We start from the raw sequence: 144,179 nt of genomic DNA, 5'->3' as shown, positions 1-144,179 counted from the left end.
ATAAGCTTCAGAAAAATTTGGATTCCTTGCCCTAAAATTGAAAACTGGAACAAGGACTTTTTACCATGACGAAGTACTCCTTGCTTTACAATATTTTAGAAACATTTGAAAATTTCAAAAAATGTGCTAAATTCCACAGAGGCAGCTCTTAATCATATTAAATATAATACATGTGTAGAGTATGCCTATTATTATTAGATTTACAAAGTATTACTTTAACCTGAGTAGAGTGTTTTGATTTCTCTTTTGGTAAATCTAATATTCATTTTGACATTTCCTTTTTAAGAAAGCAAGCTTAAACTACCTTTACCTCTGAAGTTAAATAGAAAATGCAACTCCTCTTCTTCACTTTGAAGGCCTTATTTACAGCAAGTGCTTGATCCTAACGGTAGATGAACACTGTCATGGTGTTAGTTTTAAACTTTTTCTTACTATTTAATATTTTTTTTCAATTTATTTTTTAATTTTCTTGGAAATTGAACACATAAATACATTTAATATGACAGAGACATCTCAATATGAATAATAAATTCAGTGGTACATGTGTCCCATTTGTCAATGCCCAGGCTGTGAATTACTCTGAGTCAAAACTTCATTTGAATTTAACCTATATTCATTAGCTAGTTTTGACATCTGACTCATTTGTCACTCTCAAACAGTAGAACCTATTATCCACATGTATCTCAGTTCACTGATACATTTTGTTTTGTAAAAGCCTACCAAACTTTTCAGTATTTTAGAAGTATTGATATTATTATGGACTTTAAATTAGTATGACTGTGTAGGGATTGTTTAGAAATGGAAATGAAGATGAACGTCCTTTCCTACAAGAGTGTCTGTGATTAAGAGGATACCAACATAGCATGATCTGTGGTTAGCACTCAAAAGAATTGCGAGACTTCAGTTCACATATGCTGATTTCAAACACAAGAAGAAACTAACACAGTTGCATACAAATCAATGTCAGTCTAATTCAGTTCTTCAGGTTGCTTGCCTTTGCTACAGTCCCAGTCTTGAGGTTTCTGAAGTTCACTGAATATCTTTGTGAATCTAAACAAAAGCTTTCTATTTGTACCTCAGTTTGGCAGCAAAACCCAAAAGAGGGCAGTATAATGCTATTACAGCATTATAGCCTCCGAGTAGGTAAGTCTCACTCAACTCTTTCAAAGGTCTGTCTCACAGCCTATTAGTTAGATTCTGGCCATTAACAGAACAGCTGTAAGTGGGTACAGTAAGCTTAAGTTAAGGAAGCAAGAGTGTGAACAGGTTTAAAAGCTGCGTCTGTCTGTTACAATCTCAGCATTACGCTAAATGAAAGCATAAAAACACCAGTGTTGTATACATGCATATAAAAAAGCAAGATCTAGTAGTTTCAGCCCATGGGCTGTAGATCTGGACACAAATTCAGGATGATTTGTATTTGGCCTTTCAGTTCTGCTTAATTGTAACTTCATGCTATGAACACACATCTATGTGTTTAAAAGTTTGAGAAAGGGCTAGTCAAGCCCCACTGCTATTTAGAATGGGTACTATATGAAGAGAAAGAAAGAAAATGTTCCCTTTGATTAAATAGTTTGCCAAATTCATAATATTTTCACTAAATTGTTGGATATATTTATTTCCCCATTTCTCTTATTCATCAAACCCACAGAACTTTGGGCAAAATGCATACACATTTTTTTTAATAAATAAAAAAAGTATCTTGTGATATAATTTCATCTAAAAATATGCCACTGTCACTGCAACTGTAAAGTTGTTGCTCAGTTTCACTCTGTATCATGTTATAAACAGTAATGTTTGTTCTGGAACAGTTTTTGGGAAAAAAGCAAGGTTATTTTAAAGTGTAAAAATCTAAATGCTGCAGAGGTAGCTGAGGAATATATTTTAGTCATGTTTGTGATTAAAGAAGAAGCTGAATTTTCAGTGATTGAGACATATGAGCAAGGTATTCCTTTTTGCCTCCTTTCTCACTATACTCTAACAGATAACCAGAGAATGATTCAGCATATACAAAATATTCTCACTGACAACTATGGGTTTATACCTACTTGCAGTTTTTTCCCTTCTCTTTTAGGCGTGAGTTAATATTGTTTTGGAACTGGCTAAGTTGTGTTGCTTTGAGAAACAGGTCTGTGTATGAAAATTCTGGAAGATCATAATGCTGAGGTAAATTCTATGCTACATCGTGCATATTTAGTCTTTTAGTTTCATGTTGTAGAACAGTATTTTAAAAGAAATATTTTAAGGCAGAATTATTTGATATATACTGATGAGAATTTAAAAAATCCAATAAGAAACCATTATTTTACTCATAAACCCATTCTCTGCATTAAAATTGAGTTAATTTAAAATATTAACTTTTTCAGATACTGAGATTTTGTAGACATAGACTCTTACTGGAATGACAGTTCATAATCATGAGTCATCCATGTCTTTTACCAATCTTTTTTTCCTTTTAAAATGGTGAAGCTTACTGCATTTTGACAGACCTAGTCTCATTCTTGCACTAGAAATAGTTCTATGAAAAAAAGAACAATGATAAAGAAAGCTTACCAAAAGAAATCTTCAAAGCCTTACTCAGCTTATACTCCATTGTGACTCAGGAAACTTCTAGACTCTCTCGAATTGTTCATTATAGACCTTCTAAAGACAATATTTTTCCATGTTGAAACATGCTGCTTTGGATACTCGTTACCAAAACAGCTCAATTATTTTAGACAAAGAGTTACAGGAAAAAGTCCATTATTTAAAAAAAAAATTACATTAATCTTGTCTTGTGGTAGGTGTGGACTTCCATGGCTGAACAGTTCCAAGAACAGGAAACAATGACTTAAGTCCAAGCTAAAATTCATAGCATTTAAGATTTAAATCTTACAACAGACAATACATTTACGTCTCCGGTTAACTAGCATCTTAAATCAGATCCTTTATTGTTATCTTATGTGCTTGTACATATATGTAGTACTTATGTACTGCATATGTAATACTTATGTACTGCATATATGTACAAATCATATATGAAGACTTATTAGGTGCAAATATAAAGATACTACTGGTTTGTAAATACTGGTTTGAAGCTATGACTGAGGCCACTACATTCAATAGAGTTAATCTAGGTAAACTCTAGTATATGTTAAAAGAGAATATGAAGGAAGATAAGAAGTAGACATTTGCTCATTTTTGGTGTAGTCACAGGCAGCTGTTGTAATTGGTACACCACAAACCACAGAATCATAGAACAGCCCAGGTTGGAAGGGACCTAGAAGGATCATCTGGTACAACCTTTAATGGAAATGGGAGCCTAGATGAGATTATGTAGCATCTTGTCCAGCAACATCTTGCAGACCTCCAGTGACGGGGTCTCCACTATGTCCCTGGGGAGGTTGTTCCAGTGATTGATTGATCTCACTGTCAAATATTTCTTTTTTATACCAAGATGAAACCTCTCCTGGAGCAACTTGTACCCCTTGCCTCTTGTCCTCTCCATGTGGCTCCTTATGAAGTGAGAGCCCCTGTCCTCTTTGTAGATGCCCTTTATGTACTGGAAAATGGGGATGAGGTCCCCCCAAGCCTTCTCCACGGTAAAAAGACCTAACTCCTTCAGTCTTTCCTCACAGGACAAGTTCTCCAGCCCTTTGATCATCTTCGTGGCCCTCCTTTGGACTCATTCAAGTCTGGCTGTGTCTTCTTTGAAGTGTGGAGGCTAGAACTGGACACAGTACTCCAGGTGTGGCCTGACAAGCGCTGTATAGATTGGAATGATCACATCTTTATCTCTTCTAGTAATGCCCCTGCGGACGCAGCCCATGATCCAATTTGCCTTCATTGGTGCAGAAGTGCACTACTGACTCATGTTCAGCTTGGTGTCCACCAGGAACCTTATGTCCCTCTCAGCAAAACTGCTGCCCAGCCACACAGATCCTAGCTTGTATTGGGCTTTCAGTTTAATGTGAACCACTAGTCTATCTATCTTTTTTAGTGTAAATATATTGGAGCTAGAAACACCAAAGGAAGAATTCAGACTAAGGAGGTAACAGCTATGACAGTGCTTGGAGACATATTGTGGCTGATATTTGAGGCTGACTTAACAACAGTGGGCTTAATCCCTCAGACTTCTTTTGAAAGGTATAACAATAGCAGGCTGAAACCTTTTGCTAGAACATTTTTCAGTGTTTCGTTTTTCACAACTGTGAAAGTATGAACTGTTTTCTGTGAGAACTTTCTATGTCAACTGAGTATTTGTCAACATCATTAAACACTTTTAAATAAAAAGAAGACATTTCCTTAATTCAGCTCTTTTTAAGCAAAATTACATATTTTGAGAAAATTATGATAAAATACCATTTGACATGTTCAGAATGGAACTTTGAGTTTTTCATTTTTGTGAGCTTTTTCTTTACAGAATGGTACTTCATATCACTGTATAACTTGAGTTACTACAAATAATATTAATGCAATGGAATCAGTTCTTTCAAAGATCAGTGTTTCATCTGATTTCATAATGAAAATTAAATCCTAAGATATCAGAAGTTTCTGTCGAATGAAAACCCAGTCCCTAGAAAATATTATTCTGTTTTCCAAGCCAGCCAGTATAAAAGCTCTTCTTTAAGTGTTTATCAAGCTCCAAGGGCAGATGAAGAAGAAAGGTAAGGTATATGAAGAAGAATACAGCTGGAGCTAGCAACTCCAGTGAAACACATTCTACCGAAGGGAAAGTATGAGTGTCTGTATGTTGCTTTTCATGTTAACCCACTTCCATTCAGAAATTAATCTGCAGAATAGGAAAAGGGACTTTACAAGAACATGGAACTGGGTAAAAAAAAAAAAAAAAATCAGAAATGGAAAAATGGGAAATGGAAAAAAAATGAAAACTGAGTAATTTTGGCTTTGCTACCTAACACCATGCTTGATTATTTCCTTCTCACTGAAGAGACATTCATTAATCTCCAGTGAAAATCTGATAGAAAAAAAACTATGACTATTTGCTTAGTGTATGGCATGGTTTAGCTTCATTTGTTGAAGGTAAAGTCTGTCAAAATCTATAAAGAAATTGTGTTTGACTGTTCAATTTAAACTTTTTAAATTACCTGCGATACATTTTAGTAGGAAAACTGCAGTGTTGAAAAGTCCTAAGTTAAATTGATTCTAGCATTATTTTAAAGGAGTGGCTACACAAGTTGTGGAAATTTCGCAAAAATGGAAGATCCAAATGAGTTAAGCTGCTATTATTCTGGTTAGGCTTAGAAGGAAAAAGTTCAGTATCAGTCTTAAAATATAGCAGACAAAGTCACACTGTTTTGCCTTTGCTTGTTTTGCAGACTAAAGTAGACCATGTGATGAACATATCGACAACAGTTTGTAACTTGGATGCCAGTTAGATTCCTTCTTTCTTGTTAATTTTGTGGTTATGATTTCACATTTTCTTTTTGCTTGATTTCCATTTCATACCAAATAGATAAAAATTAGGAATGTGAAATTAACAAGACTTTTTGACCTTCTTAAGTGCATCCACACTGATACCAAGAGGATTAAGTATTTGCCACATGCCATCAGAGACTGACAACTTTTACAAATGTATCAGAACAAATTAAACTAGGTTTCCTTAGGACAATTTTAAGCAGAGGAAAAATTTTGCTACTGAAGTGTAATATATGACAAAAAATATATTTTTCAATCTGCTAAGAGTAAATTAACATCAAAGGTAATTCACTCTAAATATTATAGAGCTAAAAAAACATTGCATCAAAATTTGGTAAGGGTGTGTTTCAGTGGCATGACATCACGTGAAACTATCACCCTTTTCACAACTGCCTTCTTATCCTTTCACTGTGGAATTTTCTTCATTGAATAACTGTTTTCCAAAAATGTTTTTGCAAACAAAAGAACTTCTAAATAAACTTGCAGGAGCTTGGAAGTGAAGACTTTCAGTTTATGACCTGAATTCAGGAAATACAAAAAGTAAATTTCAGATAACCCATTTTAAATTAATCTGAGATTCTTACATCTATTCTATTTACTATAGGATCAAAGTTCCTTAGCCAAAAATGCAAAAAGAACAACTGTGTGCAAGGGATTGCATTTTCATCAGAAGTTATTTAGCACAATAAACTTCTTAACTGTAACTGGAACATGCAGTATAGTGGCATAAGAGAAAGACTAGCTTTCTGAATTACTCCCTTTCTGAATTCAGTACACTCTTCTTCCAAACTCAAGGCTAAGATTTTTTTGTCCATATAACTTGCTTGTCCATAGGAGACAATGATTTGTTGAGAGGAGTGAAAGCAGCTCAATTTCCTTTGAAGAAGACATCATTTATCTAGAATACTTTTACTTCCCTTTTGCTCTTTCTCCCCCCAAAAAAATCTCTACTGTAGTTCTGTCCGAGAAAATAATGCCATTATTTCCACAGACTTTCAATCATAGGGTTTCATCCTTCCAACTTTGTATCCACTTCAGTGAAGTTGATCCTGATTTATATTCAGGAAAAGAAGAGGAAAATTAAGTCTCTGGATTATTTCCCAGAGATTACTTTGCTTACACTATGTGTTCTCAGCAATTGCCTGTTTTGATAAGACATCTTGGGTGTGAGAAGATTTCATAGTTTTGTGTTAGGAGATAGAATGAGAAGATAAAAATAAAGAATAACAGATGGTGTCCACTTAACCTTCTTGAAATGGGATAAAAAGCATTACATCATTGTAAACTTGGGTTAGAGGAAAATTTTTTGCTGGACCTCTGCTTGACTACATACAGGCCTGAACTATAAAGGGCATAAATGTGTTACATTAATTTTTGAACTAAAATAGTACTGAAAAACTATAATTCATTGAAGTAGCTGAAGTATCACATATCGAGGAGATGGTTTCTTTACAAAAAGTTTGTAAAATGAAAGAATATAAAATTACCGTAATAGAAGCCAATCTCTTGTAAATATAAATAAATATAAAATTAAATCAAATTCTTTATCACTATACTGCGTGTTTGCATACATTGAAACCTGCACTCAAAAAATCAGGGTTGATTTTCAGATAAAAAACATTCTCCAGCGAAAAATGTAAGATTCTACTGATAATATTTTAAGGAAAACAAAATTTAATCTTTATTTTTTTTATTCTTGAATGTATTCAAACTCTGCATTGATAAAAGCTTTGAATGAAATATTGAAATTATCTTTTAAACTATTTAAATCCAAACTGAGACACACAGACAAGCAATTAAAAATTCTCTTAAAAAGAAGTTCTTGCATTTTATTTTTCAAGAAAGGGGATATAATAAAGGTTGAAGTACAACCAACATAAAGCCATACTTTAATTCACACAGGTTCAAGAACAGCCAACACAAAGACACATTTTAAGCCACACAGATAACCTCTAATGGAAGTCGTGACCCTTCTGAGGTTTTAGGATTTTGCTTCTGATTTCTAAGGTGCAGGATTTAATCCATAAATTCACCTATGTAATATAAATACTCTTCACCTACATACTCTCTCTAAATATACATACTCTCTAAATATGAATACTGCAACATGGATAGAGATAGAATTAAAGCTATCAGTGTGTGAATGGCTATTAACCTTTTTTCATATTGTAAAAGCCTAGCAAATACATTGAGCTGTTCCATGTGGGAAGCCATATTTAATCGATCACATAACTGTACAGACTCCTTGTTTGGAAAGCTATGATGTAAAGACAGGCTTGGTAATGTAATTTGCAGCAGACCTTGAGACAACTTACTCAAATATACAGTACACATTCAAATATACAGGACAGCTTCCTGTCCACGAGTTGGGCAACACAAATCATGCAAATATTAACATAAATTAACATAATGAGCATAAAATAACATAATTAACATAACAGATGAGAGCAATAGCCCAACTGAAGTGCATTTACAACAATGCATGCAGCACAGGCAATAAACAGGAGGAGCTGGAAGCCACTGCGCGGCAGGAAAACTGTGACATAGATGCCATCACAGAAACACGTTGGGATAACTCTCATGAGTGGAGTGCCATAATGGATGGCTACAAGCTCTTCAGAAGGGATAGGCAAGGAAGGATAGGTGGAGGGCTAGCTCTATATGTTAGAGAGTGCTTTGATTGTCTAGAGCTCAATGATGGTAATGATAAGGTCGAGTCCTTATGGGTAAAGATCGGGGGAAGGCCAACAAGGCAAATATCCTGGTGGGAGTCTGTTAGAGACCGCCCAACCAAGATGAAGAAACAGATGAAGCATTCTAAAGCAGCTGGGAGAAGTCTCACGATCACTACCCCTTGTTCTCGTGGGAGACTTCAACTTACCAGATCTCTGCTGGAAATACAACACAGCAGAGAGGAAGCAGTCTCAGAGGTTCCTGGAGTGTGTGGAAGATAACTTCCTGACGCAGCTGGTAAGTGAGCCAACAAGGGGGTGCCCCACTGGACCTACTGTTTACAAACAGAGAAGGCCTGGTGGGTGATGTGGTGGTCGGAGGCCATCTTGGGAACAGTGACCATGAAATGATAGAGTTTTTGATTCTTGGAGAAGTAAGGAAGGGGGTCAGCAAAACTGCTACCCTGGACTTTAGAAGGGCAGACTTGGGCCTGTTTAGGCGTCTGGTTGAGAGAGTCCCTTGGAAGGCAGTCCTGAAGGAAAAGGAGTCCAGGAAGGCTGGCTGTTTTTTCAGGAGGGTTTTTCAAGAAGGAAGTCTTAAAGGCAGAGGAGCAGGCTGTCCCCATGTGCTGAAAGTCGAGCAGGCGGGGAAAATTGTCCTGGCTGAACAGGGAGCTTTTGCTGGGACTCAGGAAAAAAAAAGGAGTTTACCAACTTTGGAAGAAGGGGCAGGTGACTCAGGAGGACTACAAGGATACTGTTAAGTTGTGCAGGGAGAAAATTAGAAAGGCAAAGGCCCAGCTAGAACTTAAACTGGCCACCGCCGTTAAAGACAACAAAACATGTTTTTACAAATATATCAGCCACAAAAGCAGGGCCAAGGAGAATCTCCGTCCTTTATTGGATGTGGAGGGAAACATCGCCACAAAGGAGGAGGAGAAGGCTGAGGTACTTAATGCCTTCTTTGCCTCAGTCTTTAATAGTCAGACTGGTTATCCTCAGGGTATTCAGCCCCCTGAGCTGGGAGATGGAGATGGGAAGCAGAATGAAGCCCCAGTAATCCAAGAGGTTACAGTTAGCGACCTGCTCCTCCAACTAGATGCCCACAAGTTCATGGGGCCAGATGGGATCCACCCAAGGATACTGAAGGAGCTGGCGAAGGAGCTTGCCAAGCCACTTTCCATCATTTACCAGCAGCCCTGGGCAAACAGGGAGGTCCCAGCTGACTGGAAGTTAGCTAATGTGACACCCATCTACAAGAAGGGCAGGAAGGAGAATCCGGGGAACTACAGGGCTGTCAGCCTGACCTCGGTGCCAGGGAAGGTCATGGAACAGATCATCTTGAGTGCCATCACATGGCATATGCGGGACAACGGGGGGATCAGGCCCAGCCAGCATGGGTTTGTGAAGGGAAGGACCTGCTTGACCAACCTGATCTCCTTCTATGACAAGGTGACCCGCTTGGTGGATGAGGGGAAGGCTGTGGATGTTGTCTACCTGGACTTTAGTAAGGCCTTTGACACTGTCTCCCACAGCATTCTCCTGGAGAAACTGACTGCTCATGGCTTGGATAAGTGCGCTCTCCACTGGGTAAAAAACTGGCCGGGCCGAGCACAGAGAGTGATGGTTAACAGAGTCAAATCCACTTGGTGACCGGTCACGAGTGGTGTTCCCCAGGGCCCAACGCTGGGGCTGGTCCTGTTCAATATCTTTATCGATAATCTGGATGAGGGGATTGAGTGCACCCTCAGTAGGTTTGCAGATGACACCAAGTTGGGCAGGAGTGTTCATCTGCTGGAGGGTAGGAAGGCCCTGCAGAGGGATCTGGACAGGCTGGATCGATGGACCAAGGCCTATTGTATGAGGTTCAACAAGGCCAAGTGCCGGGTCCTGCACTTGGGTCACAACAACCCCATGCAACGTTACAGGCTTGGGGAAGAGTGGCTGGAGGGCTGCCTGGTGGAAAAGGACCTGAGGGTATTGGTTGACAGCCGCCTGAATATGAGCCAGCAGTGTGCCCAGGTGACCAAGAGGGCCAATGGTATCCTGGCTTGCATCAGAAATAGTGTGGCCAGCAGGAACAGGGAGGTGATAGTGCCCCTATACTTGGCACAGGTGAGGCCGCACCTTGAGTACTGTCCTCAGTGTAGGGCCCCTCACTACAAGAAGGACACTGAGGTGCTGGAGCGTGTCCAAAGAAGGGCAATGAAGCTGGTGATGAGTCTGGAGCACAAGTCTTACAAGGAGCGTCTGAGGGAGGTGGGGTTGTTTAATTTGGAGAAGAGAAGGCTGAGGGGAGACATTATTGCTCTCTACAACTCCCTGAAAGGAGGTTGTAGCGAGGTGGGGGTCGGTCTCTTCTCCCATGTAGCAAGCAACAGGATGAGAGGAAATGGGCTCAAGTTGTGCCAGGGGAGATTTAGGTTAGATTATAGGAAAAATTTCTTCATGGAGAGAGTGGTTAGGCATTGGAACAGACTGCCCAGGGAAGCAGTGTGATCACGGTCCCTGTAAGTATTCAAAAAACGTGTGGATGTGGTGCTTAGGGACATGGTTTAGAGGTGGGCCTGGCAGTTAGGTTAATGGTTGGACTTAATGATCTCAGAGGTCTTTTCCAACCTTAATGATTCTATGATTCTATAAGAACGAACTATGCATTTTAAGCATCAGGAACCTGAACCTATAATATAAACTGTATATGTGGGGGTATTTGCATGTAGCAATTTGTGAGTTGAAACTGAATTACTTATAGACAGGTGTTACAAATTCTTTACTTCATGATAAGATCACATTTAAGTATTTTCTTAAAATTAAATTATCTGTGATGAAAAGATGCAAATATCAAAAATCAACAAATTAGCTCATTGTGTAATGTTAAAGTGTTTATTGAGTGAGTGTTTCATGCATACACATTAATCAAATTTTCCCTTCAGGGCCCGTAAACATAAATTAGGGAAAAAAAATTACTGACAACTTGCCAAATGCAAAATTCCTATTTTCTTGCCACCTACTCCTCCCATGCAATAACGGAGAAAGCCTATTAGCAACAGCAATACATCAAGTCAGTAGGTCAGTTTCAGTACTGATTACTTAGATGAGGATTCTAGAAGCAGTGGTAACTTCAACAAATAGGTAAGAAATAAATAAGGTATGCTTCTAACACATCTTTGTGGATTTATGAGCATTCAGAGATTAAGCTTTATGATAGCTCCTGTATGCTAGCTAAATCTTTGTGCTGGTAATGGAGCCCTGCTTTCCTGGAGATGGCTGAACAGTGGGAAGCAGTGAATGAATACCTTGTTTTGCTTTGCTTGCACACATGGCTTTTGCTTTACCTATTAAACTGTCTTTATCTCAACCCACGAGTTTTCTCACTTATACTTCTGATTCTCTGCACATCCGACTAGGGGGGAGTGAGTGAGCAGCTGTGTGTTGCTTAGCTGCTGGCTGGAGTTAAACCATGACAGTCCTTTACTTCACAGCAATAGAAACTTAATGGAATAAAACCTAGGCCATGTAACGCACTTAAACACAAACTCTTTCCCATCAAATAGGATGATCAAGTCAAACTGACAAAACTCTACCATGAGAATTTCTTCTAATCTGAGGAAAATCTTTGCAATAAGAGTCTTTTTAAAATCTCCCTTTCTCACACTCCTGTTTTACAGGTTTTAACAGAATCTTTTCCTTTTAAGTAGAAAGTTAATCTCATGTCAGTCATACTCATCACCAACTTTGCTATTTGCTCTTTTTGTTTTGGGGGGCAAAAGACACACATTCTATAGGTGTTTCAGAGATTCCTGTAAAAGCCACCTTTGATTTTCTCAGTTGTCAGAGTATGTCTAAATTTAAAAGCCATTTAGGCTAATTTTTGCATCATTAAAGATACTGTGTGTCAGAACAATTTGACTCGATGATCCTTATGGGTCCCTTCCAACTTGAGATATTCCATGTTTCTGTGAATGAGAAGTCTGCACTTAGTTGTCTTAGGTACTGGCAAGACAAACAAAACATTAATCAGAAGCTGGATACATTTCTAAAGTTTTTATATACTTCCATGGGTTTAATGAGGGGGATTATTGGATTACGGTACAACAGAAGGGGAAAAAACACACAAAGAAAGTAGCATCCATACAACAAAAGAGAAAAGCCAATTAATACTGCTGACTGGGGCTTGCAGACATGAAGACACTGAACAAACTGAATAATGGAGGATGAAACAAGGTGTTCGTTTTGGGTTTGGTTTTTTTTGTGGCTGTTATATGTGCATGAATGGTAATATCACCTTGTTAATTTTTTTTTTTATTATTATAACCCTTGCTGTTTGTGACAATTTACAAGTAACTTGGAATTTGCATGCCCATAATATCTTTAATGTTAACCAACTGTAGGATTATTATTACTTCCTAATCCATGTAATGCACACTAAGCAATTATTAATGATTTCACAACATTTCAGAGCCTGCAGGAGAAACTCAATTTATTTTTGTGCAAAGGTAGAAAAATATATGTCAGTGCTTTTCTGGATGATCTGGATGCTGGATAATAGGCAGCAGGCTGAAGTAACCTGCCTGGGATTGATGAATGGGTTGCTAAACATTCTGCAGAAGTAATTTCAAATTGAAGTAAACAAAAGAGAGGGCTAAAGAAGCTACTCCTTTCTTTCTACCCTGCTCCTACAACTTTTGTGCAGTGTAAGGCTCTACTTTGTGAAAAGTATGTAGTTTCTTCTTTTCTGGAAAAGGGTGCCTATGCATTTCTGCCAGCTTGGACATACACAGTAAATCTAGTGTTTCCCAGTTACATCAAACTACTTCATAGTGAGGAAGATGCAGTTTTCACCTAAGTGAAATGAGGGCTACATGGCCACAACCATTGCATAGGCATCTGTGGCATGACTAAAGCTCTCTTTGCTACAAAGATAAATCCTTTTTCTTTGTTTTGTTTTGTCCCCAGGACATGCTCAGTGCAGTTGGTTGGCTCATATGCAATAAATGCACAACTTCTAGAACTGATGTACAAGTGAAGATTGACTGTAAAGTGATTGCAAAGTCCCTGCACAGCAGGCCATTCCTGTGATACAGGAACACAGGTAACATATAGAATCATAAAATCATTAAGGTTGGAAAAGACCCTTAAGATCATCGAGTCCAATTGTTAACTTATCACTGCCAAGTCCACCACTAAACTATGTCCTCGAGCACCACGTCTACCCTTCTTTTAAATACCTCCAGGGATGGAGACTCAACCACTTCCCTGGGCAGCCTGTTCCAATGCTTGACTACCCTTTCGGTGAAGAAGTTTTTCCTAATATCCAAACTAAACTTCCCCTGGCACAGCTGGAGGCCATTTCCTCTCATCCTATCGCTTGTTACTAGGGAGAAGAGACTGATCCCCACCTTGCTACAACCTCCTTTCAGGTAGTTGTAGAGAGCAATACGGTGTATACCCAGTCAGAGAAGTTCTTGCTTGGTTGACAGAATGGTTGGATTAGGTCTGTGATTACAAATCATTGTCTTTCTACATAAATGAGAATCTGGAAGTGCTCTTCCACATAGTCCAACTGCAATGGATATGAAATGCATATAATGAAAGTCCTTGAATAGCAACTGAATGGTTTAGAAAGCTAGAAAATGAATAACAGACAATATATTATATTACATTTTTCTTCACAAAACAGATTTTCAGAGACATGAATTCTGACTAAACTTTCTGAAGCAACTACATCTGCTGGGGAGTAGTGATATAACCAGTAAAATGTGCATCTGGATTACTCAGTTGTTTACAAATTATGTTGGGGTTACTAAGGATATTAATGACAATTGCTCCCTTACTGCACTAATCAAACACTGTATTTATGTGTTACTTGTTCCTACTGATTCTAAAGCAAAAGAGAGTGAACATTTGTACTTAGCCTTTGTAGAAGACTAAATACTTCCTGGCCCAAGGATACTCTACTGTTTTGCTTATTATTTGCTTAGTGAGTGTATAAAAATAAAGTCTTTCAATTTGGCGACACAGGAAGCATCTTTTTCTCCTTTGACAGGCAGGGTAGTCACATTTCCAAGACAAAATCTTCAAATTAAAGCCTTAATGTGTAGCAAAACTTACTGCAGAAGCTCAGAAACAATGCTGACAAACACCATTCTGCTTCACAACCAAAGTACTTGTGATTCAAGTCCTCAGTTTAATTATGTGAACCAGGACTAGGTAGAAGTCAAAACAATGCAACATGCCAACCCTTGTGTAATTTCTGATTTTAAAATTAAATCTGAATTCAAGTGAGTACCAAGTGTTTTCATTTTGTGAAGAACTTTTCTCTTAATCCTGGTAATACTCTTTCAATGGTTGTGTTGCTTTGCGTTTTTTTTCTGCAATGAATTCATTTTGATGGTTTGTATTTTGCCCTGTATCAAGAAATGGAAGAATACTTATCACAGTAAAGCATCATAAACCAAGCTGACTGCTTGCTTTTTATATCCACTAACTTGACAAAGTCCTTCATGTATCACTACCATAGGAAAGATTTAAAAAATAGATAGCAGGAATGATTACAGTCTTGTATTGTTCCATTCTAGACTAAGATCAGTAAAGAAAAATAAACCACAATTCATCAAAGATAAGTATTTTAATTGGAAACTGCAGGGAGCTGTAGACTGTATTCAGGAAAGATATCTTATGAATGCTTGTGATGTTGGAGAATCCCAGCTATGCCAAGAACTCTTTCTTTCTTGTACCATGAAAAAAAAATAAAAGAGTAAAAAAATGCAATTCATACACTATCTTACTAGTCAATTGGTAGCATTTTACTGATCAGGACTTCAAAACATTTCAGTTTACTAAAGACTTTGATTTTCGTGCACTGAAGCAAACATCTACTACAATACTTTAAGGAGCTTCACACACAGGCTATGACAGATAAAAACGGAAGTCCAAAACACTTATGGCTCCCAGCCACCCACCCTGCCCCTCTGAGGGAGATGGCTGTCCCTGAGGCATGGATATCTGATCCTTTTGTCAATCAGCTGCTGCACTTTTCAGCCTGGTATATTATGGTTCATGATGGGATCAGACATACCTGGTTCAGGAATGGCAACGTCCAGATGTGGGTAAGGCAGACAGCTGGGGGCAGTAATAGCTTCAGCTGTTTACACCACACAGGATTGTCAGAGACCTAATAATACACGCACATCCTGTACATTCATCACACTGCCGCAAAACCAATTCAGGCCAATAACACCATCTCTAAAGTAGCAATGATAGAGCATGGTCTTGTATCCCACCAGCGTGTATTGGGGCAGTACTCTGGAAGGAGGGAGCAATGCATGGCTTGAGGTGGGAAGTGCGCTGCGTGGTGACAGGTGTTACCTGACTGGCAGTACTTTGCCAGTTCATGAAATTCAGCAACCAGTTCACTGAAAACGTCAGCGGTTTTCTAGTAATGTGCATGCAGCTGAAGTTTTTTGTTTTTTCTTTCCCCAAGTAAACATGGAGTTAAGAAAAAAAAAAAAAAAAAAAGGAGAGGAGGAGACTCCTGTGACTTTTCATAGTTGAAACTCACAACATTAGAAGGTTAAGTACAACAGTGTTCAAAGTTTGGATGTTTATCTGAACAGAATGAACTTTTCCTTTGAGTTTTTGAAAGAAGTCATGGGATTTATCCACTTAACTCTTATACAAATGAATGGGAGTCAAGCCAATTTATGGGACTCAAGGAGGTAAGGAGTCACATGAGAGATCGGTATGACATTATTTTCTACTTCCCATTAAGCCAAAAATATCTCAGGAGCAGAGGCAGGCATTTTAGGATATTTTGAGAGTTTTGCTTGAAAGCCCTCATTCCCAGCCACAAGCTGTGAATGATCAATGGGAATTAGCATGTGTCCTGAGACATTAAAAAGCATTCCTTTCCATCTTCTGGCAGAGCAAAACTGACCACACTACTCACAGGTGCACCTCATGTTTAAACACAGTTTTAAAGCATTTCAGCCATATTTGGTTCCAGTTTAGAGAGAAGATATGTGACAGCTCAAGTTTAATTTGGATTGCTCATCAACTTCTAGCACGAAACTTCATTACAATTCACTGATAAACATTAATGTGGATCCTCAGTTAATTTACACAACAGGAAATTTAAAAGCATGGAATATGGAAAGAGTTATGATAAATCACCACTGAGATACACAAGAAGCCAAATAAGTTTTGATTTGTACTTCACACAATAAATAGAACAATTAGTAATAAAAATAATTTCAGTTTTATATGAAACAAGTAATTAAACCTAATTAACTTCATCTTTTTAAACTAGAGTAGCATTAAAGTAGTTTAGCTACAGGCTACATGACTTCAAGAACAATGGCGAATGGCAGTCATTTTTGAACCTGAGTATCATAGAATCATAGAATCATAGAATACTTTGGGATGGAAGGGACCTTCAAAGGTCATCTAGTCCATCCCCCCTGCAATTGGCAGGAACATCTACAACTAGAGCAGGTTGCTCAGAGCCCCATCCAGCCTGTCCTTGAATGTTTCCAAGGATGGGGCATCCACCACCTCTCTGGGCAACCTGTTCCAGTGTTTCACCACCCTCACTGTAAAAAATTTCTTCCTTATATCTAGTCTGAATCTACCCTCTTTTAGTTTAAAACCATTATCCCTTGTCCTATCGCTATTGGCCCTGCTAAAAAGTCTGTCCCCATCTTTCTTATAAGCCCCCTTTAAGTATTGAAAGGCCGCAATATGGTCTCCCCGCAGCCTTCTCTTCTCCAGGCTGATCAACCTCAGCTCTTTCAGCTTTTCCTCATAGCAGAGGTGCTCCATCCCTCTGATCAGTTTTGTGGCTGATTTCTGACATTCTCCATTTCATAATACTTTCTCAACAACCATTGGAAAAAAACTCAAAAATTATGGTGGAAGATGACTTGACATGGGTGATTACATCTGCAAACAGGTTACTGTAGGTTACACTTGCTTTAATGGTGAAACATAATGTATTTTTTAATTTATTTGAAGAAAAACAGCAATACTTATAAGGCTTTACCTGACCCAAGCCATAAATTACACATGGCAAAAAAACCCTCTTCATTCTTGTATCAGAGATACTATTTCATACTGCAGTGAGGAAAATGTTTGAATTATATAATTAGCAGATGCAAAGTAGTGGTTAAAGACGATGTTTAGGCATTCCTAAATGATTCAATTTCTATTCCTGGTACTAAATATCATTTTGACCTTGAATAAATCTCTTAGGTTCTGTGCCTGTCCCACATGTAATATCACTGTAAACCACACTCAGCTAAATCCGATTATTTTTGTTGGGATCATTTCCTCTGTGTTTTTTATGCTGTGTGGATTTCTAAGTAACTATTGTCTAGAGAGCAAAGTATTATTAACTCTAATCGGCAAAACATCTAGTTTCCTTAATTTAGTTCACAAAGCTAACCACTAGTCTACCTGCGAAAGAACAGCGTCCAGATCTTTCAAGCCTTATAAATTGCTTGACCATCTCAGGGAACAGAGTGTTTAGGTTAGAAATCCTTATTTAGTTCCTTTTTATGACTCATTGTACGTTTCAGTGAGGGAGCGTGTTGCCATAGCATATGAAAATAGCTATCACATTTGGAGCAGATATGAACAGCATGTACTTAGTACCAGTTTTCCCTTTGTCCTCACATGCTCTGAGCACATGAGCTATTCTCAATGGAGATCTTCTGAAAATGAATGCTTTCCCACTTGATGGGATGATAACCAAGCCTGCATGCACAAGCAGTATTTGTGGTCGTGATGCTCTTTCATGACAGGGAACATATGAAACTACATAGTCAATAAGCCACTGCATTTACTTGCTCGCTTTTTTGAACTGCCATGTTCTTCATCCAAACTTCACTTGAGCACTAAGGTGCAGACAATATATCAAACTGCTCCCTGCAACCCTCCGCATCATGGGATGTGACCAAATCCATTGCCCAGGAGAAGCATACTGAAATTTTTAGAGTCTGGGGTTCTCAGAATACTCCTTTAGGGAGGAGATACATATGAATTATTTAGCTTTGCTCACAGACAACCAGCTTTTTTTCCCCAAAATATTTCAGGTCATTGATGTTAGCTGGCTGTGAAAGGCCACAATGAAGTTGCATATGACAACTGAAGTCCTGCTCACAGGGTGTGTATAGCCTAAAGGGAATTCAAACTTTAGCAAAGACAGCTAACATAACCACACATGTTTTGGCCTGCATATTAATGGAGCTTTTCAATTGTGTTATGATAACTCAACTGAGCTTATGCAATTAAAAAGAAGAAAAAAACAAAAAAACCAAAACTCAATCACAGCATATACCTGTCAAGTTACAGCAAACTCTTCAGCTTTCATTGTGACCTTTAATTCTCTACCTACTTTGCAGGGAGTGTTTTGCTTAAGAGATATGTAATCAGTTACAACACACTATTTCTCTCATCTGTTTCACTTCTCTATGCCAAACAAAGGAAAGTAATTATCACCTTCTTGCCCATTCTGGATTAAGTTTACTGTCTCAGTTCAACTGAAATCCACCACAGAAAGACACCATCGCTCTAAATTACTCCTATTCGTTGTTCCACTGAGGAATGAATATACTGGAAGGTCTATTATCTATGACAACTGATGGTAAAATCACACGGGAGTGAAGCTTGATTTTCCTTCATGAAGCAAATAAAATTGGACCAAAAGCTATTGAAAATTCTAGTTCATAGTTTTTGTATCAGTAACAAAATATAGGCCTTAAATACATAGTGCTGAAATAGCTTGAAGTCTGAAATGAGTTTGAAGACTAGTTCAGTTTAGAATCAATACTTCAAAGAGGCTGAGATAAAGTTTGCTGGAACATGTGTCAATTATTCTAAGCAAAGTTTTCCCTCTGGATTTCTGAACAAATGTTTCATCAAGGATTTTCTTGAAAGTTTACATGCAGAGATAACAGCCGTGGCCTCCCTCTCTTCTAGACTGCCTTCTGTAGTAACACAGAGGAAACATAACCCATTATGTAATAATAACATTAGTTGTTTCATTTTGGACTAAATCACAGAGGCGATTAATATGACAGAGTTTTGGCAGATAAAAAAGTTGAGAGAAGGATAGCAGAATAATCATCTCTAATTAAAAGTAGCACTCTAGGAGCTTCAGAAAGCTCATCTTAAAAACAAACAAACAAAAACTAGGAGGCCTTGAAAGAGCTTAATTAAAATGCATATAAGATTATCTAGAACATAATTTGACAACTAGTCATCTATTTTTTATAGCAAGAAAATATACTGTGCCCAGAAAATGTCCTAAGAGAAGGCAAGCTGTGTCTAGCATTTTGCACAGATATAAAAACCGTTCTTTGCAAGATTCATGGGGATGCAATATTGTTCATTATACACTTCTAAAGATTATTTTCAGAAGACAGTGGGTTTGTTGTTTGCATGAAAAATCTAGCAGACTACAAGAAGAACCATGAATCTGCAAAAAAGATACAAAAAACTGCAAAATGCAAAAGGATCTGAACAGATCTGTACAAAAATTATTTTTTAAATTTTTTTTTTCAGTAGTCCTACTTGGCTTAAGCTGGATGAAACATTCATACTTTAAAGAGGGCCTTTTCATTTCAACAGTTTCAGCTAACCAGAAATAATGGTACGCCTAAGGAAGCCTAAGAAATATAAGCACTGGTTACAAGAGAAAGAACATTCCTTCAGATAACTATTCCAAATCCAACTCTAGGGACTAGCAGTTGATTGCTACTAATTTGTGTGGTCTCCAGTCCAGTTCCCACTGGACACATATTCAAGCCAGAAAAAAAAACCCTGTCATAACCAGCATTCTTGTTCACAGTTTCAGGAAAGTGTACAAGATCGAACAGGTCCAGGAAATTCTTTGAATTCAAACCCCACTCTCACAAACAGTTTCTGTACTGGGGCAATGCTGGGCATATTGCATTGTTGCTGATGAGGTGTACCTGTTCTGCCTCAAAAATTGACTGTTTAGAAAATTTACACTTAAATTTTAAATGACTTGTGTGTAATCCTGATGAATCAGTATTCCTCAATATAAGACTAACTTTTTCGGAGACAGTGTATCAGCAATAGCAAAAGAGTTTCTGCTAAAGTTTTTAGGTACAGCATGTATTGCATCAGTAATCTCATATTTATCTCTTTTTTTCCACCATGTTTTAAGATAGAGAAATAAGCCTCACTTTACTGCTCTCTCATGAATGGCAAGAAAAGAATCACATATTGACATGAAATACCTTTAAGAGCTGTGAGGAGACAGAGACTTTAAAGTGTTCTCTTTGTAACATTAGCAGTCTGGTAACAGTATTGTGATACATTTGTGAGTTCTATGCTTTGCTTGTCAATAGCAGCTCTTGTTTGTGACATCTCTGGAAACATGAGTTTTAATCCCATGGGAGCTTTGAAGTCACCTTTTAAAATACACAGTTAATTCTTATGCTGCAAAGTAGCTGTTTGTATTAGCAAGACAGGAAGAACACAGTTAGCTTGTATTTGGGGCCTTAATATATTTTAGCTGTATAAAGATCAATATATAGAGGCCTTAAACCTCTTTATTAAGAGGTCTTAAAGAGGTCTTAAAATTCTTCATACTTGCAGTAATTTCTGTGAGCCTCAGCTGACGTTCTTCAAGCAGGCCTGGCTTACAAACTGACCTTAAACTTCAATTTACGTTAGGAGGGAAAGAAAAAAAAAAACCCTGAGGAGACCATCCACTTTAAAGTATATTGGCAGCTGTATGTAAAGTAAAACAAATCTCTCTTCCTGTACAGGATGTTTCTTTAGGAATGCATTGGGAACAGCTCCACTTCCCATTCAACAATAAACCAGTCCCAAAAAACATACTTGAAAAGAAAGGAAATATGCAACACAGTACATGACGCAAGCCTGGGTGTAAATGAGAAACTATGAATCACTAATACATTTTGCCATTACTGCTCCTGTTGTGGCAGACCAATGCATAAGTGCAGTGAAATCCCCCAAGCCACTCTAAACTTGCAGTGCCCTAGGTTTCATTATAAATGCAAAATGCAGAGGAAGGTCATGGCTAAGCATCTCAGGTTTTCCACGTGTATATTTTCAAAGCTAAAGAAAATGTTTACAAAGCTCCCCGTTTGCTAAAGCTTAAGACTTTCATCTGTCTGAGTTTGCTACTCAGGACTGGCCCTGCTGTAATATGACAAAAAAACTTCCGTGATATACACTGTCTTCAGGCCTTTATTTGAATTTGAATCAAGGAAATTTCCCACTTCTAGCACTTTCCTATTTACTGCTCTCTTTAAAATGAAAATAAACACACATTGCAATGGCACAAGAGACACATTTATTCATAACTTTCACAGGGGATATTTTCTATCACATGGTACAAGATTAATGTGGGGAGGCAACCTTATTCCTGATGACCAAGTAGTGCCATTCTTTTCTGGACACAGGTTCACAATAGTGAAACTCAAGAGAAGGTTTATCACTGGCTTGTGTATTGTTGTTTTCTGCAATGATCCAGTGCCTGGAGGGCAAGTAACCTGGGACACCAGAATGTTGGATAAATATAATACTAAGTACTAAATTATATTTTGTTTAAAAAAGAAGGGTAGGGATCCCAAAATATTTACAAGGTAAAAACATTTCAATATTTTCCACAATACCTTCTATTTAAGCTTCTAATATGCCAGCATCTTAAGATATAGTTTATAGCTGCAAAGACAATCAGGTAATTTGTTGAATAGAGTATATTTCCCTCAATGGGTGGTATTTTAAAATATATCCAGATACATCAGGGATTAGCTTCCTTTTGTCAAAGCAGACAATAATGTTATGCATTTAATTAGATTCAAATGGATTCCTCATTTTCTCTACCCTTGACTAATCTGAATAATCTATCATCTGAAAATTGGCCACTGTGTTTCTCAAACAAGTACTATTACAGCTATTTATGTGTTTTCTGGTAAGACAGCTGAATCATGTAGAACTCTACTAAGCATTTTGAATGTTTCTTATGGTCTGAAGTTCTCACTAAGAAACTAAAGGTTGGAAAACTTTATTTTTCTTGGTCGTCGTTCTTCCAGAGGACTACTTGGTTAAAAAAATGCTCACATACAGCTCCACAGATCTCAAATGCCATCCCAGTATTATGTGACTAATTATATATAATCAAGAAAACTCATGTCTCAAAATTCTACTCAGCTCTCATTCCTGATGATTTGGTGTTAAGTTCTGCTAACTCATTACTGAATCCTTTATGCAAATTTTTTGCTATGAGAATCATAGCTAACAACCTTTCTGTCTTCCCACCACATCTTTAGCAACTAATGACTGTAAAGCGTGAGGTGCCCCTATGGCAATATCTAGCTAATAAGCAAACTATCAAGCAGCCCAAATCTCTTGCCAGATCTTTAATCACAAAAGAATCATAATATTGTTGATACTTGACTGTGCCACACCATATGCCCAAAGGGCTGGAAAACACGGCACTTTATGCATAATGAATCATCATAAATTATGATATGCCAATAAAATGCTGGGAAGGATTTTTGGTTTTGGTGTTTTTGCTCACTACAAGAAAGTCAACTGTGTCAGCAAGGGATTTAAAATGTGTAAATCCACACAAATGGACAGAACCACCACTTGTTAGTGTCTAGAAGCATGCCACACAGTCAAATAGTCAAACAGGAAAGCATACTTGAAAAAGTTTTATTACTGAATAAATATGGCATAATACAGGTTATTTGGTTACAATCCAAACTCGAATTTTTCTAAAGCATAAAAATCACAGGATAAGTGAGGAATACTCCCAGGTACTATTTATTATAATACTGAATAACCTGCAGATATTTTTTTTAAACACAAGCCTAGAAGATTGTTGTGCACCATTCATACCTACCTCCTCAGAAGAACTGGATGTGATTTTGAAGCATTTAGGCATTTGAATAATTTGAGACTAGCAGGGTTACCATGTCTTCTGGCTTAAAATATCTCTAAGTGTAGTTGAAGGAACTGTTGATTATTACTGAAGTACATATACAACTTCATATGGAAGTATATAACTTTGATTCCTGTTTGCCTACGTATTGTGATTCTACTGTCTCATCTGAAAGGTTACATCACTTGTCAACAAGCAGACATGATTTCTAAACTACTGTCTCCAGTTCTTATACAACAAACCTCACATAGGGAGACTTGCTGAAAAGTCTTTAATCACAGTAGTAAGATTACATAGATAAGCAAGCAAAATTAGCCTGCCAATGGCCACTGCTCACTTCATTACATTTCACTTCTCATTTAAATTACAACAACTTAATATATTTACTTACAGGTTTGGTGAGGGTATAACAGGAGGGAAAAAAAAGGCATAGTGCTACAATAAAGCCTGGCACTCTGAACCAAGTCTTTGTGTCTTGATTGCAGCTGAGTCTTGAAGAGTCCAGGATATGAAGATGAGAAGAGATGAATTTCCTTAAGGGGCTGAGCTCTTCATCTCCTAATGCATGAGAGGTATACAACAACTTCTCTAGGTAACAAAGGATCTCCACAGAAAGGGATACAGGCTAAGCGAGCCTTTACTAAAACTGCTGAAGTCCAGCCTTGAGTGTGCCTCCATCAAGAACCTGACATGGTTGCTTTTGTCCTTATTAGGCTATGACCACTTTCAGGATGTCATTCTTTTTAATGTTTGAAACCAAAGGGCCTGATGCTATAACTTTATGAGCAATAAAATACAATTCCTGTTAGGTACTTTGCACCGAGTCTTTTAGAAAACAAGAAACTGATAGCAAGAACAGGCCTGAGGTAACACTTTTACTCTCAATCACATTAAGGTTATATGCAGTTCTCAGATATTTTTGTTCTTTGCTTTTTTGTAAAGACTTTAAATTTTCCTATGTAGACTGGTGCTGGCATGCAGAGAGAACTGTAAAGAGTGCACTGAAAACTGACCATCTCTGGGTACAGCACCTTCACAGCTGTGTGAAACATCCTGCCAAGGTATCAATAAACCTTTCAAACTATGGCATATTCTTGAATAGGCATGGGCTCCTGGATCAAAATGTTGCATTACAAACCTCAATCAAAGTAAACAAAATAACAGCAAACGATAAACAGGATACAACCAGTGTCAATATTTATTCCATAACAGAAGTCTTTTTCACAGGCAGCAAGTTTCAACATGGTAAGTATTGTCTGTGTGTTAGTTACATTTACCCAAATCATATAAACAAACAAACAAAATGTAACAATTTCTGTTGGACAACACAAAGCAGTCAATTTGTTAACAGATATACTACAGTATCTTTCATCTGAAGATCTCAATGTAATCTGGAATAATTAAACAAGCGTCATATTAGAGCCTTGTGGTTATTATTTCCTCCCAGCTCAGTATGAGTTAAGCACCTAGTTGCTTTGCACCTTTGGAAATCTTTCTCAGAAGAGTTAAATGATGAATTTAACTTTTCTGAGAGTTAATGATGAGCCTGCATTGCACAGGTTGCCATTAGAAAATGAAATCTGACAAACTGTCAGAAAGTTTTCTTGTTTTCCTGTGACAAGAAGGACAGAGTTAAAAAGAAAATACTCTACAGACAGACTTTCATGAGCCCAAGTCCCTTTTAGGAACACGAATGAAAGTCTTTAGATGGTTTCAGCACCCTGCAGCTCACACTGAAAATGTGAGCTGCTGTGGATTCTTGCCTAATTGAGAGCTGTGAAAATTCAGCCATGTAATTTAGATGCCTAAAAGGAAGCAGTTAGGTAGCAAATTCTTTAAAGACTTTATCTGTCTTGTAAATTTGAAAGCCTGTGAAATATGACTATTTCATAGAGCAAATCAGTACTGAGAAAAATTATAACGTCCTCTATCCTCTAAATCAGTTCACATAGGCAATTAAATGTTAATGTGCAATTAATTTTCTTTTTAGTGTTGAGTTCATAAAGTATTCTCCCTCCCCAACTCCACCTGACCTCATCTGACAAGTAAAGCAAGTAGCCAGCTTTTCCATGTCAGCAAGGACTGAAATGTTTGCTGTACTAATGCAGATTTTCCCATTTAAAGTGGCTGTTGGTCATGTCTAGGAGTTATGGATATTGTCACTCATAAACTCTTCCAAACTTTATTTGCCAGTAATATGGTGAAGAAAGGACAGACAGTTCCTGCTGTGTGCTCTTTGTTATACATGAAACATTTTTTGTTCCATTTCTGGATGAATCACTTTTAGGAAAGTCAGCAGGGAACCAATTTCAACATCGTGTATAATGTCTTTGAAGTCTGCCTTCTGCTCTGTATCACAGCAGTGAAGCAAACGTTTACATGCCTTCTTGGCTTGCACTTCATGATGCTGAGTGCCTGCATCTATGCCTGTCTATGAATCTATATTGGCCACTAGATTTGGAGTTTGTCTTTGCTATTGTATTGTAAAACTGTAGTTCATTACAACTAGTTTTGTAGTAAACTCTACGTCAGTGTGAAGACAGATTTTACTTGTGGCACTTATTCTTTTCCTATATCCACTAAATACTGTTTCTTGGTATAAACAACATATTTTCCTACAGTTTGGGTTATGCCAGAAAATTCTTTACAAACAATGATTGGAGACTGCAATTCATATACAAAAGAATCTTGGAATGAAACAGAACGGAGAAAGAAGAGAAGCAGACAAGTCCAGCTGATGTTCTAGCCCAGGCATCCTGTCTTAATATGGCAGTCTGAAAAGAAAAGCAAGAAACAAAACAGAGAACATGGACACAATCATATGAGGTCCATGTTACCCAGAACATATATGCCAGATTTATATATTATTCAAGCACAGAGACAGATAAAACAAGCATGAGCCTCCCCTTTTCTCTACCAGCTTACTGTCATCAGCTCACTAATGTCAGCTACAAGTTACGGTTGGAGTGGGTCTCAAGGAAGAAACTCAAAAGGAACACAAACAGCATTCTGTGAATGCCCCTTGTGGTACCACAGAAGGTGTCACAAGGATTAAAAGGGAAAAATGCTTCTTTTCATACTCATATTAAAAGCTGAACAGTCACTTTTTTTTTGCATAGATATTCCTTCCCTCAGAACTGAAGAAGCTATCAATTTAGTTTTAAAAAACAAACAACAAAAAAACAGAGAGGCTCAAAAAATAGTTCTGCTTCTTTCCCCAGGTGCAATCATAAGATTTAACAGAAGATATTACGTCTCCCTAGAAAACTTGTCTTTCTCATATCCTAAGACTATGAGAGCTACATATGTTACATGTATGTTACACAAACATTCTAAAAGGTAAATTATAGCAGAGGCGGAGTCTGAGAACTGTGGAACCCACAGCTCAGGTGAAAAGGCACAATCGAGGTAGCTGCTAGCTGGAAGGCAGTTTGTGACATGGAGAGAAATGAGTCTTCTCTTGTAAAAGCAGGTTTTGATACTGCAGTTCTCATTCACTCCAAATGCTAGTTGATGAAAGTGGAAGTGTTAGCAAAACTTCAAATTTCTTTTACAAATATTATATTACAGTTATCATTTTATAGCAATTATTGCAGCTTTTTGATGAAACAGGCTTTGCATTTTATCAAACAGTTAATAAAAATCTGACGTTAACTGAATCATGTGAATTTCGCTCAGTGTCAAAATAGCAAATTCTGATCAAACACTGGCTTATGTCCACACCATTAAGTGCCTATATTCTGTTTACACTGGGGTAAAGTCAACCAAGGTTCTGGCTTTTTCCAGCAGCAACCATTCACTCAGATGCGGGAGAATTGTTTTGAGCCCTTCCATTCTGACCAGCCTGAGGTTCTACATTTCTCCAATTTACCCCTCAGCTCCTAATTGCCCAGGCCAAATCGCCAGTACTCAGTTCCCTAGAAAAACAAAGCATCTTGGACAAGAAGAAAGTTGTGACCTTGAATACAGAGAAACAAAGTCAAGAAAAGAGAAAACAGTATGAAATTTTTTGGTGCCATCATATAATTTTCACTCACATATAGTATTATTCTTTATGAGTGCAGACCACGCTCCTGCAAATACCAGTAGCATTTTAAAGCAGTGCCAGTATGAAGAAGCCATAGTCTGAATTTAATTGCAATTTATACATAATTTAAAGATCTTTTACACAGGCACACTAGTTTAAAGGGGTCTTACAATAAATTAGAATCACACCATAACTCTTTATAAACACATTCAGTTAATGTGCAAAGAAAAGAGATGCACTCACACAGCAATGGGAAGAAAAAGGTCTCAAATGGAACTGAAATGTTCTGAATGTTCATTGGGAAGATCTCATTTCAGGTAAGGTTTCTGATTTCTCTATGATGATCTATTAAGGTCTGTAAAATCACCAGAGTGATTAACCAACACATTTAAATTTTGTTTATAAAACTACTTGTAAAATCTAGACTTTGGCAAGTTTTAAGTAAACTATGTTCGTCTTATGTACTCAGGACTCACAGATATATGCTTCACTGCTCCTATGATCTTTTTACTTCAATTTTTACTTTTACTGAAAGATAGTAATTTATGTGAGGTGAATTTTATAGGCTCAGATGTATCTTGATAATCTTCCTCATCCTTTTCTACACCAGTAAAACTGGTTAGAGACAGTTTTCTTTATTGACCCATCAGCCTGAAAATAATGATATAACCTAAGATGGCAGAGTAGTTGTGCAAACTCTCCACATCATAGTTATCTGAAACTCTAGCCATGAGCTATGGAATAAAACCTGACAGACTTTTGTGTTGTAGTTGTCTTGATGAGAAAACATAGGGTCTCAATGCCTTCTGAGAAAATGGAGTTGGCAGAAGCCACCCAGTAACTCAGACCAAGTTAAGACTACTGCTTTTCATAGCATGTGAGAGGTTTTTGGATGACATTTGGGTTTCATACTGTAAAAAAACCCAAACCTTCACACAACTGCTCATTCAACACATTTCATTTTTTCAGCACAAAGAAAGATATTTTTGTTACAGTTGGTTCTTGCATGCCATTATGTGAAGCTAGATGATGAAACTCCTCTTTACATGCCTCCCTGGCACCTGAATCACTTCCAAATTTTTAGCTGATTAGAGCCCACAAAGTGTTCCTATCAGCTTTACTGCACATTCATCCCTCATGCTTACTAGATTGAAGCAACCAATGCAACAGCATAGATTTGTTTTCTGAGGGTTTTCTACTTTATTTTGTTAAAGTGATTGGCTCCTCTAAAATTATATGAGTTATAGTCCATTGTCTGTGAAAATGCCATTGTTATGGTCTTTAACTGGTCTTCATCTGATATTTCAGATAGTGTTGAGAGAGGTCTTTTTTCTAGTCACACATTGAGAGTTGTGCAGCATAACGTTAAATGAGAGATACAGGACGATTCTAGTCTGTAATCCCCTCCTTTACAAATGCCTTTTAGATGTTTAAACTCCAATTCTTAGCTGGTAAGTGGATCCACCAGTTTCTAGTAAGTTATTCAATACAGCGACAATCCTGATACTTGTACCCCTGCCTTTTATTAAGGATGATGACCTACAAGAAATGTAACACCCACAGAACACTGCACTGCTTATTGATGGATTGTAGACACACACACACATATTTAATTATATCAATACAACTATATATATAAAAGGGCTCTGCTTTTTTTGGTAAGACTCCTTTAGGGGATCAAACACTCTTCTCCACCTTTCTGCAGGCTTTGAAATGGGCGAGGTGAGTGTTGGCCCATATCCTCAATGCCTGTTCCACTGTGCAGGTGCCACAGCCTGGATGAGGAACTAGGCTGCACCTTTCCTCCAAGGGTGGTGAGGTTACTGTTCTGGAGTGCACACCCCTAGCGGATACAATCTGACTCATCCCAAACTGCTCCGCAGGGGCTTTGGGCATTAACATCCTTTCCACACCCCTTGCAAAATTTCTGTAGGCTGCACTAAGGGAATATTTCCCACACTAGCCAGTATGTGCATGTTTATGGCGTTCTCAATTGGAAGTGAGAGTTGGTTAATTGGTTAAAGGAGAAGAGCTGACCATTAAACAATAGTGTTCTTATTCTAATATCCATTTCTAATGCAGAAGGGAGAGCAGTTCAAAGAGATAAAGGACACACATGCATATACAAAGAGCTAGCACCATACTGGATAAAATTCACGTATTCCTTATTCATGAGCAAATTCACAATAGTCATAAAAATTTACAGTCAAATTTACAGTCATGAAAATTGTAAATGCAGCAAGATAAAAGAAGGGGAAAGGAAGGCAAAGCCAGAGTAAATGAAACATAAATAACATGTTTAGAACTAGCAGCAAAACCTAGCAGCTAATATTTTCTAAGACAAAATCAAAACACATAAGCTAAATAATCTATAATTGCACAGCTTTAATACTAAAGCACATGCTTAACTACACTGGTAAATCGGCTGAGAATGTTTTGCATTTTACAGGCTTGAGCCTTTAATGCATAGTGATAAACACAAATACACATCTATTTCAGTGTCTTGTCAGTCATCCATTCTGACAGTTATGCCAGTGTTTTAATCTCCCATTTCTCCCACAGCCTCTCCATGTCTCTATTGGCATCCTGGTGCATCAGCTCACTTCAACTTCTGGCTTGCAAAATCTCTTTTTTTTATTCAAATATCTCCTAGCACTCCCTTCTTAAACTAATGTGCAAGATGACTCAACAATAAACACCCCACCAGTCTGAAATTGAGTCATTGTGTCTCTAAATGCCAAAACCAAATCATTGCCTGAACACATTGCTGCAAGTCTTGTTCTCTTCACCTTCATCATCTCTGTAGGGTTTATTATCCTCATTCATCGTGTCATTTCTAAAATTAGAAGGCAAGCTCTTTGAGGTATGGGTAATATATTTCCCCCTGTTCCATACAGGGCCTACAACAGTTTTGAGAGGTGTATAAAATTTAATTAATACAACAAATGCCATAAAAGAGTGAACAATAAACAATTCTGGAAATTCTTTTGCTAGTTAAGTTTTGTGTTAATTCCTTGCACTAAATTATGTGAATTTTTCAAATAAAAAATCCCACTTCTCTGTGTATAAACTAATGTTTTAAGTTTAGTCTGTTCATGTTATTGTTACCATCCCCTCTGAGCTAGTTTCTTCCAGTTGTTTGTCTTACATACACAGAAGACATTGCTTCATTTGTTATTAAAAAAAAAGAAATCTATCAGGATAAGTAACTGTTAGTACTAAAAGACACTGAATATACGCGATTCTTACTGCAGGTGTTACAGTCCAAAAATCTTCACTCTACGAAGCAAAACAAAGTACTGTTAGATTTTTGGTCCAGTGACACTTTTGAAGAGTAGAATATGCACACAAATCAAACAAATGCCAACTCTTGGACCGTTTTTTGAGCCTGAGTAAGACTGCAAATAGTTCAGCTTTCCTTATCACTGCTTTAAAATTAATACATACGTAAATAAAGACATAAATAAATGAAGATATAATTTATGGAGGCAACATTAACATGGAATAATTTAGCTAAAATCAAGTCAGTCACTTCATCCTGAAACATTCTGCTGTGTTAGGAACATATTTTCAAACTACATCACCCGTAGCATATTAATTACTGTAATCTAGTTAAAAGTAGGAGTTACTGGAATGCTATTAGTACATCAAAGGTAATGCAATACAGTCAGGTGAGTTGGAACTAATCAGCATAACTCACATTATAGGATATCACTAGAACAGATTTATTTTGAATACTTTAATATCTTTGCCCAGATTTTCTCATGCAACAGTGTTTTTGCATTTGAGCCCAAACATTTCACATTAATCAGTTAAGGAATCTTTTCAGTTTCTGAAAGATTAGAGTGTTGTTTGTTGAATGTATATTTCTTTTCATTGCTACATCTGGAATTTACCTATGGCCTATAAAAAAAAAAAATGTTCTTAGGATGTGACCACATAGTTTCTGAATAAGTGAGTAGAAACCCCAGAAAATAATGGTTTATATTGGAAACATTGACTCAGCCTTTAGCTATAGAGGCGTGAACTATTACCTCTGTAATTACCGGTCAACCTCAGTCTTTCCTAATTAAAGTTTTCCTCTGGTGGCATATACTTAAGGCTAACCCTTACTGTTTATTCTACACTATATGATTACAATGAACCCAGTGTAAGTTAAATGATGTAGTTATGTCTGACTACGTAGAGCAATTTGATAGAACTTGGTAAATAATCCAACCAACTTCTCCCCAAAACCTATGATGTATAGCAACTTGATACTTCCTCAATGCCAACACAATATCATAACATAAAAATGCATTAATCATTACTTGTATGATCACATACAATTTACCATTGAGGACCCTTGACCTATTCAGGGTACAAGGATGGCCAGTACATCTTAGGGGAGCAGCTATTTCTTTTTACCCTCTTTATTATCCAGTGTACATCTCCAGGCATTGTTTACTGAACATTGGAACTGGAAGAGAACATTTGAGTCTAAAAGAGGACTCCTCTCAGAGATTTTATACAGCACCTTGATATAACAGCTGAGTGCTTCTCCAGCATTAATCTTGTGAACTTCTGCAGTGAATGAAGGCAGTGTTAGTCTCATTTTACTGATGCACAGAGATTACGATTAAAATATATATATATAAACCAGTAATTTTATGCCCAAATTAAGATGTCCACAGTATGTTTCTTCAAAGCATTAGCACTATGTACTACTGCATGTTCAAAATTCAGTTCCCATTGGATTTTCTTGCAGCACACTTTTCATTACCAGTTGCATCCATATATCTTCCTGGCACTGTGATGAAGAGTGAAATACATGCAGAAGCCAGATTTGTAGTGCATTGCTGAAAATTAGGACAAACCAGCCAACCAGTGGTAACACTCTGAATCCAGGCTTGCATCCTGAAGCTCACAGAAGAACCTACTACAGAACAGTCGCCATCATGAAGTATGTGCAAGGTATATATATTTCCATTGCACTGGAGCTATGCAAATGAATAACAGTTGTACAAGTGCCTATTACACATAAATGTATTAACTGTAATATCTTTAGGTAAAGGCTTAGTGATTCCAATTAAAAAATGTTCTACTGCCCATCCAGCTACTTAATAAGGTCAGCAATACTACGATTGGGGTGCATCACACACAGCATAGCTAGCCGGTCAAGGAAGGTGATTGTCCCACTCTACACTGCACTGGTGCAGCCTCACCTTGAGTACTGTTTGCAGTTTTGGGCACCTCAATATAAGAAGGATATCAAACTATTAGAGTGTGTCCAGAGGAGGGTGACCAAGATGGTGAAAGGTCTCAAGGGCAAGACATGAGGAGTGGCTGAGGTCACTTGGTTTTTCCAGCTTGCAGAAGAGAAGGCTGAGGGGTGACCTCATCACAGTCTACAACTTCCTCAAGGGGGGCAGTGGAAAGGGAGGTGCTGATTTCCTCTCTCTGGTGACCAGCAATAGTACACAAGGAAATGGAATGAAGCTGCATCAGGGAAGTTCAGATTGGACATTAGGAAAAGGTTCTTCACTGAGAGGGTGGTCGGTCGCTGGAACAGACTCCCCAGGGAAGTGGTCATGGCACCAAGCCTGTCAAAGTTCAAGAAGCATCTGGACAATGCTCTTAGTCATATGGTTTAGTTTTAGGTAGTCCTGTGATGAGCAGGGAATTGGACTTGATGATCCTTATGGGTCCTTTCCAGCTTGAGATATTCTATGATTCTATGATTTGTTACAGAATCTACCATAGACAAAATTCTACACAGGGAGAGGAGGTATTGTAATTTGCACATTATATGTTCTTTTCTTTTTCTTGCAGTGTGGCACAGAATTGTTTGTATTGCTTTGATTGAGGGAATGACACAGATCTTTTTATGTCAGTTACCCGCCTACCTCCCCCGCCCCCAAGGAAAACGAACAGTATTTAAAAAACAAACATTCATATGTCACTAGAAAACCCTTAGCAGACAAAAAAAGATCATGCCTAATAGAAAACTGAAAGGCAAGTTGCTGAGACAATTTCTTCTGAGATGAGAGGAAAGTTGTTGGCAGTTTGCTTTGAGGGATTAAAATGAGGTAATACAGTCTTAAAACTCATATATCTAAGCTTTGTTGCAACAAAGGCTTGAGCCTCAAGGTGGGACTAGGAAAAAAAATCTGGAAAGAATCAGATAGAGCATAAGTGGGAAATCTAAATTTTTAATTTTGTTCAACTACCCCCTCTGAGAGTTTATATTCTTTTCCTGCCTGATAAAATATATCCAGCTCTGTATTGGAGTGGAACAATACTGTCACCTGGTGGTTAAATTTGCTAGTAGTGGTCAATCAAATCCAGGTAGAAAAAGGCCTAAACACTTTGCAGAATCTATGATCTAAACAGCTGAATGAATTGTTGAGATTCATGAACAATTTAATGCTAAGAACCCAATTGTGATGTCATTACTTATAGCGAGTGGCACTAGTATCATGGCAGTGAGTCAGGAAACGAGTAACTGAGTACTTTGCTATGGAAAGAGTAAAAAGTTGGCCCTACATGATTCCACCAGCGATTGACTCTGCTGCTTTTTCTTTGAGCTAATTTTCCCATTGAACTAGATAAGATATTCTGGGGATAAGAAAATATAGATAAACATAGCATTTTTCAGTGTAAATATGGCAGATTTTGGCTTCCGATGGCTAAACAAACCAAGGATAATGAAAAAATAAAAATGAAACATTATCGGTGTTTTAACTGGTCCTAAAGCAGATTATACATACATGTTGCTATTTCAGTTATAGAAGGTGAGCCCAAAGAAAGATACCTTCATTTTGGAACATACTTAGTTGTGATAGCCCTTAATCCTGTAGAAGTACCTTTCATAACATTTTGTTGATCCCCAGTTTGTGCATTCTACACTGATGAATTTTATCAATGCAGCAGAAGTACAATATGTTAACTATAGCTTTCAACTGCTTCATTTTTAGAAAATCCAGTTCCTAGATATTGAAAAAAGTGGAATCCTGAATTTGATTTCATAACCTCTGGAAGAGCTGATACATTCATGGTTATTTCTATGACAAGGAAAGGACCCTCTTCACTCCTTTAGCCATTATTATGCTTTCTCTGCTGCTTCTTATCCTTATTTTAGGCATAATATGAAGTACTTGATGATTATACTGTTTATGACCCCAGCCTGTTCACTTTTTTGGAGAAAAGTCACATGCATCCAAAGGAGTTCTCTACTAATGGAAAATCCTGAGGTACTGATGGCATAAAATTATCTGTTTATTACAAACAAGAACTAAGAAGGCTGTGAATAATTAATTCCAAGACATTTCCTCCCTTGAAATGGCATCTCTACTAATGTTAGAAAAATATCACTTGATTCTGCTATACAGGATCTTCACATCAGTCAGAAACGTGAGAGCGTTTTCAAGGTGAGCTACAGCTGGAGCTGACCAACTATCAACATGGGCCTTTTGTTACAGAAACCATATTAGATCTTTAAAATGCTTTCCTTTACGAAACAATTGTAGTTTTCTCTTGCTAGAAGCCATTTTTAGGCAGCGGGTCTGTGAACTCAGAGTGGACTCCAATGTCTGACTAGTTCCAAGTTACTGCAGGTAGGTGAGAAAATGTTTCACTAGGAAAACTGATGCTTGGGAGTACCATGCTCAAAAGGTAGACCAGATGCAGTGGACACACAGGTTCCTGTTATCTCTTGAATTTCTCACTCCAAGATAGATTCAGTCATTTTTATGTTTCCTCAGACCCCTGCCAATTCTCTAAAATAAGGAAACTTTTCACATGCTGCAGAGAGGCAACCCTGAGCTCTTTGAGTTCAAAGCTATTTGAGGCAATGTTTTACTATTTCAGTGCTTGTTCCTCTGTCCTGTAACACAGCTTCAGAATAGACCAGGAGGAGTTTGTTACACGTCATGCTGGATCTGCAGCCAGATAAGGACTTAAATATTTGGAGTGAAGTCCAATAAACTGTGCAGAAGATAAACATCTACATGTTACTTAGCCATAAACGGTAGCCAATGAGGAAATTTAAATTACATGTTATCCATTTGCTTGTGTTCTCTACAATGTGTGCAATTGACTGAGTACAAGTTCTCTTAATGGAAATACCTCTGCAAGCTGTGATTTTTTTTCCCAAATGGAAGGCTGACCTTCCACAGATTTATTCTATTAGAGCTCTTCAGAGTATCACAGTATACGTGGTAAAGCTTTACTAATGAAAAAAACAACCAACAGTAATTTCCTACAGCCTCATCACTTAGATTCTTTTACCTCACCACCTGTGGGACTACAGTGTGGGTTCTGCCTCTGGCTGCCCATTACTGTCCCTCTGTTCTTTTCATGCCTTCTTTTCTGTTTGATCTCACCCATGCTGGAATGCAAGAGGAGAAAACAGGAGAAAAGAATATTCAACTTCTCAGTTGTTTTCAGCCACTGAAATCAGACGGGTGTTGGAGACATAAGGGTGAGCAAACCACACAGATGCTTTTTCAGAACAGAAATTTAAACACCATTTTGAAGGTAGATTATGAAACATACTTACACCACATTTTTTTTAACTTTTTGAAAAGACAAGCAAAAAGAGGGCAAGGAAATACATTTTAAAACATAGTATGAAAATGAAAGGAAGCATAAGGCCTTTTACTTTATTTAGTTGTTCAGTTACCCTGACTGGGAACACTCTCAGCTTAGAGGGATTTGCCTGTGGAACAGAAGAGCAGACCACAAAAAAATCCCCTCTTCTTGTTTTGCCTTAGCAGAAGTTTAGATTTCAGGATACACAACCCAGCACAGCTCATTGAGTTCTCTTCTTCCTATTGTGTGGAAGCATCAGGGCTTCATCTAGTGTTCACAAAGAAAATTACAGTTAAGAAGAATAAAATCTAAGCCAAACCATGATACATAGCAATAATATTAGTCCAGACAATTTCCTTTTAATTGTTATCAGGAACAATGTCCCGTATTTTGTGTGAAGTTAAGACTGGTGGGTTTATACATGATTCACAATATTACCCATCCTACAAAATACATTGACAGAGTGCCTTAGTCTATAGATCATATGCATCTAGTCCAAGCTGTCCTGAGTGCTGTTAAAATTTCTTTGATTTTTTAATTGTTTTAAAATCAATGTTATATTTATAATGTATAAATCTATTCAAATCTATAGGACAGTTTCATTTGGTTTTAATTCTCCAGTTCAACACAGCTATAGCTAGCAGTTCAAGTGACTTGAGCTGTCACTTGGCCAATAATCTCAGGGCACATCATATCCCCTACATAAAGAGTCATAAGAAAATTGTTTGCCATCTAATTATTTCAAAGAGCTGAGGCAGCTTAATAGGGTACTAAACTGCTCCTGATTATGATAACATCCAGCTCAAGGCCAATGAAGAAACCAAGGAGAATGTTTTCATGAACTGCGTTAGACCACTCCTAAGATGGTACAAAATGCATTCAGTGCTGTTTAGAAATGCAAAATCTAAATTGTGGCAAAGTGTTTCGCAATGGCTAACAATTTACAGCAAACAGTATAAAATTCTTATATCTTCCTACAAATTGCTGATCATAAAAAGCTCTGAAGATGCTTAGTGCCTTGTCAAAGCAGGCCCAGAAGATTATTTTCTAAGTAGAAGCAGGTCAAGATTTAAAGAAAGAAAGGTGACTAAACTGTTATTGATTTCGTGATATGAATCACAGGCCTCAGAATGTCTGAAATGAGTACTGCATGGAAATATGAAGCCATGTTTAATGACAGGGATGTTAAAGAAGTTACATTTTCAGGTATCCCTAGTTGTAGAATAATTTCTTCCTTGCAAGTGTGAAATGATGCTAGAGTTACCAGTATACCCAGAAACAACTTTTCAACATGCTCTTATTATAACTGTATGCTTCTATTCCACTAGTACTCAGAATTTTTTATTTTATTTTCTACCTTTGTTTAACTTTTAGTACTAGCAAGGACTCTCTATCACTTCAGCAGCACCCACAGAAAGGAAAAATTATTTTTAACTACAGCTGAGTGTGACTTACATTAGCTTGGTAATTTTTTTAGGAGCAAGCCTATTGCTGATGGTTGCCTATAGATGGTTGCCTATAGATGATTGATTTATATTGTTGCACTGTTCCTGGAAAATGTGGAAGGGACATTGTGCTCAGAGATGTCCTAGTCCCCAGAATGAGAATAAACTGTAAAACAATCTGTATCTGCCACACTCTTTTCTCTCAAACTGTGCTGCAGTTAAAGAACCATCCAGCTGCATTCTTCACATCCCTACCACCCAAATGCAAATATGACCGTGGACACTGACTTCACACATTGGAAGTAGTCATACTCCCTTAAGCAAGTGCACTGTAAGCCAGCATTTTCCAGTTTTTCAGTATTTTGCATTGAGGCCTGGTATGCATCTGCACAAGCAAAAGCTAGATTAACTTTGAAATACCAAGAGTGGTTATTTTACTACTATTTTCAACAGGGAACTTTCATACAGTTGTGTATAAAGCATTTCTAACCTCAGTGTCATTTTTCCCTTCCCTTCCCTTCCCTTCCCTTCCCTTCCCTTCCCTTCCCTTCCCTTCCCTTCCCTTCCCTTCCCTTCCCTTCCCTTCCCTTCCCTTCCCTTCCCTTCCCTTCCCTTCCCTTCCCTTCCCTTCCCTTCCCTTCCCTTCCCTTCCCTTCCCTTCCCTTCCCTTCCCTTCCCTTCCCTTCCCTTCCCTTCCCTTAGTTTCTGAAACCAAAACCCAGCCACAAGGCAGTTTGGAATCAAGCGCTGCTTTCCTTGGTGCTAAGAGGGTTTACATAAGACATAATGAACGACACTTGGCATCATGAAGGTCATTAGCATAGTTCTTTGGTGTATTAAATGATGCACAGCCCACCAAGTCACAGTGTGAAGAGGTAAGGTTTTGTTGTTCTCCCTCTGTCATGCTTAGTGTCTGCACAGAAAAGGAGCACTGAGGTTGGTTAATTTACCACAGAGGTTAGGCTGGATGGTTGCCTTCAGTAAATCACAGAATCTATTGACAGTTCATTTACTGAGGCTTGCTGCTGACTCATGTTTAGACAGACAACCAGGAAAAAGATGCTTTCTGGTTACTTCAGGCCAGCCTCTCCTAAAAAAATTACTTTATAGTGTATGAAACTTCAACAGCAAAGCAAAATTAACGTAAATAATTCCAGTAAAATTTCCCAAACCCCAACATTTCAACAGATTGCTCAGTAACACAGCAATGATAACCATTGAGACTACTTGTAAAGCATTGAACTGCATACCTTTTTTCTCTTTGGCAAGTAGTCAGTTCCATGAGTTATCCCATGAGCTATTTTGGAGCATCTGTTCATTAGCGGCAGAAACAAGAATGCAGTGTGACTCATCAGCAGCTATGCCTGCGATTTTCAAAAAGCAGATTCTAGAGTTGGTTCTAAATAGTTTCTCTAGACCTTCTGGGTTTTAATGGAAAAATAAACAAGCACAGCCAAGCTGTGAAATCATTTAGAATCCAGTATGAGATCTTGAAGACGTTTGTTTGCTATTTACTCTGCCATATCTCTGAAGCAGTAACAGGGTTAATGAAAACATAAACCATATGCAAATGAAAAAGGACTGGTGGAAATGCAAGGAAGTGTCTCATTGTAATTAAACTTACTTAATATTTACACAGCATTTCACAGCTGGATATCACAAAAAATGATAGTAGAATCAATTTGAGCTTAATGGTCCTTTCTACTATGCTTCAGAACAAAGCAACAAACCCCAAAGTCATTTGTCAGGAAACAACTTTTTCTTTCTCTTCACTTGCAAAAAGCTAACGAAGATTCAGAACAAGACGCTTGCCTCCCTGCTCAGTGTGTGCACATACCAGTGTGTCATGGTCGAAGTTACAACCAAGGGAGTCATCTTTTGCTATAACTCAGAAATACAATTCAGACTAGATAGACATACCAGGGCAAGCTTTCCAGCAGCACTGCAATCTATTCAAGGGCCACAATTCTGCCTTGTAGCTAAGTAGGAAGTCTGTGTCATATTATGTATTCAGTTCAGCTAACTAGTTCCAGACTTGCTTACATCTACCTGTTCACCTGGCAGTCACTTACTTGCACTACAGTATATATGTTCTATAAACACCCAAAATTGAAATCTTAATTTTTACACATTTTAGCACTGTTTTGTGTTATGCTTATAATGAAGGAGTATCATGTTTGTTTATGTTATATTCTTCTCCATGTTATCCTCAGACTTTTCCCTTCAAGCATGAACATGCTGTATGTACTGTGTATCTGAGTTATCTACTTGCTACCGCTACTACTCCACACATCATTCTTAAATCCAGAAATCTATCAGAGTATCATAAGAAATTCCTGATGAAATTTTTAGCATTATTTTCCTTTCTTCTTATTAACACAGAAGCTTCTCTCTCTGGACCTTGCTTTGATAACTCCCTTTGTTCAACTGTGCATTTGGGTCCAGTTTAGGGGGCTATCCAATCTCTCTGGGATTTTTTTTTTAAACTTTGTTTTATGCATTTGAAGTATTAAAGATTTTATTTTGTCTTTCTAATTGTATACTTCTTTGCATTTGTTTTATATAGCTTACTAATTTTTTTCCATATATTCTTGGGAGATTTGTTTTATTATCATGACAAAAAAACCCTATATCAAATGATTTGGATCAGGATTTTTAAACCTCATTAGTGGCATGTATTGTCTCAACATCCTGGTGCTCAACTTGGAACATTTATAAGGGAACTTTCATTAGTAGAAGGTCAACTACCTCTTTCTAAACAAATCAGCCTATTTAAGAAAGCTGAAGTTAGGTATCCCAAGTGGAGATATTGATAATCTCCTTTTTTATTCTGACACATGGTGATAAATTAAAACAGACAGCTTCCTTCTTTGGAAACGACATAGTAAACTGTTCAAGGTATAAATTCTGCAAACAATGGTGCTAAATTTTATGTTTACAAATGCAGATACCATAGGAGTATCCAAAAAGAATCCTAGAAGAGATACACACAAACTATTTTCCATAGTTTACATTAGACTGCCAGAGTAGAGCATATCTTCACAAGACAGCTGTGCTAAATAAAAAAAATAAATGCGTACATAGACATGTTAATCCACTAAATATAGTTTCTCTTGTGATAAGATGACTGGATGAAAAGTCTGAACAGTGCAAAAGTAATCCAGAGACTGAAAGAATTAATTGCTGAAGAACTGTTTGATACTTTGTTTAAAAGGTTACTTATTTCTCAGTAATATGTCATAGGTCGTTCTAATTTAGGCAGTGGAGTTTGTCATTCTGTTTGTGTTTCAGCTGTCACATTTCACAAATAAAAGATGGAAATATTTTTTATAATGTTTTTCTAAAGCATACTAAGATCTACAGCAACTGACATTACCACAATGATTATAGTTTGTTACTATTTATGCCATGAAAGTGCAGGACTAAAACTAGATATTTAAAATTACTTATGTTGTTCAGCAGTATAAAATACAACAAAGAGAAAAATAAAAATGAAATTTTATGTACAGAAGGTTGCAACATCTAGAGATAAATTCCTTGAACATTCACTGTTAGATGTACCTGTTAGGTAATTGTTTTTATTGCAAAATTTGTAGAGGGCTCTAATTACAAACTTAATTAAAGTATCCCAGTTCCTGAAATAAATATTTTGAACTGTTGACTATCAAACAAAGTCAAAGCTGTGTGGTCTTTAATATTCCTTTCCCCGCCATGCCCCTTAGGAATGTAACATAGCAATGGGCAATTTTTTCAGTGTAAAATAAATCTTCAACATTATTGCATTAACAATGCCCTCTCCTTGACTGCTGGTCTACACACCTATAGATCTAAGTACAATAAATCTGAAAAAAACTTTCATGAATCACATAAAAGAACCTGACTACTGTAATCCAAAACACCAATAAGATAACCACTCTGAAATAGCATCAAAACCATTAAAATGAATATTTTTAAAAATAACATACGTGCTTAAATATACACATCTCTCAAGGAGTCTTAAAACAAGGTATTTTTTTTTCCTTTAAAATTATGTTAGACAAACCTTAAAAAGATTGGAATAGCAGTTCAACTTAGTAATCAGAATTTGTCCCAGCCCACTTTCTAGAAAAACTAGAACAAAGTATACAAAAATAAACTCTTGGATAAAGTACAAATAGAACACACATATTTTTGCTTTCTTGCCACATTTTCTGTACTAGCTCCGTATGTCAACAAGGTGCAATGGCATTGAAAAAATTACCAATGTGAAAGTTTTTGGCTCTCAGAAAAAAACTTTGTTTAATTTTAATAGAAATTTTGGCCTGTGTCTCCTGTTATTTGAAATAAGACATACATCTTTGCTCACATTTCTACAACATTCTGTGCATGTCATAATAGCAGTTGGATAGCTCTATCATCTAGATACATATTTCAAAGAGAACTACATATTACTTTTTTTCTAAGGCCAATAGGGTACTTCTGAAATAAATATTTATTTGTTCTGGTAATGCCATTGATACAAAAAGCACAGACATAACTTGAGGGTAAATTTGTAAAATTATCTATTTTTTCTCAACGTAACTTCAGAAGGGAGTTTATTTAATGCAAACAATTGTCTTTAGCTATGCAAATATTAAGCTATCAGCTTTTCTTTGAAGTCTGAACAGCATCATAGTCAATAAAGTCAACGGCTGCAGAATGGGTACAGATGGATGTGACAGTATTAGTCTCATAATCTGAACTCTCTCAGCAGCTTGCTATCCATCAGCACAATGGCTGCTGCCTCCCACACTACAAATGAGTCTGAAACCAAGTGAAAAGGCATTAGAGTTGCTATAGGAAGTAAAATGCTTTTCAAGTTGGCTTCTGGATAAGCTTACACAGAAAGCAAGATTAGAAATTGTTTTCCAACATGTTCTAAGTTTCTTTAAGGAACAACTTGCAATATGCTGTGGGGGGTTTGTCTTATTGATGGTACACAATCCTCCATAAGTTAAAGATTTCAACCTCTGTTAACAACACTCCCAAGTATTTTGGTTTTTAAACAAAAATATTTGGGCAGTTTAGCATATTTGCTAGCTCAGTTTTCCTCCAGTCCTTTCACAACCCGTACTTGCAGTGCTTAGTGAAGTTCAGCCTCAAATTCTACACTTTTTTTTTTTTCCTTTTACAATGCTGGACAGAATGTCTAATATTTTCTTATGCAAATACTCCGAAAGATACTTGCAGTAGTCATATATGGCTTGATTAAAATTAGGTACATAATGGATATGAGTAGCAAAATACGACTATTTCTTAGGGCAAATCCCCTTCAGTTATACATGTATACAAGCTTTCACATGGGAAAAACAGCTGCAAGATTATTTTTTCCAAAATGAAAAGAACAAAAAATCCTGAAATACACGTTGGTATTTCAGAATGTCTGCAATCAGAATTAAAAATTAATTCTGTCATTAAAATAAATTATCCATTAATTAGAAAAGCAAAGCATTGTCATAGCTATTTCTATTTCCCTGTAAATAAGAATCTCCTAGTTAAAAATGATGAGACAAGAGGAAATCTACTTATCAGTTCTGTTGACAAAATTAGCTGCATTTGGGGAGATATCTTAAGAAATGCTTTTTTAGGAGTAGAGTCTGGTAGGTTTTAAAAAGTAACAAAATAATGAAAATAATAGAAAATATTTAACACAATGGAGATAGTACTTAAGATCATGCTGAATATAATACAGAGACTGTATTCTGTAAAGTGAGTAGCTTCATTTGGCTATTTATGAATTATTTGGGGTCTACAGAAAATAGAAAGGCGTATTCTCAGATGGTGTAAATATGCAGCATTTCACTCAATTCAACGGTTCAACGCTAATTTACACCAGTTAAGGACCTGACTCCCACAGTGACTAAATATACATAATTCTTTGAAGATGCTAACTGCAACCTTTTCATTTAAAAATCACTGTTAAATCATTTCCATATATTCCTTTCTGATGGTGATGGTAATGGAAAAGAACTAAATAATCTTTAGACATACCACTACTTCAAACACTGCAGCTGTAACTTCTATCCAGATACAGAAAAAAAAATCTCACAATAATAATATTATAATGGCAAGTTCATAATAAAGCACACAAAATTTCAAATGTTTATTTTTGGTCAACAAAATGGTCAGCAAGCACATTTTTGTGGGCTTGCCCAGGAACTGCTTAAGACAGCTAATAATTTAACATAAAAGCTAAAATAGATATCCACAAATCAGGGTAATTTGCATGGCTATAGGATGTTTTTCCTTTCCCCATTAATAATTGCTTTGAGTTGGTGAGACCACCCACAGTGAGATCATTCTGGGAAGTCAAATACAGGGAAGGAAAGGCAGACAAATGAAAACTAAAAACATATCTGGGAATATCTGGTTTTAAGGCTAGGATAAATGGAACACATATCCATTACTATAGATGACAGCTTTTCCTAATAGCCCAAAATATACTTAATCTTGGAGTAAAATTCACATTTATTCCAGCTGGACTTATTTTGGGTTTGCTTCTTAGACACTTTGTGTGACCAGAGTCCTATTTTTCTCTTATAAATTTGATCTAGAACAATGATTTAATATTTCTTAGAAAAATACACACCCAAGAATTCTTTCTCTAATCCTTTCCACACATCTTTTCCCTATCAACTAAGTTTAACACCAAGCATTTCAAATTACTTTCTCAGTCTAGTCTCAAGTCACAGATCCTTTAACTACCATACCTGAACTATCAAGCAGACCCTTCTGACAGAACTTCCATTGTTGAATTACTAATGAAGTTTAAATGGAGCTAGTCCAAAGAAAAAGATTTTTAAATCTTTGTGATTGCCAGAGTACGCACACATCAATGTTGGGCAGCAGGTTAGTGAAATTTGTAGATGTCACTAGAAGATATAGGAACATCTTTCCTGACCCACAAAGTTTTGAGATTTAAAAAATACCCCCTTGCATTCTGAAATGAGAAAACAGTGAAAAGAGATCCTCGCTTTCCAGAGAAACTAGTCTTGTGTTTCAGAAAGCAGTCACCATAAATTTATCCATTGCAAGTGTAAAGTATGTTTGAAGATTTCACCTGCAGGAATCCAAATCTCATCATTCAGAGAGACTTTTAAGTATTGTGGTCACTTCTGAAATGAGACTTCAACTCCTAAGTAACAGGAGGACTTTGGAAAATATTTCTAATGGCTAACATGTATTTGCACTTCTAAGAAGTAACTATATAAACTTGTTTATGCAACTCATGCTTTTGTCTCCCAAGGGTATGTGCATATCATTCAGGTTGTGAGTTTTTCAACCACAGAACAGTCTGTTTTGTGGACTCTGAGCAGCATGTAGCAAAATTGCTAGCACTACTACATAATAATTTTTAAAAAGTAAAATCCATAAGGCCAAATATTTCACCAATTATTAAAGAAATACGGAGGTGTAAATGACAAAATGGTAAACTTTACATATTGAATATTCTTCCATGAAGGAACTTACAAATTGGAGGAAGAGTGAGTATTTTCCTACCCAAAGATTCTTGGCATGTTTCCTTTTTATTTCTTAATTACAACCCTGATGCAGTAACTACTATATGGCATCTTTATCTCTGCCCAGAGGCATTTTACATATCTTACAGGTTTAACTAATACTTTGAGCTGTTTCACACGTCACCTGTCATGCATTGTTGCAAGGATGATATATTTTTTTAGGACTAAAGTTTTACTACGTTCTTACTAGCATTTCTAAGATGATATAGAGACAAGACTTTCTGGTTTCGCGTGTGGGAGGAACACACCAACGGAGTCTCTGACTGTGTGGCACTGTATAGAAGATGCAATGTGACCAAAGAACTACGCCTTACAATAAAACTTGCAGCCTGAAGTCTATAAGGCACTATATCATGATTTTGAAATAAAATATTTTTGTTTTATCCAAATATTTAGCTTAAAGCATTAATACTTCCTGCAGGAAACCTAGATCCATTTTTTTTCCCACTTCATGCAGCTTTGCAAACTATTGCAGAAAAGGTGGGAAATTGCAATCAAACCTCAAACAAAATCCTGTCAACAATTTCACTTCTGTTTTCCATCAGAAAAGCCATGTCTGAGACATATGTGCAACTTTATTAACTAAATAAACTAAACTTAAGTTTACACATCTGAGAAAAATATTACTAAGAGTTCATCTGAATTTAGCTTTTGAAGAAGCTTTGTTCAGTGAGACCAAGAGATAAGACAACCATTTTTACTTCTGCTCTAGCCCTTATTTGATCAGTCTTCACTCATCTTGCAGAAAGGTGCCTTTGTTTGGTTTTTTGACATTACTCATGGCATTGAAAGTACTACAAAGTACTTCATTAAAAATATTGGTGCTGATGAATAGAGAATCTCTCCAGGAGTTACACTTTATACATAAATACTGACTACTACATCTTCTATACTAACTACATAAATATATATACATAAATATATATGTATATGTATATATATTTATGTATATATAACTCTCCAGGAGTTACACTTTATACATAAATACTGACTACTACATCTTCTATACTAACTACTTGCATTCAAGACCACTTGCACATTAGAATTAATTCAAAACTGACTGAAATCAACAAGAATATCTCCATTAAATTTCTCCCAGGCTAATGGAATTTAAGACCAAGAAGAAGCACAGTTATGATGATCTGCTCTGATGTCCTGTTTATAAAGCATTTTAATTAGTAATTCTCCCGTCAACCATGTAGTTTCTTATGGACCCACAGGTAATAGAGGAAAATAATATCGAGGATTTACCAAGGACACATTGCTCCTATCAAAGCTAATGACTTTCTGTGTTGAAATTATTTGGTCCATGGATGAGGAGAGAACAGAAAATGTCATTTACTGGGAACTCGGCCTTGGATTTTAAACCAATCTCCCTACAAATATCCTTGCACCCAAACTGAGATACAGGCTAGGCTGGTGGACTGTAAGGCAGGTGAAAAACTGACTAGATTGTTTGTCTGAAAAGGTAGTAGTTAATGTTCAAAGTGGAACTGGCAGCCATCACAAGTGGCATTTCTCAGGGGTCAATATTTGGGCTGATAATGTTTAACGTCTTCATCAACAACCTGGAAAACGAGACAGAATGTATCCTCAGAAAGTTTGTGGATGATACCAAATTTGAGGAGGTGCTTGATATCCTGGAGCATGAGGCCACCATCCAGGGGACAGGCTTTTAGTACTGAGCCAAAAAGAAATTAATGAAGTTCAACAAAGATGTATGCAAAGACTTGAACCTACAACAGAAACACCCCATGCAACAGTATCAGCAGAGGACTTACTGGTCAGAAAGGAACTTTGCAGAAAAAGGACCTGATTGTCCTGATGGACACGCCTGGTGGACATAAATAAGCAATGTGCCATTGTTGGAATGAAGGCTATTCACATCAACAAGAGTGTAACCATCAGATGAAGGGAACTGATTAATCCCCTTTATTCAGCACCAAGTCTTATCTGAATGCAATGTCCAGTTTGGGGCCCTCAAGCGCAAGAAAGTCCCTGAAAAACTGCAGCAAGTTCAACAAAATGGTCAGGACCCGTATGTAGTACATGACATATGAGGAGAGACTGAAAGAATTGGATTTGCTTAGTCTTAAGAAGGGAGGGCAAAAGAGGTATCTAATTGCTGTTTTCAATGACCTAAGCTGAAGTTGAAAGAAGACAGCTAGACTTTACTCAGTGGTGGTCAGAAAAAGTAAGAGGCAACAGATATAAGTTGCAGCAAGGAATTCTGACCTGGTATAAGGAAAAATACTTCCACTGTGACAGTGATTAAGCTCAGAGATGTTGTGGAACCTCCATCCTTGCATATTTTCAAAACTCGACCAGACAAGATCCTGAGCAAGCTGAAACAGCTTTACATGGGCCTTTCTTTGAGCAGGAGGTTGGGCTAGATGACCTCCAGCAGTCTCTTCCAACCTAAGTTATCTCTGTATACAGAAAATCAAATCCCTTCCTGACCTTCATTAGGAGAAGCAAAATATGAAGAGCTAGATAAGTCTCAACCTGCAGGCAGCCATATTTCATCTGGATCAGAGCCTTTATGACTAATTCACTGTCTGCTAAATCATCACCAACTTCATTTTCCCCATTTTAGCATGCATTTAGTATTGATGAAGCAAGTTTATGCCTCAAACAGAAGAAGGATCAGATCATGAACTGTTTTAACCTTAATACTTGCAATGTCTCATGTTGCGACTTGCAGGGCTAAGCAACAGTTTTCTTCTTCTTAAAAATTATTTCAACATATTTGCATCCATAAATCTGTAGAGGAAGACTGTATTATGAATCATTACTAGCTGAATCATTTTTCTTGATAATGTGTCTGTTTCTATTCTTACAGTAAATACTATTTATTATCAAGTTGCTATTTCAGTCAAAATATGAGTCATACCTGTACTGGTGTTCTTACTGGAAAAGAAGAAAATCTTTAGCTGATAAGCAGTATTACTTAATGTCTCCCCATACGCCCCAGTCTTGCAATGGGCACTGCACAGAGGCTTCAAAGATATTTAAGCATGCTGAGTCCTATTACAGAACGGGGCCATTAATCTGTCAGACCTCAATTCTATTCCTGTTAACTTCAAATGGAGCAGAACTGCTTTGCTGCAACCAAAATCCTGGCAAAGAACTTACTTCTTCATATAGTTTCATGTCTTCAGCAAAGACATTAAATTGATAAGTAGTACATTCTACAGTCAGCATGTACAGCTCTCTTTCTTACCCTAATTTATTAGTTACTGAATTCTGAGTCCCTGAATTTATTTTGTCGCACTTGCAAACTTGTGCCCACAGTAAAGTTTTAGTTTGGATCAGGAGTGATTTCTGAAGCTAATCTCCAGATCAGTCCCCTCTTGCTGCACTTTGTTTCCATCATGGGGCAGTCTCACAGCATGCAAACTGAATTCCTCTGAATGAAACTAAACCAGCAGGAATAATCCAAGAGCCCAATCATGTGCTCCAGCTACTAAGGGAACTTCAGTCCCCGGCACCAAACTAGAGCTGGTCTGAAGCTAACGAAAATTCTCAGAACTTTTATAAACAGTCCACACTTGACCCTGACAGCACCAACTGTTTCACACTACTTATCTGCTCCTCTTTCCCCTTACTATTTGATAATAAAAGCATAACCTTAATTGTTCTGATCAGTAGATAATTCCAGCTGCATTTCATCTGAGTTTGGATGTTTTAAATGTAAATGTCCTTGTAAGAGATTTGTCTACATTTCTTTGAGACAACAGAGGAAGGGAGGAGGAGAGAGAGAGTGAGGAGGAAGGTGGGAGAGAGCAAGTAGGGTTGGAGAGAGTGAAGGGAGGAGGGGAAAGGAAGAATAGGGAGAGAGGGAGGGGGACTGGGAGAAGGAAAAGAGGCAAAGGGAAAGAGGAGGAAGAGATGAGGGGAAGACAGGAGAGGAAGTAGAAGAGGAGAGAGAAGGGGGAGAGGAAGGGAGAGAGGATGAGAGTGAGGGAGAGGAAGAGGGAGGAAGGGAAGGGAAGAGAGGTAGGAGAGAAAGATAGACTGGGAGGGAGGGAGGACGAGAGGAAAGGAGGGAGAGAGAAAGGTATCTTCTGAGAGAATCAATTAGCACCTGCAGATAAAATGCTCTCTAGAGTTAGCTTTTTCCACTACATCCTGAAAAAGTCTAGATAACAAACTTGGACAAGATGCCTAACTTTGAGGTGAGACAAATTCCATACTTAGTTAATAGACCCAGTGGGGTTTAGAATAGAACAGTTTAGTTGGAAGTGACCTACAACGATCATCTAGATCATCAACGATCATCTAAACAAGATATAAACCTATTTACATTGGGATGGCAGAATCTAACAATCTATAAACTTTACAATTATTATAATTGCAACTTCTGTGTGTGACACCTAGTACTGTTTTCTCTTAAAGCTTTAATTTGCATTAATAACCCTTTGAATTGTTTTATTTTTTTGCTTTTAATTTTTTTTCATATTTATAGTTGCACCTGTACTAACACTAAACAAAAATGGTAGAAGAAACCATTACTTTTAATAGAAAAATAGTTCAGGCCTTACAACTTTATATGTGTGTCAATCTCCCAGACCACTCTTCCCTTCTTTCAGACACCCAGCAGCAGGTCAGCGGACAGAGCAGTTGCCTCACCTCAGCAAGAAGATACATTTCTTGTCTTTCTCACAACTGTGTCAGCACAGTAATGAACAGAGCAAGAGAATTTTTCGATCACACCATCACATCTGGACTTATTAATTAAAAAAACCCAAACCCCTGCAATTTAAAACCATAAATTTCTACCACAGCACTGCATTTTTTCACACTGTAAAATCAGTATTCTGCATGCCAGGTGACCCCTTTTCCTTTCTCTATGTGCTACAGCCACAGGCTGGAACACATTGTCTCCCATGAGGGACCAAAAATTCTCCTTTCGCTGTTGGGAAAGATGATGCATTGTGAGTTGCTTTTCTCTTTTTGTGCACAAAAGAACATGGGGCAGCCAGATTTGCATAATTACCAACCCATAGCGGCAGTGATCAAATAGTCCTAACAAAAGACCTAAGACAGAGGCTGCAGAGAGGCAGACAGCTCCTGAAAGAGACCCTAAAGGAAAGCCACTTCTTGATAAAGAAAACACATTTTCCTAATCGAAAACCATCTGGAATTAATTTTTTCCATCCCTCCTAAACTAAATATATATCCAGAATTACCTGTCAGCATTTAAATAGTGCATATTCTGTACCATTAGATATTAAATTTTCAAGCAAATTTCCTTGTGTTCAGAACAAACTGACACAATGACAGAAGCAAAAGAACAACTGGAAAAATTGCATAAGGTATGAAATTGCATTAAATCAATGTCATTAGCCTGCTTTATTTAGAATAAGCATGTGTGACAAAGTATACAACCTCACAGTACTCCACAGAAGATAGCAGTAACAATCTTCTAGAAGCCTCAGGGCACAAGCTTTATTTGCAAAAACAATCACTCCTCCCTGTTGAAGTCTGGCTCACATTGACTGAACACTCCTACAATGAGACCAAGATTAACCATCATGAGCCAACACTTTCAGTGCTGTGAGTCACAGATCACATTACAGACAAGGACAACTGTAGCCACATTACTGAAACCAGTATATCAAATCTGGTCCACAGGTCATATCTAGGCCAACACTCCTAAAGAAATATATACTGAATATTACTTATGTAGACAAAGCTTCAAGGTATGAAGAAGAAATCAGAATAGAAGAGAATTAAAAAAAAAAAAAGAATGACAAGTGTGAGTTCTCACTGGTGAAAGCAGATTAAATGAAAACTCAGTAACCATAGCACCGCAAGCAACAACCAGGAGATACAGCTAGACAGAACCGTGTTGTAAATATAAGGCTACCTGAGCCAACTTAAGAAAGCAGCTTAGCTGACTTAGTATGATGTTGTGCTATGTTACCATGTTTCTCAAATGAAAGCCATTAACAAGTACAGCACACCTAGGCTAGTCTTTTCCAGTACATGAATGAGTCTGGTTAAAGCTAGTGGAAGCATCTACACTCTGCAATATTAACCTATGCCACATGTAAGAGGGTGCTCTTAAACAGTACTGTGCCCATGACGAAAATCAGACTGATCGTGCTTTGTGGTATAGATCTTCATAACAAGATTTACTGTTAGAGCAGATACTGCCAAACAGCTCATTTTAATGAGACAAGAAACATGGCAGAAAAGTGAACAAAACCTCTTATTGCATTCCCGCTCTCTCTTAAAAAAAAGCCTCAATATTTTTGCTTAGATGCTGGGTGTTCCTCAGTTACTTCTACAAACACTTCTTTTAGCAACTAAATTCCCTGCTTGGCTCAAACATTTAATCCTGGTGTTGAAGCCTTATGATTAATTTTATTATGTTTTTATTTTTTTACACTTCTGCATTTTCCCAGCACTTACATAGTGAAGACACACTGATGCAGTGAGATTCATATTATGGTAGGAGATAACATGAAATGACAGTTATCAGGCTATATTAGGTTGGTAATAGTGGGATGGTGGATTAGATTAAAACATGATTAAAACACTAGGAAAGAAAAAAAACCAACCTTTTTCATTGCTTTTACTAGAATTCCTTCTTGAGATTAATGTCAAAGATGCTTAGAAATCTGGATGGGCATGGCTTGAATCTAAATTTTAAAATCCTACTGTTGTTTATGACATATTTAGAACAGCTTAAGATCAGCTACCATTTATCCACATTCTAGAAAGTAGCAGAGATTAAGAAAAGGTCAGAGAGCATCAGAGATGGAAGATCATTCACAAGTATTCATCTCCAAAAGAGCATCTGCGATGGCTGAATGTGCAAACTACTTTATGATCTTCGGGACAAACCAGAAAAATTTTCTATTCTCTGTGGTACCCAGTTTATGACAGGAGCTTCAAAAAGACTGAGCAACCAGTTGTGGATCTTTAATCCCTGTATGGATTTACCACTTGATCTAGCAGATGGTGTCTGAGAAAAACCTTTACTAAGTTGCAGTGACCTGCAGAGCCACCAAGCATGCTACAGACAAGACAAAAATAGTATCTGCTGTGGTCTTTGAAAACTGATAATCAAATATTACACTACAGCAGGCAGATATGAAATGGGTCATTACCATAACTAGGGGAAAAGAGAAAAGTGATCAGTTAAATATACATTTTGATCAATGAATAAACACTGAGTCTACAAATTCCTATGAAAACCTGTGTTACTTCTATTTAAAAATTAACAAAATACATGTATTTTGAGCTAGATGGCAGAGGACTGATAAAGCTGCTGTCATGCTAAATGATGTCTGTTCCCAAAGCCTTCTAAGAAAAAACTAATCCTTGTCTCCAAGTCCAATAAACTGTGTGCAGATAGAATTTGTGTACGTGCATTTCCAACAGAGCTCAGCATACTCTGCCATACACTTACCATAGTGGTATTCAAACCATTTTAAATTAAGCCTTGTGTTAAATTCATATGCTATCAATATGGCTTTCTCAGAATGAACATACATAAGGCCACTATTTTTATCTTGTTTACTGCATTTGTAATACATTTACATGCCCCTGTGTGTGCAATGATTACAACGACAACTTATGACACTGAAAATTGTCACTTCACAGAAAAATGGATGCAATAAATAAAATTATATCATCAGTATCTATGATCTTCTGCTTCCATTTCACTTTTCTGTAAGCACCCAAAGCTTGGGTGGTCATTATCTTAAGTGGTAAGGTTATATGCTTCTTACAGTAATTCTACCATCTCCTTTCTTTACATTTTGTATTAATAAAGTCACTGATATTCTAATACCTAAAAGAAGTTTGCAATCCATTTTATGAAAATGGGTCTCACACACAGACATATAAAATCCATGTATCAATAAAACAGCTGTGTTGTAATCTTACAAAGTTAGTATTAAGGGGTATTTTTAAATATTTCGACAGCTTTGGTTAGAGTATACTCACGTTAATTTCTAGTGTACTTCGGCATGAAAACTCTTCAGGATTAGAAACTGCTAAATTGTAAATAAGTGGATTAATGAAGTTCAAGGTGATTACAATAACAACATGTAAATATGAGGAAGGTGATATGCAAATATTAATGATTTACATTAAGCTGCATTTGTAATAGTTGAAAACATTGTTTTCCGTGATCTAGGATTAAATCAATAAATTAGGAATTATGTTTAGTATTGTGTTGCCTAACTTGTAACTGATCTGTTATACTGGAAGATAAAACCTAAAGTCAGGTGTCTAGATTCTCTACAAAATGTGTAAGAACAGCTGGGAGTCACAGAACAGGATTCACAAAGCCCAGTACACTGAGTGCAAAGTCACCTGAACTAACCCGCAACCTCTGTCAACCACTCTGCCTTCATACATGCAGAATACACAATCTTAAACATCTATTTGACGTATGTGTTAAAATTATATCTACCCTAGCTCAAGCAAACAAACAACCTGAAGAGAGCAACTGTGGTGCTCTTTCTTCAGTCCCATTTTACACCCAGTGTCCCAGTGCTTAGCATACCCAAATGAAATGTGATACATATGCTCTAAAATCCTTCTCCTGTCTTCTTCGGTCCTCATTGGTCACAAATATGTGAGAGCTACAGGGCTTTTATAAACTCTCTTGTTACTGAAGCAATTAAATTTTGTATAAAATAATCACATATTTCTTAATCTATAAAGGGAAATAAAATGAATGCACAACCTAGCTGCTAGGGTATTCCCCTGACAGTCTCAAGGTCCAGACTTTCTTACAGTAAGAACGGTACAGGGATGTCAAAACAAGAATTTTGATGTGTTTTATGTGGAGCAATTTGGTACCATCACTGACCTATTTGGTCATTTTCAAGTCACTCAGAGCTGGAATCGGGGTACCTAGATGACTCGACTGGTTACAAATTAGGCATTTCCATTCTTAAATTGCAGCTGAGCTGAACAGGTGAGGAATTATACTTAAAAGTGATACTTAGGAACCTAATCCTTTTTAAGACAGAGGCCCTTGGCTTTGTCTAATGTAAAGTACATCTTTCTTATTACATACGTTTCTGAAGTCTACTAATTCAAGCATCATTTAAACTTACTAAATATCTACAAATAAAATCATCCAGAGAGGCTGCTAATTATGAATTAATATCTTCTTGGTTACACTTATTGTGAGAACAATCCCTTGCATGATTTTATGCGAATTAGCATTCTCCCAAACAAATCTGAGATATCATTTGGCAGATAGGAAGTATTCCCAATGGATAGTTTGCATATAGCCAGCCTATTTTGGAAGCTAAGAGTTCTTATAACATGGGCATGGTCCTTAATGTCAGAAAACAGTCCACACATCTTTAATTTGCTAGTATAAATTTAGCCAATGATTGCAAATGAGTTACATGGATTAACTGCAGATTGAGTTACAGGATTAATATATGCAGACCACAATGCTGCAATGGACCTTTGTTGTATAGCAGCTGTTATAAGTTCTGGCAGTCCTCCCAGATCTTTGGTCCACATTCCCTTCTCTTCTTTGCACCACGCCTTTTGCTCTTAATTCTTCTTGTCGTATGTACTATCTGCAAAGATTTATCCTACAAGGAGTGGCTAGCAGTTGAATTTTCCATACCAGAATTAGGTTTACAAGGATTATTATATCTCAGTGGTGCAGGTATACAGTGGAATTGGTAACGGGTCAACATGAGTAAGCTAACTAACAAGTCTAAAGTACTGGGAGAAATCAATAACCATAATAAGGACCAAAAATACAATCTTCCCAAAATTAAGCAACTGGGAGCTGTTGTGCGTGCCTACTTCTAAAAATTACTCTCTTATATAACACCAATTCTTGGCCCCTTTGAAGTACACAGTGGTCTTGTGACCTCAGTTTTATCGTGGCTAGTTGAAAAAAAAGTGAGGAATTTTCTAGTTTCGATGATGTTACCAAAATTTCCTGGTAGGCTAATATGACACTGTACATAAAAACAGATTCTTATAACACAAAACCACCCTACCTTGGAAGATCCTTTATTATAGTTTTTTTCCTGACAGTTTCAGTATTTGATTTATAGTGTTGCACTGGAATGCAGTGATTTGCTTTACATCGTAATCTCTAACATTTAGACATCTGTTTTCCATATGCATTGCAGTAGTACTGCAAAGACAGTTGTGTATCAGTTCTCTACAGAGAGAAATGGTCAAGGTCTGTGTCTGTATTTATGAACAGATTTCTAGACAAAAGCACTGCTCCTGAATCTTTGCCAAAATCTACTCTAAATGGTGCTTACAAATTTAAAGTTTAAGATGAGAAAATTGTTTTCTCCTAGAATTGGTTATTGTAAGAGTTAACTCCATGTCCATCTCTGTTGAAGTGTACGTATTAGCAAGCTTTTCTCTACAGCTTTGTAGATCTCTTTTGCAAGAGATTTTTTTCAGCAGATTTTTAAGGTTATAATATTCTAGGATTATATCAAGAGTGTTTAAATCACATTTTCCTCACAGGAGATAACCTGCTGCTAAGAAAAATGAGCACTAAAATGATATAATTAGTCAGTATTCATGTAAAGTAATTATGTGTTTAAATCAGCAAGTATAAATTACATTTCTACTTTTAATTTATCTAGTGACTTAATTAGGTGCCTCATGTTAGGTATCTAACCGAACACAGTGGGAAAAGGAATGCCTTTTGAAAATTGGGAATTCTGTAAGGTAGGTGCCCTATCAATTACAATACCTGAAAAAAACACTGAGGAGCAAATCGTCATTTTTATATTCTACCACCATGAGGTAACTAAATTAACCTAGCATGTATGTTGTTCTGAGTACAAGCAATCCACAGATCAAAGCTGTGGCTCTGAGGAATTCTTCTGGATAAAACACAGGTGTTAGACTACATGCGTGTTAGTTGGGGCCAATCTGCTGGTTTTGCACACAGCATACAGAAGCTAACTCAGGAAAAAACTGGCATATTTCAAAGAGGCAGAGTACTTCATTTTACACAAATTACGAGGGTTATGTGTTGGTATCTATTAAATTTATTGAGCCAGTTTTCTTCTATTAATAACCTTGCAGGAGGTCAGAAAGACTGACCTCTAAGCTGCATCATTTGATTGCAATGAGGTCAGGATATCTAAGACCTTTGTGAACCTGGAGCTGCTGTTCTGATTTACCCAGAGACTGATGGCAAAAGCTAGAGGCAAGTGAAACTCAAAATTTCTCTTCTAGTAAGCTTTTTAGTCCAAAGTCAAAACCAAAGTTGAAAGATCTCATAAATCAGAAACTATTATTTCAGGAATGTAAAAGTAAAATAACATTCCTACGATACAGGATTTCAAATTCATACTAAATAAAATACTGCCAAAAAACTTCAGTAACATTTTCTGTGAAAAACATGTCAGACAGGTATTTTCTGATGAAAAACTCTGTTGGGAAATGCTTCACTAGCCCTATCAGAAATTAAATACACATTTTAATTTAGCTATTTTTTCTTACCTCTTATCTTCTACTTTTGATAGATCACCAGTGAATGGCTATGTTAAAATTCAAATTAACATTCATGGGAGCTTCATAAATGTGTAGACTGTGTAAGAGTAAAAATAGAGAAAAGGGAAGGGGTGCAACACTTAACAGTTGTCTTTTTAACTGCCTTTATCATTATTAATTATTTTAAGTTCATCTGCTGTTTTTTGTTGTACCAGATACCGGCATGGGGACCTGCTGCCTCGGTGGCCTCTTTGAGGTGAGGCCGGGGCTGCCCCGCGCCGGACACAGCCGGTTCCAGCCGGCTCCAGCCGCCCCACCGCAGGGCACAGCCGAGCCCCTCAGCCACGGGCAGTTGACTCGGGGAGAGCGCAGCTAAGGAAGGGCAAAGCGCTGCCCGGCGGTGAGGGGAAAGGGAAAAGGTGTGAGGAGCAGCGCTGCGAGCCCCGAGGGGAGAGCGGGAAGAGGGGCTCCAGCCGCCTCCTCCTGCAGAGATTCCCCTGGCGTCCCGGCCGGAGCAGGTGGATGCCTCCCGAGGGAGCTGCGGCCTCTGGGGAGCCCGCGCTGAGGCCGGGGAACAGCGTGAGAGGGCAGGAGCGGCAGGCAGGAGCTGGTGTGGGCTGACCGCAGCCCCCCCGTTCCCCGCCCCCTTGCGCCGCTGGGGAGGAGGCGGACGGAAGGTACAGGAAGCGGGAATGAAAGAGGGAAGTTGAAGCTGGGGAAAAGGCGAGGAGTGGGTGGAATGAAGGTGTTCTAGTTTTTGTCTTTATTTCTCACCATCCAGATCTATTTTAATAGGAAATAAATTGAATTAATATTCTCCAAACCAAGTCTGTTTTGCCCATGATCGTAATTGGTAAGTGATAATCCTGTTTGTACCTCAACCCACAAGATTTTTCATCTTATTTTTTCACTCTGTCCCGTTGAGGAGGTGGAGCGAGACAGTGGCTGGGCAGGTGTCTGGCAGCTGTCCAAGGTCAACCACCACACTTGGAAATAAATCTTTGACAGAAATTTTAAGGCAAGAAAAAGAATATCTCAGAAGTGGATCAGCACATATTGCTTGAGTTCCTTCCTTGTTCAAACCTCCTTCCCTTAAAACTTTATATGATGTCTTTTCTGTTTCAATTTGCACCTCAGACAGTGGTATTGTTTGTTATTTTAATCCATCTATTTGTTCCGTGGAGGTTTACATGAAACGTGTTCAATAACATCATTGTGGATGCTTGTTTGGGTGGAACCACAGATTAATTGGTGGTAATCATGTGACTCGGTATGTAACATGGCCACTGACTGCATGACAGCTCTGTGTGTACATGATTCTTCCTCTACATCTAGAGGAATGAACTCCACAGTCTTATAAACTAGAAGTAGACCTTTTCTGCTCTAAGGACTGAACTTTTCAGATGGACATTATTGAATACCTCCATGGTTAAAATACAGCACATTCTTGAATACATCATGGCAAAATCAGTGTCATATAAAAGTCCTATTGCAACTGCTCCTACTAACAAATATAATCTACAACAGAGCAAGTTCAAATCTGAATTGCATTGACCCTTTAGAACAAAACAGTAACAGTTTCAACTGACTCAGCTTCAACTGCTCCATCATATCTGCTGTTACACAATCTATAGAAGATAAAGAGAAGATGATGACCTCAGAGCAATTAATTTGGATCATGTAGAAGTGCTCTGAGGAGAGATGAAAAAAAAGTCTTGATAAATGAATATAACTAAGGTTATGAGAAAAAGTATTTATTTTTTAATATTTGTGTGGGTTTTGTATTACCTGAAATATATGCAATGCCTACCCCTGATTAGTCCCTGTGTATTTCTAGAATTAAAGTTTCGTGTTACCATGTGAGACAAAAGAACAAATTACATAAAAAGCAAGTGGAAATCTGAGTAACTATTATAGGTGAAAGAGTATAGACAAACTACTGCCAAATATCACAAAAAACAAGCTGGGGGATAAAGTGTTTTTACTTAACATTGCAGCAACAGAAGAGAAATTCAGAGCAGAAAATTATTAAAAATAATTTAAAAATCAGTAAAGGATATTCTGTAAGAAACCTGTTCATCAAACTGTAGTTTTATACATGCTTATGTGTATGTAGTGTAGTGAGAACACAAGGACAGAAGGATTGTTACAGAACCTAAAAAGCCTGAAAGGCAAGCAAACAATGCCCTGCTTGTATCACTTGGATAGTCATGTAATGTGAAAAACATGCCACCTGCCCCAGTTATTTTTGGAAGACTCCTGTAGTTCATACATTATCGGTGCCTTGAAGGAGCAGGAAAATATGGCACTGACATAAGAACAGATTCTTCAAGTCTGACGGATCACAATACTATGGGCAAGATTCCTGCATGCTTCTCAGTTCATGTCTGCCAGGTCTGTGAGTTCAGGCATTCCTAGGCCATGTTAGGACATTTTCAACTAGTTGAGACGGTTCAGTAGACGCCTTGATCTAGGCTTAGCACTGATGAGTAAGCATATTTATGCTTTCTTTGATTAACTCATATGTAAAGTACACAAGGTGAGCTTTCAGTCCAGGCAAGGCATAAGGGAAGTTATCTTTACAATTTTATTTAGTTTAGTTATGGGACTGAACCAGCAAAAGACATTAGAAGAAAAGTCTGAAGGCAGGGCTCATCATTAAGCTGACATGGCAGCTAACTAGAAATGTACTGCATCAAATAAGAAAGACTGTTAACTTTCTAGAGGGGCGAGGACACAATTGTTTTACTGTCCTTGTATTGGTAAAGCTATGCCACTGTGTAAACACTGGAGTACATACAGAAGTGTTAACTGAATTTTTTATTTTGTCCAGGTTGTCCACTCACTTAATGTACAAAATATCATGTAAGTAGAGGTTATTAGATACGGCAGTTACACCTCCCAGCTCCTGCACTCCACCAAAACTGCCAGCATAAGGAAAGGGGGAAGAAGATGTTCACAGCCATAAGCCATGATGCTCACTAATTTCTTTAGAAACTTCAAAAGATGGACAGAGGAAAAGTGATGCAACCCTGGTGCTGATGCATAGTCTTATGGAATTTACTGCTGTTCACTTTACAAAGTTCTACTTTACATTTTGGGAAAGCGATCATCAAACTTTCTATACCCAGATGACCCTTCCTCAAAAATAGAAAGCATCTCTTTTTCTTTCTCACTGCTCCCAGCTGGAAAAAAAAAGTGAAAAAACTACACTCCTGAAAGATCAAAAGCCCATCATCACCAGGTCAAAACAAAGGGAAAAAAGATACAGTACTGAAAAACATTGCCAAAATGGTAAAGGCCTGGTTATTACATGCAAGTTAACATAAGTTCTGCCAGACATTCACCCTTCATGTGGAAGCATGGTTCCACAGGCAAATAGCAAAAAGAGTTTATTTATGGGTTAAAATGTTTGAGATTGAAGGGCACTGGTTGCAAAATGTGATCCAAGTTCACCTGTCGGAGTTTATCTACTGACAGTAAAACCAGTATTTGTGAGAGTTGCTAAACTACTGAAGTAATAATCTCCTCCCTTCTTCTATTTTCTCTGATGAAATAATCTGTTTAAGAAAAATCACACTTTAAGAAGAAAATTACCCTGTTTGTTCCAGGTATTTGATCTCAGGACTATGTCAATCAGAAATCACGGTGATTGACACTTCTATACTAGAGAATTCTATACTGCTTGTATGACCTATGTGAGATTGAATCTGTAATTTGGTACTTAGGAACCTCATCTAAAATTCAAGGTTTGGTCTGATTAGAAAAGAGATCTGGGTTTTATGAGATGTTCCAGCCACAGCCTGGTTATTTGCTGTTCTCAGTTCTATCCCTATCAAAAGAAACAAAGATAGATCCTTTATCAAATATGGCCCTGTCCTGGTTTCAGCTGGGATAGAGTTAATTTTCTTCTTAGTAGCTGGTATAGTGCTGTGTTTTGGATTTAGGATGAGAATAATGTTGATAACACACTGATGTTTTAGTTGTTGCTAAGTAGTGCTTACACCAGTCAAGGACTTTTCAGCTTCCCGTGCTCTGCCCGGCGCACAAGAAGCTGGGAGGGGGCACAGCCAGGACAGCTGACCCAGACTGGCCAAAGGGCTATTCCATACCGTATGACGTGATGCTCAGTATATAACTGGGGCGAGTTGGCCGGGGGGGGAAGCGATTGCTGCTCGGGAATGGGCTGGGCAGCAGTCAGTGGGTGGTGAGCAATTGTGTCGTGTATCACTTGCTTTGTATATTATTATTGTATTATATTATTATTACTACTACTACTGCTACCATTCTATTTCATTTTACTTCAATTATTCAACTGTTCTTATCTCGACCCATGAGTTTTCTGACTTTCACCCTTCCAATTCTCTCCCCCACCCCACTGCGGGGGGAGTGAGCGAGCGGCTGTGTGGTGCATAGTTGCTGGCTGGGGTTAAACCACGACAGACCCTTTCTTGAAAAACATTTCAATTGACACATTAGAATTCTTGCGTGAGAAAGAAGTTTTAGTCAGAAAATACCAACGTAAAACGAAGGAGGCCTTCAAACAAGCTGAACTCATAATTCGCTAAATATGCAAAAAATTCAAATAATTATCTCCAAGATGCCAGAAATTGTTCATAAATTCAAATAAATATTTTCAAAATACCAGAAATTCTTCACAATAAAAATATTTGGAGTGGAGAAGCTTTAAAATTTATGTACAGACAATGGAAAGAGATATTACAGTCTGAAAAGCTTCGCCAGAAAGCGGTGGATTTCCTCATCATATTCCTACCTCTTTTAGAAACAAAATAAGCGAGAACATATGTAATGTGTTCTGGTGTCCATCAGGTTATATAATCAGAATTCCAAGTACTTTTCTTTTGGGGTGAAATATACCAGGAACAATTGGCTATATTTGTTCTGCTAACAGAATAATATCACTGGACAGTTGAGGCAAGAGGGAAACCACTGAAATACTGTAACTACTGGGCCTGTGTGACTTAATGTGAAAACAGAAACAGATCAACAGAAGTGATGAAAAGCTAAGTTCAGTTTGGCAAGTGGTAGTTTTTAAACACATAATTAGGTATTAACTTTGCAGCCTAAGTGATCTGCTCTGCATTTTTGTCCTTATGTGCACTTTCCCATCAGTCCCTTTTGTCATCTCCTGTTCTGCCAGGATAAGTGTATCAATTGCTTGGTTTTCAGAGAAAGAAGAAAACAAAATGTACATCTATGAGCTTAGCTTTTTTGTTGTTTAAGAAACAATTTTATATGTAGGTTTAATATAAACCCAATTATTCAGGGAGGTTTTTTTCATATGTGGTAAGGAAACATCATTCAAGAGAAGGATACATGAAGAACTGTTTCATTTTATTCTTAAAACAGGTTCCAGGGAGTCATTTCATTATAGTTTACCCATATGCTGCTGTAATCAGTGGCCCAAAGCAGCTGATTTCACACCTGTTTTGCCTAGTGCCAATACATTTCCCAGGGATATCATCATTATATTGTATATCAGAAGTCAATGTAATCTTTTAACACAGAGGTGCAAGTCCAATAAAAATAAATGTTAGACTCCAACATTATTACTTCATTAATACTAGCATGACAATAGCAATTTTGAAAGGCAAAAAAATTCTCAGAATGCTGCTTTTGCTTTATGGCTCTTGGAACAATGGGAAAAAATAAATCTTTTAAAAAGACATTTTCAGTTTATGACAAGTAAAGTATCAGCATAATGGAAAAGTTCTAATAATGACCTTAGTGTATAGACAAAGAGTTTGTTCTAATGGTATACATCATCCCACTCTGTATTTAGCAAGATGACAAAGGGCAAAAAGATAAATGTATTTTCTTATGAACAAGTTCGTGTTTGTGGTCAGCAGTTTAGGAAAAACGTTCAGTAACATTGCATGCTCATCTTTAGACCTTAGGTTATCTGCAGCAACTTTGACTGAGATTTAAAAAGTATTACTGGTAATTAAGGGATTTGTTTGTTCTTCAATATATGGTTGAGTTTGCACCGAAAGCAGATCACTGAATACTTCATTTCAGTTTTGTCACCTTTTGCACACAGTATCACTCCTAAGCAGTTCTTGCCTTTCAAACATGAACGTATTTCAGCATCCCACCTGAGGAAAGCATATAAAAAAAGGCAATGTAACAAACAGCCAACTACCAGAATATAGGGTTGGGATTTGTTTCTGTGATCACTACCTAGCAGTGAAAGTTCTCTGTTGCCTACATGCTGCCTCTAAGCATTGCCTGCTATCAGGAACAGGATCCTAAGCTAAATATAACTTTGGCCCAGTGTGGAACAATTGTTATGATACATATGTATTTATAAACATACACATACATTCATACAGCTACAAGAAAGGCATTTAAGAAAATATAGATAATATAATAGAATATGTAGGTTATCTTAGGCAAACATATTCTTTTTGGCTATTAAATATAACAACCTCAAATGTGATTGTAAGCTCACAAATCACAAAAAGATGGAGGTGGCTTCTTGAGGAATAAGTGTTAAGATTTAGATTTTTCGTAGACCAAATTTACAGTTCAAAAATGAACCTTTAAAAATCCCAAACAGAGAGACAGAAACATAAGCAGCCAATTGCCTCAGAATTTCAGCTATTTCCTGCTGAACATATTATGGTCTAGCACAGTCCATTGGAATTCTTTAACAAAGAGGGAGTTTCCCTCATATTCATCAAAATCATTCCTGGAAGTCATTCTACTTCCACAAACCCCCCAGTAACCCAGGCAGAGCTCCATCAGGAACTTGTCTGCCGGGCATGAGTTAGTATTTTCTTGACAACTGACCTACACATTGGGTAAGCTGAGCTAGGACCACTTGAGTTTAAGAACCAGTGCTGCCAGGCTTTCCTGAAATACACATTCCTTTCATCAGAAATATTTTAAACTCTTCAAATACATTTTTCAGCTGGATTTGATCCAAATCTGCTCCCTGTCCATTGTGCCCTGTGGCATTCTGGTCTCAGTTAAGTGCAACAACTGTCACTAACTTCCAAATTGAGCAGATCCTCTGGAGCGTGCAACTTGCTCTGACCCCACTCATTCAGGGCCCTGCTGCCTGACACTCCTTTTCCCCTACACAGGAGTTTCCCATCTGCCCTGCATGCTTGTTGTTTTTCTCTCCCTCAGCATGCCCATCCTGCCCTCCCATTTTCCCAGCACAGTGCATTCACTTTCCTCACTGCAAAGGTACAATTTCCCCATTCTTGCCCTGGTGCAGTGAGCCCCATCTGATCCAAAGTGTAGCAGTCAATATGAGCATAACCCCTCTCTGTTTAAAGTTTTATTTTTAAGTGAATACTGGATTTTTTCCAATTTTTAAGATTATTTTTGTTTTAAAAATAAATAGGGATACAGCTTTGCTCTCTGCTGTACAGCACACATTTTTAAAAAATTATACTACTGGTGAAAAATAAAGATTGCTAACTGGGGTACTGTTTTCAAATATCTTTCATTATCTTTGCCTCTGCTAACCCAAGAAAATTGACAGTGCATGTAAGAAAGACCATCTTTGCACACTTCAGCAATGGATAAAATAATAGAAGCTATGTCAAAGTGAGTCAGGTACAGTCTGGCAATACAATACCAGGATGACGCTTCATTAAGAAAGAAGGCTAAATAGCCCTCTTGTGATGACTGCCCTGATGCAGCTATACTATGCTCAAGATTAAGTTAAAGAGCTTTGCACAGCACTCGGACAATGGAGAGTTATCTACTCAAGGCTGAACTGGCTCACAAATGTCTAGTTCATGGTGAAATATACACTACCCATTTTCTCCCCTGCCCCCTTCCCACAAGGCCAAGTCAATTATTTAAATTAACATCTGGCTATCATGCACAATTACATACTTCCTCCGTCACCTGGTGGGGATTTTCTCTCTCCCCGCTTTGCCTTTTTCTGTATTATTTCCTGACCCTGAAACTTCAGCAGGAATTCAACCACTCCCCAAAATGGCAGACTTGCATCCAAATCTTGCACTGCCAAGGGTCTATTTCTCAGTCAAATAAATGTTTGCAACAGCCTTCCTTACTCTAAACAACCCAAGCCTTTTTTAGACTTCATTGGAAACAGTTCTCATCTGGTCATTAGTCCTACTGCTTCAGATGGAAAAGAGCTGAGGATTAGTTACATCTGGACCTGACTCCATCTCTATTAAAGAAGTTAGTCACCTGCCAACCCTTTTAACAAGCAGTGAAAGGACTAAACAGCTAAACAAGTTCATTGGATCAAGTTGTTTGTCAGCAGTGAATGGGGACGAAGAAACAAGGGAAACCAGTCCCTGTGCTTATTTTTCAAAGTCAAAAGAATTTTAAAGAGTTATAGGCTGAAGACAGGGTAAGTTCACAAAGCTGCATTGAGCTGAAAAATGTTTAAGTTGGTCATCAACTCATATTCCTGTGGACTAGAAAGGACTAATTATTCCAGGAATGAAAAGTATTTAAGTGATCCCTTACTGTTAAAAGTGATGTGCTTGTTTATACTACCCTATTGAGCCATACTAAAACAAGATGTCTTAAATTACCAAACACTTTGCAATCTTATCACATAAATAAACACACACTCTCACTCCCTCTGTTTGTGTGTAAATATGTATATGCTTAATGGTATTACATTCTGTAGCACATCTATGCTTTTATTTATAAAAATAAATTTGTACATGTACCTTGAGGAATTTTGTTTTTTTCTAGAATGAATTTTGCAGAAATACAAGGAAGATGAAGATGTGTGTAGTCTTTTTCTTAATTTTGTGCTCAAAAGTGGCTGATACACTTTAGAAAATTCCCTAATCAAATATTATTATTTTCTCTGTAGTACTTTGATAAAGATCACTTTATTTTATTTTACTATGTTACCCCATTGAACATAATTCTTGTCCTAATGAATACCACAGGCAAGCCACCTTTCCTCCTTAGGCTTTCTAACTGTAAAGTAGAAAAAATGATAGGTTTTTTTTGTAAAGCATTTTGAAATCCTAAGTGTTATCAGTAAGGTACTACTACAAAATTTACTGCCTTGCATACTTTAAATCTGTGGCTGGGACAATTCATGAACTCCAATTAAAGCTTTAATATATAATGAAGATCTATATAATTGTACATGCACACACAGGAACACAAAAGTGACTGAGAACAATCTCCTAGTTACAGTTGTCAACTGAATCCTTACTTACTGGAAGAAAATGTGCTGAATCCACTTACTCATCTTTCTCAATCCATATGCCATGTCAATGAAATGTGTGCATTCCTTAATATATTAAGACTATGCTTTCCAATAAATTAGGCCTTTCAAGAAATTAATTAGGCATGTTGCATGCATTTCTTTTTGAAAGACTTTCTTTCCTAAACCGTATGTCGCATCGTGTAGCCCACTTTAAGTGCCCTGACAAGAACTGTGTGCAACTTAGCATGTACCTGTACAGTCACTGGATTTCTAAAGGTATCAATTTCACATTATGAATAAAGATCTGAAAAATATACTGCTATTTTGTTATTTGAATGAAGGATGGAGGATAATGAAGTAAGTAGGTGAAATTTTAAAATGAACTAAACTTTCAGCTTTCCATAAGATATTTGAAAAATAGCTCTGCAGAAGAGATTAAAAAACAAGCAGTATTGCGTGAGTCAAAAAATTCAGGTAATGTTATCTCCAGTAACTGTAATTCTGATACACTTTAAAGAAAATAATACTTTTTATGTAAAAAAATACAAATACTATTTGTAACTTAAAGAAAGAATATTCAGAATTAAAGATGATCTTGCAGTCATCTAGCAGTCTTCAACAGGAGTACATCACATTTCTGAAACAAACTCTCAGTGAGTTGTTTAGCATAGCCAGGATAAGCATATTAACATTCAGTTTATAGAAATTTTAACTTTTTTTCTTAAATTTTCTTGTAAGAATCCAAATTCTATAACAGGCTGTTGTCTTCAACAGTGGAATCAATCATAGGATAAAGAACTTAGATGTCAAGAGTGTAAGTAAAGGAGTCCAGGGATTTTTATCTCTTAGCCTTTAAAATGTAATGTCAGAAAGACCAGATAATGGCTCTCTTCCCACTTGTGGCCAAATCCCAAAGGCTTTTGTCATTCCAGGAGTCTGCAGGAAGCAGAAGTGAAGCTTTGTTGGATCTTTACCAGATTTCTTTGCATCTTAATGTGGATGTAATTGCAGCATCTGCACCAAATATGATGTTCTGTTTAAAACTAAAACATACAAAGTTTAAAAATCTATCAGCATTCCAAGACACTTAATTTTAAAAAGATCCATGTCATTGACCTTCAAATGTTGATGTGAACATGCCTATGTGTACGTGTGAGAATATCTGGATTGATTTAAGCCTCCTATTACCTTGTTTATGCAACAGAACTTCCACTGCCATAGCCACATCGGTATAGCTGTGTCAATGAAGATCTCCAGTGTAAACACAGGACATGCCATGAGAAGTAAGATGCCAATGTAGTTACATTGCTTTGTGAACAACAAACACACATCAGCTTCTGTCAACAAAGATGCAGGCACAGGTTTTGCTAGTAGAGCTGTGACATCCATATGACACAGCCAGGTATTATAACGTGCTTCTTCACAGAGGTTTCTCCTTGCTTTTAGTGAAACTTAGTACTGAAGTATAATTCTCATTAAAAATCAAATTCTGGCCCAGGGATCTCCAGTGGTAATAACATTGTTTCACTACAAACAACTGCCTTTTTCAGCCACCAAAAATTCTTAGTCATTCAAATTACTTGGATTAAAGCAATTTCAGCACCAGGCAAATGAGTGGAAAATAAACTTTATTCTTCATTTGGAAGAAAATGTTGGAAAACAAACTGTCTAAATAAATTGCAATTTCTTTGCTCAGTTCTAATGCAAATTTGATGAAAACTGCTAATTGTCAGAAACTTTTATAATATGCTGACTCAAGTTTTCCTAACAAACTTTGACTGCCACTGTCATTTCAAGCACTTGTTCTAATAAATACTTAAAGGTCACTCAAAGTTTGTGCTGTACCGCATTGTCAAACATCAAAATGTCACAATAGCACCAGCTATTTGGAGTCGCATGATGATATATTGGCACAGCTCCACAAAATCAGTGGAACTATTCTAATTTATACCAGTTGAAGACCTAGCTCGCAGGGCTTAAATTGAAATCAGATTTCACTTACGACTCTAATTAAACAAAGAGAGTCATAAAAACCTGACAATTATAGTGAATTATTTTTCAGGCCAAAAAGGCCACTGCCAGTTTGGCACATAGGTAATCTATTTCAATGGCTAAAACCATGGGCCAGTGATTACAACACTCTGGAACCGAGATTATATTTTTCTAACCATAATTTTAATTCTTTTAGGAATACTTCAGTTTTCAGGTCCCAGTGGAACAGAATGAAAAAATTAGAACCACCTACACTTATTTTTTCCATATAGTTTCATACTTCTTTTTGCTTTGGATTCCAACTGCTGACTGGAGTCAGCAGAGACACAAATTTGAGGGATAGATTTGAACAAATCAGCATATGCCATAAGATATGCCACAAACCAACAGCCCATGAAACTGGAAGTATAGTGTAAAGATTTGTTTGCATGTTGAGCTCTCGTTGCTCAAATTCCCCAAGTTCAATATCAATGTTTTGGTTGTTTTTTTCCTCCAGAAGATACTTTGAACAAAGTATTTCTTAGGGTTAGTCAAAAATCTCTCTAACTTGATTTTTGAAATGTTTTGTATAACATTGTATTTTGTTACACAAAACATTTCAAAAATCAAGTTAGGAAAAACTTGACCGGTTTACCTAGGCAGGTTAGCATCCACTGAGAATCAATGGATCTTATCTTATGCACGTTGTCAAGTAAGTGATACCTAAGGTAATATAAAGTAGGAAAGGTTTGGCTACCTTCCCTGGAGAAAATATTACGCACTTTCAGCTTTTGTAGTGCTTCAGATGCTCAGGGATTTTTCTCATTTCTCACAAAATGCTTTGTTTTGGCCAGGATAATTTACACAAACTTTGGCAAGGAAGGATAGGGTCAGAAGTAATTTTTACATGCAAATTTGAGAGGTTTGCCAAGTATTCTTGATAATGACTAATAATTCTATTTTACCATTATCTGGTAAAGTGTTTTCATAATCAGAATTCATATTTCACATTAACTGTGCTTTACCTTGGAATATGTGTTTGAGCATTTATTATACTCTTCACAAATACATAACCACTGTCATTATCTTGAAGCACACAGTTATTTGTGTGACGGATAGGTTTTTGAATTGCAGCACAAACTGTGCTTGGCCTGGCTGAGGATTCAGTAGCTTGTTACCACACCCACTGATAAGGTTCTGTTTATATATACTTTGCAACAGTTATGTCTAAAATGAGAATATTGCCATAAAAAAATGAAGATTAACGCTTAAATAACCTAAAGTTGAATGTAAAAAGGAGTTCTATAAAAAGTGTTTAATTTACATGTTTTTCAACATATTTTTAGTTGCCTCTAAATCTTCAAACTAATACAAACAGCTACCATCCAAACAGAAAAACAAAACAGTTTCAAAACTCTCATTTGGATTACAAGGAGCCAGGAACAAATAAATGAATAAATAAATATGTAAACACACTGGGGTTTAGATTTTTTTTTAAGAGTTTTTCCTTTTTCTAAGAGTTTAGTTATTAAAAATAGTAAACTGTGTCAGTCTGATTCTCCATACAGTTCTGTCATTCACATTCTTAAGAATTTGAGAATTTCTTAAGAAATACTCGTCCATTTTGCTAAGAATACTGCATACTACTATGGACAAACTAACTCATCTGTTAAGAGTCATTTGCTGGTAGAGTGTGCAATACTTAAATTCAGGAAACAAACACAATGTGGGAAACTGAAGGGTCAATAAACTTAAATATGGGTGTCCTAATTTATTCAAATTAATGAATTGATTCCCTGTTTTAATTGTTATGAAGGAGTGACTGAGGGATGAAAAGAGACAGCCTTCAGAGTTCATCTATGTCTTTGGAGGGTTCCTTTCTTCCCGCCTTAGGAACTACATATTCTGTTGTTCAGTATATAGACTTTTTAATATAATTTTTTCTAGTAAATGGCTTTCTCTTTACTTTGTCTCCTGAATACTGTAAGGCAGGACTGGCTAGCTTGCAGATTGGGTACAGCAGATTCAAGTATTTCACATAATCCTGGAGAAGTAATAATTGTTTATTCCCAGCTAAGCCTGTTTTCCTTTCCTAAATTTCAATTTAGTTTAAAGCAATGTAAACAAATACAGAATATTTGCACACTTCTCTTTCAGCTCCTGAGACACATACTAAGGTGTCTGCAAATATCTCTTGCCATTTCTTGGAGGAAGATTCTGCCAGTTGTCTTTGTGATACTCAATAGCACTCATGTAGCAACATAACAGGCCCTGTGGCTTGCCCAAGAATAGAAGGTTAGTTATTTTTTTTTAAGATCACTAACATTAAGATATTTATTTAAATAATTCAATTAATATTTAGGATTCAGCTTAGCACAAATGAAGCTGGTAACTATAAATATTTCATTATTAGAGACAGAGGATTTGGATCAAGACTAAGTGTTTTCATATTGGCTCTATTGCAATGGATAAAATTTACAGTAATAAATCTATTTCCAGCAATTATATCAGCAGGCCATGTATATAGGGTTTGATCTTGTTTATTTTTACATTTACTGCTACATTCTTTTATCAAAATGATTTAAAGTGATTAAATTCTAGCTTACCCTGCCATAACTTGGGTGCCCATACTCTTTGTTTTCATATTCTGTATAAGAATGTACTATTTTCATTTAAAATTCAATTTTCCATGAAATAATTCAAATGTAAAAATAAAAAAATCTTGAACAATGGATAAACTGTTACATTCCTATAGAAAAAGCTGTCTTTGCATGAGAATGTTATACATGTGTGTGAATCTGGAAGCTGAAGAAAGTGTAATGCTAACTTGCAGTGAGTTTTACAAGATATCCTATCAGTGTTAAAACTGAAGAAGCTTGCAGAGTTTTTTATTTGCATGTTCTAAACCTTTCTCTGAAATGGCTGAAGCTTATTTGGCTACATTCCATTTTGGTACTATTTTTAACATGCTTAGAGCCCTGTAGTTTGCAAAACCTGTCAATAGTGTTCTCATTGACACGATTCTGCCAGACATTGGTTCATTTTCTCTCCTATTTAGTTCCCCAAAATAGAATCATATGTGCCTGTAACATTTACTTCCGTAAGTTTTTTGTTGTGCTTCAAAAATGTACATGCAGCAAATGTTTTAAAGAAGTACCAATTTAGGATTAGAAAGGAACAGAAGTTGGGCTATCATATTCTAAACATATCTAACATATTCATAAAGCTATGTGAAAGTATTGCCAAAAATATGAAAAATGGTAAGAACAAAAAATCTCTACTTCCTCGCTCAGTGAAATTTTTCAGTACTTAAATTATCTTTGGCATGTTTTCCACCACTGGAAACATTCAGTTTGGGATTCAAGGTGGAATTACAGCCACTCTTCCACTTTGGCATTCAGAAATGAAAGAAACCTCTGTTCACTAGCCTTCCTGATCATATAAGATACAAGTGCTGAATTGGGTCCACTGAACTGAAAAACAGAAAGTATGTACAAAGGCTGATACACATGCACCCATCCATTTGTACTATGAATCACAGAACACTATCTCAAACAGTGAGATGAAAGTCTTTAATCAGTCTGTGTGGTATCAACAAAGCAAAATCTTTATCCAGCTGATAAACTTGGTAGCTAAAACAAGAATGTTGCCTTGCACTTTGCAAAAAGTAGCATAATGGCAAATAAATAAAAAAAAAGAAGTCATCTTTTTACAGGCAATCCAAAGAACAATGCTAAAAGTAAAGGTCATTCATTTTGTCCTTGGTCCCCATGTCCTCTCTTTGTAAAACATCAGTATATACACTGAAGCTACCTGTTTGTCCCCAGGATTATTTTTTTCCTAGCCAAAGGCAAAGCAGAAGGCCATGCATCATATGAGATATATGGAACAGGTAATAACTTCTATAGAATGAACTTGAGCTAAAATAAAAGGTTTTATCTTGTTTTTTTCAATATATGGCAAATCAAAACTAATCCTCTAAGTATCTCCAGAAATTATTAAAGAAAAGGTCTCAGAACTAATGTACTTAACTTCTCTTTTATGTGTGCTTAAAAAGGTAACAGAAGCCTATCTCGACATATTTCTGGCATTTTTGCCAGGTCAGTGAATTAATATGCAGCAGAGCAAAAGGATAACACCACAGCTAATTCATTGAATTTTGTCTGTGTTGATAGCCACACAAGCAGCATTTACATTTAAGCTAAGAAAATAATAGGTAATGTTCATATCATCTACAGATAACTATACTGCTCTGTGACCAAACAAACAAACAAACCAACATGCAAACCCACTAAAAATTGTCTACAGACGCATTCCCTACTAGATGCTCTCTAAAGCACTCCCTTAAATCAGAACGCCTCACTAGAAGAGAAAAAAAAAAGAAAAAAAGAAAAAGAAAAAACAGGAAAAAAGAGACAAAAGAGAAATAACAGGGAAAAGAGAAAAAAGAGGGGAAAAAACCAAAAAAGAAAACAAAAATACAGCAAAAAAGAAAAAATAAAAAAATAATAGAAAAAAGAAAAGAAGAAAAGAAAAAAGACAAAAAGAAAAGAAGAAAAAAGACAAAAATAAAAAAGACAAAAAGAAAAAAGGAAGAAAAAGTCATGTACAATTGAACAAATAGAATTTGTGAGAGTAGTAGGAATACAAGGAAATGAAAATTCCTAAATGTGAATTCTGAAGTTCACAAAGATCAAGTCCTTGGTACAAGACTGAAAGCAGACTTTCTTATTAACAGCTGCATACTTGAAGCATTCTAGTAGCTTTGCCTTCTTAAATTCTTACCATGTTAAATTTTAAATTAAATTAAATGTAAATTAAATTAAATTAAATTTAAATTTTAAATTTTGAAATAGAATTTCATTAATTCTAAAAAATGTTTCTTTTAATCTCTGAAGTGTTATATTCACTTATACATCATCTGATAACAACGATTCTAAAATAGCATTTTAAAAATTACTGAGGCTTGTCACTACAGTTTTTTGCAAACAGCTCCTCATTAAGTAGCTACACAAGGTTACAAGCAGTGTTCACTTTGTTTGCAATGTCTTGCAAGGGACATTTGTATTCTATCAGCACAGTGTCTGGAAAAGATAAAACCTAAAATGTAATAAATACTTTCTCATGTTTATATATTTCTCAGCTCTAATTACAATAATGACTCCTGACTGATTAAAGTATCAACAAAGAGACAAACAGATGAAACTCAGCTGCAGTGTCAGCTGGGAATTTTGTGTGGCTTATACTGAAGTGTATGGAAGCTTTATCACAATCTGCATGACAGTAACACATTAAAATTAAAAATCATTTAAAGTCTAGAGCTAGGTTCTGTAACAGAACTATGAAACCATAGTGTAATAAAGCATAAAAGTGAATTAAGCTTGTTCTATTCTTTATCTGTCCTTATCCTTTATCTATCTATACTTAAAAGAAAGATCATGTAAAGAAAATGTCAGATGAGGTTGCAGAGCAAGAAAATTGACATGATGCTTAAAAGGACCATCTGGTCCCTAAAGTTCATGACACTGATGTTCTTTCTGCTGGCCTTCTGAAGTCCTATGATTACATCAGCTTTCATATAAGGAAAAAGACAGTGTTTCTGTTTATGGTTAGAAGAGAAAAAAAATTAGCTTAAAGCAATATCAAACAACATATCAAAGGAACCCAAAATATGTAGAAAGAAGTTTGGAATGACTAAGATGGAGTACTGTGAATATGATGGGAAAATTTAAACTAAATTCTTAGTCAGATCTTATTTAGTCTTAATTAGTCAGAAAACTAATTTCTCAAAGAATTATACCTTAGGCTGAACAATGAAGAGAAATTCTGACATATATAAAATCACTCATTGTTCATTTAATTTTATCATTACTCATTTAATCTTAATCCCACTGCTATGCATTCCAAGAAATTCATACCCTAGAGACTTTGACCCTTTTGCCCAGCTATGACAACTGTATCTGCCTCATCAGGAAACAAATGTTAAGCAATGTAACTTACTATAATTACCACTACTCCATTTTAAACATTCAAAACTCCTTTCAACTTTTTACCATTAAGTCCATGCAGTAATAAAATGCTTATAAATGTCAAGTATATTTAATGATACATTTTTCACCACAATTTCTTCGAGGGCTTTCTGGAAAACAAAGCGAAACCAAACAAACAAACCTCTTGGAGAAAAAGCTACAACAATCAGATCAAAAGTCTTTGTGGAGAGAGTCTGATGAACCCAAATAATAGCATTGATGGTTTGCAACAGCTTCCACAATAATCACTTTTAAAACTAATGGCCATACGTACAATGGCCATTAACATAACAACCTAAGGAAGAACATTACAGCTGCGTGCTCACACAACAAATGAAAATCTCTAGACAGATAGTGATGAATTTCAGCTAGGCAGTTATAGAAGGAAAATATGTTTGTCTCTACTAATATGGCCCCTGTTTTTTGTGACTGCAAATACATTTAAAAGAGTCTCTATTACATGTGTAATTCTGTCACTGGAAATGAGTTGCCTATATTTATTATGTAATTAGGAATGGTACCTAAAACCAGTATGTAATGTTCAGTGCATATGTATAAGACCATTTCCAAACCCCACCAAATCAAGTATTTCTAAACAGTCTAAAAGAGCTATGTATCTAGATCCTTTTCTCAGGGCTAATGCTTCCAACAACCTCTATGTAAATCTTTCTTGCTAAAGCATGGTCTTTAGCCTGGATCTTTTACTTATGAGCAAAATAGCTTAGGAGATCTTACCTACTGGGACTCATTTTGCTCTTAAAATGCAACACATATGCCTTTCACCTTTTCTACTCCACTTTCTGCTACTAAAAGGAGGGCCAGAACTTCCAAGAGTCTTGATAATTTCTGTTCCTCCCACGAGAAGTCCTTGGCCCCTAAGAGTACTGATGACTAGGTAACACCCACATCATCAATTCCTTCCAGTTAGATAGTCAGTTTGACTCTTTGTACATAGCAGCTACACATTAACACTGGTTAATGTGTAGCTGCATTCAAGCAAGGATGTTCTGTAGGTAATGATCAGAGGTTCTTCCAAATGAATTAAACTGCATTACCACTTAGGTAAATATCCCTTTTACACTCAGTGGAGATAAACATTTTCTTTGCTGTCAGCAAATGAAGAGCAACAATAACATGAATTCAGCACTTGGAACAAGTAGTCATAGCATTTGAAATAATTAAACAAGGCTGTAATTTTCAATTAAACATTAACATTTATAGCTGAAAACAACCCAAATCTTTCTAAAATTTTTCATTAACCTACAGTTACTTCTGTTGGGCAGAATTAGCTCAAAGCTCTTAGAAGTATTGTAGATCTACAGCAGACTTAAAAGGTAGGTGACTACTAGTTGCCATTTTAGCAAAAGTAAACAAAAGCACAGGAAGTTTTGTTTTGACTTTTCAAAAAATACTAACTACCTGAAGTTTAAATTAATGAAAAAAGGTATTTTTTTCTATTAAGTGAAGCAAGACCATATTTAAGATGGTATAAAAGCTTAATAGAAATGCTATGTTTTTAACTCTTATTTGGCTTCTTACTTCTCTTCCCTTTTCTGTGTCCACTAATGCTCTACTATCCCCTGTGCCTCCCAGTCATTTCTATCTCCTTTTAGCTAACTGTCTAGTCATTATGTAACATGTCTCTTTGGATCTGGTTTGTCTCTTGTGCTGGTTTCTCTAACCTAATGACCTCTGTTTGTTTCACTGGTTTCTCTCTAATTACCTCTGTTGTGCCCCAGTTCATTATTCCCTCACTCTGTTTACAAGGACTATTACAATTGCCACTTTATTGGATCTTTCTCTTAGTCTCTTACACAGTTGTGTATCACCTACTTATCACGTACGAACTCACCTATTTATCCTCTAATAATGCCTTATACTTCATGATCTTCCCAGTCCTCTCCTTTTTGTCCTTTTCTCTCTCTCTCCATATTATGAGTCCAATGTCCAGAATGGATTCTCTGTTTTCACTTCCTGAATACCTGACTTGCCTCCACATTCAGAGAACATGTTTATCACTGTAACTCCACTTAAAACCTTTTCTTACCTATGTCTGCCAAATCGCAGCTCATAATCAGAAAATGAGATGTGGTATGATGTAAAGAAATGGATAAGTATATCTTACGTTAGTACTTTTGCCTACACTATGCTGTGTAGTACCAATTATTAAAATAAACTATACACTCCTTTAGCCCATCTGTTTCTTAGCTCAGCTTTTTTTTTTTCCCCTGCCAACAGCCAAATCATGGTCATGCTAAGAAAAACCCACAGACACTGCTGGTTGCCTCTGATCTGTGTTTGTTTATAATTAAAGCTACATGAAATAAACTGAACCTTGCACTTGCAAAAGCTAAGTGAATACACTTTTTAATATGCATGTTTATTATTTATTTTCAGTCTTTGACAGTCCTTTTTTAAAAAAAAGAAGTTATTCTTTTGTAGTTCACATTTTTATTTTTTATAGTTCACAAGAAGTCGCAGACAGTACTATTTTATGTAAATAAGTTCTTTGGAACACTTGAAAAGGAATTTGGTGCCAAACTCATAAATCACTTTGAAGTGAAAACTTTTTTTAAATTTAAATTCATTACTTTTTTTTATGTTTTAAACATACAAATCGAAGTAATTTATGAGAACTACTGGGTCACTCTCCAGATAGAAGAGATTTACATCAGCTTAGTGGAAAGAATTTCTTATGTTTAACAGAGTTAATAGAATTTTTTAGCTTTTCAGAATTAGGACAGAAGTGCCAGAAGGCCAGGAAGCCTTGTCAGATTCTTGGTACTTCCTGTTTCCAACAAGGCTGTAAATAACACAAGAACAGCATTTTACTTGTTGGATTTGGGCAAATTCTGTTCTACTTATGAAAAAAAAAAAAAAACAACCTAGAAAATATATAGCTTTTCTAATTCTAAGGAAAAAGGAGAAAACACAGGTTTCTTTAAGAAAGATATGCACATTAGGTCATTAACCTCAATATTCTCCTTCCAGAAGGAGACAAAAAGTCCTATAGACTTACGGTTAAGGAAAAACACTCTCATCTGTGACCTTCTTCATAGAAAGAAGTTCTGCTCCCATATTCAAATACAAACATTGAAGATGTCTGAAATGTATAATCTGTAAAAAAAAAAAAAAAATTATCAGCAAGTGATCTGGGTTATATTAGCATTTTTCAAAGAAATATAGAGATTACAATCTGGAGTAAATTAAGATAAAAATATTTTAGTCAGATTAGTTAAAGTGAAGGAAGGTCTAGACAGACTACCACTTTTTACAATGAATTCTCTACATCATCTCTATTTTTTCCTTAATCCACCTTTTATAATATTGTATTGCTAATGTTTCCACTTTTCAGCAATACCCATGACATGGCATCAGCATGAAACTTCTGAGGCAAACAAGTTTCTCTGAGAGTTCATGGTACGGAGAGATGTAAGTATTTTCTGAATTCTGTTTGGTGTGCCACCATACATAACCTTAATGCTTTACCACAGATTCTGAAGGTATGAATTTAAGTCAAATGAAGTAATTCATCACCTTCATCTGAATGTAATGAACTGTTTTCGTTTTGAGATATTTTCTTTCATCATCCTAATATGATATTAATTTTACATTTCAAAATTGTGTTTCTTTCAGCTTGCACCTACATTTATTATTGAATACCTAAATAAAAAAATCTCCAAATACAAACAACTGAAAGAAGCTGTTTCTTTAATAGGACACCCAGCAGCAGAAGTACTATGTTCAAAGACAAAACTTGCACTGGTTCACTTCAGCTGATCACCATCAAGTTAAAATACAGAGAGTTAAACAGTCAGGTGGCAGAGCCACGTACCATCACTTGGCAGTGATGCTGAGAACTCATTCCCACATCCTGTGTTTGCAAGATTACACTGTGAGCTGAATGTGGGAATGAATTTAATTTAAAATGTTTGCTAGGATTTTCAAGGGATTCTTTCTGACGTTTTCATTTTGATTCCCATACCCATTTTGATTGTCTGCATCACCCTTCAAAAAATTGGATATGGACAACTGTGGGACAATTTTAGGAATGTGAATTGGAGTAAGAAAGAACAGGAGATTATAAGATAGAAGTAAAACTCTTGTGTTGGTATTGCTGCTTAGGATAGTATATCACCAATATATAGCCTTAACTGTGTTCTCATAAGGAAGATATACTGACAATGATTTACCCAGCATTCAACTTTTCCAACCTTGACGATTCTATGATTCTATAAGACTGGAAGCCCAACTGTGCTGTGCATGGAATGTTATGAATTATTCTTTGTCTTGAAAAAAATACAAATAAATCGTGTAGTCACTGCAGCTATTCAAGATATTTTGGTGTCAGCAGGCTGCTTTTGAGCTGGGACCAGAAGCCTTGAAAACACGGGATGTATAGCTAGATAATGAGTACCCTAGGTGCTATTTTGTTTCAGTTTTAAGGATGAAATAATCTGAATTCTATGTTTAAAAACATTGGAGAAGACAGCTTGAATAGAGAAGTTCTGTCTCCACTGTTTTTCATTTTACTTTGAATAATAGGATTGCAGAATCATTTAGGTTGGAAAAGACCCTTAAGATCGTCGAGTCCAACAGTAAACCCAACACTGCCAAGTCCACCCCTAAACTATGTCCCTAAGCACCACATCTACACATCTTTTAAATACCTCCAGGGATGGTGACTCAACCACTTCCCTGGGCAGCCTGTTCCAATGCCTGACTACTCTTTCAGTGAAGAATTTTTTCCTAATATCCAATCTAAACCTCCCCTCATGCAACCTGAGGCTGTTTCCTCTTGTCCTATCATTTGTTACTTGGGACAAGAGACCGACCCCCACCTCATTACAACCTCCTTTCAGGTAGTTGTAGAGAGCAAGAAGGTCTCCCCTCAGCCTCCTCTTCTCCAGGCTAAACAACCCCAGTTCCTTCAGCCACTCCTCATAAGACTTGTTCTCTAGACCCTTCACCAGCTTTGTTGCTTTTCTTTGGACACACTCAAGTACCTCAATGTCTTTCTTGTAGTGAGGGGCCCAAAACTGAACACAGTATTTGAGGTGTGGCCTCATCAGTGTCGCATACAGGGGCACTATCACCTCCCTGGTCCTGCTGGCCACGCTGTTTCTGATACAAGCCAGGATGCCATTGGCCTTCTTGGGCTAGAGAGTTAAAAAATGTAAGCACAGTGTAAATAGAAAAGAGGAAAAAAGAGAGAGAGAGAGAGAAAGCACAAATACTTTAATTAAACTAGCTATCCTTTTTGTGTTCAAACCTTATTTTTGACACAATGTTCTCTGAGAAGACAGGCATATGGGTTTTATTAGGCTTGTCCTCTGTGTTCTTCCATTAAAGCAGCAAATACATTCACATTTTGTCTGGAAGAGTTTGGATTGTCCTCATAGCATTAATAAAGACATTCCATTCCCCAAAACAAATTTAACAATTGCCCTTTTAAAATGTCAGGTATAGACTGCACGAACAGTTATGAAATTTGGGTATGAGTTTGACTATTTCACACACACAATGAAAATAACTACAATACAGGGGAATGTTCTTAATTTATGCTTCATGTAGTGAGATAACATTGTTTAGTTTGTATTTGAGAATTTACCCATGAGGCCTTTCAATATTTTCTATTCTTCTGGAACAACAGCACTCCAAAATTCAAGATGCGCATTACTGAAGAAAATATATGATTTTTTTTTTTTTTTAATTCAAGAGATTGCTTGAATTATCATCAAAGAAAATGTTGTCACTGACTTCTATTATAGTCATTTCAGAATCAGGTGTTTTCTTCTATTTTCAACTATGGCAAGAATAGTGCAGAGTAAAATTCAAGTATCTTCATAAATGAAACATTCTGATCTGCTACAATAATGGTTGTGAAAAAATATTTAAACAGATCTTGGTTGAGAAATACTGAAGACTTTTAAGATTTCAGATACAGAAAGTATTTTGAAAATCAGCAAGATTCCTGGGAAAAGGCGATTTCAAAAGTAGTTTTCAGACAACTTTGACTTTTCTTCCTAGAGTTCTTCGTTATTTTTCAGAATTACCTTTGAAAACCAGTTGATGAATAATCCACTAAAATTAGCATATCGGTTAAGGTATAAGGCAGAAAAGAAGCCGACACTTCTTCATAGAAAAACATTTCACTTTGAAATTTTTTAATCACAATGAAAATGCAAAATTGCTTTTGAAATATATACAATTAAATTTGATTTGGAAATATTAAAACAACATTGTCAAAACATAGTGTTTCAGCTTTATTTGAAATAATATATTCATATTTCATTGTATATCCCAATATCCTCACATAGCTCTTGGTTACTTGGGAGTGATGTCTAGCACACTGTCAATGTGTCTACAGAGCTTCTGAAAATGAGGGGGAGAATTTTCACTATTTCCTTACCGTATAAGGAGGGTCACATATATTTTAAAGGAGCACATATAGAAATATTAAGACAGTTTTCAAAATACCTAGTGAAAAAGACACGTTCTTGATAACTGACTAGGATCCCCTGCCTCATCCCTACATATGCGGTGGATCACTTTATCTTCTTTCAATCTTGCACTTACTCCAGTGACAGTTCTCTACCTTTTTGCAAAGGTAATATAGAAACCCTTGAGAGTGCAAAGTTGGTTATGTTGTTGCTGTCTTCTTCCCTTGCACTTGGAGAATCTATCCACAGAACCAGGGACATAATCTTGCTTCTTACATTTCCTAATCTCCCATTTATTTTTAATTCAATGAGGATTGTGAGTGCTACAGACATCCCTTATGGGCCAAATCTTCAATCTGTAGAACTGTAAATGAAGCAGCAGATATGGTAGTCTGTTTATAGTATAATAGCAAGACACAGCTGACATCATAGCCAGTTAAAAACCTCCAACAATTGACTCATACACATCAGTGTAAGGACAATATATCACCTTACCTCTTGTAGAACTTTGTAACTATGGACAAATAATTTTCTGTAGCCAATGGATTTGTAAGATAACAACAAATACAATTTTTCAAAAATTGCTCTCTAGATTCTTGGGAATTTAGATTTTAGAAAACAGATGCATATGAGAAAACCTAAGGTAACATGAGTTAGTTCTTATGAAATTCACACATGGTGGCTATCTGCCTGGAAGAAGGATTGTTGATAATTTAGAGTTATTAATGTTACGTATGCTTCACATAAACACATACTCAAATGAGTAAATATATAACCAGGTTTGTAATAGCAGAAAATATTCAGGCCAAGGTAAAATATTTTTGAGGCTGAATTTTGGGGATTATATTTTAAATAAGTACCTTACTGAGAATGATACTGTATTCTGCAAGATATTTCCACAGAATAATTAAAGGAAGGTGGATTAATAGAGACCTGAAGAAAAAGGCATAAAAATTTGAGTATTCATTACATAAAGCTGTTCACATTGACCTAGTGAATTATGCATTCATTGCTAATTCTAGTGAACAAAATATGAAGTGTCCTTCCGTTTTCAAAAAATAGAATTAAAAATTTACAATAAGTAATTGTATTTTCCCATTATTTGTCTTTCTCAAGGACATGCAGAATATCTTAATTTCTGAAACAATTTCAGAAATAATTTCAGTCTATATGCTATCTGAAACAAAAGACAATTGCCTGTTATGACAACACTGAGTTTTCCCAACATCATCTCAGTTTTTTTCTGGAAGGTAAACAGTTGGTTATTTATGATCTGGTAAGTAAAATAGTAATACTTTTTGTTTAAGGCTGCATATATAGTTTATAGAGTTCAGCTTTAAGAGTTTGCCTGACTGCAACCAATAAAAACATCTAGATCTAGTTTCTAGGTAAATGCATTAATGAGGTTGAGAAAAGCAAGGCTAATTCAATAAGTACGGAGAGGTAATCTACTATGATAATTAATATGTTTCCTTTCCAGGAAAGAAAGCAAGAAACCAATCTGTTGCTACCTGAATCCAAAGACAGCTATGCAGCTTTGTGCAATAACGGGTTTGTATTTTGTTGTTTCACTATTCACATATATGTTATAGGCTTTGTTGTGCCAAGCAAATCAACAAATTGTGCTTGTGACCTTGAAGCAGATGTATTGTGGCTTTAATGGTCAGTTCTGGAGAGCCGTTACCTTCCAAAAGCATGCCAGCATCCATTTGAAGATCATCCTGACCCTTCCAGTTCAGCTGAGTAAGGATAACAGTTCAAGTCCTTTGACTTTATCCTTTTCTGACAGAACTTATCAACTTTCTGGAAAATGTCAACCTTTAGTTGCTTATCTGTAGTTACTGAAATTTAGCACATCCTGGAACTAACACCAGAACAAGTTCAGCATAGACAACACTCATGATGACCTTTTCTCTTCTACCAGTTGCTGCCTTATCAACACTGCAGGTAGAATGATGCCTTATTTACTTGTTCTGATACTGCTAGAATTAGAAAAGGAAAATATTTTACCACCAAAATTCTCTCTTACTGTCTTCTGAGAATTATTAAAGTATTTATTCACTGTTTCCCCACTCCTGATATAATTTTTATTATCATGACATCTGGATAACCTGCAGAAATACTGAGGTCTCTTGTGTCAACAGCTATGACAGCTAAAAAGAGTATGATGGTACCTCATTTAATATATCAGCTTTTGCTTTGACCCCAAGGTCGATGAGGCCAGGGGCCTTTTGCTGCTCTTGGAAGCCCCTGAAATGCCTCCAGGTGAAGGGAGAATAGGGGCTGGGCATCTGGGAGGCATGACTAGCCTGTGGGACGAGGAGGCAGGTCTTGCTCACATGCTCAAGGAATAGCCGATTGCCAGTGCTGGGGTCAGGAAGGATTTTTCCCCAGGGGCAGATTGGCACTGGTCCCCGGGGGTTTTTTACCTTCCTCTGCAGCATTGAGCATGGCCCCTTGCAAGGGCTCCTCTGGGCCCTTTTGGCTCAGTTCTTGCCTGTTTCTCTTGCACCTCCAAGGCTCCACTCGTGCCCTGGCTCTCCCTGGCTCTGTTGCCCATTGCAAGTTTGTAGTGGGAGTGAGCTCTGCTCTTCCCTTGGCTCCATTTCCCGAGGTGTTCTTGCTTGTGCAAAACAGCCTGTGCTTGGAAGGGCTCCAGGCTTGCTGCACCATCCAGAGCTGCCACTTTTCAGCTCTCATGCAATACAAGCACAGGGCAGGCATGAGAGCGCTTTTCATGCATCACTGGCCAAGAAGCACAGCAGAGCAACTTTTTGAAGGCAAAAAGTGCGCTTGTCATCGATATGTGTCATAATTTGGAAAATACCCCACAGTACTACACACCGCCTCCTCCTCCCCCTCCTCCTCCTCCTCCTCCTCCTCCTCCTCCTCCTCCTCCTCCTCCTCCTCCTTCTCCTTCTGCTTCTTCTGCTTCTGCTTCTGCTTCTGCTTCTGCTTCTTCTTCTGCTTCCACTTCTTTGTCTTTCTTCTTTCTTCTTCTTCTGCTTCTACTTCTGCTTCTGCTTCTTCTGCTGCTTCTGCTTCTTCTTTTGTATGTGGTTGGTACTGATCCTCATTCTTCAAATTTTCACTCTTCAGGAAACAGGGACTGCTTGGTGTGTATTCCTGCTGCTACTTTCTGTAGCTCTGTGACTTTCCTTTGCCAGACTGCAAGGGATGTTTTTTCAAGCTAAACTGTAAGATGCATCAGCTTGCTCCTGGCTACACGTGCACATTGTGTTATTGCTTGTTAGTATTGACTCTGAAACAGATTCAGAAAAATAAAATAAAATAAAATAAAATAAAATAAAATAAAATAAAATAAAATAAAATAAAATATAAAATAAAATAACAAAATAACAAAACAAACCCCTGTTACTACTTGTAACCTTTTGATTTGTGTCCTTGAAAGTGTTTTTTGGAGCTTAAAAATCCCTGGCATTTCAGGCAAATAATGGTCTCATCATTATTTGACTTGTTATTCTCATTGTTATTTGACTTATTTGTGAGTGCAGGAAGAGAGGAGAAGAGGAGAGGGGAGGGGAGGGGAGGGGAGGGGAGGGGAGGGGAGGGGAGGGGAGGAGAGGAGAGGAGAGGAGAGGAGAGGAGAGGAGAGGAGAGGAGAGGAGAGGAGAGGAGAGGAGAGGAGAGGAGAGGAGAGGAGAGGAGAGGAGAGGAGAGGAGAGGAGAGGAGAGGAGAGGAGAGGAGAGGAGAGGAGAGGAGAGGAGTTGGAACAGACCTACAATGATCATCGAGTCCAGCTGCCTGACCACTTCAGGGCTGACCGAAAGTTGAAGCATGGAATTAAGGGCATCATCCAAATGCCTCTTAAACACTGATAGGCATGGGGCATCAACCATCCCTCCAGGAAGCCTGTTCCAGGGTTTGACCACCCTCTTGGTAAAGAAATGTTTCCTCATGTCAAGTCTGAACCTCCCCTGACAGATGCAGCTTTGAGCCATTCCCATGTGCCCTGGCACTGGGTACCAGAGAGAAGAGATCAGCACCTCCCTCTCCACTTTCCCTCCTCAGGAAGCTGTAGAGAGCCATGAAGTTGCCCCTAAGCCTCCTTCTCGCCAAACTAGACAAACCCAGTGTCCTCAGATGCTCCTCACAGGACATTCCTTCCAGCCCTTCCACCAGATTTGTTGCCCTCCTTGGGACATATTCAAGGACCTTAACATCCTGCTTAAATGGTGGGGCCCAGAACCACACACAATACTCAAGGTGAGGCTGCACCAGCGCTGAATAAAGCGGGGTAATTACGTCTTTTGACTGACTGGTTATGCTGTGTTTAATGCACCCCAGGATGCAGTTTGCCTTCTTGGCTGCCAGAACACACTACTGACTCCTGTTGATCTTGCTGTCAACCAGCACTCCCAGACCCCTTTCTGTAGGGCTGCTCTCCAGCCCCTCCTCACCCAATTTATATTTGTATCCAGCATTACTCCATCCCAAGTGCAGAATCTGGCATTTGTTCATGTTCAGTTTCATGCCATTGATCATTCCCCAATGCTCCAATCTATCCAGATCCTTCTGCAAGGCCTCTTGTCCCTCAAGAGAATCAGCAGCACCTTCCAGTTTCGTATCATCAGCAAACTTCCTAAGGGTGCATTCAACTCCTGCATCCAGATCGTTGATAAAAGAATTGAACAGAACTGGCCCTAGAATTAAGCCTGGAAAAGCACTGCTGGTGACTAGTCACCAGCCAGATGTAGCCCCATTCACTGCAACACTTTGAGCCTTGCCATTCAGCCAGTTCTTCACGCAGTGCACTGTCCACCTGCTCATCTCACAGTTGGACAACTGCTCCAGAAGGATGCTGTGAGGATTCTTGTTGAATCCAAGCTAGAAACAATTTAATTCTGGATTACTTGCATTTATTCACATCATTAAAGGAACAGGTTCTATGTATCCTTGAAATAAAAACTGCCTAAGTCAGTACTGAAGACAATTTACAAATTCATGAGGATATCTTAATAATTTCTCTCATGTCTGTCTCCTAAGGTAAACATAGATCTTTGTAGAATTTCAAAAATATTAGCGTAATATCTCAGAATCGTATATTGTCTATATAAATCCTATATTATCCTATAAAATCTAAAGAAAAAATAACTCTTGACAATATTTTATCTTGGGGGTCTTAAAGAAACATGTATTTAAATTATTGTATGAGTACTGTTGTAAAAGAAATCTTGTAAAATATGTAATGTAACTAATGTCTGACATGAATTGTTTCATGCAAATTTTTTCAGAAGATTAAGTTTTACCTCACAGAATATAAATTAGTTCAAGTAGCAGATCTGGCATATATTTGATGTATGTAGCTGTATCTTGCCAGTATTTAGCACCTCCTCCAAACAAAAGACACATGTTTTGAAATAGCTCATTCTGGCAAACTTTTAAATAACCAGCAGTGTTTGAAACAAACAAATGAAATATACCATGTTTAGGGATTCAAGAGGCATTAATGCTGTGGTCATTCACATATATAGTGGTAGTCACTGCCAGCTTGTAGGAGTTAAGCAAATAAGAACTGGTGACATAAAATATTAGCCAGACTCCATCTATTTTTACATGAGGGAAAATAAGATGTAGGAAAAGGTTCTCACTGGCAGCTCAAATACTATTCAGACAAAGAATGCAAACTGTTACCACAAGGATTTTCCCCAGACACTGTTAAAATGAGATGATAAAAAGAATAAGAAGAGAAAGGCAGAGCAGAAATAGCTCCAGCATGTTAAGACAGTCTTACTAGGCAATTCCATTTATCCAGCTTCTTCAGATTTTACCCATGACCTTCAAAATACCTACCTTCAAGTATCACTTCTTCCCCAGTTTTTCTCCTTCTCCAAATCCTGAAAATTCTTTGACATTACCCTACTTTCTTTTTCTTTTTTTTTTTCCATTTTCCTTTTTTTTGGCCGAAGGGCTACCTTTAGCATAGGTGTTCCCTACAAAGCCAACTGCCTCCTACAATTCTTGAAAAATCTTTAGTCAATTCCCTAGCAATACCTTCATAAGTTTTGTTTAACAGAAGGTGCTATCTTATCACTTTTATAACAGAGAAAATTGACTTTAAGATGAAGCTGAAAATCACAACTGAGAAGCTACTGCTTCTTGAAAGGGATACGTGAATATAAGGTGGCTTTGGCCTTCCAACTCCTTAGCATGATCACTAAGTTACTGGGAAACTAGCTTAACTCATTATTTGTCTAGTTCTGGCTTATGACTACTCAGTGACACATGAATTTGCCTGGAACTTAGCAGCAATGGACACTTCCTGAGTCCACTTAACTCCTTCACAAAAGCAGATTAATCCAATAAACACTTGTTTCTAAAACCACTGTTTGATTCCACTGTCCTACATTCTCCTCCCTCTTGACAAAAATAAACCGTATAATTAATGATTCGATGATCATGTGTGAGCCTTGTAAAACTGTCAGACAAAGTTTGCAAATCCTCTAACTAGATCCAAAAAAGGAACACCAAGGTGGATCTGGTTTCTCGATAAGTGTCTTCTGATCAATAGGATTATAATGTTAACATTCTTCTTAGAAAGCAGAAAGATCTCTCACTGTTTTCTATTTTATCACTCAGTACCAGAACTTGTGTTCATAGTCCTGAAAAGTAGCTTAAAAGATCATTCAATCCAGTGGTTTAAAACTGCAGACTCCTAAGAATTTTCCAGTATCAGTATGGACCTTGATACAATGAACTTAAACCTTCTGGCATTAAGGTTACTGCTGGCATGCTCAGTTCTTCCTGTGGAAGAAGGCCCACAATTGAAAACCATAATCTAGTGCAACTCCTGTCCCTTCCTAAGTCAAAAGGTACAATTACGGTGTTTGGTGCAAACAATGTTAGCATTCATTTTATGTATCACATGGAGACTTCACACGTCCCACTACCTCAAACATGATATGCCATAGTAACTTCTTTTTTAAAATAGTGTAACACAACATCAGAAGTTCTGTTACAAATCTGAGGATTCCTGCTTTATACAGAGATTCTCTTCAAACAAAATCTGCTTTTCACCTGTGATTGGAAGTCAGTAATGAACATATTATGCAAGGAACACATAGCCTTGGAAACAAAATTACCATTGCCTTACCAGCAGCTTCAGTTTTTCCAGTGAACTAAAACTGTCTTTGTTAACTGCATTCACACTTTTAACATGAAACAATGCACAAAGTTTCTGCTGTAAAATTTATGATTGAAGCATGCAGCACTATAAAATGTGCAAATGTTATGTACAAACTACAATGCACTCTGCTAACATGATTTTTCTTTTAAATAGAAAGAATAAAGTTCAAAGTAGGAACAGCTTTCAAAACCTGACACACCATGAACTCAGTTAAACCAATTACTTGTCCACTTTACAATGTGTGCAATGTGTTAGACTGCAACTGGAAAGGATTACCCAGAAAAACATGGTCAAATAATAAAATGCATTAACCTAATTCTTGTTTGAGAGACATAGTGTTTAAATATTAACTTGAGTCAACAGGAAAGCTGAGACTTGCAAAATTCTGGAAAGAGCCAGACAACAGATATCAACAACTCCCACAGTCCACCTGCTTCTCTGCTTTACGCTTTGAAAAATAGATTGCATAAACCTGAAAGGATAATTAAAAATCCAGATGTATCAGATTTGGGCACAGCAAGACAACTAATTATCATGACTTCCCCATCTGCTGATCGAGCCCACAACTCTTTGCAACTTGGCATTTTCTCCAGTCAGGAAGAAGGAAAAACAGACTATGATGCGTAAGTTCATTTTTTGCTAAGTCAGGAGGTAGGGATAAAGCCCATTATGCATTTATCAGAATCTTATATATGCCACTGTCCCACAGAAGGCAGAAAATATTTCTTCTGACTAAGTAGCCCCAACAGAAACTGTGGCAATCAAGTCAACACGGGAGCTTTTTTCTATCTTAGTGTGCCTGCAGTTACCCAAAAGCAGTCATTCTTCCAGCATTCAATAATGCTGTTTCAGTTCAGCTTCTGCAGGAAAAACATTGCCATCACTTACACACAGTAAGAAGTAGGGAAATGTATGTTCATGTCAATATTATTTAGTCCCTTTCATTACAAACCACTCAGTAAAAGTCTTCACAGGCTTTAAAATGAGATGTTTCTCATTGAAAGAATGGATCTTGATGATGTACAGACTAAATACGAAGCTCCTAGCTTCAAGAAAATTATTTACTCTTAATCCAACACAAACTACTCAGAATCTGAAAAAAAAATCATCTTAAGATCTTTTCTGTCTTCTGTAGAGTCTGCACTATATATTAGAGATTGGTTTAGGTAAGGAGCCTTTGACTCACAATTGAGATAAATTTCACCTCTCATTCTAATCTAAGTTTAAAAATCTAACCTAGCTTTGGAGTTAGATTTGATCAGGAAAAGTTATCACTGGTATTTTCCATGAGAGTTTAGTCCAGGTTGGTGATCTGAAAAGTGTGGAAAAGACCTAATCTGAGCCTGATTATACTGAAACTAACCCACAAAATCTGTTCTTCTGTTTGAGAATTAAAGTCAAATCAAAATAATATGAAATTATACAAAAGGTACTGTATATCCCCTAATTCTTTCATCTCATAGTAAAGGAATGTGACTTTTTGATGCCTGACATTTAAAAAGAAATCTGACATTTACAATATAAACCCTTCCACGTTTCAAGAATGTCATTAAAACTGTATTACTGAGGTCTGTTACACACATTGAAAACAAAAATAAATATCTGGCCACAGTCACACTGGTAATTGTTGTCTTATGCCAGTGCAGACTTACTGGGACATAGTTTTCCAACATGGAACAATGTCACCCAGCATACGCTTCTTGGATATCATGTCATATCCTGATGCCTTATATGAAGTAACTCTGGCAAGAGAGTGAGCCTCTTAAGTTCATCAGTCTAATTTTAGATATGTGCAATGCAGACATCTGCAGCTAAACTAGTCCCTGCATATTCTTTTCATAGACACTGGAGAAGAGAGACGTTTTTAAAGTTTGGTGAATCCAGCACCTCTTAGACAACTAGTTTATGGTGCAAAGTATTTCTTCCTAGGTCCCACTGACTATATTGACTTTACCTCTGCTGAATATAACAACAGGTAACAGGCTCAGATGTGAATGTCTACTCTGCAAAGATGAACTCCATTCTCGGTGTCTCACTGCATTCTTCAAAGGTGTTTCTATCCTACTGTACCATCCAAAGCAGTTAGAAGTCATCAACCTGAGGTTACAGCAGTCAAAAAATATTATCTCATTAACTAATACTAATCAACCAGTTAACTAGTATTAGCTAAGTAATACTTTACTTGGAAGAAAAAGCAGAGTGGAGGACTAGTAAAGTGTCAGTTCCGAAATAAGTTTCTCATACCATTATTCTCAGGCACAAAAGTGAATTCCAATGCCAGTAATTATAACAATCATCTATCTCATTTATGTTTGATGCTGGTAACTAGTGAGTTCCTAGACGCAAATAAAAATCCTTTGTTGCATTCTTTTCATGCTTGAATGTAAGCTCATGTAGCACAGAAGCTCATATGAAACATTATTAAAGCTGTATTTTTAAAATGTAATACTTTTAATAGCAAAAGCTATTACAATGCATTATTTTCAAGGCACAACTTCAAAAAGGAAATTCACAAACTATTGCAAATATTTACATGAGCACTAAAATAACAAATACTAAAACAAAACCTAATGTTCTCACACCCTGGACATTCAGTGTCTTTCCAAGAAAGTGTGCATGCATAGCAAAAGCAATATGAACAGCATCATAAAAATCACATATATACATTTAAAACATATTCCAAAAGTAACCTGTGTCCTCTTTACCACTCCAGACACTTTCATCACAGTCAGTATTCAGAATCCAAACCCAACCAGCAGGCATGAAACTTCTCTCACTCATCTCACCATGCAAGCCTACGCTGCTAGATCCATCCTTAGGCAGAAGAATTCATTTCATGAAGACCTCTTAAAATTGCACATGCCATCTCAAATGTATGGTTCTCAACAGAAGAGCATGTGAAGAGCAAAAAGGGGTTGTGGAAGATGGAGCTAAATACTTCGCAAATGCACAGTGCCTTGGATGCCAATTATTTCATATTAAATCAGTAGCATTGTAGAAAGGCTCATAGTGTTGCTGTCACTAAAATAGAGATACAGCAATGTAGAGAACTGGATTCTAGATTAGAAATTGCTTCACTTGGCACAAGAAGCCAGATTCAACTTTATGCATCTAACTGAAACTCCAGTTTAGAGGCAGGGTGGTCCACATCTCCTGCTATATTACAATGATGGGCAGAATTGCTGTTGCATATGCAGATATCCTCTGGTGACAATACACCTAGTGCGGTAAATACCATTGGAATAAGTCCAGTCCTTGGTTATTTCCAGTTCCTATAGAACATGTAAGTTACAGTCCTGAAGCACAACAAGTTGGTACGGAACAGCTCCCTTCCCCCACCCCTGCTGACTGTGACATGTTAATCACAAACCCAAACTACTGTGTTTGGCAGTCTAATTTCTTTTTTATTAGTAAGTACCTAATCATCTTAGAAAATTCATGTGTAAGAATACATCTGTATGAAACTTCTATTGTATTATATTCCTTGTGACTGAAAACATACTCGATTTGGGATCTTAGAAAATTAATTAATATTGTAATAATCCAATGCATTCTGCTTTCCTTCCATTCATATGCCTTTCTTCACAGATGATCTAATCTTACCTTTGTTGATAACAAAGTTATTCACACTTACTTCCAGGTCAGTACGATTAGTAAATGCAGTTATAAACATTTGATCGGGGTAGTTATTTGAAGGGGGTTCTGCATCAGGAGGCTGAAGGTTTGTTAGAATGCTGTCTAAAGCTACTGCAAAGGCTATCTAAAAGACAAGAGAGAGAGAGAGAGAGAGAAAATAGAGGGGGACGGCAGGAATGAAGGAGAGAAATTAGTAAAAGTCTTGGGAAAAAACTGCTGTGTCCCTAGAATCCATTAATGTGCTTTCAGACATGTGGCATTTTCATTCCTTTTGCTCAGAATGAGGCTTCTCTCTACCTGATAGATCTGGGGTGACCAGACACATAGGTTTCTAGGGCATATCAATCTGCATTAATCAGAATAAAGTATGAAACTTGTTTCCCAAACCTTGGCCTAGAACCCTCTTCGTAAGACTCTCTTATCTCTACCCATCACTCAGCTCCTACAAATGGACCCCAAAAATCTTCAAGAAAATAGTCTAGAAGAACTTTAATATCTCTGTGATATATTTGAGATTTAGCAAAGCAGTACATTTTTTAAGACCTTTGGTAAGTCTTAGAAGACTTATCTATACAGGCAAAATAAATTTGCATCTCTAAATGTTTTTACTCAGCAATTCTGTTAATCAGGTCTTGGGTTTAAAAAGAACTTAGAAATCCATGGCACCTTTTGAAAATTTGTTTTGGGGGAGTTTTGTGGCATACTACCCTGGAAGTAGGCATATTAGTTAAAAGTTCTGTATTTTATAAAGATCTTTGTGAGTATGGAAAGGAAAAAAAGGAGAGAAAAAAAAAAGAAACACCAGACTTGCCTAGATGAATTCTTACAGGTCATTGATAAATGCAAAATTCAACATGAAGTATTCTCATTTTATTTAATGACAATATTGGACATAAAACCCAGGATGTCCCACTTCCTTGATCACCAAGTTGAAACAACTATTCAGTACACTGAAGCCAACAAAATCTTACAGTATGTGAAGATGTATATTGAAACTATTTGGTTTACAAAGGGATTTGTTACTCTTTGCATGCTATGAATTTCATGGTTAGGTGCTAGAAGAATGAGCAAGACCAGAGACTTGGATCCAGCAGAGACTTGGATCCAGCAGAGACTTGCCCCACCTCCCCCTTCACATAAAAGTACTGGGATTGGAGACTGGGGTTCATGCCTCAGTAAATGAAGAAGGAGCTGCTTGCCAGTCTCTGTGTAGATGACATGACTTTAGAAAGGAGCCACAACAGTGAAACACAAGGTGCCTTCACCTACCACAGCAGCTCCTATTCTAGTAAGAGGAGTATAGATCAGACACAGGGTAAAGAAAAAAAGGGAACTATTTTGCAAACCTGGGCTGATTCTTCCGTTTGTACCTCTTTCTCCATCTGTAAAATTAGGAACATACTTACTAGTAGGCTATAAAAATTTCATAAATTCTTATGGATTCTTTGGTATAACCTGAAGCCTAAGAGAAGTCCCATGATTTTGTCTTTGGAGTGAGACAAAGTCTCAACAGTCCATATAGTTATTGCCTTTTGTCATCAGAATGAGCTGATGTCAAAATCCATCCTCACTAACACAAACAATTTCCATTAATGTGTGTTTTCTTGATTACAATAGAAATGAGAACTATGGAATAATTTTTTATAAGACCAGATTAAATGAGCACAGGATTCGTGACAATGAGAACCACCTGTATTTCTCCTTAAAGGTAATTAAACTGTCAAAGAAATTGATGTTAGTTAAAAAATGAAGGTTGAGCAGAGCTTAGTATATACATGTCCAAGAAACCCAAAATACAACAGATCTGGATAATTAATTCTGTAATGTATCACTGAAATGGATCACAAGGACAACAGACACAGTGCAGATGTGTGCATTAGGAAACAATCAGTATATAACTGAAAATAAGTAGTTCATATTTTGCAAGAGGAGGAAAATATTTGTCAGATTTCAGTATTAATTTTGTAAAGTCCATACTTCATCAGGGTCAATTAATTAGCTGAATGATGAACACATGGATAATCAATATGTATTTAGTCCAGTGACCTGGGTGACAATAAAACTTCATAGCTTGCACATTGTTTACTGCCCAAGACTGCAATATAGTATTTTTTTAAAAAAAAAAAGCATAAAAAATTGAAATGGCTAATAAAAAAAAAAGACATATATAAAATTTCCCATTCATAGCCATCTATATATAGAAACTTCTCATTCATCTACAACCCTGTACAATTTCCAGATGTGATGCAGTAGGAAAAGTTGCATCACGCAGCTCACTCAGTGAACCCATATTTAAAACAACTTTTTGCTTCTTAGAGCTGTAAATATTTGACAATATTCACAAAAAATTTAAATGCACTCAGTGCACACACTTTATTAGAATGAAATCCACTGCACCATATAGCCACTTGCTCAAACTCTGTGTGATTACTCTAAGATAGACATCAGCAGTGGATTTCTCTTTACAGGCAAGCAATTCAGACACAATGAATTCCTTTGTTGGCTTAAGAATTCTTCCACTGGATTAATAAATATCAGGTTTCCATTTTTATAAAGATGGAATATTAATTCTGCAGTACAGTATATTAGAACTGTCTAAAGTTAGCAGCCAATACAGCAAACTCATGGTGTTTTAAAAGGATACCTCAAAATGAGAGATTAGTTCAGAGGCAAAGAGTGCTGGAGAGCACATATACCTTAAATTTGTTCTGATATAACAACTATACGTTCTGATATAACCCTGTACGTTGTGTTCTCTGCAGAGAATTTTATACTCTAAAAATATCAAGAGATCATTAATACCACTTATTTAAATGTTACATTTATGTTGTATTTGCTTAACATAAAAGCATGGCATAGAACAACAACAAAAAGAGTACAAACTGGCTTAACTTTAGGCAGGCTAACTATGCTTTCATCTAAATGAGGTTTCTGTAAGACTGCATTTGTCTGTAGTTGAGCTTATGGTCCTGGAAAGTGTCTTAGAGGAAGAACAAAAACATCCCTGCTGATTGAAACACAGAAGACATGTCAGTATCAACTGCATGCAATAGTGGAAAAATGAGTAACATTACAGTAAAATAAAGCATGGTTCCCTAGGAGACACCATACCTACTATATCAATGAGTGAAAAGTAACTTTGAATTTATAAAGTTCTAGTCTAAATTTTCAGTAAAGATCTTTTCATTAGACACTGATACAAATTTACCAATTTCCACCTACTTAGCAAAAATTGCTGTTATTTTTTATTTTCATTTAATCTCAGTATGCAAAATTAATCAAAATGGCTCACATAAAAATTCTTGGTCTTTCTCCAACATAACTCATTATAGCTTCTAAAACTTGGTGAATTTCATCAATAGTTCAAATCAAAATAAGCCTATTACACCTAATATAATTTAGTACTTCTTCAGTCAGACATATTTGCAGGATCTCACAGTATGTCTTTAAGCCTAAAATTAAAAAAAAAAAAAAATCCCAAACTAATTTTTGTTTGAAGACAAGATTTGGCAGTGGGCAGTACTTGGCACAAGAAAGCAGCAGTTGTATACAAGCTTAGTGTACCTTTATTCCTCTATCTCATGCCCTAAGACCCTGATCATCTCTAGAATGTTTTAAAAAAGGAAATATGCCTCTGCTGTGAAAAGGCAAAAGGTGGAGGAACTCAATTGGAAAATAACTGACTTTTCAATGTTTTTCTCAAATACCTAAGATAAACTCTGTTCTGTGGCATCTTTGCAAAAATTATTTAAAGTGTGCTAAGGAATCAGCCAGCCAACTTTCTTCTCCTTTACATAAAAGCTGTGTGCTACAATCATTCCTGCAGTTAAGTCACCACCTCAGTCATAACCTCTTTTGATCTGACCGGAGCATTCCAGAGCCCTGAGGTTCACTGTCAATCTAAAGGGGCATAATATTATCTTGAAATCATGTCTCCCACTGAGGCTGGCGATTTGGAAGTATTATTACCACATATGGAAAGCAGAATATCCCCCATCTCCTTAGCTTCCTTTAATTCAGGCTTCTGTTGTCTTTGAGGGAGGGAGGGAAGAGAAAACGAGGCAATTCCCACCGTCTATCATAATTCTGTGTCAACTAGGAATAGCTATATGGAAAGCACCGGCAAGACCTTCTGGCTTTCTGAACATTCAAAAAACATCTATTTTTTGTATTGGAAAGGATGCAACAGCACCCTGGAATACTGGATATTCAACCAGCAGATACAAAACTGCACCAGCCCGCTCCCTCAGGGTTGCAGTACCTGCCAGAGCTCAACTTGTGGGCGTGCAGACTCTAGTTTCCATAGAACCTCCATCTGCACAGCTGGTTTATTCAGTTCATGTTCAGGTATAAATTTGTTTTACTGGAATATTTCAGCTATGCCAATCAAGTTTACATGGATACATGGTTGCAATGCCTCATTTAACGTCACAACTCTTGGTTTGCAGTGATACAAACAGAAATTGCTCACCTAAACTGGACTTATTCATGTCTTATCTTTCATCTTCAGTGCTCCTATCCCATCAATTAATATTATTAATTAGTGGCGTTTTCTGCAGCCACTAGATACCTCTGTGTACGTTGAGTCCAGGCAGGTAAACAAGATGACAAAGCTGCAACTCAAACTGTGTGGGGTTGTTAATCTGATCTGTAATAATGGCAATTTCCTTAGCAGCTACCTGTGGTACTGAAGGTTGTTAAACTGATGAGCTCCCTATATTAACTTGTTATGTTAGCTTATATTAATTATTACTAAATATTTAAAAAACACTATCTCAATGTTAGCTTATTTCATATGAAGCAACACACCTCTGCCCCCAAATGTGCCATATTTAAGATTATTTCTTCTTCAGTTTGAGTTTATTTTGAGTAACTCAAATGGAAAATACTGAATGCATCCTGACAGATATGTACTCACTTTTAAAACATCAGGGAATATTTTTTTGAACTCAGCAATTTTGTTTTGCCGTAGTTTTCATTAGTCATCAAAGATTAACTTGAAGGATTTGGAGGTCCAGTTAGACAAAATACCCACCATTCTATTATTTATCCAATTTTTTTCCTGTCAACAAAACTGGACTGGACATCTGAACAGGACAGTCAATCCCACAATAGTTTCAGTATTCCTATCCCACCCTACAAAATTGAGATATTATAGAAGTGGTAAAAATGAGAAAGAGCTAATTGTTTTTGCATTTTGAAGGTGCTGTCTGGAGTTGACTAGCTTTGTTTCAAAGACTGGTCAAAAACCAAATGTTTAGAAGTTGAGTTTAGATCAATTGAAACATGAAGTAGCGCACATCCTCCTAGCTGTAAGCAAGACATACTGTAGAAGATATGCACTAAAGTAGAAAATACAAACTATCACCATGAGTTCTTAGAATAAAATCCAGTACTATTCTTAAGACTGATTATATGGTTTATGAGGGAGGGTGGCTTGGGAAAATGGATGCGATTTCTTATTTTGTCTTTGAAATGTACAGTTCTGTCTACATTGAGAAGCCAAAGGGGTAGAGGGCACTCCACCTGTCATCCTGATGGTCTGGCATTTTTGCTACCTTCTGACTGCAGATAGTGCAAAAAGCCTTGCTTTCATACAAAAAGCAGGAATCTGGGCCAAGAGGGACTTGTGCTCTGCTCTAATAGGCTGTGCTACTTGATCTATCAGACCAATGCATATGGGTCATGGACTATATAAGCCTGAAAGACCACCACAACATTGGGGACCGTACTATTTATTCCTTCTGTGGGTCTTAGCTTGTTGTTTGTAGTCATTCTGAGCATTCGCAATGCCTTGAATGTTATAGCACTTAACAGCTCTGCCTTAGGACACTGACTCCATGTCCCAAATGCCCAACTGGCTAAAATATGGTCTCTGTTTAACATACCTCCTCACCTGCTGCATTCTAGATAAGTGCTTTGTTGCATATTTGGGTAAAAATTAAAACGTAATGATTTATGGTGTCCAAAAGATCAGGCTAGAAGAGACAATGATATCATCTGACTTAAAACTCTACAAAAGTATGAGCTATTTAAGTTACTTCTTACCTGAAAGGAGCACCTTCCTTCCTTCCCTTCCCCGTATGGAAAAGCAATTGGATTAGAGCAGCTTAAAGGAAGAAACAAAAAACATTAAAAAAATTCTCTAGAGCCATTCAAGGAGAAAATACCTATCATTAATTCCTAGAAAGTTTTTTGGGTGTAAGGGGGAAGGTTAATATTACATTCAAATTCATGTGAGTAAAGTACAATTCCAATAGCATTACGGTTTCTATTTATTTGTCCTGTAAGGTCACTCCTTTCTATTTTGTATGTCTCTTCATATAATGCTTCCTCCAAAATATATGCAAGTTAATTCATCCATGTCCTACTCAAATGTTTAACTACCTTGTTACCCACACTGGAAAAGAAAAAGCCTTAATAATGACCTAAATAAACTATTTAAAAAAAAAACAACCCACAATGTGTTTATAAAAAAAAATCTTAGAGATAAAATATTCCTATTTTTAAATTGGCTATTAGTAATAGACTTAATTAATCCCTTATTAATATTTACATTTAAACTGCCTTAACTGCTCTCACAAAATCACTGTGAACCTGCCTTTTCATTACCTTGAAGAGCATGGTCAGTATACTGCTGATGTCATTCGTCTTCTAAACTCTAATACAACTTTTGTGTACCTCTCAAATGCACCTTCATTTATGAGATCTCATTAATTCAGCTAACTGCAGCTGTACATTGATGTCAGACTTTATAACTACTTGTCTCAGAAACAGCCCATTCAATAGTGCAAAAACCGCACTGTAATTTCAGCAATGACATGTTTACACTTTTGATGTGCCGCATATGTAAGAGTCTAGAGTTACACTGTCCTTATTTGTCTTTACACTTTTGCAAAGGGATCCAAACCTTTTGCAAATATATGACAAACTTTCCTAGTAGGCTTAAAGTTAATAATAATTCATAAATCTAGTGCGATATTGAATATAGTCAGAGTAGGTAAAATTACAAATACCAGAAACAAAAATAAAGTATTAGAATAAAAGAAAAAGAACACCACTTTTCTGTGGAAAAAAAAAGAAAAAAACCACAAACATTTTATTTTGACTGTTCAGCAATTTCTGTAGCCAAAAAAACCCATTGTGGCTAGAGACTAATAGGTAAAATTGCAAAAAGAGTTAATAATCACAAAATAATGTCATCTGTATTTTCCACAAGAAAGGTAATTTAGTAGTAGATGACACAAAATGCCCCGATTTAGGAAGCTGTTGCTCAACTTTGCATGTTCTTCGTACGCTATATCATCTCCATCCTTAGCCACTTCATACAGCCTGCAGAATATTTACTGAGAAAATTTGTATTTATATATTGTGAAATACTATTTTTGTTATCAAATAAACAGCTAAAAAGCATGTCATAAAAAAAAACCAGACACAAGGACTGTCTGCACAGTCTATCCCTATGCTGACTAATGCACAAAATACGTGACCAAAACAAAAAACACTCATATTACTTCCCTCTTCTGCCTTTATTTGCAAACAAAGTCCCCTGTCCATGACCTTCCGGTACAGTGGCATATCCTCAAGAACTTTGCATGTCATTTTGTCAGTCCATGATGTTCACATACCACAATATCAGAACCGAATGTTCTTCAAGGTTTGCTGAATTTGTTCATTTACCATAGACCCTTTTCTTTACCACTAGAGCTTAATCTTGCCTAATCACTAGACCTTGCATTTCTGGTTCCCTGTTAATACAAGCTTATTTGAATCTCATTCAACTTGTATGCAAAGATAAGCTTGTGTAGGAAAAAAAAAAAGGGGGGGGTCCAAAAACTGGACATGGTATTCCAGACATGGTCTAATGAATGGTGAGTTAAGAGGAATAATCACTTCCCTTAATCTGCAGAGGATGTTGATGTTGATAAAATGCAGGAAGTTGTTTGTCTTCATTGCTGCCAAAATGCACAGCTGAGCTGATCTGGCCTACTGTCCACCAGGTCCTTTCCAGCAGAGCTGCTACCTAGCTAGTCAGTTATTAGCACCACAGAGTTTCATAGTTTCCATTTTGACACTTGAATGCACACACAGACATACACAGTGCCTGCCAGAAAACTACCCCAACAATCTCTTGGTCAAAAAAAACCCCAACAACTATATTTTATGGCCCTGACTTACGATACTTTTTAACTAATTACCTAAGAGGAATAGTTTTGAAATTATTACTATACTATAATTTAATGACTATATCACAAATCATGTCTGGTGGTTTTTGTCAAATTAAGATTATAAAACAAAAAGGAAAAAAAAAATTTTATAAGAAAGACCACTTGTAGGAAGAGAACATTCTAACATTACATCCAAGGTTGATAACTACTGGAGAAGGTTAATATGTATTTTACTGAAAACTAAAATGGGCCAGACACAGATACAATGGATACAATGGCAAGCCAAGTGTAGTCCTATTGGCATCAGCCTGATCAGACTGTACCTGAAGATTGCACATCAACATTTACAAAACTTTTAAGCAAGTCACTCCTCCTGGTTTCCCAAAATGCAGAACTACTTTTTTTTTCAGACTTTTTTGCAGAAATTGCATTTTTGTTTGTGTTTTCCTTAACTGAGCAGTTTGGGGAAAGATCAGAAGTACAGAAATTCTAATAGTTTGGGATTCATTTTGATCTCAGTCCCTACTAATAAAACAGATTCCTTGAAAGAGGGCACATGGGTGTTCCTTAGTCAGTACTTTTTTATTGTTTTTTTAAGGATTCCTGGTATTTCTGTTCTTAATACTTTGCTGCTATTTCATTTGTGCTTTGGCTCACCCTAACAGCTGTGCTTACTTAATTCTTTGCTTTCAGAAAAGGAAAGACATTGCAGATAAACTGTAAATGGAAATAAAAATAACACATTCATTTATTACATCCAAAGCATTGCCACTGAGTGCTGTTAAACTGCTGATGGATTAAGGATATATATTATTATATCCTTATTCTCATGTTTTCAACCTTAGTCATCTTATATGATAGGAAAAAGAAATCTAGTGCTCAATACTATCAATAGGCAGGTAAAAAATTGTTACATTCTTAACTATTGGCCAATCAGATTTCTAGAAAGTAGGTTTCGCCAAGCAAATCTTGGCAAATTTTAATGGGATTACAAATTCATGTGATAAAGATGAAGAAAGTGGATGTGGCATACTTGGATTTTGTAAAGGTCTGTGACAATGCCACATAGTTTTTGGATTAAAAATTATCACCACAGAAACAATTTAGCAAATAATAATGAATAATATCTTAAACAGTTGAATAAATCTCAACGGTACCCACAAATTAGGCAGCAAAGCAAAATAAATAGCAAATATAATATTTTAGTGGACTGGTGGAGTAGAAAATATAAGTTAACTTTTTTATTCAGGGGTCACAACATGAATATAAATAGTCCTGCTGGTAAACTTTTTAGATAGCACAGAGTAGTAAATCAGCGAAGAATGTGTGAAGCAGGTTAAATACACAAATTTTTTGTTGTCATTGACTTGATGAAAAAATGTATTTTAGAGCAGCTAAATGGGAGATCTTAAAAAAACCCCACACTTCCGGTTCTATCTAAAGTTTTCTTGGCTGTCCAAAGTAAGAAATGCCATATTTAACCATCTCTTTTGGAGGGCAGGACATTTTCAAATGTCTAAAGAAGGATCTTGTCTACACCTAAAGCTGGAATGCTCTGAAGACCTTACAGAAAACATTTTCCCTTCTCCTTTTATATGAATAGAACCAATGGCCAAGTGCAAGGTCCTGCACCTGGGTGGGGGCAACCCCTGTTATCAATACAGGCTGGGGAATGAAGGGATTGAAAGCAGCCCTAAGGAGAAGGACTTGGGGGTACTCGTAGATGAAAAGCTGGACATGAGCCAGCAATGCGCACTCACAGCCCAGAAAGCCAACTGTACCATGGGGTGCATCAAAAGAAGCATGGCCAGCAGGTCAAGGGAGGTGATTCTGCCCCTCTCCTCTGTGCTCGTGAGACCCTACCTGAGGTACTGCATCCAACTCTGGAGTCCTCAGCACAGGGAAGACATGGACCTTTTGGAGTGGGTCCAGAGGAGGGCCACAAAAATGATCAGAGGGCTGGAACACCTCTGCTATGAAGAAAGGCTGAGAGAGTTGGGGTTGTTCAGCCTGGAGAAGAGAAGGCTTCAGGGAGAACTTATTGCAGCCTTTCAGTACTTAATGGGGACTTATAAGAAAGATGGGGACAAACTTTTTAGTAGAGTGTGTTGTCATAGAATCATAGAATCATAGAATAGGAGAAAGGGTAATGGTTTTAAACTAAAAGATGGTAGATTTAGACTAGATATAAGGAAGAATTTTTTTGTGATGAGGGTGATGAAACACTGGAACAGGTTGCCCAGAGAGGTTGTAGATGCCCCATCCCTGGAAACATTCAAGGTCAGGTTGAACAGGGATCTGAGCAACCTGATCAAGTTGAAGATATCCCTGCTTACTGCAGGGGCAGGTTGGACTAGATGACCTTTAAAGGTCCCTTCCATCCCAAAGCATTCTATGATTCTATGAACATTGAGGACTTTGCTGTGTTTTTTACATATAGAAATGAATTTTACATATAGAATGGAATAAAGAAATTTATGCTTGTTTATTTTGATTGAGGCATTTTCTTTTCCTCCTTCTAACTGCAGAGACCCATACTATAAGGGAAGTTTGTAAAATAAATTTTACGAAAATCTGGCAGATGTTCTGTGCAACAGGGAATAATCGTCATCTACCGAATGCAGATTAGAGGAAATAATCTCCAAGTGTGGGATAGGACTAGAACTCTGAATATTATAACAAAGAGAAAATTGCGTTGTTCAGCCCTCCCAGAGATACCAGCACTGATGCTGGCAAACAGGGAGAAATGCTGACAAAAGCCTTCCCCCAGATGATTTAAATTTACAGAAGGTTGAGTTATTTTTGGAGAGTTCCCAAACACATTGCTTAGGCATATTGTGACTTGTCACATGCATACCTTGTTTCTTCTTTTTTTTTTCCCATGGTGTTCAACGCAGCAGATGACCGCACTGGAAGAAATCAAAGTAGAGTTCATTAAATAGTGCTTGTTGGTCTGTTTATTTGGGGAAATCTTATTGAGAGCCTTAAATATTCTGGCCCTAAAAATGAATGACTCAAGAACTTGGTCTCTCATTAGGATAAATATTAATACCTCTGCAATTAACAGCAAATTGCCCAGATTTAAGTCTTCATCTGAGTTTAGAGGTTGGCCATTACTTCTCCAGTTAATTTTTACACACCTTTATTTCCCTACCAAGGTTTTAAATTCCGTCCTTTCCTAGTTATAAATATAGTATTTTGTATATAGCAGTGTGGATTTTGAGACTGGATTCTGGATTTTCTACTGCTTTATAGGATTTTTGGAAACTCATACTGTATAGTACATAAAATGTTTAGAAGAAAAAAATCTTGATAATATATGTAAAAAAAAGTGCAATAAAAATTAACTTCCCAGGAAAACTAGGCAGTACTAATCTCTGTTTTCCAAAAGGCCAATTCTTTGTTTAGATGCAAAAGCAGATGTGCAGAAATTAAAAACTGGATTTTAAATATTCAGAATAGATACTTTTACCTAAACATTTAAAGTTTGTATTTATTTAAGATAGAAAGAAAAAAAGCAATGGTTGACATTTGTCTATTAAATGGTTAACATTTATCTATTATTAGATAGGTTGTCCATTTATCATATGAGATCAAAACAGGAGACTCTTGTCTAGTTTCATGTTATGTAAAGTGGTTGATACCTGAGGAAGATTAACAAGGAGGAAAAACAGAACGTGACAAAAAATTCTTAGTGTACCTGATCAGCATTGTAGTTATTTTATAGATCTTGTTCTGAATAAATGGGGCATATCACATCTAATTTACAGAACCAATTTTGGCTAGAAATTATTTTCCTCCTATGTAAACTGTAACTGACTCTGTAAGGAGTGAAAGTATCAGTATCAGTAGTATTTAATCTTATTTTTTTCTAACTTAATCTACACCGAGTTCTATGTCAGCTAGACTTTTCAGACTTTTTTGTGTTCTGCAAGTTTTCATTTTAGAAGAGTAGAGAGGCAAAATCCTGGATTTTTGTAGAAAAGGATGAAAGACAGAAACTAGAAATTCTCATATGAAATGATCGCTGCCTGCCTGACTTTTAGTTTATTTCTGAAAATAGCTGATAATATTTAAACACACAAATACATGAAAAAAGCAGATAATTCTCTGTTAAACACTTAACAACTTAATTAATAGTGCTAGGTGAAGGATTAGCATCTTGAAGATAAAGGGATATGCCAGTTGCAAAAGAGACAACAAAAACAAAAATGCAAAAAAGGCAAGGAAGAGATTCAGAGCTAACTAATATTACAGAAAACCTTCCCAATTTCATTATAGCTGGTCTTTAAGAGATACTTCCAAAAAAATGTTCTCCAAACTTTCACTTATTTCCAGTTCGAGAAGACATTTAAATACAAATGATAAAATTATGCAAAGAAATAAGCGTTTGTATTCATACTGAACTTCTTTGACATGCATGCCTGAGAGTTTATTTTCTGATTTTAAAATAAGGAAATATGAAGTGCAAAAGGAAAATCAGTTCTGTCTGTATAAAACTCACAATATGCACTTAGCTATGATACATGCGCAACAGTTGCTGATGCCTTGAAGCATGAACTAAAATGCATCAGATGTAAAATGTCATTTGCACTTTCTTCTTTCAATAAATAAATAACACATTTGTTCCATAGCTTGAACTATTATTTTTTTTTAGAATGGCAAGAAGAAAGCACGTTGAGAAAGTGGTTAAATAAATAAGGTTGAAATAGAGAGTTTTATTTTTAAAGTTCATCTAAAAAAAGCTGGTTTGGAATAGTAAGTAATTCAAGGAGTAATTCTCTGTGTCAACATAAAAAAATGCTAATATATAAAAAATAAAAAGATGAGATGATATAAAGTTAATCCGTGACTTAAAGGCACATAAAAGTAGGCACACCGGTTTGTGATACATTAAATTTGTAGAAATATAAAACCTCAGTAAACATTTTCCCATAAAGCTTATAGCGTTATGTATTGCTTACATTGAAAATGAGGAAGTGGATGCATTCAAGTTGGGCAAGCCAGTCTAGAAATTTTTTAAATACCTCTTCCAAACACTGTTGATTTCTTTGAAATGAGCTTAATCTTCTCCTTTGTTTTCTAAGATAGTGACTGTGATTTCAAAACTGGGCAATGCAAAAACAATAACGTAACTAAATGTAATGTCTTTTTCTTCTGTTTCTCAATATTTAGCCAATTTCTCACAATTTCATTGAAAATATTTAGATATATTAAAATGCTTTTTAAAAAAATAAACAAGGATATGAATCATAAGCTGATCGAAATTGGAATGCATAGTGGAAATGCATAATTTGCTTTCTATTGGAGAAAAAAAAGAATTATTTCATACCTTCTGTTTCACAACAAAACACTTTGTTTTGGTTTTACTATTATGATTCATGCAGATATTCATATGCCTACACTTTTTTTTTTCAAATATCTTGTCATTAAGTGATTATCCATCACTTAAATGACTTGAGAATTGAACTTTTGATAAAAAATTTTGATTTTTTAAAAATCAGATTTATATTGAAAATAAAAAATAAAAATGTAAAAAAAGGCTGGTTTTCAACTATTTCGTAGTCACTTTACAGTTCCTAACCCTTGAAGCAATGCATATTCAGTTCCAATGCAATTTCGTTTTATATGCTTTAAATTTTTTTCAGAGAAAAAAGTGACTATACTATTTCCGATTTTTTTCATTAACAAAACAATTAATCCATACTCAAGAAGAAATCAATCGGCCAAATTAATATCAGTAAAAGTGAAATGCAGAGTAGTTGGTACTTGCTGGAGATTCAAGAATACTGAAAAATAGATGTGTGGATTCTACCTGTACTCACGGTCTTTCTTTTCAAATAACAACTGCCCATCTAGAGTGTTATATACACTTTTCTTCTCAATAGGAAGTTCTGGATTTTTTTTCCCAGGTATGTTCATGTTACTTGCTAGTACATAGAAACACTTTCTCTAGAAAGCTAATACAGAAGCACATATTTACTGTCAATTATAGACGGAAAATTTTCTGGAACGGACACAAAGTTATGCTAGCAGTTTGTAAACCTCAGCATTATTCCATATATTGTTGTATTAGGAGAAAAAAAATGGCTACATTATTCTAAAATTACTATGTACAAGTTAAGATTAACTCCTTACCAATAACGAAAATTTTGGAAAAAGGTAATTTTTTTTAGAAGAGGTTAGTATGATTTCTTTCCTTTTGTCACAGCTACAATTTAGTTTAATATCTCTAAATCTGTTTTTCCAGTCCCCAGAGTGACATCTTAGAACACAATAATTTATTATATTTTATTGCAGTTTGCTATGACAAAATCTCTCTTCCTCCAGCTCTTATTTTAATCGCTACCTGTTTGTTATACAGGATGGGAAATTCATTAAAAAAAAAAGGGACAACTGGTGGTAAACACTTGGTTGGAGATTCCCCACAGGACTGTTGTTTTCATCACATTTACACAGCTGAATTTGCTCCATGCTTCTTGTTTCTGTAAGCTCATAGAAGTGTGAAAGTCCATTGAAAGTGTACTTTGTTTAAACAAGTTTATTTAAAATTTAGTCCAGTACCTCTTTGTTGACTTTGATTTCTCAGTGTAACTGTTTCGGAATTTTTAGGATCAAGATCACTTTTATATGGACAACGAATCTGTTCCTTTGTTTTGAGATGGGTAGACTATTGACATGGATGATGCAGTACTTCATAAACAAGACAAAATATTATTAGGATATTTTTTATTAGGATAATAAGAGGCCACATGGGAAATTTCTGTTACAAGAAAGATACATAATGAAAGAATTAATGTTGAATTTGTCATCTAAACTCTTTTTCTCAGAATTCTGAGCAATTACCATGTAACTTTAAGAGTTTCTTTACATTTCAAATATTTTAAGAGAGATATTTTTATAGCTTGTTTTTGTTTTGCTTTGAGAGGAGGGATTCTAAATTAGAGAGATGTGGATTTGAAGGGCAGACTATTCAATGGATAAGAAATTGGCTGGATGGACACATCCAGAGAGTTGCAGCCAATGGCTCTATGTCCAGTTGGAGACCAGTGACAAGTGGTGTCCCTCAGGGTTCTGTCTTGGGACCGGTGCTTTTCAATATCTTTATCAATGACATAGGCAGTGGGATAGAGTGCACCCTCAGCAAGTTTGCGGATGACACAAAGCTGAGTGGTGCAGTTGACCCACCTGAAGGACGAGATGCCATCCAGGGGGACCTGGACAAGCTTGAGAAGTGGGCCCGTATGAACTGAATGAGGTTCAACAAGTCCAAGTGTAAGGTCCTGCACCTGGGTCGAGGCAATCCCAGACATGAGTACAGACTGGGAGAAGAACTCATTGAGAGCAGTCACGCAGAGAAAGACTTGGGGGTCCTGGTGGACGAAAAACTGGATATGAGCCAGCAATGTGCACTAGCAGCCCAGAAAGCCAACCGTACCCTGGGCTGCATCAGAAGAGGCATGGCCAGCAGGTCGAGGGAGGTGATTCTCCCTTTCTACTCTGCGCTCGTGAGACCCCACCTGGAGTACTGCATCCAACTCTGGAGCCCTCAGCCAAGAAAGACGTGGACCTTTTAGAACGGATCCAGAGGAGGGCCACAAAAATGATCAGAGGGCTGGAGCACCTCTGCTATGAAGATAGGCTGAGAGAGTTGGGGTTGTTCAGCCTGGAGAAGAGAAGGCTCTGGGGAGACCTTATAGTGACCTTCCAATACTTAAAGGGGGCTTATCTAAAAGAGGGGGAGAGAATCTTTATAAGGGCAGATAGCGATAGGACAAGGGGGGAACGGTTTCAAAATGAAAGAGGGGAGACTTAGATTAGATGTTAGGAAAAAATTCTTTACTCAGAGGGTGGTGAGGCACTAGAACAGGGTGCCCAGAGAGGTTGTAGACAGCCCCTGGTCTAGTGGGTGGCATCCCTGCCCATGGCAGGGGGGTTGGAGTTAGGTGATATTTAAGGTTCCTTCCTTGGCTTGGGCTAGCCATTCTATGATTTTATGATTCTGTGAAGAAACAAGGCTCAAAGGTGGTTTTTTTTTTCTCTCCCTGGTAATCAAACTCATATAGTTGATGGCTGTGTAATAATTATAAATCTTTAGACTAGAAAAAGAGCAACTATTATGTTCTTCAACCAAGTCATCTTTAGTATTTTCAGTAACAAGGTACTACCCAAATATTGTCATAGTTGTTCCAATATCATATAAAATTACATTTACAGCACCAGTTTCTGAGTAAGCCTTTAAGTGAATTCTTTAAAGTTTCTTTTCTTTAATTCAAGGGCATGAATTAGCCTCAATAATTGAGATTTTTTTTGTTTTGTTTTGTGCTATAATCCATGTAAGTAGGCATAAAAGATGTCTATTCTTTTGGCAGGGTGGACCCATAGCTAAAAGGTATAGTGACTACAGGAACCTAACAAAAACAAAACAAAACCAAAACTAACCAACCAACCAACCAAACCCCAAAAACTCAGAGGCAGCCTCAAAAAACATGCTTTTACACTTACTTTCAAGAACATGAGAGCAGTACTCAGAAACCCAGACATGGATTTTCAAGAATGCACTCCATCCCTGAGAAAGACCAGATTGTCAGAGGACTTCCACTTTTCTTCCAACATTTTTGTAAGCACCTTGCAGAAAAGAAATTCACCAAATGCTGGCCTTTTGCAGGGAGCATAATAAATATATATCTATTCCCGTTAAGATTTAAAACAACTGCCTTTTAGAGGAATTCGTTCTTTAGAATATAGCAATATTAGTCACAAGAAAAATGCAAAACCCCAAAGATATAATTGAACTAGCAGAAGGATTAGGATCATAAAGATGAAAATCAGGGAAAAAAGATGATAATGTAATTCACTCATAGTTGCTCTTGCTTCTTAAACATATCCTCCATATGATGATGCAGAATTGCAGTACAAATGCTTCATCACTTGTTGCAATGCAAACTATTGCTTATATTCTGGTATAAATAGAAAGACTGTGTGATTTTTATCCCTCCTTTGAATTTTATATTCTCAAACTGTATTTCCATGTGAGCAGGAGATATAAAAAGCAATATTTCTTTTTATGTTTGTATAAAAAAATAATATTAATATTATTAGCTTCAGAACTGATTTATGCCAATACCTTTCTTTAGGTTTTGCTAAGCTTCTACTGAAACAAATTAAATGCAGTGAAAAGAATCAGAGCAGAATGAGCTGTCCTTGAAGGAATGCCATTTCAAATTTATGTAACTACACAAACTTATGATAACTACATCCATTTTAAATAAATTAATATCTGCTTTTTATTCTTTATGTAAACCTGATAAAAACTCTGGATGTTTAAAAAATAAGAGTAAGCATAGGCTTCAGTTAACTCATAAATATTTCTATATGAGGATTATATGTAGCTTCAGAAATTTACTGCGCTCATTAAAATCATGCTTCCTGAAGTTCAAGAGGAACACAAATTGCTTTCAACACATTTTAAATTATGATGGCTAAAACCAACTGTACAGCTTGATTTTAATAATGGTACAGTTCAAGAAAGAAGTGCAGAGGGAATATCAGCTATAGAAGCCTCTACTCCCTTTCCTTCATCCAAGCCCATGAATGAGCTTGGTTTCAATACTTGCTGTTAACGTGCTACTGCAGAGTCAAAGTTAGATGCATGGTTGAAGGATGTCCTTCTTGAAGACTGGAGAATTTTGGAATGTCCCAGGGTGATCATCAATTAAGATTTCCACCAAAGTGCTCAAACAGTCTTTAAGCACTTGCATGTCTGCTCAGCTGAAAGAAAATGATGTAAGCACGTGTCTATTATATGCAGCATGTTAAGACAAAAGTCTGATAAAATAACTAATAATAAGGTAAGTAATAAAATACTGATAATTTTAAAAATCCAGCAACTGAATCAGTATGAAAAGTACCATGCTGATACTTCTGATCATGTGTTTTGCATTTTTACACTACTGCAGCACAGAGTGTTGAATGAAATTCAATTTCAAAGAAATGAACAATCCCAAAGAAATGGACAAATGCTTATAGTATAGGGAAGAGAAGATTGTCTTTATCACACAATTCACCATGTTATATGCTGTTCATATTGGCTGTATGTATGTCAATGTGGCATGAGGGAGGATTCCTTCAGTTTTTATACTGTTGCAAGTGAATTACTAATAGAATTCACAGTTTTTGCAGAGTAGGTAGAATGCAGAAAAACAGCATAAAAACAGAATAAGAAGCTACAGTAATATCAGAAAAAGATTCATTAAATGATTATTTTAGCTCTATATCATACTATTTACCCAAGGAAACTGGAAATCATGTTACGTGCTGATTTCTGCTGGAAATCATGTTTAGCAAGCTATTTGTTCTCCAAACAGCAGAAAATTTGGCAGTGACTTAGAAAGTTTCTCACAAATATCTTAGTTTAGGACATATGCAAGTAATATTTACTGTGGTTTTAATTACAATTTATCTCTGACTTGCAACAATAGGTAGAAAATTATCATAATATGTATCTTTCTAAATGGATACATGTAGGATTTTGTAATTGTATTCTAAAACTGTAAGCCTCTTTTTGACTGAAAGGTCAGACACAGTACTAAAAACTTCACAGCCTATTTACTAATAATATTACGTTTGGGGCAAATTTAGGTGAGAATGAATGATATTTTCTGTCAGTACAGGTGCATCATAACCAATGGTCTAGAGAATGACAGAAACTGAAAGACATTGAAAATACCCAAAGCTTACAAAAGACACTCATGGTTTTGCCTCATAATATGTTTGCAAAGAGTCTGCAGCACTAGATCCTTTTTTAAACGTATCTCAGGATTCACCCTGTTCCCTATAATGACCTAAAAGCTTTGCCAGCTTTTCCTTGTAAGAGCTGCACTCTTTAGTAATTGGCCTCTTTTCTCTGTGTAGATTTTCTGTGCTTGATGGTATAAACATTACCTGAACTTCACCAGTCAAAAGTTCACGTTTACTTGAAAATTGTGTTAGCCTGCCAGCTTTCTTGCCCAGCTTAATGTGGCATATTTCACAACAGTTCGAAGGATCTGTCTGTGCAATTATTCTTGTTTAGCACTGCTTCTTTACAGTGGAGGAAACTGAGGCACAGAGCTTTGTAGCTGGGATGGGCTGGGGAGTGGAGGGCATCTTGGCAAGAACACACCCAGCTCTCTTTCTTTTCTATGTTAAAATAATTTATGTGAAAAGACTTCTGAAAATTAGGCCAGCATGCTAGAAAAAGCAAAGGACCCAAAAATTAAGGTTAAAATTCAAAAGAAGTAGAAATGAACTGGCAAACTATGTTATCTTTTTAGCTGCTGACATTTCTTAATTGTTGGATCTTTTTTGCAAAACCACCAAAATAATGATAATGCTGTGTCAATAAAAATAATATTAAAGAAAAGTAATTAAACTGTCAGAGCATGAACTTAAGTAGTACCAACCTTAAGAAGGTATTTTGATGGATAAGTTCATATTTATTTTTAGTATGATAAACAAATAGTAAGCATGTTCAATATAGAAACTTCAGTTTATTGCTTTGCATCTTAAATTCATGCCACTATCAAATATACCAATTGCAATCGAAATAATCCAGCCTAATTCTCAAAGTTCACAATTTCTGCAGCCATAGTATACTATCCCTGAATTTATCTACCAGCTGTATACTAATGTATAGCTCTGAAGGATAATCTTTTCTGACAGACTGATAGATTAAAATGATAAGCATACCTGAAATGTGTCTTTTGTTAGCAGAAGCTCCAACACATACAGATTTTTGTGAAAACTCACTCAGTGATTTCAGCTAATAAATATTTATCCTTTTAAATGATAAATTAGGGCATATGACTAGCTAACTATCATATTCTACTTTGGGAGGCACCAAAATAGATGCTCGTGGTAGAGAACTCCTGTGCAGAAGCGGTGCTGATGGTGCACATCTGTGAGATGAAAAAATGCAACAATAAAAAGTGGGATTCACTTTACCTAAGGTAATAAACCTAATCAAAGGTAGACATCTAAAGTGCACTACCCAAAACATGAGGTAATACGGTAAAGAAATTTTGGAATGTAAAGATGAAGATTTATTTTTTTGGTTTAAGGATTCCTATTTTAAAAAATTATATCATTCTACAGCAGCAGGGTTAGTCTGTCCTTTTGTTATCTGATACGTAAATGCTTTGGCAGAGGATATAAAATTCCATAATCTATTCTCCCAGGATTGTGCCTAAAATAACCGATTGTACAAAGACAAGAACTGAATACCCTTTTTGCTGGCTTTAGATCACAGCCAGATATTAAAGCAGACAGCCTAGCAAGAGGAAAGAAGAATTAGAGAGTAAGCAATCAAAAAAATCTTTGAAGAAAATATACACATTTATAATGCTACACTAGATGCAGTTCCTCCTCTCTCCTAATCTTATTCCATCACAGTGTAATAGATTCCTTACCATACTTCAAGGCATTACATATGTGTTTTGGTTTGCTCTCAACACTCAGAGGGATGTAAGTTGAATGGAACTCCTAAGTGTGTACTCTTTCTTTCAGCTATGTATGTAAACATAAATTCACAAAGATGGTGTATTCCTCTTTGAAAACTTTGAAAACTAAATAACTAAATGTTTTTTTCTTCAACATTGAGTAAGAATAATTCTAAAGAAAAATAAAGCATCCTTTGTTTAATGGTGGTTAATGGGGAAAATAAATGATTTACAAAAGCCAAGTGCAGAAAGAAACTGTGAGTGGGGAACAGCCTGGAAGTATTCATCTCTGTCCTCTCCCTTAGCCAAACTGTTAGGGTTCTCTGTGTTAGGTGATACGTTTTGCAAAAGAGGGGCCAGTGGCCAGTATTTGGGTGTTGTACAGCTAACCATACTAAAAGGAAACCTCAAGCTTAATGCAAAATTGATAAATGATTGAAGCAATCCTTTTACTTTTTGCACATTCCTCAAAAGAATGAGATTGGTAAAAATATGCTTTTATTATAAAATGCAAGTCTTAAGAACCTAAAAATTATGTCCCATATGTCATTAACAACATACAATTAAAAATTCATTCCAAAAGCATTCATTATCTCAGAAAATACAGGGTCTCAAAAAAAGACAATTTTTTACAGCCATACAATGGGAAAAGCACAGCAGTAAAACCAGTTTGCTAAGCTTTTCTGGCTTAGAGAGAGTGAGAAAATTTAGTCTCACTGAAAGGTTTACAGCAGTAGTTAAAAAAAAAAAAAAAAAAAAGAAAAGAAAAACAAAATAAAAGGAGAAGGACTCAGGCAAAAGTGGAGCCTCCAACACAATCTTCCTTTGACACATGTCCCAGTCTTAGAGCTGTCACAGAATTTTCAGACAGTTCTAAGTCTCAGTCCCTAATTACAAGAAACAAGATGATCTAGACCTGCAATATGTAAAAGACTACCTGCTTCCCCCAAATTAAGACCAGTTATACTCAGAACTGATGATCCCCTAGACAAACTGTGTGGCAGACTAATGGGGCAACTTTTCTAGTGCAGCTTTCTAGCACAACTTCTGTTTTCTATGGTGGATAGCTGCACGAATCTACAAAAGTGAAAGAACAAACCCACCCAGTATGTCTTTCAAGTCTCACAGGGAAGATGTAGGTATTTTGAGTTACACACATCTTAAAAAACTGAACATGTAAAATGTTAGTGACAAGTTCAAAACTGACGTATTTTAAGGGTCAGTTTTCAGAGTACAACTGCATTCAAAGGAGAAGGAGTTAATTTTGTTCATGGGCTGTTCCATGTACTCATTTGTACCACAAGCAGCAGTTACTGCTGTTGATGTGGCCATACTGTCCCTTGCTATTCATGCTGGTGAAATTCATTCCAGCACACAGGCTCCCCACAAGGACACATACACCATATGAAGCACTATGTAAGACTTTAGTTTGTGGTTTAGAAGAAGAGAGAGCCTTTGTGGGCCCCATGCAAGATGATGAATTTCATCCTGGATGGTAAACACATTTTTGAACAGAAAGCATCTGCATTTTATACTGCGCTAGTGACAGGGTTTCTGCTAACTGTTTGGAAATACATAACTGGCATTGGCAGGCAAAATATGGAAGCCATAATGAAAACTGGGTATATTTGCAAAAGATAGAAATAATTCCAAACCCAAGTAATAGCATCAGCATCTAGCATCGATAAATAGTTACATCCCCCCAACCTACAAATGTTTTAATTATCTTCAAGTGAACAGAAAACTTCCCTGTATGAATGCTATATCCATCAAGGCGGAAAAAGATCCACAGTAAGTCTGCACAGATCATAGGATTTTTTTACTAAGTAAAATTTTGACAGATTGGAGATACCAAGTAAATGAACTAGAACATTTGATCATGTCATTCTTACAGTGTATATTAGTTCATTTAATGCATTCACAGAAATTAAGACAGAATAATTAATTAATTAATTAATGCATTACAAGGTAATATTTTATGCTGCAAGATATGACTATGCAGGACATTACAAATGATACAGACTCAGGGTAAACTACTGTTATAATCTTTTCCCAAAATAATTTGCTGATGCCAAGACAGTGTTTTCTTTTAGCTGTGATGAAGAGAAGGGTGGTTTAGAAATCAGAGAGAACACAATGATTTTTCAGTTCTTATGTGCCTTCATGTTAGCAAATTAAAAAGCATAGTAGGACACAGCTTAGAGGAAGGCAAGATTAGCCCTATTGTAACACCATAGTCTCAATAGCAAGGCAGTTGTCTGTTTGTGTTTCTTATATTTATAACCACTAAATCATAAAAGTCAATACTAGCAGTAAATTCTTTTCCTTAAACCATACAAATTTCCCCAAGATTTTGGCTTTTACCAGCTTTCAGTTACACAGCGTGAACTCAGGAACAATGTACCACCAGCTTACTAGGGGAACACTCAGTTCTAATAGTGAAGCACATCATATTCCAGTTCTCATGTGAAACAATGTATTAGGTTTTGTTGAGAATTTCCCATTTTATGGGAAATGGAAATACATGGGGAAAAGGAATATTTTATGGCTTCTATCCAAAACAACTACAGAAAGTACCTGAAACAATTTGCATTTCAGCAGAAGCCTCAAAAAGAACTTAGTTCTGAAGAAAATATTTGACGCCAAGAATTTAACAAGAGTGGAAATGGAATTGGGCATTTATATGGAAGTCAGAATATACAAAGTTGTCATAAAAACAAATAACTTTTCAGATAATATTAAACTTTGAGGTTTAATTAAGCTTTAACTATTGGAAAAAAAATTATACTCTACTGAGGGCAAAAGTATCTTATATCTTCCTGCTGGATCATTTTTGCACCTTCTGGTACTGTCTACTGAGAGACACTTGTTTTGGATAGATTTTGGTGTTAATCTATGTGGCAGTTCATACATTTCTAAGAAAACAGTCTGCAGAACAGCTTCCACAAAACTAAATTCTTCAGTGATTTCAGTGGGAGCAAAACTAAACTCCAGGCCTTTTCCATGTCAGCTTTCTGAATAATTTATTTTAAAATTTAAATGAAATGCCTTTTTTTGAAGGAATCTAAAGGTATATAAGAAAACATATAGAATGTGTTTTGATGTTGTGACTCTGGAGATAAAATAATTTTGTCTTTCAGCAACACATGTTTAATGACCGTGTTAATTTGAATTTAAGTTCTTAAAAAGTAACTAGGTTATCTCATATTGTTCATTCATACATTTGTTTTAAATCTGAGAACTCAGGAGAGCAAGTTTGTATTTCAAACACAATAGAAGACAAATCCTGGGTTGTCTTCCTTTTCACTTGTTCTGTAACCCATTGAAGCAAAGCAAGCCATAAGCATTCATAAGTTCTGCGTTAATGTACTGACTTCAGAGGAGAGAATTTTGGCCCTAAGGTTTGTGCTGAAGTGGCTCAGATATTTAATGGTGATAAACTATTAGCTGGCACAACATATGTCTGCTCACATTTATCTGCTATTCCTGGGCAAATGGTCCAAAATAAATCTTGCAACAGATGCATCAGGGAACAGTGTTTCCAGGAGTAGGTTAAAAAATGTATCTGCAAAATAAAATCTGGCAGTTCAGTATCCAAGCATATGTGTTAGTAGTTCTTAGTTTGAGGATTATTTATAGACAAATAATCATGACCATCCAGTGACTGAGTCTAGGGTGTACATCACCTCTCCACAGCAGCTGAAAACTCGACCTCAAGAACTACCCTGCTAGGCTTTTGACAATTTCATGCTCTCTCTTTTTATTATATGAATTGTGTAAGTGTATCTATTTAGCAAGTAAAGTGATATAAAGAAGCTGTGGAAGTGTCAAATTCCACGTTTGTTTCACACAATTAACTAATCCTAATGGAGACTCAGAGGGATAAGTGTGGTGCCCTTTTCTCATATATGGAACTAAACCACACTAGTAGTCAGGTTGCGCATGACACTTTGCTCATTTTTGTGTGATAAGGAAGACTCTTCTTATCATCAGTGAGACCATTCACTGGACCTACCTTAAGTCACAAGGACTACAGTTCCCTCAGTTCCTGTATGGAATAGGGCACCAGTCTTTTTAAAGAGGAAATTGCAAAGCATCTCTTAATAGTTCCAACAGTAATCACTTTATAATATGTTTTGTGTTTCTATTAGCACCAGACTATGTCAGACAAATAATGAGTCTGAGAATTCTGGAAACCTAATGTTTCCCATTATTTCACAATAACTTACATTCCTAGGGTAAATAATTTTTTACTCATATGGGAAAAATTAAAATGTTTAGTCTTAATATTTTTATTTTTTAATTAGTTTAGAAGGAATTTTCCAAATATTAAATGTTCTAACAGGATTTATTATTAAGTAAGCACATGTAGAGAGAGAGAAAGTGGCAGATTGAGAAAATCACTTTTAAAAAACCAAAATTACTAGTTTTGATACATCCATTGTCAAATGTTTAGCTTGAGATGCCTAAATAAGGTCTCCTTATGAGATCTTCTTAAAAAATTTTATGCCAAAACAGACTTTTAAGAAAGCCAATTAAAATTAGTGTTATGGTTTACACATATAAAGACATTAGTTCATTATATCAATATTTTATTTCCAGATATAACCCAGAAGTATAAAATTGAGATTCAGAACTACATTCATCAGAGATCAAAGCAGGACCTAGATTTTAATCTAACCCATTACTGACATGCTGTAAAGATCAACCACAAATTTCAGATTCTATCACTCCCCTTCCAATATTTGTGTGTTTGACTTTTCCATTAGAATTCCATTGGAATTATCTGATAATTGTGATGCTGTTAAAGCCTACAGGCAAAGTCATTAACCTTGAGTTATACAATGTGTAGGGAAAGTTTAGGGATTTAGCATTTCTTAGATCCTACGGATGGAAATGGTACTATGATAGTATTTGTATGAAAAACTATAATGCTGAATAGATGCAGGGGATTTTAGGTCAAAAGAGAATAAATATGAAAGAAACAAGACTAAATTATGACCAAACCATTATATAAAGAAAGGAGTAAGAGTAATGAAATTATGGAATGAGGTAAAATTAGCACATGCTAAGTCTTAAATTAACATAGGAATAAAGTGAAATAAATTATGATTGTTCCAAAACTCTTCTTCTAATTCTTTACCAAAGCATTACATTGTGTCATTGTGAGGTTCTGAGAAACATAGGCACCTTTAATACTGATTCTCAATACTTCACTACAAGTAATTCTGTGAATTAACTCAAAGAATTAGGCCTTTTCAATGATCTATGTAGCTTCCAGGAGCAGTTTCAGCTCAACTTCAAGCACTCTAGGTGACAGAAATTTAATCTCAAAAACCCTTGAATACCTTTCCTGCAGTTTCAACAGAAACGTCTACAAGTCAACATTTATAAAAACAGCAAGCCATCAATATGTAGGTATTCCTTAAGGAACAAAGCATACAAGGTTCTTCATATGCTGTGCTAGTATAGAGAAGTGGAGATTCATCTTAAATATAAGCTCCACCTAAGCCACTGCTGCTGTGAAATTCATGTACCACTGCCTTTAGCAATTCTCGCAATCACTGTAATTTCTTTCCTTATTTTTGTCTTATATTAAGAGTCTTTCACTATTAAGATTTCAGACTGCAAATCTCTGAGCTGGAATCAGCATAACAGCCAAGCAATTGGGAAACTGCATGCTTTGCTTCCAAGTCCATAAATTATGTTTTGCCTATTTTGCTTTCCTTAGGATTTGGCATAACATTCAAAATTTGTCACATGCTTTCTGACTAAGAAATATTAGCAGGAAGATTAGTACATATACCAGTGATTTTGGAAGCAAGTGAGAAAGATCAAGAAAGGGTTTTTCACCAAAAAATGACATTTTATAATTTCTTCTTTTTTTTTTTTTTTTTTTTCCCCCACAAGATCAGGAAATGCTGCTTTGCTTTTCCTGATCGAAAGAGAGGGAGATATATCACCAAAAGCTATAAGGATTGTATGGTTCAGCCATTTCTAGGATGAGTGGTTGCCTTTTAAGGCATTGTCAAATCAACAGATATCTCAGCATGTCTTCTGAGACTGCATGTTATGTAAACTAAAAAGAGATCCTGTGCCTAGTGTATCTGAATATAGCACAGATACATGAATATATCACAAGAAGGAAGGCCTTGGAATGCAGTATGTTGAATAAAATCATATCAATTCCACAAATGAAGAATTAACAACTTGAATGTAAGACCCTGTATCTTAGTTAATCAGCGCAAAATACAGTACAATATCTATGGGAACTTGAAATATTGTCCTCTTCTTTTTACAAATGGGGAAAACAACTGAACGGAGCTGGGAAATGGCAGCATTTCCAAGTCTGGTACTAAGAAGTTAGACAATGAAAAACCTAAATTACCATGGGTGTAGAGCTTCCTAAAATCACCTTGAATAAACTAGGTAAGTTGTTCCCTACTCTTTCTCCTTCCCATGTATACGCCCTTGCCCAAACTCTATTTGAAACCTTAGTAACCTGATTTCATATTAGTCTATGTGATATGTATGAGCTTAAACTTCAGGTTCCTTATGTAACAATTCAACCTAGCTACTCACAGATACAATTTTTGCTTAAGTAGCTCTTGAAAAAAATCCACAGAATAGCCTTGCAATAATGGAAGAACAGTTCTCGGTCTTCTTGATTTTCTCCAAACAAAGATGACTTAGGGCAATGCCTAACATGAACGGGCATTAAAATACAGTTGTTCAGGAAAGCAGAGTTCCTTTATGATGTATATAGACAGTACTTGCTAGTAAGTGGTTTGTAATCCTTGTTCTAACCCCTGCACAGACATAAATTTCTATGAGAATATTAATAACTGTGAACAGTGACTAGGATTTGAGAACCACATCATTATAGGTATGGCAAGTGATACATGGCAAGAAATTACCATTAAGACCCAGGCAACATATGCTGATACTTTTGTTTGCTGTTTTTTAGATAACTGTTCTAGTTACAAGTGTCCAATAATTTACCCATCTGTCTTCAAATGAGGACTATAAGTATTACAAAAAAAGAAGAGGGAAGAAAAAAGATAGAAGGTAATTCTCTCTTGCTTCATAACCTTCTGTAAACCTCTGCTTGTAAATGGCACTATTTGTAATTTACATTAAAATCACAGAACTTGGGAAGTATGATGTTCTCAGCCACTGATTCTGAGGCTTATCCTTGAACAATACCGTTCCACACAACAAATCACTTTCAAATCTCATCAACATGCTGCCACCTTCAGAAAAGTATGGCGAATATTGGAGCCTTGGGCTCCCATTCCCACCCTTATACTTACACATGCATATACACATACATTCATCCTTTACTGACCCCCACCTGAAACCAAGGGGATCTCATCTACAAGTTAATTTCTACATGGTAGTCCATGACATTCAACAATGCACAGACCAATGCTTCTATCTGAAACCTGTTTAGGTCACAAAACTCTTTTTAAAAAATTCTATAAAACGTACAGCCCAATAGGAAGCCATTTCATCAAGCATATAGGTTCTAGTAAGCTACAATAATTGACTAAACGGATCCAAATCTAACTGCTGACTTCATCTTAGTTTTATATTCCCAGACTTTGGGGTCTGTTAATTTCAAAGTGCATGCTGATTTAGAACAGATGTGTTTGTAGACAGTGTGGATGCAGTTCATTACAAATGGCAGAAAGGTGAAAAGTGTACTCTAAAGCACAGATAGACACTAATCTTTTGTGTGAGGTTTATATTCAGGGAGGCTAAAGACATGTGGGGTTAATTGTCAGCACCAACAACCAAGTTTAATCTACGTATGGCACTTGCACTATTTTAAAATTTCATGTAACTTCTGCAGAATATTATTTCTTTCACTTAGATTTTGGTAGATGAAACCTCCCACTGGTCTTAATTTAATTCTTTTGAGGCCACAAAGGTAACAAAATATATTTTCTCATTATACCACAATGGTCTTTCGTAACAGAATAACTTGACAGTTATTTAAAGAACTCAGAAAGGATTTCTTGACAGGTTAATCAGTTCCATTCAGAAGCTATAGCTTTTGTCTTTCTCCACTGATAAAAGCATAGAAATAGTTGTCTCTTTTCTCATTAGTGTGATGACTTACCTTTTCAGTAACAAAATATGCTTTCAACATATGGCCCATATGAAGGTGCCGTTTAAGGATGTACGAGGCCAATTGAGGCTTTTCAGCAATATATGGACAAAGAAATACTGTCTAGTTAGTTCTGCTAATTGGCACTTCAAGGCTACTTTTTCTTCCCAAAGCCATCAATAGATTTATTTTCTGTCCCTCCATAGCTCAGACAGGAGGCACATTTGCCAGCACTCACATGATCCCAAATAGCAGTGGGAATTCTTTGACTGTGGCTCAGATCAGGGCTCACTGTTAAACAAAGTACAGATGTAATCAAGCTGTCCTCCCTGCCTTCTTGAATTGCCATAAGCAAAAGCACATTTTGCACATAAAAACCTGTAAAATATCTACTCTACATTTCAGTGCAATACAAACTAGCAAGATTTTCCTCTGTTTAACACAGTGTACATGTAATTAAGGACAAAAACATCTGTCCTGGGTCAGACTAAGATCCACTTAGCATGATAATGTCTAATTGCTGAAGAAGAACCCAAAGCTCTAGCTCTAGCCCCAGGCTCCTGTGATTTGTGGCTCTGACTTTTCCCAAAATAGAGGTGATGTTTTTGTAATTAATAATTGGAAGAAATATCCCTCCAACTCTATTTGTTTGAATGTTTTCTGAAGCTCAGGCAACTTCTGGTATTTAAAACATTCTGACAAAGAATTCAACAACTTAAACACACATTTTGTCAATTTAGAGGATGCCACCTGCTACTTGATTGGAGAGTCTTTAGTTCTTGTACAAGAAGAGAAAATGAACAGCTGTCCCTATTACCTTCTCTACATTTCTCTTGATTGTATAGCCCTTTAGCATAGCTCCACTCAGCTGTCTGTTTCAATAGACTGAAAAACTTGAGGCTATTTTTTTTTTTAACTTCTCATAAAGGACACATTCCAAGGATTTTTCTTGACACCTTTTCTGTATTATTTCCACAAATGGAAAGATGGAGACCAGAAGTATTCCTGCAGCATTCAAAGAGCAAATGCAGTATCAATTTATACTGTGTCATACTACTGCATATCTATTTTGTTCTCTATTGCTTTTCTAGCAATTACTATCTGTTGATTTGGGGGGTGTGGTGGTGTCAGAGTTGATGAAAATAGGGGTGTCATATAAACTTCAGCCTCAAGGTTTCTGCCACAAATCATAATAGCCAACCCCTACTCCATCCTTGGAGTAAGCTCAAAACTGAGATACTTTGTACATGCATATGAAAACATACCTTACTTTACATTTGTCTATATTAAATTTTTCTCCATTTTATGATGCAATTGCTAAACATTGTGTTATCTTTCTGTAATGTTTGTTAAGTGCCTTTTGAAACACCAGTTAGACTCTCAATGGGATGTCCTCTGTCCATGAGCGCATAGAGTGCTTTGAAATAATGCATTATTTGTGAGATAATGCTTCCCTTGCTGATTTTTCTGAGTTATATAATATTCCTGATTTTTTTTTTTAATTAACAATAAATCACATACTAATATAAACTTCAGCATCCTTTAGAAGAGTTTCTAATGTTGCCTGGATGTTAGACTTATGGATTTGCAATTTCCAACACTTTCCTTCACTATCCTTTAAAAACTGTCATTACATTTTGCTACATTCTAGTCCTGTGGCACTGAGGATATTTTTGTTTCAGCTCTTGCTTGCCTCATTTCTCTTAGAACTTTGAGTCTCCTGTTCATTTCTCATTTTGTTCTATAAACACCTCTGCTATACTTTTGGTTTGAAACTGATCTCCAATATATCTCTTATCAAGATTAGATCCAACGGTGGAATCTTCCAAACTTCTTTATAATGAACATAGGTATAACAGTTATTTACTTTTTTCGTCTCTGACAGTTTCTTGTTATTCTGTAGGTACTGTCAACTTTTGTCCTCCTAACATGTTTGAAAAGAATATATTTTTTGGTTTTCCTGCCTGTTGCAAATACAAAGATTTAAATTCAACAAAGCATAGTTTAGGATAGATTTCTTTTTTAAATTCCTCACATTTGGCACATACATATTAACTGTCTTATCTCAAATTTTTCAGTTTTGTAAGGAGATTCTCGATTGCATGAGAAAAACTGTTTCTATTCTCACCGAGGCATGACTTAATTAGTATCTATAACTCCTATATTTTTATTATTTTGCCAGAATTGTAATCTGTGCCTGTTTTTAAAAGTGGAACAAAGATATTATCAGACCCAGGAATAGACAAGATGAGCAGCTAGATTCTGGATTCTAAGGTGTGTCTTTCAAAGAATACACTGTATGGCTTTAGAAGTGTTTTAAAGGCAAACCAAAATGCTTTTATGTTAGTTTGACAGCCAAATATAGTCACTTCAGGTAGCTTCCCAAACTTGTTAACTTGCCTTCTCCTACATCTGGCAAAAAGGGAAAAGTGATTGGCATTTCACAAGGCAACAGTAGACCCAACACTATAAAAACAGTCACATCATACACAAGCATGAATCAATATGTACTCATTCAACAAGGTGTGACCCAAATATTCCTTTATTTGGGCGTTAGGCTCCATTTCCTGCTTTCTTGAGTACATCTGCCTGTGAGTACTATTCGTCTGACAGGAATGGACAAAAAGGAGAACTCATACCATCAAAATTGGTATCCCTCAGAAAAGATCCTGGTGGCTGACACACTCAGAGTAAGAACCTTTCAGTGGGTTGTCCCAACAGGTCACAAATGGTTTCAAGAACATGAAATAATAAGATTTATTTTCTTCCAGAAAATCTACTTTCTTCTTTCCTGATTTAATTTTCCCTAATTAAAAAAATTAAAAACAATCTCTGCTTGTAAGTGGATTTTAGTAATGCATCAGGTAGAATAGCTTTAACTATGTAATATATTATTGAATGACAATAAATTTATTAAGATATCCTACCTTAAATTTCTATTCATAACTGTGATCTAAGTACTTCAAAGTATGTTTAAGTATTCCAGTTTCTTCTTAGTCCCCCTGTTTTTCATTTCAGGTAGGGTACTCAAAGACAGTATTTGAATAATTTCAAAACATGTCCCTTGCAGACAGCCTGAAATCAATAAAACACTGGATCAGAGATCAATTTCTATGCCAAATATGGCTTTACCAAATTTTACACCAAGTATCTAAAATTTCCATAAGTGAAATTTTCTCTAAAATCTTCTCTTTGGTTTTACCCATCACAAAAATTCCTAATAACACTTTATATTAGTTTTATCCATTATGCTGTTTCCAAAGAGTGTTTTTGATAATTTTTTATAATCATCTTTTTTTTCAATACTGCAACATAAAACGCGGAAAAGGTTATAAAAATGAATCTTTTATTATCATTATTCCATCAAATTTAAGTTATTGTAGTTTGGGTTTTCTAACATCTATATTTCATACAGTTAGATCTTTTTTATGTAAAACTGTATGTTTCTTTGAGCAAAACCCATCCCTTTTGCATTTCTGGAAATTGTTCAGATGCATCTGCAAATATAAGAGGAATATTTTGTGGTTTAGTTCAATTATGGCATTGTAATAGCATGATAAATACTCTAATGATTTTGTACATTCTGTTATTTAAAAATAACCTCTTCCATGCACATAGCAAAACAAACTCCACATATTCCACAAATATTCATTCAAAATACAAGGAGCAACGTGTCCATATGAAACTGAAACTCAAAATAAAGAAAAGAACAACTCTTTCAGGAGAAGTAAACCACTCAGAAATGGTCTTTTCTTCTGGCTTTCATCACATTTTGCACTAAACTTAATGAGGCTTCGTCCTTTTGCTGAAATTTTTTCTGCTTGTTTGTGGGTTTTTGTTTTTTTTTTTCTTTATTTTGACACAATGTTATTTATGAAAAATTCAGTAGCTGGAAACAGAACTAATGAGTTTCAATGCAACTCCTGGCTTGAAATTTTTGAGTAAGTATACCGTGTGCAATAAAATATCGTAAAATTGTTTTAAACGATTTTGCTTACTAAGAAATTTTATTAACATTTTGTTAATGTAATGTTAGGATATTTAAAAGGGGCAAAGATCATTTTAACAAAAAATGCATATTTTGAAATTATTATAATGAAATGGTGCTTACCCAGAAGGCTTTTTTATAGGATATTTCTACTTTTTGTTTCCATTTACACTGGGAAAATAGCTGATATTCAGCATGTGGCCACAGAACTAAACCTTCATTCCTTTCAGCTTTGCCATTGTAGTATTTGTGGCATATGTAATCTCACTCATTTTAATCTAAGAAAATGGTGTCACATACATTGACAGAAGATTTTCATGGGCCTATTGCAGCAAGAGTGTGTGTTTTTTCTGGGCCATCTGCTAAGAAGTGGATGCTTGAAAGTGCTAAGACAGACAGTTAGCTACAGAGGCTGCCCTTTGTATAATACTTGATACTGACAGCATAAGATCATGTCTTGTAGATCTCATTAGTCTTAATTTTAGTGTGGTGGAGAGAATTGAGTAGATACTCAATACCGTTCTTTTAAGTTTAAAAACTACTATATGTTAACTGTCTTCCTATTTGGATTGTTGTACTACTAAGAACATTTCATTTGAGATATAACATCCACAGTGTAAATGAAATGCTTTTCATACAGCATGCAACAGATACCAGAGTGACCAGAACTTCTCATGGGGAGACAGATGTTTTTAAAGTGCTTTGAAATCCTTCTGGATGAAAACAGCTCTATTTAATTTGAGATGTTTAGAATTATTATTATGCCTTTTTGCACTATTTTATCAACAGAATTATGACAGTTAAATGCTTGTTAAACTGTACATTGGAACAATGAAAATCCAGTTACTGGAGACAGTATCGCTCTGCCCTTGAAAATCTATCCTTTACTCCTTGAAGAGTAATCATTTGTTAAGAACACTAGAGCCATTATAAAAATAAATATATAGCATTTCAGATTTGAGTGCCCTATAGAAACTAGGCCCTCTTTAGTAATGAAATCCTATCAATGTTGTTTCTGTGTGAACAATTTCCTAATAATACTCTGTAACATGTTTATACTGTGAGTGTATTTACATCGAGTATATTCAAGCATCTAAACTTATGTCTGAAGTTACCTTGCTGTCTGCTGTGCTTTTGGCTTGGATTGATGCTTATGCCCTTTTCCATCACACTTGGATTCATTATGGGATAAAATCAGAATGCTGTTAATCTTCATGTTATGATCAGAATTCTAAATACTTAAACTTCAAGCAGCATACTTGGGTCTCTTTCCCCCTTTTATTTTCGTAAAACATTGGAAAAGCATTTTTTTGCCAAGTAGGAAAATAACAAAATAACTATACTTCCACCACAGTCTCCATACACATACACATCTCTCTGGAAAAAGAGACAATCCATTTTTAAAAACAGAATTACATCCAACTTCAGAAATTATGATTGTTGTTTGTGTATTAGATTGTGACAAGCAATTATAGCCCATTCAAATTGCTTCCTTACCTCATGAGCATTATATCTCATGAGCATTGTTCCTCATTTGAAGAACAAAGATTTTCCAGTGTAAAACTTGTTACTGAATGATTCTGGCCTAAACATTAGTCCTGAGAGAAAAGTCCCAGGCAAATATTTTTATGCAGGTGCAAAGCATCTAAGGCATACGGTTTTCCTTTCAGCCTGCATTTAGTATTCCGGGATGATGAAAAATTGGCTATTATCATTTAAGTCAGGTTAAGAATCACAGAATCACAGAATCATAGAATGGTTGAGGCTGGAAGGGACCTCTGGAGGTCATCTTGTCCAGCTGGGTGGAATTAGACTGACAATGTAAGTTTTGTTGTTTGTGGTGTTCATGTTGTTCCAAGCAGGTTTCAAGTTTCAGGAAAACTCTTGGCAAACAATCTGCTCAAACCATCCACAAATTCACTTATCAGAGGATTTAAAGAAAAAAAAAAAAAAAATGGCCAGTTTTCTACATGTCAAATAACTGCTGTATATTGTCCATTTACAAAAAAGAAAAATGGAAAAAGTAATCAAATTTACCTAACACAGTATTCCTATTCCTTCTAACTACAATTTAGTTATCAACTAGGGCTAGTTGAATATTGCTGGTGAGATTGTTTTCTGCTACAGTTAATGGTTTTCTTAGAAAACAGTGGTTTAAAGAATTTTTGACAGAAAAGCTTTGTTTTCATTTGCATTTTAACTAGTTTCATTTAACTGCATGCTGAATAAATTGTATTAAAGAATGTATATAAAGATATTATATGTATACATACACTGTATGCATATAAACATATATAAAGTTTCCAAATTAAAGCACATTGATGTTTCTTAATGAAAAAATATTGGAATTTTTCATTATGGCAAAAGAAATGGGGTTGGGCGGCGGGAATATTCCAACCTGGAACAGAAATATATTTAAAAATTTCTCAGGAACTGAGTGACTGAATTTTACTTGAATATCTTGACAAATGACACGTTCCAATATTTGTAACATGATGTCTCAGTGATACTTTAGGGATTCTTTAACTTGTAAATAGAGCCTGCAGATTCAGTGGAAACACAAAAAACTGAATACCTGAAATACTCCTGTAGCAGTCAAAAAGTCATTAAACTATTTTATGTAATTTTAGATCAGCAATATTACAAGACATAAAGTTTCCTTTAGTTACCTTTTGTTCCTAGCCTTTTCATCATCTTGATATAAGTTGATTTGTGTGCGGAATTATCTTACAGGCTTGTAGTATTATTATCTCCTTCATGAAAACTGCAGAAATTAGAAAGAATTTCCTGCCAGAAATCATCACTTTATCACATACACATCAGAGCTTATTTTAAAAATATGGCATCTTTCAAGCTGGTTATTGCTACTTTCTCTTCACTTTTCTTCAGGGTGGTCAGCCCTGTCATCCAATCTTTTTCAAAGGCCTGATTCCTCCTCATGCTTTACAAACCTATGCTCTACCTGGATTTAGGACTGCATGCATTTTCCTTAGAAAGATCATCACCAAAGTGTACGATATTCTCTCAAAATGTTTTTTAATAGTGTGCCTGTAATGAAAGTGTTTGACCACAAACATAATTCTGCACTGCTGAAGAAGCATACCTCATAGCTTTGCAGATACATTTTTCCACAAGTCCAAGAGCGTTCCCCTCTGTGTTTTGTGATCAGATTGTCCTTCAAATTGTATTGCACATAACTGGCAATTATTTTCTCCCCCTTGGCAAACAGAATAACCAGCAGTTTTTTTCTAAGTTTGGGCTTTATTTTATTTAGTGTTTTTCAGAACTCATGATTCATTTGAAATCTTACAGTATTCAACCCTAAACCATATTAGGTATGCTTCATAAACAGTGACTAGCAAACACAGATATGCTCCAAAGCACTGCCTGTATTTATCATAGCTCACTTTCACAATGCTTAGATTATTGCCAGGCTGCAGCTTCACATATCAAGTCTCTCATTGAAACACTCAGTCATGGAGTATCTTGTAAAGGAATGAGCTTCATGATCCTCTGTAACTTTTTTTATTACTCTTATTCCTGTAGGAGTTTCACATAGCCTATAGTTTCCACTTTGTAGTCTTCCATCGTCAACCTTACGAAGGCAGGAGCCTTATTTGATAATAATATGCACACATTCCATATAAGATAGAATTCATACTTAAAAAAAAAATAAAAAAAGAATTAAGGAAAAGATAATATGGCCTACAGAGTGGGACAGATATGTGCAACTTCTTTTACTAGTGGTATTAAAATCAGATAGCAATGTATTTTGCCTAAATAATTTTGCATGTATCTGTAACTAGTGACATTATAGTAGTGGTGCATTTCAGACTAAAGAGAATCACAAAGTGGTAGCAAGAATTCAAGTATAAATATGAAGATCAACTCATATTTGACCTTTTTTCAATGTAAACTCTATGCATGAATGTCTTTCTTTGTTCCAAATCTGCATGGGCAGAGGGAGAGGAGATTGCAAGATTAGTTCTTCCTTCAGCTCTCATTAATGTGAGGTCCAGAGCTCTTCCAGTGTTCTGAGGGAAAGCCAGCTGTTTGGCCTTTCCGAGATCTTTGAGCATCAGTAACTATTTTAGTAGCAACATGGAGAAAATACAGCTGTTTTTTTGTTTGTTCATTTTTTAAACAGCACAAAATGTAATAAAATATGGAGTTGTCACTTTCCCCTTCTCATAAAGTAAATACCAGTGATAAGAGCACTTTCAACCTATGCAATAGCTTTTGTAGCTACTACAAATTTTTCTAAATATATTTTAATGGACTTGTGACCTCTATACAAACAATTACCTGCACATTAAATTATGCATTGTTTAATATCCCTCAGTTGAAATGTCACTTTAATCTGAAGGCTGGTTTTAATGGGCAATTTGAAGGCAAGGTTCACAAATGACAAATGTGGCTAGCTGCTATTTCCAGGTTACCAGCCTAACCATAATTTCTAACAAGTCAGTAACAATTCTGATTTTTCTGGTACAAATTTGTAAGCAGCTATAACTATTTTAATCAACACTGTTTCAGTAAACTTGAAGTAGCACATTTTTATATGCAGAAAACAGAAGTCTTGTTCTAGCTTGTGGGGCATGCCTTGCATATGTCCAGAAGAGCAGCTAGTTTCATAAGCAGCAAAATAAACAAACGCTGGATTCCTAGGGATTGTTTCCTTCTCCTTAGATTTCACCTCCCTTGCAATATTGTCAAATCTAACCAAAATCCATAAAGCCTTTCTTCCTTCCCAGTACATCATCCAATCTACTAGGACTAACCTTGTCTTCTCTTCACCCTTCATACACGTACAATACCTTTATTACAGAAGACAGTCTGAAAATCAGCTGACCTCACAACAGTATACCAGTGTGCTCCACCAACCAGGCAACATGTTATAAAACTGGAGTAGAATACCCTTGATATAGTTTTAATATTTGCCTTTTTTTTGTCCTGCATGGACAGACATGCAATACCTAGAGCAAAGAGCACACTAGAACTGGCTTAGCTGTAACTATTACAAGAGTTCTTTCCCCAGCTCACACAGCATGCCTACATTCTCTCCCATCTTGATTCAGTGAAGCTGATGATTTAATTTTTTTGGAAGTTGATGGAGCCATATTAGACCTAACACTATGCTTTGCATTATTTAATTATGTCATCCATAAAAGCACAGGACAAGGTTTAACATTGAGAGGACTTTCATCTCTTGCTCTTTGTCCAGATATTTATATGGTATCTCTAATCCCTAGTAATTATAGAGTTAAACAGATTAAGACAATCTAAGGATTCTTTCCAGATTTACTCTGCTATGAGGACCACCCACAGGAAAGAAAAAGAAAAAAAAAAAAAAGACTAGAGTTTTTAAACTGATAAAGACCTCAACATGTGTATGAAGGAGCTGAAATTATCTTAAGAGTAGAGCAAGGAACCACAGCTGTGTTAGAATGATAGTGCAATACAAATTAGACCGAGTTCTGATCTTAGAAGACTTCCAGCACACATATGAAAAGGAAAAAAAAAAGAAAAAAGACTCAGTTGAATTCTACTGTAGAAATATTGACAGAGTTGGAGAGAGGATCATGGACATCCTTGATATTGACATACCTTGTCATTACTATACATATATATTATATATGTGTGAGTGTGTGTATGTGTGTTTGTGTATGTCTACAGGTAGATATATACAATCAACACATAAATCATAGAATCATAGAATATCTCAAGCTGGAAAAGACCCATAAGGATCATCAAGTCCAACTCTTTGCTCCTCACAGCACTACCTAATACTAAACCATATGACTAAGGGCGTCATTCGGGTGCTCCTTGAACTCTGACAGGCTTGGCGCTATGACCACTTCCCTGGAGAGCCTGTTCCAGCGACCGACCACCTTCTCAGTGAAGAACCTTTTCTTAATGCCCAGTCCGAACTTCCTCTGATGCAACTTCATTCCATTTCCTCGTGTCTTATTGTCGGTCACCAGAGAGAGGAGATCAGCACCTCCCCCTCCACTGCCTCCCTTGAGGAAGTTGTAGACTGTGATGAGGTCACCCCTCAGCCTTCTCTTCTCTAAGCTGAACAAACCAAGTGACCTCAGCTACTCCTCATAAGTCTTGCCCTTGAGACCTTTCACCATCTTGGTCGCCCTCCTCTGGACACACTGTAATAGTTTGATATCCTTCTTATATTGAGGTGCCCAAAACTGCACACAGACCGCACCAGTGCAGTGTAGAGTGGGACAATCACCTATGCTATGCTGTGCTTGATGCACCCATGGATGTGGTTGGCCCTTTTGGCTGCCAGGTAACATGTTACTGTAACTTGTATTCAACTTGCCATCAACCCAAACCTCCAGATCTCTTGCCACAGAGCTGCTCTCCAGCCTCTCGTGCCCCAGTTTGTACGTATAACCAGGATTACCAAGATAGCTCCCAGGTGGAGAATCCAGCACTTGCTCTTGTTAAATTTCATATGGTTGGTGATTGCCCAGCTCTCTAGTCTATCCAGATATATCTTTAAGGCCTTCCTACCATTGAGGGAATCCACAGCTCCTCCTAGTTTAGTATTATCAGCAAATTTAATGTACATTTGATTCCTGTGTCCAGAGCATTTATAAAAACATTAAAGATCTCTGGCCCTAAAACTGAGCCCTGGGGAAGCCACTGGTGAGGGGTCGCCAGCCTGATGTAACTCTGTTTAACTCTTTGAGCCCAACCTGTCAGCCAATTGCTCATCCAGCATATTATGGACTTGTCTATCTGTGTGCTGGACATTTTGTTCAAAAGGATACTGTGAGAGACAGTATCAACAGCTTTGCTAAAAGCCCAAAACCCCCACATCTACTGGCTTCCCTTAGTCAACTAGATGGGTAACCTTGTCATAAAAGGAAATTAAGTTAGTTAAATAGGACCTTCCCCTTGTGAACTCATGCTGGTTATGACCAATGACTGTGTTGTCTCTCAAGTGTTTTTCAATAACTCCCATAATAACCTTCTTCGTAATTTTACCTGGTACCGGAGTGAGACTGACAGGCCTGTAATTACCAGGGTCTTCCTTCTTACCCTTCTTGAAAATTGGGACAACATTTGTGAACTTTCAGTCAACTGGGACCTCTCCAGACTCCCAAGAATGTTGAAAAATAATGGAGAGAGGTCCTGCAATGACATCAGCCAGCTCTTTTATTACCTGGGATAAAACCCATCAGGTCCCAATGACTTATGTGCATCCAGCTGGAGCAGCAAATCTTGAACAAGTTCAGAGTTGGCTGGGAGTTTATCATCCGCCCAATGCTGGTCTTCCAACAGATGGCTCTAGGGTGATCCCAGGTCCCATCATCAGTATTGAACACAGAGACGAAGAAGGCATTAAACGTCTCTGCTTTGTCTACGTCCCTATTTGTGAGGTGACTGACCTCATCAAGCAACAGACCAATGTTATCTCCGATCCTCCTTTTTCTGTTAATGTATTTTTAAAAAGTCCTTTTTGTTGTCCTTCACCGTGCTGGACAGCTTGAACTCTAATTGAGCTTTGTCCACACAAATTTTCTGCCTACAGTGGTGAACAGCATCTCTGTAGTCCTCCCATGTTTCCTGTCCTTGCTTCCAATGTCCATAAAATTTCCTTTTCCACCTTAGTTCTAGAAGAAGATCCCTGCTCAGCCAAGCCAGCCTTCTGTCCCACTTCCTTGTCTTCTGACACTTTGGAATTGCCTGCTCCTGTGCTCTTAAGGGATGGGTCTTAAAAAGTGACCAGCACCCATGGACCCCAATACCTTCAAAAGCAGAATCCTGGGGGACCTTACTAACCAGCTTCTTCGGCAGCCCCAGGTCTGCTCTTCCCATATCCAGAGTTAAAGTTTTGCTGGCAGTTTTTCTCCTATTGCCAATGATTTGAAATTCAACTGCTTCATGGTCACTGTGACCAAGACAGCCATCAATCATCACTTCACCCATGAGTCCCTCTCTGTTTACAAACAACAAATCTAGGAGTGCACTTTTCCTAGTCAGCTCCCTTAGTACCTGCACCAAGAAGGTGGTGGTATCATATATACATAAATATAAGTATATATGCACATATACAGACATATACAACACAAACTATTTAACTTACATTAAAGAAATTATTGATTCTTGTTCTGAAGTACAGCTACTCGCAGGAAGACATGCTTTCTTTTAAAATGGGTGAGGTGTTTGGGCTGAACAAAATAGGGAAGCTACTTTGACAGATGCCATGTCTTATAAATAAGACAGAGCTGCACCTCATAGCACCCTTAGTATGTCATTCAATTAATTTACACATAGCTTTCTGTAGTTACTCCTTTAAATAAATTCTTACCCGTTCCAGGCTAGCTGCAAAAATTGAGAATTCAAAATACTAAAAAAAAATAAAATCTAAATCCTACTCTAGTGAGCAGTCATATTTATTGTGTATGTCCTTATGTGGGTTTAGAATATTCTGGACATCTGCCTAATCTTAACTAAGCTTTTTTGCTTCTGCCCTAGTCAAAACAGATGGCAGGCTATGTCAGACTCACTGAGGTGCTGCTCTCAATAAGTCCCATGAGAACACTCTGAACCAATACTACAGGCCATTCTTGTTATTCATAGGAAGCTGCTTGCTTTTAAAATGTTCTGCAGGAGAGGAGGAGGAGCTTCTGTTTTCCACTGTAGATATGAATACACATCTGTACTTTTCCAGAAAGCTCTAGCCAACAAGTACTTAATTAAATTCCTTACTTGTGTATATGCTTGTGTAAAGCATTATGACTAGATTCCTTGAGTGTTATTATTAACTTAAACTGTGGAGAAAAAAAAGCCACTAAGCAGAATAAAGCAAGCAAACTCCCCCTCCTCCCAAAATCCTATTCTATTACTTGGTCTCCTTAAACAGAGCTTCCGAAAAAAATCAGAGTAGTGCTCTGCCTTATCGCTATAACCAAAGACAACTGTTTTGTTTTTCAAGGACAGGCAGTGATGTTAGGTGGGAATTCTTGGAAAAGAGATTGAATCCACTGTTGTTCAATGACTAATGAATTATAGTATAAATAAATTGAGTCAGCCTAAACACCATGACTATTTCTTCTGCAAAAGAGTATCAACTTGTAAAACTCTAACATATAGTGCCTTTGGTCAGAGAGGCAAGAAAGATTGCAAACTGATCCCTGTTCCTCTGCATTTGTACACACAGTGGCCCAAATCTGGGGGCAAAGAAATCTCAGCCTACATACTAGTAAACAGTTGCTTGCTTGAATTATTTGTGATAGGTCACTGGTTATTTATGCACTGCAATATAGTGAAATTTTGCCAAAAATAGAAGTGCAAACAGGAAAGAGTAAATAACAGAAAGAAAATAATAAGTAGCAAATTTCTTGCAGGAATCCACATATTAGTTTTCCAGGAAGAAGAGTAAAAAATCTAGAAAAACAAAAGCAAGTTTGCATGAAAGTTTGTCAAAAGAGAATTTGGGAGGACATGAACAAGGTCAGAAGTGGATTATCTGAAAAATTTATAAAAGATTGTAAAGTATTTTTCCAGCATTCACAACAGTAGCCGTATTTTAATGCTGGTAATTTTCCTGGAGGCTGAAATATCGTATAGTTTTTTTCAGAAAGCAGCCTAGTTGTCTTAATGAAGAACACATAGAACCACAAACAATATGGTAGATTATGCATAAATAAGGGAGATAACAAGACAGTTCTGCAAGCTGGAGAAAATAGTATAGAATAGTCATTTGTAATGCTGCAATAAAGCAGAAGCTTGTAAGAAAAAACCTTCTCTTCAAACTAAAATGTCTGTTTGGAAAAATCCTACAATTTGACCCAAAATGAACTAAAAGCTTTCATAATTTTCACTTACTCAGGAGTCCCAAAAGGAACTGAAGATCAAAGAGAAAATAAATAAAGCTAAAATTAATGGGACAAATTTTGATATTCTTTTCCAATGGTAATTCTACAGATTTTAAACTGTGGGTTGCACAGCAAATACTTGACCCTTAATAAGATTACTATTTTACTGAACTAAAGGGAATGTTAAGAGAACATTTTAATTATATCCAAGTATGAAAACTTTCCCATGTTTACTGACCATTTATTGTAATAAATAGAAATCATGAAACCATGTGACACAATGAAACACTAAACATCACTAGGTTGAATTTATATTGGTTTTTTGTTTTCTCCTTTTCAACTCTTTTGTTTCCAATAGTGATTTTTATTACTAGAAAGCTCTGTTATTTTAAAAGAATAAAAATGTGTTTGACATTTTGGCTCTATGAAAATGAATACAAATCTTTTGTGTATCTAAGAACAGCGAACTTTGAAGAATTAGTATATTTATAATCTTGGGAGCAGAAAGGGGAGAAAAATACAGATTTGCAGGGTTTAGAAGCTTTTTTTCCAGTGGGAGTTCTGTGTTTCACATTTTTTCTGTTCAAAAGCAATTCCATTATATTTTTTATTATTATTTTAATTGCAGTCTCTGTTCCAAAGTAGCTGAATCACAACAAACCCTAAGAATTAGACTCTAGGATCACAGTAGAGAAGCTGATAAAATTTTGACTTAAGCGGCTTTTTATTATAATCTCAAGTCCATCTACCTAAAATTCTTCAGTGAGAATCAAGAGAGAGCTACTGTAGAAAATTTCACTTGAAATTTTTATCTTTTAAGAGTTTTTTCTGTGAAAAATTTCAGACTACTATGTCTGTGTGAATCTTTCACTCAATGTCCCTGAAAAGGTATATTCATCCTATAATTTACACACTGGTCTATGTGCCTCCATACATTTCCCATGTCTTTTAATATCCTCTTTACTTCAAAAGCTTCAAAGAATTCATTCCTATGCCACTGTTTAGACTCTAAACTGCTACACCAAGACCATCACGATATAAACATATGCTGACTGCAGTGTCCACATTACTCATAGACTGAGGAGTATTGGTGAGAGTGGTAAGGGAATCTTTAAAACCATAGCAAGGTCTTTGCACACATTTATCATCCTTTACGCTATGGGGTTAGAACATATTTAGATTCTAAGTCAACTATCTAGAATCTTCCAAAGGATGGAAGAAGGATGCTCAACAGCAGGAAAAAAAGGTAATCTAAAATCAGATTGTCTGAGTACCGTTACTCCCTTGAAAACAAGGAGTCCAATATGTACTGTGTGCAAAGAATTACTTATCTTTATACTTAATTGTTAGACTAAAGGGTTCATTCACTTTCATAAATTCTACCCTTCATAAAACTCTCCCCCATTTTTCCTTTGTAATTCCTAGCAGTTCAGTGAGCACTGAAATATTTTAACAGATGAAAGAAGAACAGGTATTGTGACAAACAAGACTATTGTCAAGTATTTTCTTTCTTGTACATGTTTGTGAATGTTTTACTTGAATTATTTGTGACAGTGTACACACAAACCCAAAATGCATATCTATGTACACATACACACACAATTTTTTTCTATTCACTCAACACATTTTCAAAGTACATTGTAGTTCTCATAGCCGAAATGTTAGACAAATAATTTTCTATACGAAAAATCTGTTTGTAAGGGGAATAGGAGATCTGGGCAATGTGTTTCAGTGTCTCACCACCCTCATTGGAAAAAATTTATTCCTTATATCCAATCTAAATCGACTCTCTTTCAGTTTAAAACCGTTGCCCCTTGACCTGTCACTACAGGCCTTGGTAAAAAGTCTCTCCATCTTTCTTATAAGCCCCTGTTATATAATGAAAGGCCCAATAAGGTCTCTCTGGAGCCTTCTTTTCTCCAGGCTGAACAACCCCAACTCTCTCAGCCTTTCTTCATAGGAGAGGTGGTCGAGCCCTCTGATCATTTTCCTGGCCCTCCTCTAGACCCGCTCTAACAGGTCCATGTCTTTCTTGTACTAGGGACCCTAGAGCTGGATGCAGTACTCCAGGTGGCATCACATGACAACAGAGTAGAGGGGAAGAATCACCTCCCTCAACCTGCTGGCCAAGCTTCTTTTTCATGCAGCCCAGGAGATTACTTATTTGCTTTCTGGGCTGCAAGCGCACATTGACGACTCATGTCCAATTTTTCATTCACCAGTATCTCCAAGTCCTCCTCTGCAGGACTGTTATGAATCCATTCATCCCCCAGCCTGTATTGATGTTGGACATTGAGTCATTGACTGTCACTCTTCAGATGTGGATGTCCATCCAATTCTTTATCCATCTAACAGCCCATCCATTAAATCCATCCATCGCCAATTTAGAGGTAAGAATGTTGGGGGCGGCACTCCATCATAGAAGTCTACTAGATAGGTCAGGCATGGTTGTCTCTTGGTGAAGCCATGTTGGTTGTCTCTTGGTGAAGCCATGTTGGCTGTCTCTAATCACCTCCCTGTCTTCCATGTATTTCAATATAACTTCCAGGAGGATTTGTTCCATAATCTTACCTGGTATGGAGGTTGACTGGTTGGTAGTTCCTTTTTACCTTTTTTAATAATAGGTATGATGTTTCCCATTTTCCAGTCACTGGGAACTGGCCTGACTGCCATGACTTTTCAAATATGATGCAGAGTGGCTTGGCAACTTGGAACTGAGCCAGTTCCATCAGGACCGTATGATGCGTTTTGTCAGATCCCATGAGCTTGTGTATGTTCAGGTTCCTCAGGTGGTCTTGAACCTGATCTTCTCCTATGATGGGAAGGACTTCATTCCCCCAGTCCCTGTCTTGAGATCAGGGTCTTGAGAAATGTGGGAAGAGAGATTATTATTGAAAACTGAGCCAAAAAAAAAAAAGTATTTTTTACCACAACCTTCTATGGCTGTGGTAAACATGTTTTTACCAGTTCCTCTGTCTTATTCACCAGGGTGGGTACATTTTCTGTAATCTTCCTTTTCTAGTGAACATACCTGTAAAAGGCCGCCTTATTATTCTTCACATCCCTTGCCAAATTCAGCTCCAACTGTGCCTTAGCTTTCCTGATCCCATCCCTACACATGCAGGCAGCGTCCTGTATTCTCCCCAGGATACATGTCCCTGGTTCTACTGCCTATGCATTTCCTTCCTACACTTTCATTTGATCAGGAGGTCCTTACTCAGCCATGCTGGTCTCCTGCCTTCCTTGTCCAATTTCTTACACATGGGAATCAAGAGCTCTTGAGCTCTAAAAAAATAGTCCTTAAAAGATGCTGGCTCTGTTCAGCTCCTTTATCCCTGAGGAGTTTCCCTGGCAGTCCCACCATTAATTCCTAAAAAACCTGAAAGTTTGCTTTCCTACAAGTTTGCTCTTCCAATGAATATTATTTATTATTAGTAAACTGGTGTGATGGTTTTGGCTGGGATAGAGTTAATTTTCTTCATAGTAGCTAGTATGGGGCTATGTTTTGGATTTGTGCTGGAAACAGTGTTGATAATACAGGGATGTTTTAGTTACTGCTAAGCAGTGCTTACACAGAGTCAAGGCCTTTTCTGTTTCTCACACCACCCCACCAGCGAGTAGGCTGGGAGTGCACAAGAAGTTGGGAGGGGCCATAGCTGGCACAGCTGACCCCAACTGACCAAAGGGATATTCCATACCATATGGCATCATGCTCAGCATATAAAGCTGGAGGAAGAAGAAGGAAGGGGGGGACACTCAGGGTGATGGCGTTTTGTCTTCCCAAGTAACTGTTACATGTGATGGAGCCCTGCTTTCCTGGAGATAGGTGAACACCTGCCTGCCAATGGGAAGTAGTGAATGAATTCCTTGCTTTGCTTTGCTTGCGTGTGCAGCTTTTGCTTTACCTGTTAAACTGTCTTTATCTCAACCCACAAGTTTTCTCACTTTTACTCTTCTGATTCTGTCCCCCATCACACCAGGGGGGAGTGAATGAGCAGCTGTGTGGTGCTTAGTTGCCAGCTGGGGTTAAACCATGACAACTGGTTGATATTTTTCACTACTACATTTGAAATTCCTTTTAAACTGCTTGAGCATAAAAAATCTTTTTTGAGCAGCTTTTACCTATTTTGCTTTCTTGAAAGCATGTGTGTCAACAGCATCTAGTAAAGTTCCACTGCCATAATAGAATAATATTTTAACTTCTTTTTTGGCAGCCAGGTCATCAATGATGTATTACTTCAGTAAAAAGTTTTCATTCATTTAATATGCACAACTAGTTAAACACTGCAGTATCAGTATCAGTCGAGAACTATTAATCTTACATCATGAAGCAACTAAGGAGCTGACATTGAATAAGACATTTATTTGCATACTACACCCAACAGAATTTTTCTATGCTGACTTCAAATACAAACCTGAAATCAATTATGTTGAGCTTACAAAATAGATGAAGTCTTCCGTACAAAAGTTTCCTTTCCCTCAGATCCATAGAAAAAACTATAGTCCCTATAACTGAACATTAATTAACATATCTAACTCTCCCACTAAGCTCATATGTTTGCCTTTTCCCTCATCATAAAAGTATAGGTCATCTGAAATGCAGAGACCTTATACAAAGAGCTTTGTTACAGGAATAGTTGTCTCTACAGCTTGGCTGTCCTCTCTTTCCTCTGTTTATCCTGTTTCAGAGCTGCTCAGTGAGGTCATAGGTTGGTAGTAGGACTTTATCCATCACTAAAAGTTTCATTTGTATGTCCCAGACATTCCATTTCCTGCTTCTTGGGACCATTTTTAACACTATGTAAATTGTCAGCTCTTTCACTGTTGTCAGAATGTCTTTCTTTAACCTCTCTGTAATGTAGCACAAAGTCACTAGTGATCATTCCCAAAATTTATATATAGGTGGTTATTTTATTGTCCAACAGTTCTTCAGCATGGTTGCCTAGCCATTGGAGAATATATTTAAGGGGCAGTAAAGTGAAACATTGCAATGTGAGACCCAGAGCTGCCCATAACAAGAAAACTAAAGATATTCCTTGTCTCTGGTTACAAAATGAAGCTAGAAGAGTAAGCATAGTATCAGAGTTACTTTTCTCTTCCCTTGGTGCTTACTAATTAGTTATAAGCAAAAGTTTATCTACAGTCATGTTGAAAATACTTGGAAAGCTCTAGCCACGAGAAATGTAAAAAATTTCAAAACCAGATGTGGCACTTAAAAATATTTTATATGAAGAAAACTATCTGTATTTTTCCAAGTTAAAGTCACAAAGAATTAAAACATATCAAGAAAGGTTGAGAAAATAATGCAAGTAACATTGCAGAGTCATGACATTTTTGTAGTTTTTGAATACTGTATTATTTCTTGGTTACACTGCCTCATAAAACAATATAAAATCACAGAAAAATAGTTTGTATTACGTTTTTAATAAGTATGACAAGAATGCCACATGGGAAAAAATATAATTTTTACTAAGCAAAGAAATGATACACAAAGTAACGAATACTACCAACCAGGTAATTGATTCTATGTATTTATTGTTGTCACAATAAAAACAGGCATAAGAAATCCTGCTAAGAAAAAATGTAGCCCATTTGTCCTGTGTAACTCATGAGCATAAGTCATCAAAATGCTACAAATGGAGCAGGACGCAAAACCGAAGACAATTGATAAAATAATGAACATGGCTTCAATGATATACAGTGAATTAAAATACAGGGATGCTTTCTCTATCACACTGTCCAGCTTTGCTGCCTTCAAGCATAAGGAAAGGCAGTTCATTGCCATGGGTATTAGATAAGCAGCTTCAATAGCATTGAAAAAAGAGGTATCAGAAATAGCTACCTAACTTTTGTGTCAACTGCAGTTAGAAACATTATTGCAAGAGCCAATTTATTTTTGAGTCTCATTTATTGTCTTGAAAAAGCTAAAACAGGGAGAGATGGAAATCTCCATAAGACAATAGATTAGAAATTTGTGTTTTATGGGTTTAACACATGTATGAAATTTGCAAAATAAGCCATTCCATCTTTAGACTTGCTTTTTTTTTTTTTTTAGCATTAGGCCTGATGCATCAATATAAAATTATGCAATCTAAATTATGCAATTTAAGACCTAACAAAGGGATTATATTCAGCAGGAGAAAATTCTCTCCCCAGCCTTTCTTCTCCCTACATCCTCTACATTTTTTCTTAAGCAGCTTGAAAGACTCTACATTATGCAACTTTATTTTTTTTAATCAGTACTTGTCCTTGCAAAACAGGCAATTATTTCCAGATAACTTCAAGCTGCAAAATCATAATGTAGGACTGAATCCTCTATTAAAGTCATGTGAGGACAGGAAGTGGAAAGTGAATCAGTAGCTGAGCATGCACTTGCTTTGTGTTTGCATTATGAACATGAGACTCATTCCATTCCAATATAATTGGAATACCAGGCCTCCTGCAGTTTTGAAAAGACGTAAATTTTGTGATAATAATGCAGATCTAACCTGGGTGAATGTATTAATCAGTTTATCTAGCTTACATTTACATCAAGATGCACGTTGACCAAGGAAATTTCTCAAGGGTGCAGTATGGTATGTTTCATTTCAGCATGAAATGATAGGTTGCCTTACAGTTCATGCTGTTTTTTTAAAACAAATTAATTTTTCCACATTAAAGTAAAAGGCAGACTAAAAGGCCTAAGTATGAGGCGTAACAACATTTTTGCAACAACTTTTTCCAGGGAGTGAATTTGCATGATTCCTGGCTTCTTTCTTCTGAAATGGTGGAATTAAGGATCCTTAAGGCCCCAAGGAGGGTTCACAGCAAGCTCACTACCCTGGACTTAAGGAGAGCAGACTTTAGCCTCTTCAGGGGTCTGCTTGGTAGAGTACTGTGGGATAAAGCCCTGGAGGGAAGAGGGGCCCAAGAAAGCTGGTTAATATTCAAGGATCACCTCCTCCAAGCTCAGGAGCGATGCATCCCAACAAAGAGAAAGCCAGGCAAAAATGCCAGAAGGCCTGCATGGATCAACAAGGAGCTCCTGGGCAACCTCAAACACAAAAAGGAAGCCTACAGAGGGTGGAAACGCAGACAGGTAGCCTGAGAGGAATACAGAGAAATTGTCTGAGCAGCCAGGGATCAGGTTAGGAAAGCTAAAGCCCTGATAAAATTAAATCTGGCCAGGGACGTCAAGGGCAACAAGAAAAGCTTCTATAGGTATGTCGGTGATAAAAGGAAGACTAGGAAAAATGTGGGCCCTCTCTGGAAGGAAAAAGGAGACCTGGTTACCCAGGATGTGGAGAAGGCTGAGGTACTCAACAACTTTTTTGCTTCAGTCTTCACCAGCAATGGCTCAAGCCACACCACCCAAGTTGCAGAAGGCAAAGGCAGGGACTGGGAGAATGAAGACCGCCCACTGTAGGAGAAGATCAAATTTGAGACCATCTAAGGAACCTGAAGGTGTACAAGTCCATGGGACCTGTTGAGATGTATGCATGGGTTCTGAGGGAACTAGCGGATGAAGTTGCTAAGCCACTATCCATCATATTTGAGAAGTCATGGCGATCCAGTGAAGTTCCCACTGACTGGAAAAGGGGAAACATAACCCCCATTTTGAAAAAGGCAAAAAAGGAAGACCCAGGAACTACAGGTCAGGCAGTCTCACCTCTGTGCCTGGCAAGATCGTGGAGCAGATCCTCCTCAAAACTATGCTAAGGCTCATGGAAAACAGAGAGGTGATTGGTGACAGCCAACATGGCTTCACTAAGGGCAAATCGTGCCTGACAAATTCAGTGGCCTTCTACAACAGGGTTACAGCATTGGTGGATAAGTGAAGAGCAACTGACATCATCTGCCTGGACTTGTGCAAAGCATTTGACACTGTCCTGCACAACATCCTTGTCTGTAAATTGGAGAGACACTGATTCGACGGATGGACCATTTGGTGGATAAGGAGTTGGCTGGATGGTCACGCTCAAAGAGTTGCGGTCAACAGCTCATTGTACAAGTGGAGACCAGTGACAAGTGGTGTTCCTCAGGGGTCAATATTGGGACCAGCGCTGTTTAACATCTTTGTTGGCAAAATGGACAGTGGGATAGAATGCACCCTCAGCAAGTTTGATGACAACACCAAGCTGTGTGGTGCGGTCGACACGGTGGAGTGAAGGGATGCCACCCAGAAAGACCTTGACAGGCTAGAGAGGTGGGCCCGTATGAACCTCATGAAGTTCAACAAGGCCAAGTGCAAGGTCCTGCACATGGGTCAGGGCAATCCCAAGCACAAATACAGGCTGGGCGGAGGATGGATTGAGAACAGCCCTGAGGAGAAGGACTTGGGGGTGTTGGTTGATGAGAAGCTCAGTATGACCTGGCAATGTGCACTTGCAGCCCAGAAAGCCAATTGCATCCCAGGATGCATCAAAAGAAGTGTGACGGGCAGGTCAAGGGAGGTGATTCACCCCCTCTACTCTGCTCTCATGAGACCCCACCTGGAGTACTGTGTTCAGCTCTGGGATCCCCAACATAAGAACGACATGGACCTGTTGGAGTGAGTCCAGAGGAGGGCCATGAAGATGATCAGAGGGCTGGAGCACCTCTCCTGTGAAGACAGGCTGAGAGAGTTAGGGTTGTTCAGCCTGGAGAAGAGAAGGCTCCAGGGAGACCTTATTGCAGCCTTCCAGTACCTGAAGGGAGCCTACGAGAAAGCTGGAGAAGTAATGTAGTCATAGGACAAGGGGCAATGGTTTTAAACTGCAAGAGGATAGATTTAGATTGGATATAAGGAAGAAATTCTTCACTACAAGGGTGGTGAGGCACTGGAACAATGTCCCATCCCTGGAAGTGTCCAAGGCCAGGTTGGATGAGGCTTTGAGCAAGCTGGTCTAGTGGAAGGTTTCCCTGCCCATGGCAGGGGGGGTTGGAACCGGATGATCTTTAAGGTCCCTTCCAACCCAAACCATTCTATGGTTCTATGATTCTATGATTCTTAAAATAAACCAATTATTCCATAATGCATCATGACAAAGAAAGTAACCAAACATATTTCAAAGACAAAAAGGAGAAAACATCCTACTGCTGACAATAGTTATAGGAGGTGAGGAGCCAGCATTTTGAATAATAAGTCTCTCAGATTTTGGGTTGTGTTTTTTTTTTTAATCTCTTGTGAAAATACTGCTGTCATCAATCACCAGCTGATCCTGTTAGGCTTGGTTTCACATATTGCTATTAACACATGAAATAAATAGATAAATGTTTTGGGTTTGTGATGTAATTTCTTTTTTAAAGAAACTGCAGCAGACAGACTAGAATTTGTTGCTTACCTTTCTCATCATCATATGGAAAGAGGTTCTGAAGCCTCAAATCAAAGCGGGTATTTCTGAAAAAAAAGGAAGTCATTCTCTGCCTGCTATTTCTCAACACTAACCTTCAAAGTTTAGTGGGTATAACACAAAATAAACAAAATGCAGTAAAGAAAGATAGAAAAAACTTGCTTCCCCAATCTCTGTCTCTTTCTTATTAGGGAAACAATCCACATGACTCAATATGTTGCCATCATTCCAAAAAAGGTGACAATTCTGAGCCCATGAGATGTGATGCCCATTCTTTAAATATCTACAGAAGAGGAGACATTAAAAGAAACATTGTAGCATATGTAAACTACATATTTTATGTAACTGTTATTTATACAGGCAAGTCCTTCTCTGAGGATAGAGACCCATAAAAATAACTAAAATGGTCTGCATTTGCAAGCAAGTGCCCTAAAGTTAAACAGCCCTGAATGTCAGATGCTAGAAAGCAGATCCCTTTGGCTTGTGAAGAATAGTTGAGAAATCAATGTAGAGGTTAAGGAAAAAAAAAAGCTCAAGCAACTCATAGCTTTGGCATGCATAATAAAGAGTAAGGTCCTTACTTTATTATAAAACCAGAGATTGTATTTGTACTTGCTAGCAGATTTAAACATATATAAGGAGTGGTTTGGGGATGAAGTGCTTGATTGGTGACTCATTACAAGTCGAAAGGTCATCTCTAATATGCTGACATGTAGAGTAGTCTGGTGCACTGTTCTGGATCATTCCTGAAGATATGAGTCATGCTTCTTGTAGAGGTGGGCTTGTTTCTACCTGGGCAAAGTCAGCAGGATTTGTGGCTGTTTCAGGCGATGCGCAACTGTACCCTTCCTCTGGTATAATGCAGTTTTTCCCATGGGAACTCCACCAGCTTATAGATTCCTCCTACAGCTTCTTATACTCAAGATAATTCGAAGAAAAAATATTTTGGCAATAATTTTGCATGTCTACTTCCACAAAAAAAACCACACTGTCTGTAAAGGACCGATAGAAAAATGTGGTTTTTGTCTCGACATTGCCGCCGTAGCGCCATCCAGCGTCGTGCTTCGAAAAGACCACCTTCTCCACAGCTTTGAGAAAAACAACCTCGTGCGCCTGCGCACAGACTAAAGGCGCAAAAAGAGCCGAGGCGGGGACAAAAAGGCGCGAAAAGAGCAGAGGCGGGGGCAGCACATCCGTGGCGAACCGCACGTACGCATTTGTGATCCGCGCATGCGTGAGCCCCTATATAAGGAGCACACGTGCCCCTCGGCGGGGCGGCGCATGAGAGACCACTCCTTCTGTTCCTGCACCCTCAAGGCCCCCCCCCCCCTTCAGTCCCCGACGAAGCCTGAGGCCACCGAAGACCCAGCAGAAGGTCATCAGGACTCGAAGTGGTGGTAATAAACTCCTCCTTCTCTTTCTCTCTCTCTCTCTCTCCCTCTCCCCTATTCTTTTCCCCTCCTCCATTGCCCTCCCTCCTCCCTCCGTTCTCTTCTCCCCTCAAATAAAAGTAAAAGGTTGTATGACATCTGACCGATTCCAGCGTCTTAATCTCGTCCTTGGGATCGTATCGAAACCTCCCCCCGACATTGGATCGGGACATTTAATTGGCGTCACGGACAGGATCCCTTGAGATGAGAGTGTCATACAGCCTTATGGTGTGCTGAGCGATTGTGTGTGAACGAGACGTACAAATAAGTATGAAGCGAGTGCTGAGTTCTAATCTGCGGTTCTGCCCTCCTGCGAGGGAAGCAGCCGGAGACGAACGAAGCGTAAG

General features: G+C 36.9%; 1 long non-coding RNA gene across 5 annotated transcripts; it reads left to right on the top strand.

The window, feature by feature from the left end:
* The first annotated feature begins 74,504 nt into the window (after positions 1–74,504).
* On the top strand, positions 74,505–142,707 carry LOC148057538 (uncharacterized). 5 transcript variants are annotated; one of them, XR_015706540.1, is made up of 5 exons: positions 74,505–74,605; positions 76,627–76,703; positions 81,195–81,265; positions 81,355–81,457; positions 82,814–82,980. It is a non-coding gene; the product is annotated as an uncharacterized LOC148057538 (long non-coding RNA). The 5 variants fall into 5 exon arrangements; XR_015706543.1 differs by lacking the exons at positions 81,355–81,457; positions 82,814–82,980 and adding an exon at positions 139,816–142,707; XR_015706542.1 differs by lacking the exons at positions 81,355–81,457; positions 82,814–82,980 and adding an exon at positions 83,748–84,562.
* Positions 142,708–144,179: the final 1,472 nt, after the last annotated feature.

This window comes from Nipponia nippon, unplaced genomic scaffold (genome assembly GCF_047370975.1).
Source record: "Nipponia nippon isolate SJK-2023a ecotype South Korea unplaced genomic scaffold, ASM4737097v1 scaffold_1, whole genome shotgun sequence".
NCBI lineage: Eukaryota > Metazoa > Chordata > Aves > Pelecaniformes > Threskiornithidae > Nipponia > Nipponia nippon.
The sequence above is the reverse complement of the archived record's forward strand: the minus strand, read 5'-3'. Positions and strand labels throughout refer to the sequence as shown.